This window comes from Rhinatrema bivittatum, chromosome 8, assembly GCF_901001135.1.
Source record: "Rhinatrema bivittatum chromosome 8, aRhiBiv1.1, whole genome shotgun sequence".
Classification (NCBI taxonomy): domain Eukaryota; kingdom Metazoa; phylum Chordata; class Amphibia; order Gymnophiona; family Rhinatrematidae; genus Rhinatrema; species Rhinatrema bivittatum.
In genome coordinates this window covers 247,737,757-247,849,265 of record NC_042622.1, presented here as the reverse complement: position 1 = coordinate 247,849,265, position 111,509 = coordinate 247,737,757, and the positions used below count along the sequence as shown (strand labels likewise).

Here is a 111,509-nt window from a genome sequence, read left to right as displayed (position 1 = left end):
TTGGTGAAGACCCGTGGGGCCGTAGCCAGGCCAAAAGGGAGAGCGCGAAACTGGAAGTGTTGACCCAAGATCTTGAAACGCAGGTAGCGCTGATGGTTGCAATGGATCGGGATGTGTAGGTATGCTTCTGTAAGATCCAGAGAAGCTAAGAATTCCCCCCGGGTGCACGGCCGCTAACACTGACCGGAGCGTTTCCATGCGAAACTGAGGAACTCTGAGAGACTTGTTGACCGTCTTGAGATCCAGGATAGGTCGAAAAGTGCCCTCCTTCTTGGGAACCACGGAGTAGACCGAATAATGACCTCGACCCAGCTCGGAGGCCGCGACAGGGACTATTGCGCCCAGCTGTAATAGGCGATCGAGGGTCTGCCGAACGGCTCCTTGCTTGAGACAAGAACCGCAAGGGGAAAACAGGAAGCGGTCTTGGGGCGCGTGTACAAAATCTAAGGCATAGCCATGTCTTAAGATGCCCAGCACCCATTGATCCGACGTAATTTGGACCCACTCTTCGTAGAAGAGATCAAGGCGAACCCCCCCCCCCCCAGGTGAGGAATCTCCTCGTGGGTCCATCTGGCATCATTGTGAAGCTTTAGAGGAGGAACCTGATCCGTGTGTATCTTTACCGTGGCAGTGCCCATGAAAGGACCGGTTCCAGGTGTGTGATCGTGCAGAAGGCGCCTGGGTGTCTGCTGTCTCGCGGGACGTGTCCTTCGTTGATTTTGGTACCAGTTCCTGGAGTAATAAAAGGATCTTGAAGAACGTGGCCGATCTTCTGGTAGCTTATGTACCGCATTTTCGTTAAGGGACTTGATGATCTGATCCAAATCCTCCCCGAATAGATACCTGCCCTTAAAGGGAAGGGAACTCAGGCGTGTCTTGGACGAACCATCGGCCGACCAGTTGCGCAGCCACAAAAGACGGCGAGCGGACACCGCCGCTACCATGGACCAAGCTAGGACCCTTAACAGATCATACAGAGCATCAGCCCCATAGGCGACCACCGCTTCCAGTCTATCCGCCTGAAGAGCCTCTGCATCTGGCAAGGCTTGAGATGTGAGAAGCTGTTGTACCCAACGAAGAGCTGCGCGCTGTGCCAGGGAACTACAGATAGCAGCCCTCATCCCTAACGCTGAGACCTCGAAGATACGCTTGAGGTACACCTCCAGCTTGCGATCCTGGACATCCTTCAACGCCGTCCCACCCGTAACAGGGATGGTGGTATGCTTCGTGACCGCGGATACTGCCGAATCAACAGCAGGAACTTTGAGGATTTCCAGGAAGTCAGTAGGAAGAGGGTACAACTTTTCCATGGCTCTTCCGACCCGAAGGTTGGCCTCAGGAGTATCCCACTCCCTTGAGATCAACTGCAAGATGTTATGGTGAGTGGGAAAAGCTTTAGCTAGTGGTCGTAGGCCAGCTAAAAGAGGGTCCCCCTTCTTGAGCTTCGGATCAGGTGCCACCGGATCCGGAGGGGGGTCGATGTCCATTTCCTGCAGGATGTGAGGGATGAGATCATCCAACTCCGCTGCCTGAAAAATGCGGAGAACCCTCGGGTAGTTGCCCTCCACCTGGGCCGCCAGGGAGGGATCGTCCGCATCCGGGTCCTGCAACGGATCCCCTGCCGGTTGAATCTGCAGTGGCGCCGGGGTCACAGGGGGAGCACGAGAGGGAACCGAACCCTCTGCGGGCAATGGAGACCTCCCCAGGGGAGGGTCTCCCCCCGGACGGTGGGTCAAGCAGGCCAATTTGGGGGGAGGGGGCCCCCAAGGCCCAAATCCCTGCTCTGTAAGAAGGCCCTATGCATTAGCACAACGAATTCTGGAGAAAAAGCTGGGACTCCCGAGGGGGGGCCCCTCGAGGTATCCTCCCCTTGTCTGCCGTGCTCAAAAGCCCCAAACCATGAGAAGAAATCGAGAGCGGCGCGTCCATGTCCTCCTCAGAAAGAGCTGCCTCCGAATCGGCCAACAAGATGGCCGCTGTTCCCGCGCTGAGGGGGAACGGGGCCTGACGCTTTCTGCCGGTGCGGTCCGATTCCCCTCCGACCTGCCCACAAGGTGAGCTGTACTCCCCCTCAGGGAAGCTAGAAGAAAGCCCCTCCACAGGCTGCTGGGCGGCGATCTCTGCATCGCAACAGGGGAGAGGGGGAGGGGCGGCTGCGGCGCGCACTGAAAACTTTGGCGCTGGAGCGCACAGGCTAAAACGGCCTCCGGACCCCTCACCGACCCGAAGAAACCGTCGGGGAAAGTACCTTCCCAACAGTGGGCAGCCCCGGGGAATGGGTCTTCGCAGGGCTGCAGGCCGGGACTCCGTTCACTTCCCGAGAGGGAGGGGGGGAAAAGAAACTCCGGGGCTAGGGGGGAGCGGTCGGCCCTACCGACTTTCACCCCTTACAAACTCCTGTCCCTACCGGCGGCTGAAAGAAAAAGAAAAATAAACAACACTTACCGCAACCCAGTAGCGAGAGTAAGAGAAAGAGAGAGGAAATGACAGGAAAAGCACAGCCTGTCAGCAAGCTCCTCATAAGAGCCAGTGTCCTTCGTTGAACGGACCTGTCCTGTCAGCAGTGCCCACAGGACTTGTCTCCACTCTAACTACACTCTCTAAAAGAGGAAAACAATATCCCTATTAATCTTTTTTTTTTTTTTTTTTTTTTTAATTGATCCCTCAGAAAAACAAAAGACTTAAAGAAGTGCTGGGGACCACCGTGTCCCCCGCTCACATCTGCTGGAGTCAGAACTATACTGAGGATTGAGGCAGGGGAGGCGTGGCTATATAGGTCCTCCCCTGAGAGTTTTTGGTTCTGACTCCATCTGCTGGACGGGGGACATAACCCACTGTCTGGAATGATCCTGGTACGTACAGGGAAATTTTAGATCTTTAATTGCCTAGTCTACTTCAAAGGGTGAGATTGGTTTGCCCACCTGTTCCTGGTCAGCTGCAGATAACTCCAGCAGGGAGATATTTGCCAAAAAGGTAGAGCGAGCCTCATCTCTGGTTCTGCCTCTGGCTTATATAGCTCCTCATAATACTCCTGAAATCTAGTCCTTATCTCTGGCTGCTGTAGAAGGATTGTGCCTGATTTATGTTTAATACGGTAGACCAGCTCCTTTATTCTTTTTTTCTGGAGCCGCCTAGCAAGTAATCTGCTATGCTTATCCCCACACTCGTACGGCCAACTTCTTTTCAAATTCTCTCTTAGCCTGTCTTATCAATGTCTTACATTTAACTTGCCAACGCTTATGCATTATCCTATTTTCTTCTCTCGGATCCTTCTTCCAATTTTCAAATGAAGATCTTTTGGCTAAAATAGCTTCTTTCACCTCACCTTTTAACCATGCCAGTAATCGTTTTGCCTTCCTTCCACCTTTCTGAAGCAGTGATGGTACCGAAGTGCGAAAACTCAAGAGCGCACAGCTTTTCAAGATCCTACTAAAAAAGGGAAAACAAAAGACTATCAACACTTGTAATTGGTGCTTTCTTTCTGGACAAAAAGGTGCCATTATTCACATGCAGGATGCATATTTGTTTTTGTTAATTTTTGGAGGGGGATCATGGGGCAAATCAAGCAGGTGGAGTAAAAGGTGCAGGTACTCTGATAAAAAGGTGCAGGTACTCTGATAAAAAGCTCTACTAATACCCTAGAGGTAGGGAAAAATGCTGATGTCAAATATTCATATTCTAGGCATTTGTTGGTTATTGTTCCAACAAATGCCTAGAATATGAATATTTGACATCAGCATTTTTCCCTACCTCTAGGGTATTAGTAGAGCCCACTTCCTGGTGTGACAGACCTGATGTACCTCCACCTTCACTCTCTGCTAGATGCACTATGGCAGGAAACTGTAATGGACATTTTTCTCCATCGTCAGCTGGTGCCCTGATGTGAAAAATTTGTCAGTTTCTAGAATTTTGACTAGAAGCACTGAGCATGCCCTATACCATATGTCCACACTGGGTCCCTTTCCAGGCTCTCTATTTCTATGGAGCTATAAGCCTCTCAGTGTGAGTGAGCTCATTTTGGCTGTGTTTTGGCCTTGTGGAAAACTTTGTTTTTCTCGTGGGTTGTTTTTTTTTTTTTTTCTCATTCCTTCTCTGGGTCCCTCTCGGTGCCTTCCTGTAGTGTCTCCTAGTCAGAGTTTTGCTGATTCAGGTAAGTTTCCTTTCGCTGTCAATTCCCCCGTGGCAGCAGTGCTCGCCGGCCATCACTGCCCCACCACCATCGTCTCCTGTTGGTACCCTTTATTTCATATGCCATGGCCATGTACAGTTTTCAGCGATGCCCCCACTGCCTGAGGACCATGTCCCATTTATGAATTCACATGAGACATGTTGTAATATACCTGTTGCTTAGTGGATGTATTATATATATATATGTGCTTTTTAGTTATATATACAAATTCTTATTTTTATGTATGTTTTATTGTGCATCGCTTCAGTCTTTTTTGTGTGAAGCGGTTTAATAAATTTTATTAAAATGAAATTAAATGTGTCCTCTGCCTAGGGGCATTGCAAGATGACCAGGATTGCCAGTTATGCACTCAGATGACCCCAAAGGGACGTCTCCTTTGACTCGACAAAATGGAGCAGCTCTTTGGGTCGAAGAAGTCTGAGCCATCGGTATCGAAGGACCAAGGAGTTGCACCAATGAACATTGAGCCATCAACATTGCTGGGACTGTCTTCCATCGATTTTTGCCAGCAGATGGGTGCCGGAGACTGACCATCATTGGATCTCCTCCAAACTGAGGACATCTTGTTCCTTGTTATCGGCCTTGGCACCAGGGAAGGACTGGGCCGCACATTGAGGGAAGCCGAAGAAGCATCAGCACCGGTCCCCATCGATGCACAATGCTGGACATGAGATGCACTGGCTTTTGCTGTGTTGCCCCCGAAGTGACCCCGTTGGCAAGGACATCCAATCCTGCATCAGTGCTGGGGGTCCGCAACTGTCTCCACTGGTCCTGATGCCAGTCACCGATCTACCTTGAGGATCTGAAGAAGATCTGGCTGCCCCTCTTCCCTCCCAGTTGGTCTTGGCATCGGCAATGTTTGAGGAGGAGCTGGAGCATGGTGTCCAACTAGCAGTGGACTGGGCGCTGCATGATTTTTGACCCTTTGGTACTGATGGCACCAGACCTGGCATTGCCTGTCCTCTTAACGCTTCTGGAGAAGCTCAACGTGCTCATCAGTGTGTTGCCGACCCAGCAAGCATTGGTTCCTGGGACGGCACCAGTGCCTGGTGGAGCACAGAGGCCTCCCCCTATGATGTGGTTGTTGCCAGTTCCTCTTCCAAGGAAGCTCCACAGAGGCAGGCGGAGATGCTGAGGCCTGCCACCCCTGTCCAAATTTACTGGTGCCTGCACCTCTGGACGTAGGCGGAGCATCTAGGGACCTATCCCCTGTTGCTATAGTGAGGATGAGGAATCCTATGACCCATGGGGGGATGACGTTTTGGAGTCCTCCCAGGACCTCGCTTCAGTCCCTTCTCCTCCAGAGGAGCAAAGGAAATCTCGACCTGAAGACTTCACCTTCCCAGGGTTTATGAGGGTGATGGCGGAAGCCATCTCTTTTCAGGTGATGGAGGAGGATGCCAGGCACAAAATGCTTGAGATCCTCTAGTTTGTGGAGCCTCCTAAGAAGATTGTGGTGATCCCAGTAGGTGAGATCCTTAAGGAGTTGCTGATGAGGATATGGGAACACCCCTCACAGTGCCTCCCATCAATAAGGTAGACAGAGTATACCTCATCCAGAAGGCTGCCATATTCAATAAGCATCAACTGTCCCGCCAGTCGGTGGTGGTTGAATCTGCCCTCAAGAGGGCCATGTGCTCTCAGACTCATTCCTTGGAGACCCCGCGAAAGGACCATAGAGCGATGGACACTCTTGGGAGGAAAGTATTTCAAGGTGTCTTGCTTATTGCCCACATTGCCACCTATAAGCTCTACATGAGCCAGTACTCGCGGGGCATCTGCAAGCAGGTGCAGGTCGTGACTGAACAGCTGCCTCAACAGCAGCAGGATACACTCATGTTGCTGGTGTATAAGGGCCTAGAGTGTGTAAAACATGAGGTCCGAGCAACCTATGGTGTTTTCAAGACAGCATTGAGAGTCTCTGCTGTGGGAATCTGTGTTCGCAGAATGGCATGGCTGTGGGCCTCGGATCTCCGACCAGAAGTCCAGGAATGACTTGCTGGTATGCAATATACTGGAGAGAATCTCTCGGCAATAGGCTGAGGGATATTGTGGTCAAATTTCAGGACCACCGTGAAACCCTCCAGCAACTCTCCGCCAGTACTCGGACCAGTCCTTCTCATCCAGGAGGCTGGCAAGACTGGGGCCAAGGAAGTCTGTCTTTAAGATAAGAACATAAGAACATAAGAAAATGCCATACTGGGTCAGACCAAGGGTCCATCAAGCCCAGCATCCTGTTTCCAACAGTGGCCAATCCAGGTCATAAGAACCTGGCAAGTACCCAAAAACTAAGTCTATTCCATGTAACCATTGCTAATGGCAGTGGCTATTCTCTAAGTGAACTTAATAGCAGGTAATGCACTTCTCCTCCAAGAACTTATCCAATCCTTTTTTAAACACAGCTATACTAACTGCACGAACCACATTCTCTGGCAACAAATTCCAGAGTTTAATTGTGCGTTGAGTAAAAAAGAACTTTCTCCGATTAGTTTTAAATGTGCCCCATGCTAACTTCATGGAGTGTCCCCTAGTCTTTCTACTATCCGAAAGAGTAAACAACCGATTCACATCTACCCGTTCTAGACCTCTCATGATTTTAAACACCTCTATCATATCCCCCCTCAGTCGTCTCTTCTCCAAGCTGAAAAGTCCTAACCTCTTTAGTCTTTCCTCATAGGGGAGTTGTTCCATTCCCCTTATCATTTTGGTAGCCCTTCTCTGTACCTTCTCCATCGCAATTATATCTTTTTTGAGATGCGGCGACCAGAATTGTACACAGTATTCAAGGTGCGGTCTCACCATGGAGCGATACAGAGGCATTATGACATTTTCCGTTTTATTCATCATTCCTTTTCTAATAATTCCCAACATTCTGTTTGCTTTTTTGACTGCCGCAGCACACTGAACCGACGATTTCAATGTGTTATCCACTATGACACCTAGATCTCTTTCTTGGGTTGTAGCACCTAATGTGGAACCCAACATTGTGTAATTATAGCATGGGTTATTTTTCCCTATATGCATCACCTTGCACTTATCCACATTAAATTTCATCTGCCATTTGGATGCCCAGTTTTCCAGTCTCACAAGGTCTTCCTGCAATTTATCACAATCTGCTTGTGATTTAACTACTCTGAACAATTTTGTGTCATCTGCAAATTTGATTATTTCACTCGTCGTATTTCTTTCCAGATCATTTATAAATATATTGAACAGTAAGGGTCCTAATACAGATCCCTGAGGCACTCCACTGTCCACTCCCTTCCATTGAGAAAATTGCCCATTCAATCCTACTCTCTGTTTCCTGTCTTTTAGCCAGTTTGCAATCCACGAAAGGACATCGCCACCTATCCCATGACTTTTTACTTTTCCTAGAAGCCTCTCATGAGGAACTTTGTCAAACGCCTTCTGAAAATCCAAGTATACTATATCTACCGGTTCACCTTTATCCACATGTTTATTAACTCCTTCAAAAAAGTGAAGCAGATTTGTGAGGCAAGACTTGCCCTGGGTAAAGCCATGCTGACTTTGTTCCATTAAACCATGTCTTTCTATATGTTCTGTGATTTTGATGTTTAGAACACTTTCCACTATTTTTCCTGGCACTGAAGTCAGGCTAACCGGTCTGTAGTTTCCCGGATCGCCCCTGGAGCCCTTTTTAAATATTGGGGTTACATTTGCTATCCTCCAGTCTTCAGGTACAATGGATGATTTTAATGATAAGTTACAAATTTTTACTAATAGGTCTGAAATTTCATTTTTTAGTTCCTTCAGAACTCTGGGGTGTATACCATCCGGTCCAGGTGATTTACTACTCTTCAGTTTGTCAATCAGGCCTACCACATCTTCTAGGTTCACCGTGATTTGATTCAGTCCATCTGAATCATTACCCATGAAAACCTTCTCCATTACGGGTACCTCCCCAACATCCTCTTCAGTAAACACCGAAGCAAAGAAATCATTTAATCTTTCCGCGATGGCCTGATCTTCTCTAAGTGCCCCTTTAACCCCTCGATCATCTAACGGTCCAACTGACTCCCTCACAGGCTTTCTGCTTCGGATATATTTTAAAAAGTTTTTACTGTGAGTTTTTGCCTCTACAGCCAACTTCTTTTCAAATTCTCTCTTAGCCTGTCTTATCAATGTCTTACATTTAACTTGCCAATGTTTATGCTTTATCCTATTTTCTTGTGTTGGATCCTTCTTCCAATTTTTGAATGAAGATCTTTTGGCTAAAATAGCTTCTTTCACCTCCCCTTTTAACCATGCCGGTAATTGTTTTGCCTTCTTTCCACCTTTCTTAATGTGTGGAATACATCTGGACTGTGCTTCTAGAATGGTATTTTTTTAACAATGACTTTTGTAGCTGCTCCTTTCAGTTTTTTTCTAACAATTTTTCTCATTTTATCAAAGTTTCCCTTTTGAAAGTTTAGCACGAGAGCCTTGGATTTGCACACTGTTCCTTTTCCAGTCATTAAATCAAATTTGATCATATTATGATCACTATTGCCAAGCGGCCCCACCACCGTTACCTCTCTCACCAAGTCCTGTGCTCCACTGAGAATTAGATCTAAAATTGCTCCCTCTCGCGTCGGTTCCTGAACCAATTGCTCCATAAAGCTATCATTTATTCCATCCAGGAACGTTATCTCTCTAGCGTGACCCGATGATACATTTACCCAGTCTATATTGGGGTAATTGAAGTATCCCATTATTACTGCGCTACCAATTTGGTTAGCTTCCCTAATTTCTCTTAGCATTTCACTGTCCATCTCACCATCTTGACCAGGTGGACGGTAGTATACCCCTATCACTGTAGTCTTCCCTGACACACAAGGGATTTCTACCCATAAAGATTCAATTTTGTATTTAGTCTCATGCAGGATGTTTATCCTGTTGGACTCTATGCCATCCCGGACATAAAGCGCCACACCTCCTCCCGACTGCTCCTCTCTGTCATTGCGATATAATTTGTACCCTGGTATAGCACTGTCCCATTGGTTATCCTCATTCCACCATGTCTCTGAGATGCCAATTAAGTCTATGTCATCATTTACTGTTATACATTCTAATTCTCCCATCTTACTTCTTAGACTTCTGGCATTAGCATACAAACATTTCAAAGTTTGTTTTTTGTTTGTATTTTTATTCTGCTTTTTAATTGATAGGGATAAGTTAGAATTTTTTAGCTCAGGTGAGTTTTTAGTTACAGGCACTTGGACTACTTTTCTAATTATTGGAACCTCACTGTCGGGATGCCCTAATTCTAATGCATCATTAGTATCCTTTAAAGATACATCTCTCCGAACCATGCGCTGCTGAGCGACTGTCGGCTTTCCCCTTTGTTCTAGTTTAAAAGCTGCTCTATCTCCTTTTTAAAGGTTAGCGCCAGCTGTCTGGTTCCACCCTGGTTAAGGTGGAGCCCATCCCTTCGGAAGAGACTCCCCCTTCCCCAAAAGGTTCCCCAGTTCCTAACAAAACTGAATCCCTCTTCCTTGCACCATCGTCTCATCCACGCATTGAGACTCCGGAGCTCTGCCTGCCTCTGGTGACCTGCGCGTGGAACAGGGAGCATTTCAGAGAATGCTACCCTGGAGGTTCTGGATTTAATCTTTCTACCTAAGAGCCTAAATTTGGCTTCCAGAACCTCCCTCCCACATTTTCCTATGTCGTTGGTGCCCACGTGTACCACGACAGCCGGCTCCTCCCCAGCACTGTCTAAAATCCTATCTAGGTGACGCGTGAGGTCCGCCACCTTCGCACCAGGTAGGCATGTTACCAGGCGATCCTCACGCCCACCAGCCACCCAGCTATCTACATTCCTAATAATCGAATCACCAACTACCCATATTGGGGGCCGGTAGCGCATCGGGAGGTACTGCTAGCGGAGCTGCTCTTCCTCTTAATGGCCAGATTGGTCAAACCTGTACCACCAGGGCAAAGAGGGCAGGGATTCTACTCCAGGTACTTCCTGATTCCAAAGAGAACAGGACGACTCCATCGAATCCTAGACCTAAGGGCCTTGAATAAATTTCTAAGAAAAGAAAAATTCAAGATTTTCCTGGGCACCTTGATCCCCCTTTTTTACAAAAAGGGGACTGGCTATGCTCCTTCGACCTAAAGGACACATGCACTCATATCGAGATCTTCCCCAGTCACAGGAAGTATCCGATTTTGTGGTGGGAAATCAGCACTTCCAATAGTGGGTGTTGCCATTCAGGCTCGCATCTGCCCCATAGGTTTCACAAAATGCCTGGCAGTGCACCTCCACAGGCTGGGAGTACATGTTTCCCCATATCTGGACGATTGGCTGATCAAGACCACATCTCAGGTGGGGGCCATCAGGTCCATATGCTTGACAATTCAGGTACTGGAGTCACTAGAGTTTGTTCTCAACCACCCAAAGTCCCATCTCGGCCCAGCACTTCAATTGGACTTCATAGGAGCCCTGCTAGACACGGCTCAGGCCAAAGCCTTTCTGCCTTGCCAGAGGGCCATCACCTTGGTGACCATTGTGGCAGAGATTCAACAGAGCCATCAGGTGTCAGCCTGGTACATGTTGGGGCTGGTGGGCCATATGGCATATGTACACATGCACAGAGCCCAATGGACAGTGAGGTCGCTGTGGCACCAGGCCACTCAGAGCCTCCAGGATTTTTTCAGTCATCCCGTCTTTCTGGGTCTCATTGTCCTGGGGGCGGGTACTTTCAAATCTGGAACAGGGGATCTCTTTTCGGAGTCTACCTGCTCAAATTGTACTAATGATGGATGCATCCACCCTGGGGTGGGCCACTTAAGTAGATGGGCTTGGTACCCAGGATCTCTAGTCTACTTAGGAAAGCTCTTGTCAAATCAGCTTCCTAGAGCTTTGGGTGATCTGATACACACTATGGCCTTTCATATATCGGCTGTCCAACAAAGTTGTCCTGATCCAGACTGACAACCATGTAGCCATGTGGTATATCAACAAGCAGGGAGGCACAGGATCCTACCTCCTGCGTCAGGAAGTGGTCCAGATATGGTCATAGGCCCTGTCCCACAGGATGGTGCTCTGGGCCATGTACCTGGACGGGACTGAGAATGTGGTAGCGGACAGGCTGAGTCGAGCCTTCAAACACCATTGGCCTTGGACTAGGGGCTAGCGAATCAGATATTATGCCTCTGGGGGAGCCCGGATGTAGATCTGTTCGCATCCCCTGCAACAAGAAATTGCCTCTGTTCTGCTCCCTGTAGAGGTCAGCAAGCCAGCCTCTGATACCCTCGCCTGTCATTGGGACAAGGGTCTTCTGAATGCATATCCTCTGATACCCTTAGTGGTGAAGACTCTCTTGAAGCTTCGCAAGGACAGAGGGACTATGATTCTCATAGCCCCTCACTGGCCGAGACAGATCTGGTTTCCACTCCCACAGGAGTTGTTCATCCAGAAACAGATCAGTCTGAAGACTTCCACAGATCTCATCATGCAAGACCAAGGCAGGCTGCGGCGTCCCAATCTCCATACCCTGTCGCGCTCAGCCTGAATGTTGAGAGGTTAATTCTGTAGCCACTTGATCTTTTATAGGATGTGTATTGGGTCCTAGAAAGCCTTCCATTAGAAAGTCCTACAGACTGAAGTGGAGGAGGTTTTCCAGGTGTTGTGAGAAGGCCCTAGATCCATTCTCGTGCCCCACAAAAAAACTGCTTGACTACTTTCTATGCCTAGCTTGAAAATCAACTCAGAGTTCCTTAGTGCAATTGGCACATACCACAAAGGTGTAGATGGTTCGCCTATCTCTGTACAGCCTATAGTTGTATGTTTCATGAGGACCTGCTTCAATTTAAGCCTCCTCTAGGGCTTCCCAGTATGTCTTGGGACCTCAACGTGGTGTTAGCTCAGCTGATGAAAGCTCCTTTTGAGCCGCTTTGCTCCTGCGACCTGAAGTACCGGACCTGGCTTGGTTGCGGTCACTTCAGCACACAAGGTCAGTGAGCTACAGGCCTTAGTGACTTATCCACCTTACCCTAAGTTATCACAACAGGGTGGTCTTGCATATGCACCCTAAGTTCCTGCCTAAGGTGGTGATGGATTTCCATCTTAATCAGTCAATCGCGATGCCAGTATTTTTCCCAGGCCCCATTCGCACCAAGGCGAAAGAGCACTGCACAATTTGGACTACAAGCAAGAGATAGTCCACCCAACTTTTTTTATTTTTGATAGGAATAAGTTGGTTGTTGCCAAACATACACTATCCAATTGGCTAGCAGACTGCATCTCCTCCTGTTAGTCTCAGGTGAGACTGCATCTTGAGTCGTGTCAAGGCTCATTGTGTCAGAGCCATGGCGGTGTCTGTACTTGTGAGCAGTTCCCATGAAGGAGATCTGCAAGGCTGTGATGTGGAGTTCTCACCACACATTCACATCTCATTACTGTCTGGATAGGGATGGACGACTCAACAGTAGGTTCGGTCGTCTGTCCTTCAGAACCTGTTTGAGGTGTAGAACTCAACTGTCCTGCCTAGGGCCCGTTGTTTGGGTTCAGACTGTCTCCCCCTCTGTTACTAATAGCACCGCTGTTTTTGTGGCTGTTAGCACCTGGTTAGGAGTTTTATGGTCCCCTTTTGTGTTGGGGCACAGCCTATAGTTAGAGATTCACCCATGTGTGAGGACTACTATCCTGCTTGTCCTCGGCAAAAGCAGTGTTTGCTTATCTGTAACAGGTGTTCAGATAACAGTAGGATGGCAGTCCTCACAAAACCTGCCCGCCACCCTGCAGAGTTGGGTTTTTCCTATTTTTTTATTTTAATCATAATTCTGTTACAAGACTGGAGAGAGACCCCACGTGGACAAGTAGTATAGAGCATGCTCAGTATGCCTAGTGAAAGTTCTAGAAACTTTGACACAGGTTTTCCGCATCAGGGCTCCATCTGATGATGTAGCCCATGTGTGAGGACGAACATCCTGCTGTCCTCAGAGAACACATGTTATAGGTAATCAACTCTGCTTTACATCATTCTCGGAGATAATGTACCATAAACTTCCTTCCTCTGAGCCATATGCCTGGTAAACTTATCCAGGTACTTGTGTTATTCCTATTCTTTGAAATTACTAACTGAAATATCTTTTGCCAAAATATACCGGCTCCCCTTAATTTACTTTATACTGACTTAAAATACATGTAAAATATTAGGTTGGATCCAGAGAGCGAGAAGCGGTGAAGGTTTTATTTTTTTTTTTATTTATATTCTGGCTTTTCTGACACTTCAAAGCAAATTACATTCAGCAATTGTGAGTATTTCCTACAGTAGCTGAATGTAATTTTGTCTGGGATAAAAGAATGAAGGATACATGCAATGATCCCAAAGTTTGTGGGAAGGGCAAACATGGTAACAATTCATGAAAATATAAATTAAGCCCAGGGTATCCTTAGGGTGGGGAAGGGAGGGCAAAATTGGAGGTCAAGAAGAGTCTTTGGCAGGGGTGGTGAACTCCAGTCCTCGAGGGCCACAAAACAGGCCAGGTTTTCAGGATAACCACAATGAATATGCATATGAGAGTTTTGCATACATTGGAGGCAGAGCATGCAGATATAACTCATGCATATTCATTGGGGATATCCTGAAAACCAGGCCTGTTTGTGGCCCTCGAGGACTGGAGTTTGCCACCTGTGGTCTATGGTATTAATGCTTTATTTTTATATCACTACTGCCTATGTGCACTGCTGCATGATGGTGATAAGTATGAGGGTACAATGAGTCCCTACCTCCAAAGAGCTTACAAACGAGAGGTAGTCATTTTCAAAGGCGTTATACATATGAATGTAACATACGATTGAAGCAATTTTGAAAAGCCCATTTATATGCTTTAAATGTACTCGCACGTGTAAAACTTGACAATTCAATGGCACATATTGTAGCAATTTCCAAAAGCTCACATGCGTAAAGTGCATTTACACATGTAAAATCCAGTTTTAAGTGTGTAAATGCTTTTGAAAATCTGGCCCTAAGTGGGTATGTGAGGCTGTGGGAGAGAAAATGACTTGCACAAAGAGCATCAATGGGAGAAGCAAGATTTGAGCATGTTTCCAGCCCATTGTTCCTTGCCGTGGAAAATGAACAGAAGGGCTAGGCCTTTTCTATCCAAATATATTTGTGCCCTTGTATCTTGTAATGAAGGTATGCACTTTTACAGCTGTTTGCATCTTATTTCATATGCACCATGTCACCAAAACAACATAGGAATATTTTCCTGATGTGGATCAGCAGGACACTTTTAGTACTGCTTTTGGATGCAGGAGCTTCCAAAATGTGTAGATACAACTTTATACCAAAGAAGATATGTATGTATAGCCTATTTCATCTGGGGAATGAAATAAAATCATTAAGAAAAGCGGGACATTGTAACTGTTTTGTATGGACTAAGTAGCAACAAACTGATTTTAGATAAAACCAATGTTTGTGAGCAGTACTTTGCTAAAGCTGGCAATCCTCTGTAATGGATACTCCCACCTCCCCTTGAGCAAAAATTCCCAGTACTGGTGCAGTAGCTGGTGTGTAGCTCAGTGGGAAATGCTTGTTCTGTGGTGAGTGGAGCCTGGTGCACGCCTTGCTCTACTGTGCATATTTGCCCAAGGAAAGAAACCCTATCAATTAGCCTATTTGCTTTTTCCCCTCCCCCATCCCACTTGTAAGAAGATCAGTTTCCTTCTGCCACTAGTTCCTGGTCTAATAAACCTTCAACAAAAAAAGTTTGTGGAAGGATGGAACAGGAGCGGGCGACGGTAAAAACAATAACAAATTCAAGAAAGCCTAGGATAAATACAGGGGATTGCCTAGTTGTGAAGAAGTGAGGGGAAGCTAGAGATCAACCTGGGTCCATGGTATTGCACCAGGAAAGAAATTGGGCAGATTAGAGGGACCTTACCGTCCTCCTTTGCCAGCCTTTTGCATGTTTCTAGGTATAGGAGCAGAGCTCACCTGGGCCAAGCCCCACCCCACTCTGACGGAGGTTTAAAGAACTGAAAGTTAAAAGGAAGAGAGGAGGAGATAGCATCGTGCCCTCCAAAACGTGATACTCCTCCGTCTAGCAACACTCCAGCAGTCAGAGGTACTTTGTATTTTTGCAGATGTCTCCAGAGTTACTGGAACTACTTTCTCCCTTTTAATTTTCTTGCTATACTCACAGGCCTGGCTTTCCTTTCTTCTTTGGATCTCTCTCTCTCTCTCTCAGGAATGGCCTTTCTATATTTACATGTTATCTGAGCTAACTTTACTTCCCTGAGCCCCATCCCCACCCCCAGGCATTTCTTATTGATTGTTGGAGATGATAATCTTTCAGTTTTAAATAAGAAATGAGAAAAGTTTAACTAATTTTTTTAATGGTGAAGAATAGGGGTAAGTTTTTATGTGAAGGGTTAGAGCATTTTCATCTGTTTCAGAAGATTTATAAATGTTAGACGGGCAGAATGAATCAAATCATTACTATGTATTGTCGAAGGATGTACAATTTCAAACTCTGGCCCTGATGTGCTAAACTGTTTTTCTCATTTTGCATCTCTGGGCAAATGCTTAGAGCACGGTCACTGGGGTTTTTTTTATCAACAGGTGAGTTTTGGCATTCACCTTTTTTATAAATATTCTCACCATTGGCTTTAACACAAAATGGTCAAAATATCTGGCCAAAATGTTCACAAATGTGCTAACCTCTCCACTTAAGTTCAAATGTGCTAAACATTTTCCCCACACCTACATGATGGAAAAAAAGCCCTTTACTAGATCTGGCCCTAAAGATAATGTTGAGGAGAAAGTGAGAATTTGAGCGAAAAGAAATAATCTGAAGTCAACTGTTCCTCTAATATGTTTCTAAGAGTTGGTAGGCATGTGCTGTTTTGAAAAAAATTGAATTCTGCCATTTTTTATTTCATTAAATCCAAAATGAATCTGTCTTTGAAAAATTTCATTTTGGAAAATAGCATGCATTATTTGTATGTACAGCTGGAAGTGGGTTATGGAAAGTAGGGGGTCATGGATAGAGGGGAGGTAGGGGAATGGATAGCAGGAGCAGAAGAATGCAGTAGGATTAGAGAACGGGGAAGCACAGCTATGGCACCTGTAAGTACATAGGTGGGAAGAGGGGGCAGAGGTTTGACATCTGTTTGCATGTGCCCAAATTTAATTTGGCTAAATGGACCAAAAATGAATCCACCAAACCAAATATTTTGGCCACACCCATCCCTATGAATTTGGTTCAAAATATATGAAAAAGGGGCGATTTTTCCTGCTTAAACTGCATGAGATGAATGCTTCCATGTTTTTGCACTTTTTAATTTTCAGTTTGAAAATATTTATAAATTATATTTCTAAATCACCTTTCTAATTTTAGCTCAAGGCAGTTTAAAACATTTTTCAAATATAAGTCATTACCTGAATAAGTTCATAATCTATAGGGATCTGAATCAAGCGAAGCCAAAATGTCTTATCCAAGGCTACAAATCCCAGAACTCCCAACTTTATCACTCCTGAAGACCCATGCTGACAACAGAATGGACAGGGTGCGCGTGTGTATGTGTATACACTTCTGTGAACATCAAACTAAGGAGCAGGGGAAGAAAGATGACTCCTGGAAGGAGAGAAGATCAAGAAGTGAAACCAAGTCTTTCCATTAGTCAGAGCATCCAAAATTTTACTTCCACTATTTTTTGCCTGTTCCCCCCTTGAAGAAAATGAAATGCTCTGGAAGTATTGAAGCCTTCATTTAATTCCTAAGTATTTATTAGAACACATGATCCTTGTTGATGTGACAACTATATAACTGATTTTTTTTTTTTTTTTGTTAAACTTTGATGTTTTTTGAGATCTGGAGCATTGAATACCGAATAAGTTGATTGCTGTAGATGTTTAGTGGGGTGCATAAGATCATGTTGATTTGTTCTGCCAAAGCTATGAAGTACATTTTCTCCCCCCCCCCCCCCCCCTATATTCTGATTTTGATTTTGTTTTATGCAATCCGAGATACCATGGAAAAATCCATTTTATGAGCCCACTTATGCTATTTCAGGAGAATGCACTGCTGCTTTACTTACTTTTTTCCTATCATAATTGTGTTCATTTCTTTGAAACAGCCATAACTGGACAATTTCATCCCAGAATAGGAAATGATACACTAAGGGGTAGATTTTAAAATGCCGACGCGCCTATTTTGCATAGGGCGCCACCGCGCGCAAAGCCCTGGGACGCGTGTAAGTCCTGGGGCTTCGTAAAAGGGGCGGGAGGGGGTGTGTCCGGGGGCACGTCCGGAGCAGGGGGTGGTCTGGGGCGGGTCCGGGGGCGTGGTGACAGTTCGGGGGCGGGCCAGAAGGGCAGTCCCGAGTCCCCCGGCACTGCGGCCTGTGCCGGGGGATGCTGGGGCGGCACGCGCAAGTTACGTCTGCTTCAAGCAGACATAACTTGCCCAACAAAGGTAAGGGGGAGGATTTAGGTAGGGCTGGGGAGTGGGGTAGATAGGGGAAGGTGGGGGGACGCGGAGGGAACGGAGGCAGGCTGCGCAGCTCGGCGCGCGCAGGCTGTCTATTTTGCGCAGCCTTGCGCGCGCCGACCCCAGATTTTATAAGATACACGCGGCTACGCGCATATCTTATAAAATCTGGTGTACTTTTGTTCGCTTGCGCGTATGTTTTTAAAATCTACCTCTAAGATTGTAAAAAGGTACACAGTGAATGAGACAATGTCCATGACTGATGGAAGTAACTAGTCAGCAATGTGGGTAATGAAAGAAAAGGTGGGAAATATTTGTAAAGTGTGTGGTTTTATTGTTTTTATGTTGTTAAAGGTAGAGGTAGTAGCCATCTTACATCTGCATAAAGTTGAGTTAAATCCCAGTGTGTTCAGCAACTCTTCTGAGAGGGATGGTTATGGGTGCCAGGATTGGGAAGGAGAGGGTTATGAAAGGTAGGGGAGCATTAATCGAGGGATTAATGGAAGGAAGAGGAGGGGATGATGGGAAATGTTAAATTAAGGGGAGATGGATGCTGAAATACTAAGAAAACAGGGAAGCTAATCAATTTGGCAGTGCAGTAATAAGGGGAGACTTCACTTACCCTAATATTGATTGGGTAAACGTAACAGGTTATGCTAGAGAGAGGTCCTGGATGAAATAAATGACTCCTTCATGCAACAATTGGTTCAGAAACCAATGAGGCAACTGAGGGGGGCTTGCGGGAACGACAGCTACTACCTGGAGATTAATATCCTTATTCAATTAACATACACATGGTTAATGCAACTTCAACATTGCTCTATGCTTCAATGGCAAGAGGAAATGTGGAAAAAAGGATTTGCATCCACATAAAAGCAGGGGAGTAGCTTGCTTGTTATGGTGGTTTCTACCCCAAACCAAAAATGCCTGATACTTCACTTTCAATGCATATCCAGCGTAGCTCTCTGCTTCAACAGCAGGGGGAATGAAGAAAAGATGATTTATATTCAGACAACTACCCACAAGGTCTGAATTACATAGTCTGGGTAAAACAAATAAGCATGTGTAGCTTGCTTATGGCAGTTACTACCCCGAATCAAGCCTGATACTTCATTTAGAATACATATCCAGCGCAGCTCACTGCTTCAACGGCAGGGGCTATGAAGAAAAGAGGATTTGTATTCAAACAACCACCAAGGACTGAGTTGCACAGGCTGGATAAACAAGCGTGGGAGTAGCTTGCTTATTACGGCAGTTACTACCCCAAACCAATTAGCTAGATATTTCACTCAGATGCAGCTCCAGCACTGCTATCTACGATGGCAGGGGTGGAAGGGAAATAGAACCAAAAAAGTTATTTAAAGGGACAAGAGTAACAGAAATGTATGGAAAAAAAAAGTATGAAAGCTTGCTGGGCAGACTGGATGGATCGTTTTGTCTTCTTCTGCCATCATTTCTATGTTTCTATATGTTTCCATGATAGAAGTCTACAAAATCATGAAAGGACTTGAACAAGTAATGTAAATCGATTATTTACTCTCTCAGATAATGGAACAACCAGGAGCACTCCATGAAGTTAGCAAATAGCTCATTTAAAACAACTTGAAGAAAATTATTTTCACTCAGTGCAGTTAAGCTCTGGTATTTATTGGCAGAGCATGTGGTTTCAGCAGTTAGTGTTATTGGGTTTAAAAAAGGTTTGGATAGGTTCCTAGAGGTTAAATCCATAAACTATGATGGTAATTAATAAGCAATAGTAGCTTGTGATCTCTCTTTTTGGGTATTTGCCAGGTCCATGTGACTTGAATTGGCCATTCTTGAAAACAGGATGCTGGGCTTGATGGACCTTTAGTCTAACCCAGTATGGCATTTCTTATGAGAGTGAGTTATTTTAGATCTAATTCTTAGTGTAATGCAGGATTCTGTGAGAGAGGTAATGGTGATGGGCTGCTTGGCAATAGTGATCATAACATGATCAAATTTGAATTAATGACTGAAATGGGGACAATAAGTTCATCTACATTTCCAGCACTAAACTTTGAAAAGGGAAATTTTGATAAAATGAGGAACATACAAAAAAAAATAAAATGTGCAGCTACAAAGGTAAAGAGTGTACAACAGATGTGGATATTGTTTAAAAATACCATCTTAGAAGTGCAGTCAAGATGTATGCCAAACATTAAGAAAGGTGGAAGGAAGGCCAGGCTACTGCTGGTATAGTTAAAAGGTGGGGTAAAAGGCTATTTTAGCCAAAATAACTTCTGTCAACAATTAGAAGGATCTAGCTGAAGAAAATAGGAAAAAGCAAAACTGTTGGCAAATTAAATATAAAACAATGATAAAAAAGCAGAGTAAGAGAGAATATGAAAATAAGTTGGCTTTGAGGCAAAAACTCATAATAAAAACTTTTTAAAATATAGCTGAAGCTGGTAGATGATTGAGGGGGTAAAGGGGAAGATCAGGCCATCGTGGAAAACTTAAATGAATTCTTTGCTTTGGTATTCACTAATGAGGTTTTTGAGGAGATACCTGTTCTAGAGATGATTTTCAAGGGTGATGATTCAGCTAAACTAAACCAAATCCCTGTGAACCTGGAAGATGGAGTAGGCCAGATTGACAAACTGAAAAGTAGCAAATCACCTGGGCCAGATGCTATACACACCAGGGTTCTAAAAGAACTAAAACAAATGGAATTTCAGACCTATTACTAGTAATTTGTAACCTATCATTAAAATGTGTCCATTATACTTGAGGACTGGAGGGTGGCCAATGTAACCCCGATATTTAAAAAGAGCTCCAGGGGTAATCCAGCAAACTATGAATCAGTGAGCCTGACTTTAGTGCTTGGGGGAAAACCATGGAAATTATTCTAAATATCAAAATTGCAAAACATATAGATAGACATGGATAATGGGACACAGCCAGCATGGATTTAAGCAGGGGAAGTCTTGCCTCACAAATTTGCTACTTTTTTTTTGAAGGGTTAATAAACACATGGATAAAGGTGAACTAGTAGATGTAAATCCGGAAGGATTTACGCGCGCAGGCCTTTTAAAATCCGCCCCTAAGTGAACTTAATAGCAGGTAATGGACTTCTCCTCCAAGAACTTATCCAATCCTTTTTTAAACACAGCTATACTAACTGCACTAACCACATCCTCTGGCAACAAATTCCAGAGTTTAATTGCGCGTTGAGTAAAAAAGAACTTTCTCCTATTAGTTTTAAATGTGCCCCATGCTAACTTCATGGAGTGCCCCCTAGTCTTTCTACTATCCGAAAGAGTAAATAACCGATTCACATCTACCTGTTCTAGATCTCTCATGATTTTAAACATCTTTATCATATGTCGTCTCTTCTCCAAGCTGAAAAGTCCTAACCTCTTTAGTCTTTCCTCAAAGGGGAGCTGTTCCATTCCCCTTATCATTTTGGTAGCCCTTCTCTGTACCTTCTCCATCGCAATTATATCTTTTTTGAGATGCGGCGACCAGAATTGTACACACCTGGGGGCACGTCAAGGTGCGGTCTCACCATGGAGCGATACAGAGGCATTATGACATTTTCCGTTTTATTCACCATTCCCATTCCCTTTCTAATAATTCCCAACATTCTGTTTGCTTTTTTGACTGCCGCATGTTGATGGCTCTATTAGTTATTCCTGCGCGATACAGAAAGTAGAATGTGCAGCCAAGCTGCACATTTTACTTTCAGAAATTAACGCCTGCCCAAAGGCAGGCGTTAATTTCTACCGGCACCGGGGAAGTGTCAGAAAAGCAGAAAAAACTGTTTTTCTGTACACCCTCCGACTTAATATCATAGCGATATTAAGTCGGAGGCCCCAAAAGTTAAAAAAAAAAAAAAAAAAGTAAAAATCAGCCCGCGGGTCGGAAGACGGACGCTCAATTGTGCCGGCTTCCGTTTTCCAAACCCGTGGCTGTCAGCGGGTTTGAGAACCGACGCCGGCAAAATTGAGCGTCAGCTGTCAAACCCGCTCCTGTCAAAAAGAAGGAGCTAGGGACGCACTAGTGTCCCTAGCGCCTCCTTTTACCGTGGGCCCTAATTTGCATAGGCCACCCTCCTGAATTGTGCGCCCAGGAGAGTGGCCTGTGCGTGTGCCAGGAGAGCGGGCCTGTTAGTAAGGCAACTTCTTATGTTCTTAAGAATGTAGTGGGTTGGAGGAGAACTGAGGAGGGCAGGGGGGGATGGGAAGCACAGCCATGGCACTTGTAATTGTATTGATGGAAGGAAGGGGCAGATGTTTGATCTCTTGGCATGTGCATGAGTGGTGTGGGAAATTATGCATGTGAATTTGTGCATGCATCTAGGCGATACTGGATATAAATGCATATGAGACACAGGATATGAGTTCACCTGAGATGTATTTTGACATCAGTAAAGCTAATTATATGGACAGTTGGAGAATTGTGTATTGCTTATGTATATATTGTGGTAGGAGACAATGGGGCTGTATTCAGAAACCTTTTCCCCATTTTGGTCTATGGGAAAACATATTTTTATTGAAGAATTATTGAGGATGATTGTTAAAGTTAAATTTAGCTTTTTTTTTTTTGGTCTATCACTATATAGTATACACTAAAATGCACAAAGACTACAATTCATTTTTTTCCCATTAAATTGCTTTTTTATTTTGAAATTACATCCATATTATGCTTAAAAGCTGGTGTGGTCTCTCATGTCATCTCACAATATGTAGCTGTGGTTACAGGAAGTAGGATTTGTTACTTGACTATATGAAGTGTGCATATTCATGATCATATCATTCCTAATCAGTTTAAAATAGACTGGGTCCCAGTCATCTAGACTCTAGAGGGTTAAATTTAAAGTGCTAATGCTGATTTTAAGGCTTTGCATGGCTTAACCCTGAGATGTTTTAACTGTGTTTAAAAGTATAGCAACTGTTATGGTCTTTGAGGTCTGTGTACCGGAATTTGTTGGATGTTCCTTTCTTTAAACAAATAACACTAAATGAAAGATGGGCAGAGCTGACCTTGGGGAGGGTAGGGAGGTGGTGAACAGGAGTGACCGCCCTGGGCCCTTCGCCACCATGGTAGCCTTATCCCCAACCCTATAATTTCCTGTTAGCCAGCATTCCAGGGCCCCACTGCAGTTACTTTGCCCTGGGCCCCACCCCCTCCTAAGGTCAGCCCTGATCATAGGTGAGGCTGTTTTGTGGTATTGGCCATTTTCTTTGGAATTCATTGCCTGACAGAATCAAGGCTGAGACTTCTATTATTATATTTCAGAAACTGGTAAAGGCATATTTGTTTGTGCAGGCATTTCAGGTGTTTGGATGAGGCCTGGAATGTATTTGCAGAGAAATTAGAATGCACTGTTTTTTCAGCCTTTTATGGAGTTGTTATGATTGATGTTACATGTGTTTGTGTAAATGTGGTCTTGTTTTTGTATTTATTTATTTTTTTATGAATATATTTTTTATGTAACCTCTCTAGATATTTTGATAGTGTGGGATATGTTTGTTTTTAAATAGAATAAATTTATAAATAAGTTGTGGATTCACTGCAGCAATCTTAGAATTGCTTGTTTTGTGTGCAAGGAAACTAAGAATTGATGGAAGAGACTTGCAAATTCGGGGTTTGCAAGCAGCATAGTGCATATAAATATTTATATAATGAGCTGTAGAGGCAGAAATTTTCTAAGTTGCTTGCTGTTCAGGGAGGCAGAAAAACTGGTGAAAAACAAAACCTCTGCCATAGCTCCTATGTTGATTCATTCTGTTCTTCAAGAAGTCCAACAACAAAACCAATGTACAATAGGATGCATTACATCTGCTTATAGAAATATTTTTATCATCTATTCAAAAATTAAAAACACAATTTTATATGAAGAAGCAAAGACCTCAGTACTGGCACAAAATGCCTCAGGATAACTTTCAAACCAGTTGGTACAGTCACTGGTCTGAAAAACCTCTCTCTTCCTTTCTTTTAATAAACATAATATATTTTATTTTTAATTATTTTTTCATATGCTTCGATTTTTTTTTAAAGCAGCAATATGCCCAGCACTGCCATTTACTTTTCGATATGTTGTTGAATCAACTGGTTTATTAGCATATTTCCTTCAGCACAATGTTTTCTATTTGCCTATTAACTTTCATCCGGAGACAGCATGGTGAACTAAAGAGGCATGAATGAGAGCTTTTGGCCTGACCCAGCTTTCCTGAAACATTGTCAACGTCGGCGTTGTTTGAAATGGGCCTTCATTGAAATTACTATAAGGCGGCTGGGACAGACTGTGTCTCAAATATAAGTGAAGTTAAACAATTTCTTTAACATCTTCAGCTGAGCCGCTGGAAATTCATAGAGAAATAGAAAGCATTGCTTTTTAGACCGGCGACAGCAACAAATGGTTTCGAATTCAGCCTGCGGCATTTTTCTCCAATACTGAGATCTTTTCTCTCGATATAAATCGTGTGCTTTTGAATAGATGATAGAAATATTTTTATAAGCAGAAGTAAGCCATCACATTGGACACTGGCTTTGTTGTTGGACTTCTTGCGGTAAACCAGTGTTTCCCTGATAGCTTGACAGCTCATTCTATTCTGTTCCTAGTATACCACTAACTTTTTTTTTTCCCCCCCAGACTTGCTCCCTAGTGTTGGCTTCTGCCACCGGCCTGGTTATCCTGTTATTCCTGCCATGTGTGTTCTGAAAAGCAGGGCAATCTGTTTTAGCAGCCATATGGAAAGGTTTCAAGGCTGATGTATCCTATATTCTTCTCCTTCTCCCTAAGAAACGCCATCTCTATAGGTACAGTGGAGGGCAAAAACCAGGCCTGGCTCAACCTAGTCGGTTGGCCTAAAGAGTGAAGTGGTAATCCTAAGTCCAAGTCGCACTGCAGTGCCAAGGAATGTCGTGTGATTGTGTGTGCGCTAATTTCAGCAGCATTTACACATCAGGTGTCCTGCCTGAGCAAGAACGTGAGGCTACTCGCCCACACCCCGCATCAGGTGCCGTCATCCTGTCATGCAAAAAGAGACAACGTTCACAGTGGTGCCGTTCTCGGGAATGAGTCAGATAACAAACAGCGGTGCCTAATTTCCCGCTCTCGTGCTAGAGCAGGTTCCAGCCCGCGGCCTGTGGGGTTAAAATTAAACCAGTCAAACATGTCCCAAGGCAGTCAGTGAGCCACCTGGACAGGCCGGTGCTCGCTCCCAAGCGCGCCTTCGATGCGAGGAGAGCCTCGTCTCGCGCCCTCACCTGTCGCTCGGTCCTGGCCCAGGTGGAGGCGCCGACGGCACAGGCGCAGGTGCTCTGCAGAGCCCGCCTGCCAGGAGACGGCCCTGCTTCTGCCACAGCACTAACTGGGGCTTTGCTCTCTGGTGGCAGGCGACGCGCCGGAAGGAGGAGAGACGATACAATGCAGCAGCAGCAGCAGCAGCAGCAGCCCCGGCTGGAGTCTCAGGCTAGCGTGAAGTGGTTCGTGGACACGCAAGCCGGGTGGTTTGAAGAGCGCGGCATTCCCGAGTGGTTTCACGGAGCCGTCACCCGAAAGTAAGCACCGTTTCTTTAGTCGCGCCTCCCGGGCTTGCTGGGTCTGCCTGTTGCTGAACGTGAACGCCGGCCCCTCTGCTCCAGATGGGGGTGCCTCGGCCAACTTGCTTGTTTGTGGGTTTAACATGTATGGGCAAGTATTGGGCTCAAATCCCACTGCCGCTCCTTGTGACCTGGGGCAAGTCACTTTATCTTTCGTTACTTCAGGTACACAATTATATTATAAACCCCGTGGGGATAGGGAAATAAAGACAGTATCTGAATGTAATCCACTTTGAAGGACCACAGAAAATTGCCCCCAATAAAGTATAAATATACAAAATGTGTGTGTGTATGTATGTATGTATGTATGTATGTGTGTATATATATATATATATATATATACATACATACATATATATATATATATATATATATATATATATATATATATACATATATACCTAGTGGTTCGAGGGGCGGGTTGTAATCCAGGGAAACCAGTACTCAAATCCTTTGATGTACACTTTAAAGGGCCGAAAAGGGGAATATAAAAATATGAATAAATATTGGACACCTGCTAACAGCCCCCAAAAGGGGGTCAAATTGTTTATGTAGAAATGTGTAAGACCGCCAGATGGTGCTATAGTACTAGGTATATCCAAGCAAGGTTCCTTTTGTGGGTTATACTGTGTTAATTAGGATAACTTTATTGTATTTCTTGTTTGTATTTTACTGTGTTGTAAACTGATTCACATCCGATTCTGGATAAAGTTGGGGTACAAATAGAAAATTAAACAGATGATGGCTTGAAGCTAAAAATTATTAAGCAGATAGTGTTAGAGAATGGTAAACTGTAAGGCCATATTTTTTTTCTTTACTCACAGGTGAATTTTCAAAAGGATTTACACATGTGAATGTAACTACTATTGTAGCAATTTTCAAAAGCCATTTACACATGTAAAGTGCACTTACACGAGCAAATCCTATGGACAATTTAATGGCATATATTATAGAAATTTTCAAAAGCCCACTTACTCTAGTAAAGTTCATTTGCTCGAGTAAAATTCAGTTTTACATGTGTAAATACTTTTTAAAATCAGGCCCTTAGAATATATATTTTTTTTAAATTTGCAATTGATATGTGAGGGTTTTTCTTTGGAGGCATCCTGGTCTATTTATGTGTGTGTGTGTGTATATTAATTTTATATATTTATTTATACTTTTATTGGGGCCAATTTTCTGTGGTCTACATGACTGTAAGTTGACTTTGTAGCTCAGTTCCAATTGAAAATTTGCTAGCAAGGTCCCTGGATACAAGAATAACCATAGACTCTGCCCCTTCTATTTCTGTGGGCAGCAGAACAAGGAGGCAAACCAATTTGCATGTTATTCTCCTCCCCTGACCTGAAAATCTTCCTTCACTGCTGTGATTGTATCTGGAAGAAAGTGCATGTAATGAGAGAGTGTGTGTGTGTGTGATTGCATGTGGGAGGGAGAGAGAGAGAACATGTGTGTATGTGAGAGAGAGAAGAAAGTTTGTGTTCACCCTTTCTAACCCAACTAATTTATGACAATCTCAGCGTGACTGCAAATCAAAAGTTCCCAGGTATAGAGAACAGGGGTTTTGGGTTTTTTGTTTTTTTTTTAATCCTTATAAATTTTAATTATTGGGTGTTATTTGATGTCTGTTCTTTGGAAAATTAAAAAAAATGTGTATGAGTTTTTAATTATTGGATATTATTCAATTTGCAACTATTTTGAAATATTTATTCTTTTTATTGGTATGTGTTACTATTATGATGTTTTATATTTCTTAATTTTGTTGGCTGATGTTTTATGAGGCATGGTAATGTTTCTGTTTTTCATTGCATCTTTAATCCAGTCATTGTAGCAACCATCCTTCCAGGGCCATGGAATCATGGGCTCTGAAACTAGTGATCATTGCATGAGGGCTAGGACTCCCTCTCCCCAGCCACTGGCTGTGAATGCTGTCTCTGCAGCATCCCCTGCCCTGGTTGGCCTGGGGAATAGAAAACCTGAGCCAGGAACAAACCAGCCGTTGGACTGGCCCCATTGGCTCCATTTTTCAGGACAGACTGCTCCAGTTCAGGTTTAACTATGCATTGGCAGGTCCGAATTTATGGAACATGCTTCTGGTAGAACTTAGAATGGAGGTGAATTTTAAACGGTTTAAAAAAAGATTAAAAATGTGGCTTTTTAAGGAGGCTTATTCTAATCAGCCTTGAAGTCTGTTTTATGCTCTATTTTACTGTTTAATGTTTTATGTATTAACGCTCCGATTTTATTGTTTTAGGTAGTTTAGAGTTCATACAGTAGCTTATTTTAGGAGAAAGGAGGTGGAGTGAACAGGAGTTTATGATGTATTTTAGGATTATTTTATCTAATGCTGCTATCAGTTGTAATTTAAGTTTTATATGTATTTGATTGATTTATTGTTGTGAACCATTGCGATGGAACCTGAGTGACGGTATATAAGATCCAATAAATAAATAAAAATAAAATACTTGTAGCTCCTGGTGTCCTTTTGGAGGACACCGGGAGCTACAAGTGCATACTAGGAAGTGGTTTACCCTCCCCTCTCACCCCAATCTTATACTGTCCAGTCCTGAAAAAAAAAATAGAGCAAGCTGGTCACATTAATCATAGGAGATTGTGCTTCATGACTGAGTGAAGAAGTAGCTTCTAAAGACTTCAGCACATGATGGGGAGGTTGGGGAAAGTCCATGGAACTGAGAACTACATGAGTTCCATAGCTTCTCTTGTAAGCCTGGCAAAATGAAATTTAAAGCCAAGCAGGTAAGCACCGGTTCTCAGCTTGTATGCCCACTTCTGCTGTACAGCAGTCTGCTGACTTTCCCACTAGTTGCTATGCCAACAAGCCAAGCATATCCTTATTTGTCTGCAAATTTGTCTTTTATAGGGATGCCGAGAATGTATTGCAGGACAAACCACCTGGATGCTTCCTTGTTCGAGTCAGTGAAAGTCGCATTGGGTACAGTTTATCATACAGGTAGGAAGTCAAAAAGGATCATGTTGCAGTAAAATCTTGTTACAATAGGACCACTGCGTGATGATTTCCTGCACTGCAGTTCTAAAGACATTAATTAGAATGCATAAGGAGTACTACATGTGACTGTCTGGGTTTCCTCTCCAGTCCTTGAAGACCAAAATCATATCTGGCTTTCAAACCAAAATACACAAATTGACCAAGTGTATGAAAGTATCTTTTGTTAAATATTCATTGTGGATATCCCAATGTCCATATCTGTTTCTGATCCTGGAGGACTAGAGTTGACAACCCCTGGTCTATGCCATCATTTAATGAGGGCTGCAGATTTTATCTTTGAAGTGACATGGGGAACAAGTGTACAGTTTTGTCAAAGGAAGTTTATAGTGATGATTGCCATCTGTTTCACTGCTTTTGCTCAAATGTATTAGTCAAGAAGACAGGAAGTAATAGACAAACTATACAGGAAGTTGAGGAGCAGCCATGGAGGAGGAAAATGGCTTCTTTCATAAGATGGTAAAGGACTGATTTTATTTGAGATGGATCCTCTCCTTAATGGGCCTTGGTTCAGCAGTAAGACTTATTGGCATTGCTATAAAAATAAAATCTTTATTTTTAAATTATAATTTGCAGTTGAAAGCTTGCTTTTGATTGGTCAGCAGAGTTCTGAAAGGATTCTGTTAATGAAATCTGCCTGATAACCAATTCACTCTCCAAAAAGTCCACATTGTCATGGCACACAGAAGAAAACCATATTGCCTTACATTCTTTTTTTAAAATAAAAAATATTTATGGCCAAGCTTGTTGTTAGTGAAAATAAAACCTATTAAAATTACTCCAGTGTCATTTCTGGCACTGTCACTTCTGTCTGATATCTACATTAGTAATGTTTCAGGGATGTTATGTGACACACTGACTCATGGACATGGGATTGGACCCTTCGTTTCTATGTGTTGTAATTATGTGTGTTTGTGGATCCTTGGGTGCTATGGAGGTGACCACGCCCACGGGGAAGAGCCCCGTGAGGAGCCACAGCACTGGGCTAGACTCATACTACACAAACACAAGAGTTCTTTTATTAAACAGCTTGAAGAGAACCACCAAAGGTGGCAGTAGTGAGGCAGTCTCAGGGACCTCGGCAGAGGGAGCCCTTCTCTCCTTGATGACGTCGGGAGGCTCCGCAGCAGGTCTCCCAGCGAGAGGAGATACTGTGGATGAGATAGACTGAGAGTTGGAGTACTCACTAGGTGGTTGCTGTTGAAATGCGATTCCACCAGGTCTGTTGTAGAAGGTACAGGCACCGAGGCAGGGAGAGCAGGCCCTCAAGGAGCGAGCACCTGTTCCCTGTAAGGCACCTGAAATAAAGCAGAGGGCCCCCCGAGGAGCGGGTACCCAGGCTAGCATATACCCCCGAAGGTGGCAGAGTAGCGTAGACAAGAACGGATTTGAGTCCTTGCTAACTCGGGGAGCTAGCAAATGAGTGAAGGTAATATATCCGGATGGCGTGACGTCAGCATGAGAGAACGCCCTCTAGGTTCACACCAAGGGTGGTACAAAGACTTGGGTTGCGCGCACGCACCCTAGTAGGTACCTGGGGAGGAGCAATGGCGGGAGGCTGCACCATAGCCGTTCCGGGAACGCCAGAGAGGTCGGCTTGTAGATGCGGCGGTAGCCATCTTGCCCAGATAAGCAGGAGGAGCCATGAATAAGGTGAGGCAAACGGGGCGAAGCCGTTGACCGGACGCAACACTATATGCTATACCAGTAGACTTTAAACTAAGTTATAATAGTAACCCCTAGGGGCACAAAATACTGTGACACAGTAAATGTAGGAAATGAGAGCAGAAAAAGACCAGCTTGGTCCATCCAGTCTGCCCAGTTGAAATGCTTCCCTTTTTTGGTAGGGGTGATCAGGGTAACTATAGACCAGTGAGCCTGCCTTCAGTGCTGGGAAAAATAGTGGAAACTATTCTCAAGATCAAAATCGTAGAGCATATAGAAAGATATGCAGTCAACATGGATTTACCCAAGGGAAGTCTTGCCTAACAAATCTGCTTCATTTTTTTGAAGGGGTTAATAAAATTATGGATAAAGGTGAATTTGGCTTTTCAGAAGGCGTTTGACAAAGTCCCTCATGAGAGGCTTCTACGAAAACTGAAAAGTCATGGGATAGGAGGCGATGTCTTTTCGTGGATTACAAACTGGTTAAAAGACAGGAAACAGAGAGTAGGATTAAATGGTCAATTTTCTCAGTGGAAAAGAGTAAACAGTGGAGTGCCTCAGGGATCTGTACTTGGACTGGTGCTTTTCAATATATATATAAATGATCTGGAAAGGAATACGATGAGTGAGGTTATCAAATTTGCGGATGATACAAAATTATTCAGAGTAGTTAAATCACAAGCAGACTGTGATACATTACAGGAGGACCTTGCAAGACTGGAAGATTGGGCATCCAAATGGCAGATGAAATTTAATGTGGACAAGTGCAAGGTGTTGCATATAGGGAAAAATAACCCTTGCTGTAGTTACAAGATATTAGCTTCCATATTAGGAGCTACCACCCAGGAAAAAGATCTAGGCATCATAGTAGATAATACTTTAAAATTGTCAGCTCAGTGTGCTGAGGCAGTCAAAAAAGCAAACAGAATGTTAGGAATTATTAGGAAGGGAATGGTTAATAGAACGTAAAATGTCATAATGCCTCTATGTCGCTCCAATGTGAGACCACACCTTGAATACTGTGTACAATTCTGGTCACCGCATCTCAAAGATATAGTTGCAATGGAGAAGGTACAGAGAAGGGCAACCAAAATAATAAAGGAGGGATGTAACAGCTCCCCTATGAGGAAAGGCTGAAGAGGTTAGGGCTATTCAGCTTGGAGAAGAGACGGCTGAGGGGGGATATGATAGAGGTCTTTAAGATCATGAGAGGTCTTGAACGAGTAGATGTGACTCGGTTATTTACACTTTCGAATAATAGAAGGACTAGGGGGCATTACATGAAGTTAGCAAGTAGCACATTTAAGACTAATTGGAGAAAATTCTTTTTCACTCAACGCACAATAAAGCTCTGCAATTTGTTGCCAGAGGATGTGATTAGTGCAGTTAGTGTAGCTGGGTTCAAAAAAGGTTTGGATAAGTTCTTGGAGGAGAAGTCCATTAATGGTTATTAATCAAGTTTACTTACAATCAATAGCAGTGGCTATTCCCTATCAGTAGCATGGGATCTTTTTAGTGTTTGGGTAATTGCCAGGTTCTTGTGGCCTGGTTTGGCCTCTGTTGGAAACAGGATGCTGGGCTTGATGGACCCTTGATCTGACCCAGCATGGCAATTTCTTATGTTCTTATGACTATATAAATTCTTATATTCAACCAAACCCCAGTTGCTTGGCCTGTCCCTACCATGTCTATTTTACCTGAACTATCAACCCTTTTCCAACCATTGTGCGAGGAAGAGAAGAGTAGATTGGCCACTGTTGGACACAGGATACTGGGCTTGATGGACCTTTGGTCTGACCCAGCATGGCATATCTTATATTCTTAGTTCTCTGGGGGAGGGGATTTTTCATTCTCTTCCTCCATTGTGCCATAGCTGCCTGGCCTGCTGGACACTAACCTGGCCCATCATTGGCTGAGCCCTGGCCCACCCCTCCACTGTTGTCAGCTTATCAAGAGGAGGCTAGCTGAGGGGGCGGGGAGCTCCCAAAGGGAGTGACCATGAGGAACCAGGATTAACGTCTTGAATTTTTAGGGGTAGCATAGGGGGTATATTTGTATTAATGTGAGGATTTGGGGAAAGGGGTGTGTTTATTTATATGCAATATGTATTAGTTTTTATGCAATCTTACCCAACATCTAGTGAAGGTGAAGGGAGAGCAGACTGTATTAGGAACTTTTTTTTAATGATTGTTAAGCAAAGGATTGTGGTTACTGTGTTAGTCCACTTGGATGTGTAGAATTAAGAGTCAATAATAAATGATAGGTGGAACCTTTTTTGGGGAGAGGGAGGGGCTAACTGTTTGTTGTATTTTATTATGTATGTTTTGTAATTTTATAAAATTGTAAATGGATCTGGGTCCCATTTTTGGGGGAAAAGGCAGAAGAGGATCCTAAAATGAAATATCAGTCATAAGCATGTTCTATGTACATTGCCTTTTATCCAATGACAGAGATTCACGGGGTTACATTTTGACATCTAATGCTGTATGCAAGAGGTGGTTCACCACTGACATTCAGAAATAGAACATTGAAAGGTAAAACAGAGGTTCTTATCACCTTTTAAGGAAGATGTTTTCTTTGTTCTCTCTTCTCCTAGAGCCGGCAATCAGTGTAGACACTTTATGATTAACATGTTGGATGATGGCCAGTTTCTTATTCTTGGAGATAAGAGAAAGCACAAGACGCTGGAAGACTTGTTAAACTTCCATGCACTGAACCCAATTCAGACCTACAATGAACTGTTAATTCAGCCCTGTCAACAGGTAAGACCAGGGAGAATAAGTATCGTTCCCATTGCTGATCTTAGCGATAAGGCTGGGGTAGGTAAATGGAGTTGGCTTTTTTTATTCATGCAGAATCCAGATGTAATATTGGACAGCAGCAACAATCTTGTGATCTTGTGCCTTGGAGACTTGTCTGACAATGGTGCTATTCATCAATCTTCGCCAACACCTATTGGAAGCATTTTTTTCCCGTCGATAGCAGGGATGAATTAGCCATGCTGTCCTGGGATCTGTCAATCGGGTCCGGGAGGCGGAGCTTGATAAAGCAGAGGTTAGTTTTATGTTCCCTCTGCGGCTGCGCGTGGGTTCCCGCGCAGGAAGTACAGATTCTCCTCAGTCTGTTCTTTCCGTGCGTGGGATCGCACGCGGAGCTGACTTCTCCTCAATGTCAAAATCGGGTTTCAAACGCTGCCGCTGTGGTAAGGTGATGTCGGTCACGGACGGCCATGACCGATGTTACCGCTGCCTAGGCGGTAGCCACGATGTCCCAAATTGTGAGTTCTGTGCCAAAATGTCGCCGAGGGCCAAACGCCAAAGGGCCTACCGGCTTCAGGAGCTTTTGAGCACCTCGGAATCCTCGGACGTTCACTCTTCACCGGGACCGGTGAAGAAATTGAAATATTCAGCTCCAAGGGCGGTGTCGTCGGTCCCCTCACGCCCCAAAGAACAACAGGTACAAGGGAAGCAGGGCTCTGTAATTCCCGACCGGAGTGGGGCGTCCAGTCGATCTAATTCTAGCCGAGAGTCACAGTGTGGCCTATCGCCACACCAACAACGTAAAGAACGAGCGCCGACAAAGAGACACAAAATGGTGCCAGAAATCTCAGGGCACGAATTGGCACAGATAACGGTGCCGGTGCCATCGGCGCGGACACATAGAGCGCGGGAACCACTGCGCCAGGGTACAGCGCCACGCCCATCGCGCCAAGCGGCGCCAAAGTCTTCACGCCATACGACACCAGAGAGCCATGCGGAGCCAGAGCCATCACGCCATGCGGCACAGGAATCAGCATGCCACGAGGTGCCGGATCTGAAGGTCTTGATAACGGCGCCGGAGCCTTCGGCGCCGGAAGGAACACCAGAGCCATCGGCGCGAGGACGGCGCCGGAGCCATCAGCACAGAGGACGGCGCCGGGGCCATCGGCGCCGAGGACGGTGCAGGAGCCATCGGGTTTAGAAAAAACACGGAAACCGCCGAAGGTGACACCCGCGCCAGAGCCATTGGAACGTTCCACGGTGCATCCAAACACGAAGTCATTGGAACCATCCTCCAGACATAAATTACAATCACTGACAAAACCACCACGCCCGGAAGGGGCTTTCATCAAGGAGCACACGGGAAGTAAGCCGGAGTTATACTCATTATCAGGCAAAACACACCACAGTGAACAGTCACGTAAACGTAGACGAAAGTCTTCGTCAGGAGGCTCTAAGGATCGACGGTCGGCTTCCTCTCATCAAGAGTTACGGGAGTCACATAAACTGTCTGACCCAAAGACAAGACACTCTGTACATACACGGAGATCTCATCACAGACGACGCGACGGGGCGGAACTTAGCCCATCCACCTCCAGATCATCTTGGGTATCCCATTCACGGGACACACAATCTCCTATTTACCTGATGTCCTCTCAGGCATCTTCACCAGCCAAGACCTCGGCCGTACCGAGAGATCCAGCTAGACCTGCTGAGAACCAACTGAAGCCAGCTTTGCCACAAGCTTCCAAGGATGCCTTTTGGCAATTATCACAATCTTTAGCTGGCTTTTATAGCACATTGGAAGCATCCTTTGCTTTGGGTAAAGCGCCCTCTGATTCCGGGATAGAGCCGACGTCTACACCTCCAAGAGCCGAGATGGGAGACACACCAGCCTCTCCTAAAGAGATAACCCCGCGGCCCTCCCCGACGCGCTCCTACTCGCCAGAACCCTATGACTCCCTTTCCGAGTCCCCCAACTCGTCGACAGGATTTCCCTCCGACGTACCAGAGGGCCAACAGGAACCGTATTCTCCACCGGAGGACCTGTCATATCCTCGCTTTTTAGAGAAGATGGGTAACATACTCCAATTGCAGATTCAAAAGGAGCCTGACCCCAGAGCGGAGACCCTGGGTTTGTTGAAAATATTCGATATGCCGGGGGAACCTACCACGCTTCCTCCGCATGATCTCCTACATCGACTTCTCCTTAAGTCTTGGGAGACTCCCCAATCGATACAAGCAGTTTCCAGAAAATCTGATATCAAGTTCCGCATCAGGAAGGAAACCCCTTATGCACTCCCACAACTACAACACGAATCCGTAATAGTGGAATCCGCAATGCAAAGATTTAGGAAGTCGAAACTTCATGCCACCTATCCTCCCAATCAGGATCATAAATACCTGGATGAGATGGGTAGGAAAATCTATCAAAACGCGATGCTTACCACACGTATCATGAACCACCAATTTTATATGGTACAGTACATGTACGAGTGCATACAAGCCACAAAGGGCTTACTTTCCACAACGGGGGAACAAATGCCTCAGACACTACACGATATGGAGGAATGCTCTCGGCATCTCCTCTGATCAGTATATGAAGGCATGGAAACTTCATCGAGGGCTTCGGCGACCGCAATAGCGGCGCGCAGGACGGCGTGGCTCCGCTCCAGCTCTATCAGGGAGGACGTCCATGAAAAGCTAGCCAATCTTCCATGCACAGGAGAACATCTATTCGGCACAAAGCTACAGGAAACGGTGGGTAAGCTGAAGGACGAAGCATTGGCAGTGCAGTCGTTACAGTCCCATCTGACTTACCAGCCCTCCAAGCGCTTCTACCAGTACCCTCTGAGGTCTTCATATGGACGTCGATCATACAGATCATACCAAGGTTATCGCCCTTAAACCTATCCAAACTGCCAAAGGCAACAAAGCCATCAACAGCCGTCACAACTCCCACGTAGAGGCAAACCACGTGCACAGCGCCAGCAGAACCAACAACAACCTGTGGCAGCCAAGCCGGCTCAGTCTTTTTGAATCTAAAGCCACCACCACAACCATTACCACCGCCAGGAAGGATCCAGTCTTGTCTGCACGTGTGGGAACACATAACATCAGATCAATGGGTTTTAGACATTGTAAGCCAGGGATATCGTTTACACTTCCAAACAAAGCCAGTCCTGCCCCAGTGCGCCTCTTCAGGGAATACGCGAACTCACCCACAGCTCCAACAGGAGATAGCCCATCTTTGTCAAGCAAGGGCCATTGCGCTTCTCTCCAAGATCCACCACAATCAAGGATTCTATTCCCCCTATTTCCTGATTCCCAAAAGGTCGGGGGGCCTGCGACCCATCTTGGATCTACGAGAACTCAACAAATTTCTGGTAAAGGAAAAATTCAAGATGGTATCCCTGAAGTCAATCCTACTGCTCTTACAGCCCAACGACTGGATGTGTTCCATCGATCTGAAGGATGCATATACTCACATTCCAATTCACCCCTCCTCTTGGCGTTACCTATGTTTTCTCTACAAACACAGACATTACCAGTACAGGGTACTCCCCTTTGGGTTGTCAACTGCACCCAGAGTGTTCACCAAGTGCATGGTGATGGTGGTGGCTCATCTCAGGCAACAAGGGATGACAATCTTCCCGTACTTGGACGATTGGTTAGTAGTGGCTCCGACCCGGGAGCTGCTCGAATCCCACCTACAGCGGATCCTACAATGTTTGCAACAATTAGGGTTAGTAGTCAACTTCCAAAAATCTCAACTTCAACCGACGCAGCAACTTCAATTTATAGGAGCGTATCTGGACACCACGCAAGCCAGGGCATATCTGCCGCAGGACAGACAACTTCAGTTACGACAACTCTTACAGAGTTTACAGACAAAGCAATCAACTTCGGCACGTCAAGTGCTAGTAGTCCTAGGCCATAGAAACATAGAAATGACGGCAGAAGAAGACCAAACGGCCCATCCAGTCTGCCCAGCAAGCTTCACATTTTTTTCTCATACTTATCTGTTTCTCTTAGCTCTTTGGTTCTATTTCCCTTCCACCCCCACCATTAATGTAGAGAGCAGTGATGGAGCTGCAACCAAGTGAAATATCAAGCTTGATTAGTTATGGGTAGTAGGGGAAGTAACCGCCGCAATAAGCAAGCTACACCCATGCTTATTTGTTTTACCCAGACTGTGTTATTCAGCCCTTATTGGTTATTTTTCTTCTCCCCTGCCGTTGAAGCAGGGAGCTATGCTGGATATGCGTGTAGTATCAGTTTTTCTTCTCCCCTGCCATTGAAGCAGAGAGCTATGCTGGATATGCGTGAAGTATCAGTTTTTCTTCTCCCCTGCTGTTGAAGCAGGGAGCTATGCTGGATATGCGTGAAGTATCAGTTTTTCTTCTCCCCTGCCGTTGAAGCAGAGAGCTATGCTGGATATGCGTGAAGTATCAGTTTTTCTTCTCCCCTGTTGTTGAAGCAGAGAGCTATGCTGGATATGCGTGAAGTATCAGTTTTTCTTCTCCCCTGCCGTTGAAGCAGAGAGCTATGCTGGATATGCATTGAAAGTGAAGTATCAGGCTTATTTGGTTTGGGGTAGTAACCGCCGTAACAAGCCAGCTACTCCCCACTTTGTGAGTGCGAATCCTTTTTTCCACATTTCCTCTTGCTGTTGTAGCTTAGAGCGATGTTGGAGTCACAGTAACCATGTGTATGTTTATTGAATAAGGGTATTATCTCCAGGCAGTAGCCGTCATTCTGGCGAGCCACCCACTCTTTATTGACGGCCTCTTGATTTTATGGATCCACAGTGTTTATCCCACGCCCCTTTGAAGTCCTTCACAGTTCTGGTCTTCACCACTTCCTTCGGAAGGGCATTCCAGGCATCCACCATCCTCTCCGTGAAGAAATACTTCCTGACATTGGTTCTGAATCTTCCTCCCTGGAGCTTCAAATCGTGACCCCTGGTTCTGCTGATTTTTTTCCTATGGAAAAGGTTTGTCGTTGTCTTTGGATCATTAAAACCTTTCAAGTATCTGAAAGTCTGTATCATATCACCTCTGCTCCTCCTTTCCTCCAGGGTGTACATATTTAGATTCTTCAATCTCTCCTCATAAGTCATTTGATGAAGACCTTCCACCTTTTTGGTCACCCTTCTCTGGACCGCCTCCATCTTGTCTCTGTCTCTTCGGAGATATGGTCTCCAGAACTGAACACAATACTCCAGGTGAGGTCTCACCAAGGACCTGTACAAGGGGATAATCAATTCCCTTTTCTTACTCGATATTCCTCTCTATATGCAGCCCAGCATTCTTCTGGCTTTAGCTATCGCCTTGTCACATTGTTTCGCCGACTTCAGATCATTAGACACCATCACCCCAAGGTCTCTCTCCTGCTCCGTGCACATCAGCCTTTCTCCCCCATCGAATACAGTTCATTCGGATTTCCACTCCCCATATGCATGACTTTGCACTTCTTGGCATTGAATGTCAGCTGCCATGTCTTCGACCACTCTTCCATCTTCCTTAAATCCCGTCTCATTCTCTCCACTCCTTCTGGCGTGTCCACTCTGTTGCAGATCTTAGTGTCATCCGCAAAAAGACATACCTTGCCTTCTATCCCTTCCGCAATGTCGCTCACAAAGATATTGAAAAGGACCGGTCCCAACACCGATCCCTGCGGTACACCGCTTAAAACCGCTCTCTCTTCAGAGAGAGTTCCATTTACCATCACACATTGTCTTCTGTCCGTCAACCAGTTTGCAATCCAGGCCACCACCTCGGCACTCACTCCTAAGCTTCTCATTTTATTCACCAGTCTCCTGTGCGGGACAGTGTCAAAAGCTTTGCTGAAATCCAAGTAGATGACATTGAGTGCTCTTCCTCGATCCAATTCCTTGGTTACCCAGTCAAAAAAGTCAATCAGATTTGTCTGACAGGATCTTCCAATGGTGAATCCATGCTGCCTCTGGTCCAGCAATTCTCCCGACTGTAGATAGTTCACTATTCTCTCTTTCAACAGTGACTCCATTACTTTTCCCACCACCGAAGTGAGGCTAACCGGTCTGTAGTTACCAGCCTCTTCTCTGTTCCCACTCTTGTGAAGCGGGACCACCACCGCTCTCCTCCAATCATTCGGCACCACTCCCGTTTCTAGGGATCTATTGAATAGGTCACACAGCGGACCTGCCAGCACATCTCTGAGCTCCCTCAGTATTCTGGGATGAACTTCATCAGGCCCCATGGCTTTGTCCACTTTCAGTTTCACCAGCTCTTCCCATACATTTTCTACTGTAAATGGAGTTACATCTACTCCATTCCCCTCCAGTTTCTTGTTAACTAGTGTCGGTCCTTCTCCAGGGTCCTCTTTAGTGAACACAGAACTGAAGTATTCATTTAATAATTCTGCCATTTCTTCGTCTCTCTCCACACATTGATCCTTTCCACCTTTCAATTTCACTATACCACTTTGAACTTTTCTCTTTTCACTGATATATCTGAAAAATGTTTTGTTACCACTCTTTACCTCTTTGGCAATCCTCTCTTCCGCTTGACTTTTTGCCATCTTGATTAATTTCTTCGTCTCCCTCAGTTCTACCAGATATTCTTCTTTGTGTTCCTCCTTTTGGGATCTTTTATATTTCTTGAACGCTGTTCTTTTAGCCTTTATTTTGTCAGCCACCTCCTTTGAGAACCAGATAGGTTTCATTTTTCTTTTGCTTTTCTTTACTTTTCTAACATATAGATTAGTTGCCTTGGTGATTGCTCCTTTTAGATTGGTTCACTGTTGATCCACATCTCTCTCGTTTTCCCAGCCTTTTAGTTCTTCCTCCAGGTACTTCCCCATTTCATCAAAGTCTGTGTTTTTGAACATCAAAACTTGGGTTTTTGTGCTTCTTTTCCGTGTCCTTTTTGTGATATTAAACCATACCGTTTGATGATCACTGGTGCTGAGGTGGGCACCCACCTGGACGTCTGAGACATTATCTCCATTAGTGAGCACTAAGTCGAGTATAGCTCCTTCTCTCGTGGGTTCCATTACCATTTGTTTGAACAAAGCTACTTGCAGGGCATCTACTATTTCTCTACTATTTTTCCTAGTCCCAAATACCAAATTACACATGAGAAGGTTACAGTGGGGACTCAAACGACAGTGGAAACAACACTCGCAACCTCTCTCGCAACCAATCACCCTTACCAGGGAAATGAAGAGAGACATCTCTTGGTGGCTCCTTCCGTCCATTCTAGTGAAAGGAGCACTATTCTGTCCGCCCATTCACAACGCAGTCCTAACGACAGACGCTTCCAGGAAGGGCTGGGGAGCGCATCTAGAGGTATACGAGACACAGGGTCTGTGGACGTTAGCAGAGCAAACGCTACAGATCAACCTGCTGGAACTTCGAGCCATTCGCCTTGCTTTGCAAGCATTCCAGACATTCTTGCGAGGCCGCAGAATCATGGTATATACGGACAATCAAGTGGCAATGTTCTACATCAACAAACAGGGGGGCTCATGCTCCTGGACCCTCTGCAAGGAAACATTAAAAATTTTCCACCTAGCACACCAGCAGAGCATACATCTTCAAGCAACTTATCTACCCGGCATAGCAAATACAAGAGCAGACAGGTTAAGTCGCATCTTTCATCCCCACGAGTGGACCCTCAACGCGGAAGTGGCGCTCCAAATATTCAACAAATGGGAAACTCCGACAATAGACCTCTTTGCTACAGAACACAACACACAACTTCCCAGGTTTTGTTCCATCCATCCAAGCACACTCAGAATAGCTCAAGATGCGTTTCTGATTCCGTGGTCAACAGGCCTACTCTATGCCTTCCCACCCATTCCCCTCATCACCAGAACTATGCAAAAGTGCATAGCGGACAGAGCGCAAATGATACTCATCGCCCCTGCTTGGCCTCGCCAACCATGGTACAGTTACCTCCTTCGCCTTTCCAGGGACGAACCGATCCGGCTTCCGAATTGTTCGGACCTTCTGCTTCAGGATCAGGGGACCCTGCTCCATCCGCTACACTCCTCCCTGCACTTGACAGCCTGGAGACTGACAGGTGGCTACTAACGCAACAAAAGGTGTCCCATAGAGCACAACTCATACTTTTAGAGTCCAGAAAACCCTCCACTAGACTGAATTACAGTTACAAATGGAAAAGATATACCACCTGGTGTACGTTAAACCACATATTTCCGGTGGATTGCACACCACAACAATTACTAGACTACCTGCATACCCTTTACGAAGAGGGCTTAGCCACAGCATCTATTTGTGTCCATTTGAGCGCTATTGCGGCCTACCATAGGCCATTTAATAATGTCACAATATCAGCACATCCCCTTCTCGCTCGATTCCTCAAGGGCATACTACACATTAGACCACCTTCCAAGAAACCAGCAGTTCCGTGGAACATCAATATAGTCTTAGAACAATTGATGTGTTCCCCCTTCGAACCCATGGAATCGGCACATATAAAATACCTAACCTGGAAAGTGGTATTTCTCGTCGCAGTCACTTCGACGAGAAGAGTCAGTGAGCTACAAGCATTAGTACACTATGAACCTTACCAACAATTCTTCCATCAAAAGGTAGTACTGAGAACGCATCCCTCCTTTCTGCCAAAGGTCATTTCGCAGTTTCATATTAATCAAACTATTGACCTACCAACCTTTTTTCCAAAGCCACATGCCAATGAACGCGAAGCATTATTACATACCCTGGATTGTAAAAGAGCGCTGGCGTATTACAGAAATAAAATGTCTGTCTCATCACGTCCATCACAACTATTTCTTTCCTTTGACCCTAAAGGGCCAGGTCTACCGGTCACGAAACGGACCATATCAAGCTGGATAGTACAATGCATCCAATTCTGCTATACCAAACAAAACGTACCACTGCTTCAAAAGCCTAAAGCACATAAAGTTCGTGCCCTGTCCACCTGGGCACACCTTAGACATATTCAGCCTATAGATATATGCAAAGCGGCAACATGGACTTCCCTGCACACTTTCACAGCACATTACTGCTTAGATCAGCAAGCTTCGGCGGATACAAAGCTAGGTCAAACAATCCTACAATCCGCGACAGCTCAGACCAAGTGATTGCCACAGCCTAGTTCACGTTCCAAGAACAGAATAGACAGAACGTTCTGGGGAGCTTGTGACTCCCAGGACAGCATGGCTAATTCATCCTGCTATCGACGGGAAAAAACAAGTTTGCTTACCGTAAACGTTGTTTCCGTAGATAGCAGGATGAATTAGCCATGCTGACCCACCCTCCTCCCTGGCAATCACCATGCTCATTCAACCATTACTGCTTAATCACAGACTGAGGAGAATCTGTACTTCCTGCGCGGGAACCCACGCGCAGCCGCAGAGGGAACAAAAAACTAACCTCTGCTTTATCAAGCTCCGCCTCCCGGACCTGATTGACAGATCCCAGGACAGCATGGCTAATTCATCCTGCTATCTACGGAAACAACGTTTACGGTAAGCAAACTTGTTTTTTTTTTAATTTGTATTTTATTGAAATGTTTCATTAAGCGTTTTACACCATCCTTATTAACACAAATGCATATGAATTATCGGAAGCATTTTTAAATCATGGTTAAGTCCTATGATTAGGCATGGAGGAAATACTTGCCATGGCTCATTTACGTTCCTATTGCTGGAATATATTTCTTGGGACAGCCTATTGTTGAGCTATCAATATTTTTCAGTCTGCCATACTGTGAATTGTTGCACCATCAAACTGTTTTGTTTGGTTTTTTTTCACTTTTTAGAAAAATACCTCACTTAGAAACTATGAAAACTTGTTTCCACGTGATAAAATACCTTTAAAAAGAATTAATGATTGGCCATCTGCACTTCAGAATGTGACCAGCTCCAGCAGTTTGCCTTTGCCTACTCCACCATTACCAGATATTTCAGAAAATAACACAGCAAGACCTCCTGTTCCTTGCCCAAGAATGAGGCCAGCACTTCATACTCCTCCAGTTCCTCTACCAAGAAAAGATTTAGATGACCTGTTCTCAGGCAAAATGCATAAAGCGCCTTCTCCGTTGCAAGTTGGAGAAAGAGGCAAGCTGTATCCTTTGATTACAGCAGAAATGAGGGCCATGAGTGTTTCAAATGATTCAGTGAGTATCTTTTAACCATTTAACAAAGCTGTTAAACTGATTACAAATTTGTACTCTCTCTCAATTTATCAGGGATAGGGGTTCTTTTATGTTGTTGCTTCCTCATTATCCTCCAACTGCTCTGGTTTATAGAATAACCAAAATGTATGCATATAGAATCCAGCTGTTCTTAACTTTGGTCTTCCAAACCCACCCAGCAGGTCTGGTTTTCAGTAATTAAGCTTAAAATATGTTTATATACATAGGAGACCCAATACATGGAAATAACTTATATGTATGAATTAAGGACATCTGCAAAACCAGACCTATTGGATGAGCTTTGAGGACTGTGCTGGAATCCACTCTTTAGAATAACAATTCTCAACCGGTATGTCGCAACACACCAGTGTGTCGCCAGGCACTGGCAGGTGTGTCACGGCTCCCAGTGTTCCACTGCCCCGGTTGTGCTTCCCTGTTCCCTGCCCCTTCGGGCCAATGGCAAGCCTCCTCCATTCTTCCTGCCCTCACACAGGCCAAACGGAAGCCTCCTCCCTTCTATTTGCCAGTGGGAGTAGGAAGAAGGGAGGAAGCTTCTGATTGACCAGTAAGGCACGAAGAATGAGGAGAGCATAGGCCAGGGGTGGGAGGGGATGGGAGGAGTGGCAGTGTCGAAGCAAAGCCACCACGGGAGCTCATCCCCATGGCGGCGAAGAAGAAACCCGACCCTGATGAAGCCAGGCTGCCACGGGATCCCATCCCTGTGGTGGTGAAGAGGAAGCCTGACCCTGGCCAAGCAAGGCCGCCATGGGAGCCCATTCCCGTGGCAGCGAAAAAGAAGTCCCGCTGGAGTAAAGCAGTGGCGGAACTGGAGCCCATCCCTGCAGCGAAGGAAGAAGAGGTTTGGCTGTGAGGCCCGGTGCATGCATGTGAGAATGGGAGCCTGGGTGTGGGTGTGTGTGTGTGTGTGTGTGTGTGATCCTGGGTGAGGGCTGGTGGGTGTGAGTGGGTGCCTGAGTGAGGGCTGGTGTGAATGGGTGCATGCTGGTGTGTGTGATTTTGAGCTTATATATGAGAGAGAGACTGGCCAGGGAGGTGATGTTTCTGGGTGACAGAGAGAGACTGGTCAGGAAGATGACTGGTGTGTGCGTGAGAGACCAAGACTGGTCATGAGGTCTAATTTGGGGTATGTGTATGTGAATGAGTGACTGGTTGTGGGCCCTAAGAAGAGAATCGTGAGGACAAAGCTTTAGCAGCCGCTGCTGCTTCTGTTGTGTGCTTTTGGCCTGCAAGAGAAAGGAGTAGGAGAGTTGCTGGAGATTGTAAGTAAAGGTATCTTTTTAAGTTTATTTTTCATTATTGACTACATATTACCCAATAATTAAAATGGCAATCTGCCTGTTTTGAAATATTTAATTGGTATTTGGACAATTGTTTTAATAATTTTTATGAGTTTGAAATTGTTTGACCTTATTCTGTTCATCAGCTGTTTTGAAACATTTATTAATATAGTTTTACAATTATTTTTGCGAGGGGTTCTATAGCAGCTTGGCTTGTTCTGTTTTCCTAATAGGAAGTATATTGGTGTTTAGGGCCTGCTTTAATATTTATAGTGTTACCTTTTCATAGATAGGGTTGTTACTGTTGGAGTGCATGCCATAATGCAGGTGTAACTTTGTGCAGATTAGTTTGTGTGCACTATTGCAGATCATGGGACTATGTTAGGTGCTATATTTGTTTCCATTTCTCCAGGTTCGCACTGCATGCAGAGTGGCTTTTTTGGTTTTCCACTCCAGTTTCTGTCTCCATATTTATAATTTATTTATTTAAAATTATTTATATACCATTTTTATACATACTCGTAGTCAAAACGATTTACAAAATTAAAACATACATAAGCCATAAAACAATCTAAGAATATTAAAGATGAGCAAATGAACAGTGGCCAGAGTTGATGATTGGTATTACTGTTCCAGCTGACCCCCCTTTTTGTATTTGTGGTTTTTGTGACCTTGGTGAAGGTCGGCTTTGTGTGTGACCGAGGTGAGGTATTTTACTAGCATATAGGCATTTGTATCAATCTTATTTGTTGTGTTTTCTCAATAGGATATGCATTAGTGGTAAATTACTGTCATTTTTCATAAGGAAGGCTATTGTACCTAGTAGTAAAGGGAGTTTGTTTTGCTTTTACTGTCACCAGAACCAGAACATCTTTTTTTTGTATGGTGAGTTGTATGGGTAATGACCTAGTTCTGTTCTGACCCATTGCTGGGAGTTGAGGGGATTCCTGTGGATGCAGAGTACATGTTTACATATAGCCTCGTGACGGTCACATGTTCAGTGTGTCACGCATGTGAGAACCACCTGTCAGGTGTGTCCCTGCTGAAAAAAGGTTGAGAACCACTGCTTTAGAAGACAAAATTGCGTGAGTGCATCTCAATCATATTCATTGTAAGCATCCTAAATATCCAGCCCCATTTGTGGGAGGTCACAAGAACCAGAATTGAGACACACTTCTTTGTTAACAATCTTTCATCTTATTGGGGCCCAGTATGCCTTGCAAAATTCAAGAAGCCTCAAACACATTTCAGTCAGTTTGGTGTAAACACTTATGTTTTTTAATCTTCCAGACATCTATTATGTCCAGCTTGTATCCATGGAAGAATAATATGAAGAAATCAAAAAGTGTGGATTGTCTGGACTTGCTGGACACAAAACTGGAAATAGTACCTGAAGATTCATCTGTGTCGAGAAAAGCCCAGATTATAGAAACCCCAAGCTCTACAAACCAAGTCAAAACCAAGAGCAATAATGTAAGTAATTCCAGTTCACCTACTGTGGGGAAGAAACTGAAGAAATATATCCCTTTGATGAACAAGGCTCTCCCCTTCATAACAGATGGAAAACTGACGCTGTCCAAGAGAGAGATGGGAGCTGGTGGGGAAAAGGCCACTGTCTGTATGGTCAACACTCATTCAGGGCACCTATCAAATGAAGATACCACTTGTCTATCAGGCAATGCAAATGCAGAAGGGAAGCCACATGAGTTGGGGACTTTGCCTGCTATTTTCAGGAACAATGTGCTGCTGGTTCCTAACAAGTTGAGGTCTGGAGCAGAGAAGGCAACCCCATGCAAAAGAAGACTAATCAAATCTCCGAATTCCCAGGAGGAGTATCAACGGCCGCCACCTTTTGCTCCAGGGTTTTAGTATGCAGGAGGGGGAGAGAACCTCAATAAGAATGCAGGATATTTTGAAAATGTTTCCATGACTGTGCTTGCTGTATCACTAAGACCAGCAGTTGTTACAAGGCAACTGATCCTCATTCCTGCTGCAAAAATAAAATTGGCAATGAATAGAAGAGTGAGTGGGCCCCAGTCAAGCACCTGCCAAGATTTCAGAGTCCTGCCCCATGGGAACTTTAGAGGAAGTGCTGAATTAGTGGCTTGGCCACTGAGAAAGTCAGGAGATGGTATGGTTACTTGCTCAATTATAGCTCTGTTTGCATGTTTATTAGTTCATTAAAAAAATAATAAATTAAGGAAAATGTTTTAGTTTTCCACTGCTACCATCACCACCACTCTCACAGGGAAATACAATATTTGTATTGCACTAAATTTTATGTGGGGAAAGAGAGCTTTAAGGGGGTAATGTCGCTGAAGTCTGTCTAAATGAAGCACAGGTACTATTAAAAATGAGTCTGAGTTGTTGGACATATATTTTGGACATTATGACTCATAATGTCCCTGCCTGGCACACCACCTAGAGTTAAAAAGCTTCACTCTATTGAAGGCCTGCAAGGAGCCATTTTCTGTATCTTCTCTTTTGAATTTTACATAAGAACATAAGAAATTGCCATGCTGGGTCAGACCAAGGGTCCATCAAGCCCAGCATCCTGTTTCCAACAGAGGCCAAACCAGGCCATAAGAACCTGACAATTACCCAAACACTAAGAAGATCCCATGCTACTGATGCAATCAATAGCTGTGGCTATTCGCTAAGTAAACTTGATTAATAGCCATTAATGGACTTCTCCTCCAAGAACTTATCCAGACCTTTTTTGAAACCAGCTACACTAACTGCACTAACCACATCCTCTGGCAACAAATTCCAGAGCTTTATTGTGCGTTGAGTGAAAAATAATTTTCTCCAATTAGTCTTAAATGTGCTACTTGCTAACTTCATGGAATGCTCCCTAGTCCTTCTATTATTCGAAAGTGTAAATAACCTGCACACGCATGTTGTAAAATTGGGCGTATATGTGTACATCTGTACCATCCTGCCACCTACTGCCACCATTCTGATGTATATATGTTTCCTCAAATGTTGCCATATATAAATTGGCCACCAATGGTGCTATTGAAGATTTCATGGGTATACCATAGATCTGATGGAAAAACTTGGATCCAAATGCAAAATAGTTGTTAAAAAGGACTAGTTCTGCTAATTCTCTCAATGACTGTTATACACTGAAAACCTGTTCTCAAACTTAATGCATTCCCTACAAATTGTAATGCTGCAACTTGAGGAATATTCCTATAAAGAGATTTGATGTCAATGGTCACCAACCACACTTTATTGCTTGTAAGATAACAACATGATTGCAATATAGTTAGGAAATGTACAGTATCCTTAACATAAGATTTCATCTTCTTTTGGAAAAGGTTTTACAACCTTTTGTCCAGGACCGCCAGAGGTTCCAAAACTGCTCCATGGAGTGATACAATAGGTCTAATAGGAGGACTTGCAAGATTCTTATGTATCTTTGGAACCGAATAGATTACAAGTTTTCTCGGATGTTCTACTCTTAGAAACATTTTCTCTTGTTCAGTGAAACCAATAGATGAATCAACAATTATCTTGTTTTATCCTGTATCCTAAAAGTAGGATCCTCTGTCGTTTCTTGATAAAACGTTTGATCGTTTAAATGTTGTAAGATTGTATCAACATACAATTGCTGATCCTGCACAACAATCGCTCCTCCTTTATCAGCTGGTTTTATTACTAAATAGGAGGATCTATGCAATGAAGTCAAAGCTTGTCTTTGTTCCTTAGATAAATTATGATGCCATTTTTTGTGCATTGCTTCGTATTGACACAAATCCTGTAACACTAGGCAATGAAATGTGTGGATATATGGATCACTCGGTCCAGGTGGATTCCAATTGTAGAGTATACAAATGAGCCAAATATACAGATAGATCATCACTGTTAAAATATAAATCTGAGAAGGCATCTACTCGGCTAGTTTGTGTGTTGAAACAAACCATGGAGGCATCGGCTATTGCCACCTCTATTAAGAAACACTGTCATGTTTTGAAACTACATGAGATTTTTCAGGAACCTGATTGATTGCAACTTCATAGGGTTCCAATATTAGAGATAAAGTTGTACACTTATGCCTATTTGACAATACTGTACAAAAAGATGGAGGTAGACATTTTAAATGTGGATCCGTGTGCCTTTTATGTTAACACAGTTGAAGGCGTTGAGCAATATGATCCAGTTACTGGGTATAGAATAAAAAGGAGAGCACGTACAAACTGTTGCCGGAGCATGTGGTCAATGCTTATGCCATAGCCAGGTTTAAAAGGGGTTTGAACAAGTTCCTGGAAGAAAAGTCCATAACCAATTATTAGCTAGGTGGACTTGAGGAACCCTACTACTTATCCCTGGGAATGAGCAACAACGAATTAGAATTATTCTTTGCGTTCTTCCACATACTACTACTGATTAAGATTGGTCACTGTTAGAAAAAGGATGCTGGGCTTGATGGACCTTTGGTCTGACCAAACATGGTATCTCACTTTTAATGAGAATTTAATAATATAAGACAAAAGATAATGGGCCAGATTTTTAAATCTGTGCATGTTATAAAATCCGGGGTCGGTGCATGCAAGGGGATGCACACTTGTGCACCTTGCACATGCCAAGCCCTAGGGGAGCCCCAATGGCTTTCCCTGTTCCCTCAGAGGCTGCTCTGAAATTGGAGCGGCCTCGGAGGGAACTTTCCTTCCGCCACCCCCCACCCCTCCCCCGACTTTTGAAGTTGCGCCTGCCTCTGAGCCAGCATAGGTTGCGCATGCCAGCACAACCACTGTGCCGGAAGCCTCTGTCCTGCCCCCGGCCCGCCCATTTTTTCAAGCCCCAGGAGATATGCGCGTCCCGGGGCTTGCGTGTGTCGCCGAGCCTATGCAAAATGGGCTCAGTGCGCGCAGGAGCAGGTTTTCGGGGTTACACGTGTAATATATGCGCGTAACCCTTTGAAAATCCGCCCCAATGTATGTAAATTTGTGTGTGTTTGTTTGTTTGAATCATTTTATTTTATGTGTACTTTGTCATTTATTGTTTATGCTTATGTTTAAATTCAATGCAGAGTCTATATACATCACCCAGTGTTTCTGAGTAGTTATTTGTTTACATTGCATTAATTTCAGTATTTTTTGCAAAAGATAACTACAAAGACAAGTGGTCATGAAATTTACTTTTCTCCAAGAACAAGCAGGATGATAGTCCTCACACATGGGTGACATCATCAGATGGAGCCCAGCACCCAAAACGTTTGCCAAAGTTTCTAGAAACTTTAACAGACACACTGAGCATGCCTAGCATCTCACTATCTACACATCCATGCAGGGTCCCTCTTCAGTCTCTCTTTTTCCACAAAGTTGAAGCCTCACAGCTGTGGAATGGTCCTTGCAGGAGCAGTGTCTCCAGATCAATTTCCTGGAGCTCTGGGTGAGACGATATACCCTATGTGCATTTTGGGATCACTTGACCAACAAGGTAGTTCTGGTCCAAAATAACAATTAAGTGGCAACCATCAGGGGGCAACGAACTCATTTCTCCTCTGCCAAGAAGTGGTACAGATCTGGTCCTGGGCTCTCTCACAGGGCATTCTCCCACAAGCAATGTAGCTGCCAGGGGCAGAAAACGTCATAACGGATTCATTGAGTCAGACCTTCCACCCCCACGAATGGTCCCTGAAATAGGAGGTGGCAAATCGCATCTTCTGCCTGTGGGGAACCCTGGGCATAGATCTGTTCACTTCCCCAAACAACCAGAAAGTGGATCAATTCTGCTTCCTGATCAGGGCAGCTGGGGGGGGGGGGGGGGGCGGTTTCGGATGCCTTCTCACATCACTGGGTGCCGGCCTCCTGTATGCATAATCCTTCGCTGCCACTAGTCTCAAAGACTCTCCTGAAACTTCCACAGGACAGAGGCACCATTAGACTGATCACGCCTTACTGGCCATGTCGGATCTGGTTCCCACTTCTGCAGGATCTATCTTCACAGCCTCCAATCCAGCTGGGACTGCTCCGGACCTGATCATGCAGGATCAGGGCAGGCTGCGCCACCTCAACCTCCGAGTTTTGTCTCTCATGGTATGGATGTTGACTGGGTGACCCTGCAGACCCTGGGCCTTTTGGACTGTGTGTCTCGAGTCCTGGTGATGTCCAGGAAGCCTTTCACTAGAACATCTTACAATCTCAATTGGAAGACGTTCTTGGTTTGGTGTGAGGGGAATGGGTTGGATCCTTTCTCCTGCTCCACTATGAGGGTTTTGGACTACCTGTTGCACTTGTCCGAGGCTGGCTTAAGGACCACCTCCATGAGAGTGCACCTTAGTGCCATTGGAGCATATCATCAGGGGATGGATAGCTCATTCATCTCAACCCATCTGCTCATAGGGCATTTTATGCGAGGTTTACTGCAGCTCAAGTCTCCAATACGACTCCTGGCGGTTGACCTCAACGTGGTCTTCACCCATCTCATGAGGGCACCATTTGAGCCCCTGAGATTTTGCAACCTGAAGTACCTATCCTGGCAGGTCATCTTCCTGGCGGCAGTCACCTCAGCATGCAGGGTCAGTGAACTTCAATCTTTAGTATCATATCCACCTTATACTAAATTTTTTCATAAGGTGGTTTTGCGTATGCATCCAAAGTTCCTTCTGAAGGTGGTCACGGAGTTCCATCTCAATCAATCCATTATCCTGCCCACCTTTTTTCCAAGGCCACACTCTCACCAGTGTGAGCGTGTCCTGCACACTCTAGATTGTAAAAGGGCCCTGGCCTTTTACCTGGACCAGACGGTGACTCACCGCCAGTCCATGCAACTTTTTGTCTCCTATGACAAAAACAGGTTGGGAGTCGCAGTGTCCAAGCAGACTTATCCAACTGGCTAGCAGACTATTTCTTTCTGCTATGCACAAGTGGGACTGCAACTTGAGGGCCATGTCAAGGCTCATTCTGTTTGAGCCATGACAGCTGCGGTAGCTCTTGTGTGTGGTACCTGTACATGAGATCTGCAGGGTGGTGACCTGGAGTTCCCGCAACATCTTCGCCTCTCATTATTGTTTGGACAAAGGTGGGTGACATGACAGTCATTTTGGTTAGTTGGTCCTCCGGATTCTTTTTCAGCCATAACAACCCAACTCTTCCTGCCTCGGGCCCCTTATTCAGGTGCAAGCTTTCTCTTAGTGTTATAGCAGCATTAGTTATTGTGCATGTTTGCATCTGTTAAGTGCTGCCTATGTTAGGTTTGGGAGCAGCCTGTAGCTACGTATTCACCCATGTGTGAGGACTAACATCCTGCTGTCCTTGGAGAACACCTGTTACAGGTAAGCAACTCTGCTTTTCTATGAGTTTGGGGAGGGGCAGCAGAAGGAGTGAATTCAGGATGAAAATGGTATTAAATTCTGACTCACTGGCAAGGGGTGAGTAACACATTTTTTGCAAGTTATACTTTATATTGTACCAAGAAGGACAATATTACTTATAGAATGATTTCAGATTCCTGTCCAGAAATCCACTGCCTGGCTTCAATAAATCCATTAGCACCCATGGCAGGGTACCGACGTGGCTAAATTCAGCATGGATTAAGTTCAGATTCGGATGTGAAAGGTGCTATATGGAGAAAAAGGAAAAGAGAACATTTATTTTTCAAACCATCTCTTATTTAAACATCACTATGTTAATATTATCAGTGGGCTTCAAACTTTTGAAAAGCACTCCTACTTTCGATGTCACATTCTGTCCACCTGTCTGTCATGGGAGCTGTCCAGACTCCAGTGCTGAACAGTAGTGAAGCACACTTTAATAATCCACTGGGCTTATTGATCATCGTAATAAACATTGCATTTTTACTATGCGTGCCAGCTGCAATCTGGAGAACAGACATAGGTGCTGGGCCCTGAATCCAAGCTTTGTTTAGCTGTGTATCAAACCTAAGTCGTTTAGTGAGTACAGAGTACTCAAGTTTTAAAAAGCATGACAATACCACAACAAAAAATGACTGGGAAAACCTGCTTTTTTGAATTTTTCTCCTGCTCTTTTGGATTTCCAACTCAAGTAGAACCGGTCTCCACTGGGCTCAGTTACAAGAAGCCTTTATTTGCAACTACTAGGCAGAAGGTTCTGCATTTCAGAATAAATAACTGATAAGATGGGGGATATGGCTATAGCCTTCTCTAGAACAATTTAAAGAGAAAATATCCAGGCAATGAAAGGGAAAGAGTTAACACAGTAATACTTTCTGGATTGCTTCCTTTGGTCCTTGCATTGTGTTTTGATTTTCTCCCTAAACCTCCTTTCTTTTTGTGTTGACACTTATTTAATTTTTAAATACATTTTTACATACTTTTTTTTTTTTTTACTGGAAAAGATGTACCCCCTTGAGTAGCTTATGGTATATCCTTGCTTTCTGTTGGCCAATGGGATGCCTACTCAGGGGCAATGAAGATTAACATGATAGCACCCATCTTCCCTACCCTCTTCTCCCCCAACCTGATTTACTTAAATCCATAGCCCTGAAAGTGGCTTTAAAAAGCATCTGTATGCTTCTTGGAAATGAAAAAACAAAACAAAACACCAGAACAAAACAATGTAGGAGGGAGGAAAGTGAGAGCTTGCAGTGATATTACTTGTTTTAATTGATGAATGAATTATTAATTTGGGAAATTTTGCAATCTTTAATGAGTATTAATTAAAACAGTCAAGTAATGATGCTGAAACTAGGGCTCCTGGGGGATGAAGTGGTGGTACAAGGATAACCTCCCAGGTTTGAATTAGAGAGCTACCGTGCATGGTTGGCCTCATGTTACCGAAGCCTTCCAACACCCCTGCCCTCCCCTCATATAAATCTCCAATAAAGAACCTGTGCACTCCAGGCCTTATACGAAAGGAATTCAAAACCCATTTGGAAGTTCCAGTGCCCATATTGGTCCTGCAGAAAACTGGATTCTTTGTAAGCTGTAAGATCTTTTATTGATAAAACACAAGAATAAGTGATGTACATGAGGTTCCAAGAAGACATGGGTTTCTTCTTCAGATGTGGATTGGTGTTGTCTCCAAAGCTCACACCCCTTCACCTTTGGATAATCTTTCTATTTGCCTAATAAGAGGTCTCATAGCCTGCAAGAATCCAGGAGCCTCACTGGAAGGGAGGGGAGGGAATACCCCCTAGCTAAGTCACATAGGCACTCACCTCAGGAAATCCGGGGCACGGATGATCATGTGCTGGAAGTCATCCAGCGAGAGTTTGCCATCATTGTCCAGGTCTGTCTCGTCGATCACCTTCTCGCAGACCAGGCACACTTCCTCTGGCGTGAGCTCATGGCGGGTCAACTTGTTCAAGGTCTTCTGCAGGTCCAATTTACAGATATAATCATCGTTGTTGAAATCTGTTATGGCAAGAGGGTATTATTTTTGTTGTTGCTTTCATTTCAATCCCCTCCCCCAAAAACCACAAAACATCTGGGTGCTCTTCCTTAGCTAATAAGTCAGGTAAAAGGACCCTCTAAGTTCAGAAAAAGAGAAACTCTTTCCTTGTTGCACCCCCACCTCCTCCTCAAAGGCTGCTTGCCAGTAAGGGATGAGCTACCATTTTAAGATGGCACAGAAATGACATTTAGTTTTTTATTTTGAGTCATTTCCCATCTGAAACAATACAAAAAAACAAACAAGCAATGATTTATATGTTGTTTTAGAGGGTGCTAAATGCTTCAGTGCACATTAAAGCCATTTAGTGCATGATAAAATAAAAAGGAAATAGAAACAAAAAGCAAACAAAACAAAAACTTGGTAGACCAGGTAAATTAAAAAAATATCAGGGGTCAGGCAATCGACCCTGCAGTTTTTAAAAGATGTTATCTGTAAAATGCAAGAGGAACCTGCCTGATGTCAACTGCTAAATACAAGTGAAATTTTATCCTTATTTTAATGTTAATCTTTTACTCACCATAAATTTTAAAAGCATAGTAAGCTTTGAGATCTTTTGGTGCCATTTCACTCAGCACTGAGAACATATCCAAAAAATCATCCAGTGTCATATTGCCTTCCCCATCCTCAGAGAAGACCTCTGCTATCCGCCGACGAAATGGATTGTCCTGTGGGAAAAATTAAAGAAATTCAGCATTTTATTTTATTTTTTTAAATCTCCTGAAACAAACAACAAGTAAAACAAGACAGTAATCCTGCTACAGCACATGCAGTGGCAATGCAAGCTTCACATACACACACAAAATATCATTCGGCACCATTCTGGATTATGGTGCAGGTGGGCAGGAGTAACTGGGGATCACCTCCTGCTTCACTGGGATCCAGGGCATAGGGGGCTGAACAAGGGGTCTGTATATTGTGAGGGGACAGAGTTATCAGCCTGTGAGAGGTACTTCCTCAGGGGACATGTTGATGCCCATTAGTGCATAGTAAAATGTTTTAACATGTTAAAATCAGAAACAAAACAAAACCTTAAGAAAAAAAAAAAAAAAGCGAATACAAATCTCCTCACGCACACAGCCCCACCACAGCGCAGGTACAGCAATGACAGCAAGAGAGCAATTTTCTCTCAAGATGTCCCACCAGTGTGACTCAGTGCCCACCTCTGTGCGGTGAGAGGGAAATTTAGTCTCCCGGCCTGTGCAATCTTTGGTCTCTTTACGAAGACTGCCAACATGGTTGGCAATTAGCATCACACTGTGACAATGGCTTTCATCCCTGGAAACTGGACCGGGACCAGGAACTTATTTCACATAGCCCACCTAACAATGACCTGAGCCAGATTGGCACCATTGCCCTAGAGATGAATGGCCATGGAGCCCTGCTCTTCCCCAATTCCCAATTCATATCATTTCAAGTATCTTTCAGAATCTTGCCAATTAGCACAGGATAAATTATTCAGAGGAGAAGGGCGAGAGTGACACCTGGCACCCTCCCCAGGCTGTGGACTCTGAGTACCTTTAATTCTGGCATGCTGCCAATCAGTTCATAGGGAAGCTTGACATCTGGTTTACTGGTGTAATCAAGGGGAACGAGCTGAGGAGCCAGGTCTCGATACCTGTAAAAGAGTCTAAAGTCAGAAAGAGAAGAAAACCAAAACAGGTTTTAGATCAAGGGTTTATTTATTTATACATACTTGACAATTTTTATTAATATAAAACCACATTAACAATACATTGTCAATGAATGGTACTATCACATGCATAGTTACAACCTTCAGAAAACAGTTAAGTAATATGCGCCACTAGTGAATCACTGACTGTAGGAACTAGTCATCCTAATTTGTCCCTTGCATGGTCCATAACCTCCACCCTCCCTGCCCCTGCCCTCTGGTGTGGTCCCACAGGTTACTCATATATTGCACATTATTCCTGAAGATAGTGGTTTATGTTGGACCGTATTCTGTAAAACTTGGGTAGAGAATCCCTTCTAATAGCCATCAATTTTTCCAGCGTATATAATTGCCGTAATTTTACTAATAACTGTGTGCAGGTCGACGTGGTGTTAGACTTCCAATGAGCGGCCACCACCATGGGTTTATATTTTTAACATTTTATTGCACGGGAGGAAAAAGAATGAAGGTGAGTTACAAAGTGAGCGCAAGGCTCCAGCTTGTGCTGATTCAGCCACATGTTCGGCATTGCTGATTTATTAAACGTTTTTGGCATAAACGCAGTCGGACTCCGATCTGATAACATCGACTAACTGACTGAAGCATGCCCCTGCCTTTGCATACAAAAAAAAAAAAGCCAACATTACACCCCACACACCCCTACCGGTCCATCCAGCAGAGAAATGCATCTCCACAGGGGCTTACAAACAGGTTTTGCTTTCACAACACAAATACAGGAAAGGAAACTAAACTCACATCCAAAATAGGATTTGACAGTTGTTCTCCCCATGGGCGAAGGATCCTTTTTTATGGTGTTGTGAGCATTGAAGTAAGCTAGACATTTATTTTATTATTAAAATTTAAAAAAGAGGCAAAACCTTAACTAACAAGAATAATCGGCCCCACTGAAAGATTGTGCACAACTTAGACGGAAGAGGATGGCAATTAAGGACTCCGGGAGCCACCCGGTCTGCTATATGGGTTCTTGGTGCTTCGGAATTCAGACACAGATACAAAGAGTCAGGATAATTCTCCATCTCTCAGTGCAGAACCGGGTCCCAGTGCCAAACAAACGAGTAACAAGTCTGATCCACGGCAAAGAGTGAATTGCCGCACCTAGAATTTAGGTCTCTCATGAGAATTTTTTTTTCCCTCCAACAAAATCCTGAATTAAGCCTGGAAAAAATGGAAATAGCCGTGATGTCCCCGACCTCCCCCCCAACAATCCCTGTAGATTGTATTTGATAATAAAACTGCCTCCAATTTTGGGATGCCAAGAATACATTTATAAATCATTTGAAAACTAAAGCATTGTGGAAAGATCAAGATCTTTGAGGGACTGCAGGAGTTCAATAATGTTAGGGAAAGCAACTGAAAGTAAGATAATAATAATAATAATCATTTATATCAGTGGATCCCAAACTGGGGTCCACGAGACCATCCCAGGGCTCCTCCAGAGGGATGCAAGAAAGTTTTGATAGGAAGAAAATGAGCGGGCTTGTGCTAGCTGTGAGAGTGAGGCCTATTATAGCCCTGAAAACTTCACCCCACATTGCTGCAGACCAGGAGGAGGAGGAGGGACAGAGAGGAGCTGTTCACAACCATGAGAAGCCTCAGACTGCCCTGCTGCATTTTTAGCGGAGGTGGGGAAGACAGGGACCGATTGTAAACCCCACCACTGCAATTCATGAGGATATGGGGCAGAGGGGATTATTATCACAGTGGTGAGAAACATTTCCCAATACTGCCATGTGCTCTGCCTCCAGGCCTGACAGAAGAGAGAGGCTCCAAAAAAGGTGAGGCAAGGCTGAAGGAAAAGCATAGGTACACCCTGGAGGAGAGGAGGTGCAGGGGAGATATGATACAGACCTTCAGATACCTGAAAGGTTTAATGATGCACTTATTTTGTATCTTTTCAGTTGGAAAGGAAATAGTAGAATTAGGGGTCACAAAATTAAACTCCAGGGAGGACGACTCAGAACTAATATCAGGAAGTATTTCTTCATGGAGAGGGTGGTGGATGCCTGGAATGCCCTTCCGGAGGAGGTGGTGAAGACAAAAACAGGCAAAGAATTCAAAGGGGCATGAGATAAACACTGTGGATCCCTAAAGGCTAGAGGATGGAATGACGAAAAGAGTGCATGGGGGGTAATCTGCTTGGTGGTGGTTACTACCCTTAACCAATAACAATGCAACTGCTCTCTGCTTTCACATTGCTCTCAGCTTTGATAGCATGGGGGGGAGGGGGGGGGGGGGGGAAGGGGAATTGAATTCAGAGGACAACCAACTCGGGCCCGATTTTTACTGTCTGGGGTACTGATATGCAGGACTGCTGCTACAGCCAAGATCAAAAGCAAAGTACATCAAGCAGCATTGTCTGAATTTTCAAGACGACTCTTCACCCAGTAAAAATGTTGCTTTGTTAATATATAAGGCTTGGGGGGTAACCTGCATGGAGCAGTAGTTACCATCCTTAACACAAACATGGGGGTAACCTGCTGGGCAGACTGGATGGACCATTTATTCTTTTTCTGCCGTCAATACTATGTGAGAAGAATGGCGAAGAAAGGAAGAAATAGAACTGGGGTTGATTGGTATGAGGGGAAAGACGGAGAGAAGAAGGAATGAGACAGGAATGAGGAACTGGAGGATAAAGAGGGGAGCAAGAAAACCATGACTGAACTGGTTAAAGGGAGTGAGAGTGGATGGCAGTCTCAGGGAGAGAAGGAGAGGACTCCTAGGAATCATGCTGGACAGAGGTGTAGAGAGGGTCACTATGATCCTGGAGGGAAGAAGTGAAAGTGACCATCAGGGATTAAGGAAGAAGGAGAATGAAACAACAACCAGGTGTGGATATGACATTAAAAACAGAAGTTATTTAGGGGAACACATAGACAGACATGGAGCCTTTGAAAAGCAGGCCGTCTTGCTTTTTCTAAAATCTAAATTACTTTGTGACTATCATTTTTTGTATGTGTTTGTAAGAATCATAAAAGAAAATAATAAAGTATAAAAGAAAAGCTGGCTTAAAAGGAGTCAATTTTCAGGGAGGGAAAGTTTCAAAACTTTTTATGTGGGTAAACATGTTTATCTACGTGAAAAGGTCTTTTGAAAGTTGCTATTCCCTGCCACTGAGGGTAAAAGTACTTGCAGCTGTTGTGGGCCTACCCGCGACAGGAGCGGGCAGTCCCCCTACCTTCCTTCCTTTTCAAATACAGCAGGCTGATGCAGACGCCATCCTCCGCGGCCCAGAGGCCGCGGCTGCCTCCTGCTCTGTGCGGCAGGACTGAGCCGTCCACTTCCTTCTCGCGGCTGGTGCTGCTGCCGGGGTCCTAGAACGGCAGGGAAGCCGTCCCTGCCAGGGCCTGCCTCTTCTTCCGCTTCGCGGCAGGGAACCACTTCAACTCGGGCCTCCCACATGGTGGGATGCCACCGATGCACCTCTGCTTCTTCCTGCCTCTCCTTAGGCGCGGGGCGCGCCTCAACCTGACTTTTAAAGGGCCAGCGGCGGGAAAAGCCCCGTGGCCCTCTGAGATGACATCATCAGCTTGTTCCACTTCACTGCTGCCATTCCTCAGGGCCTTTGGAGCTGGTTTGCACAGTGTCTGTGATCTTCCTTCCGTTCCAGATCTTCCGTGGTCTCCTGTGCCTTGATGGATCTTCGTTCCATGTTCTTCGTGTTCCTGAACCTCGTCTCCTTCATGTTCCTGGTCTCGTCCCTCGTCGGAGCTCCCTCGTCGCCTGTCTTCTGTTCCTGATGTTCCAGATGTTCCGTGTCCAGATGTCCTGATGTTTCAAGACCTGAGGTGCCATGTTCCATGTTTCTGATGTCCGATGTTCTTGTCTTGACTTCATCCGTCTCATCTTCAGCTCTTCGTCCAGTTCCCAGTGTCTCGTCTGTTCACCTTTCCTGGCGTGCCATGTCATGGTCTGTGACCAGCCCCGGAGAGGCTGTGTAGGGTGCCTCGTGGTACAAGGCCTTCTTCTCATCTGCAGCACAGAACCTCCGGGAGACTTCTGTTTTTAAAGCCTTGTTCCTGAGTATCTTGTTCCCGGTCTACGGAGTTCCCTTTTATCAGCATTCGTCCATGCCTAAGACTCTGCCAGAACCTGCTCTGCTCCAGCATGGTCTGCAACCAGCCACAGGCAGCTGTGTAGGGCACGCCCCGTTGCAGGCCTCTACTGAATCTTCGCCATGTTCCAGTCTCAAGTTCCATGTCTTCGCCTGGAATCTGCTTCGCGTTCAGCATGGTCCACGACCAGCCATGGGTGGCTGTGTAGGGCTCGCTGCAAAGCAGTTCTCACCCAATACTTTCGCCTGCCTCTTGAATCCTTGCCTGAAACTTCCGAGCAACTTGGATCCTTGTCCGAGTCTTCTGAATCTCTTGAATCCTTGTCTAAGTCTCCTGATTATCCAGGTCTGCATCTGAGTCTCCAGAGTATCCAAGTTTTCGTCTGAATCCTCCGAGTATCCTGAGTCTTCGTCCAAGTCTTCATGTTCCTGCCCTCAGCCTCCGTCTGGCCTCACGCACTTGTCGTTTCCTACTGACGGGTCTGGAAGGGCTATCAAGTGGCCGGAGGGCTACTCTCGAGATCAGCATTGCATTGCTGGATCTCATTGGTGCGTGTAGGTCCAGTGGAGGACTGAGCCTGCCTAGTTCCTGTTCCAGATAATCCTCGCCTTGTCTTCACTCCTGCTCCACCTGTGCTCGTACCAGCTCACCTCCCACGGTGTGTCTTGGGGCTCCTCCCTGAGCCGTGCTGTGGCCCAAGGGCTCACATCCTACCTTAGATGGGACCGCGCCTCCGCGCTCCTAACTGGGCCTGAGGGCATGCTCCGCAACCGCAGCTGTGTACAGCCTGCAGACATTTACTCACAAGAGAGGGGAAGGAGCAGGGCTAGGCTGAAGGATGGAAAGCACATGCAGGGATTTAATTGTGAAATCCTCATGCACACTTTCACACATGCACTTTACACCTGCTTCAAAGCAGGAACAAAAGTACTGGCTTTCTCCTGCCAGCCCAAGTTTTCAAAAAGAAACTCCATGGGTGGCTTCCCTTTGAAAATTTGATTGCAGGTCTGCAGGCACCGGCGCTGTTTCTCTGCCAGGCCATACCAAGTTGCCAACCTGGAACTATTTTGAACTTTCTTCCTTCCCCCATTGCAGCAAAACTGGAAGGTGGAATGGCCTCAACCTTCAATTATGAGGGCAATTTTTAAGTAGTTTTGGAAATTGTGCTCCCTCCATATTCAATATAGATCAAAGTTTTCTACATTGTGAATGATTCTGGCGTGCATAGCATTATTTCTTTAGTTTGAGCATGAAAATTTTAAAGAAAAGTGTATGTGGGTCCATGAAACATTTTGAATCTGAAGGGTGCGTGTTCACTGAAAGGTTGGGAATTCCTGATGTATATAATATTAGGGGGCTGTATCCCTGCTCGCTTCCCTCACCAACCCTGCCAGCAGGGGAGTGTGCAGAAAAGGTATAGGAGTGCTATGTATATGGTGTAGGAAGAGAGGGTGAGGGGGGATGTGTGTATGTATGACTGGGGGCACTTTTCCCCTTGTTACTGCAACTTTGTCCCTATCTCCTCACCCTGTGTGGTTGGTGGAGGGGGGGGGGGGGAGGGAGATGGCGATGTGTATGTGTGTGTGTGGGGGTGTGTGAGCTGACAGCAGAGGGTAGGTTGATAGGGGAGGTGGTGTGTGTGTGTGTAGGGGGGTTGGCAATCGTGGTGGTGGTAGGGTCTGCATGTGTATGTGGGTATTTATTAGCAATTCTTATAGTCCATAAATAACGACCTAGTGCACAATGTGAAGTACACAATAACATTTATAATAAAATACAAATAAGTGACATAACACATACAGCATAAAAATAATCAATAACACACATATAAAACTTCATTAAAATAATCAAAACTACCACAGGTCAATTACAAACCGCCTTAAAATACAAAGCCTTAATCATCTTCCGGAACACCTTTCCATCCTTCTCTGCATGCAGCTGAATTGACAAACTGTTCCACAGCACTTAGGCCATATAAGAAAAAGCCCTATCCCTTGTTGCTTGAAGCCTGTCCCCGTTTTGATTGTAGAGATAACAAGTTCAGCCGACCATAATGATTACCTTGGCACATACTTTGACGGGCTGTCCACTAGAGGGCATGGAGAATCACCATGCAACAGCTTAAAAACAATTATGATGCCCACAGGAAGCAAGTGAAGATTGCATACTACTGGTGTTATAGAGTCAGTACACTTTATGCCCTTTAAATGTCTTGCAGCCGCATTTTGCAATAATTGCAGCGGCCTAATATATCTTTCTGGAAGACCAACCTAGGGCCCATTGCAGTAATCTACCTGCCCAAATAATAATGACTGCTACACGGATCTGAACAACTCTGTTGTCAACAGATTTTCAGTGGCCTTAACAACTTGAGCTTAAAACCTACCCCCTTAACTATCTGTTGAATATGAGATGTAAAAGTTAAGTTTGAATCAACTAAAATCTCTAAATTCCTCACTTCCTACTTAACTTTTAAAGGAACACCTGCACGTTCCAATGGCCTTGACCCAACCTGAGGCTTTCCTTTTTCATCCATAACAAAGTAGTTTTACTATTTAACTCCAAATAATTAGATTTCACCCATTTACTAAGTTCATCCATGCAGTGTTCAAATAAAACATCTGGAAACACATTATTCACAAGTAAAACAATAGCCAATGAGCAAAGAACACTACATAATGGCTGCAGATAGTGTAAATGTTAAAAAGCACCAGTGACAAGTCTGAACCTTGCAGTACACCAGTGTCCATAGCACACCAGGTAGAGTATTTGTCACCTATTTGCACACATCGCTGTCTGTTCCAGGAGAGGACAGCATCTCCAAGCCCAATTTGAGCTCATCTGTACAACAGATGATACTGATTTACTGTGTCAAAAGCAGCCGTTACATCTAGCTGAACTATAGAACACCTGAACGGCTGCAATCTTATAACAAGGCCTCGGAAACATAGTTTTTCCGAAACCTATACTGCTGATTATCTAGTATCACAGGTTGCTCCATAAATCCCTCAAGCTGTAATAAAACACACTTTTCTACTATTTTTTCCAATGTGGGCAAATTGGATATTGGATGGAAATGGACACCACTTCTGAAGACAGGGTTAAATATTTAAATGGTCTCACTGTTGCTCTCTTGAATTGATTAGGTACATTACCCTCCTCTAATATCTTATTCACTATCTGCAACAATATTTTAAGTGTTACATCTTTTGATGCTTTAATAGCAACAAAAGGACAGGGATCTAAGACAGAGTAGGTGGATTTTAGCCCCCCAATTACCCTCATTAATTCAAACTCACACCAACTTTTTCAATTAGTCAAACTATATCCAATGACCAACTACTGATGGCCCCATAGAGTTTTTCCTATGAGCACTTAACTTTCTCCTGAAAATAATCAGCTAAACCTTCACAATTTGTAACACAACACACTAGGGTCTTGCTTTTTTTTTTCACAGTAATAAATGACTCTAAAAGGTGGTTTAAAGAGATCTCTGTCTTTCCTAACATCAAAGTTCTTTTTGCTTCTTGACAGCACTTTCTTAGCACATATTTCAATTTAGATGCCTCAGTGCATTGCCTCTCCAACTATCTTAAAAGGCGTTTTCGTTGCAATATATCACTATACTACCACTCACCAACCCTTTCACTGCCACGCCCCTTTTTTTCTTTTTCGCTGGTGAGGCTTGGGAAACCTCACTTACCCTGCCGCTGCTCATTTTTTCTCTTGCCTGTCTGGTTCAGCAGTATGGTTCTGCTGTGCCTGCCCCAACAGCTTTGAGTGAATGTCGCTTCTCGCACATATGCATAGATGTGCTCCGATGGCCACCCAAAGCACCTAATATTTTTATATTTTGAGATAAAAGGCTTATGACATATCAGTCGTCACCCTGTTGTGTCTGTTTGGCCACTAGGTGGCACCCGGAACAGTGGAAGGTGCAGGGCGTAAAAACAATTTGCTCCATCTGCAAAGCCCTGTTGCATACACAGGCGCAGACACACGCAGGCAGAGACATACACAAGCACAAGCAAACATAGGTACACATATACATGCACACAAGCTTTCCCAAACACACACAGTCTGCCCAGCAAGGGCAGGTTACCCCCAAACCTTATATATTAACAAAGCAACAGTTTTACTGTGTGAGGAGTCTTCTTGACAATTCAGATTTCATGCTGCTTCACATGTTGCTTCACAAGCTTTGCTTTTGAACTTGGCACATACCCCCACACCCATAAGCACACACACATACACAGGTGCACAAACACAGGAGGAGACACAAGCACAGGCTGTTGTAGACCAGACAACTTAAGCAACACCAGTTGCTGTGTGCTAATATACTGTCTGTGAAGCTCTCACTCACAGGGACAGGCAGGCATAAGCACACAGAAGCTCACACACATTGGCACCACAAGCTCGCTCAAGCGCACACAAGTTCCCACAAGTCTGCACAGGTTCGAACACACATACACAGGCTCCCACTTACACAACACACACACAGAAGCCGACTTCTTCAGGCACTGGTAGACCTCTTCTTCAGCTGCCGCGGGATGGGATCCTGCAGCAGCCAACCAGCAGCCCTCTTCTTCCAGTGTTGGACAGCCCTGATTGCGTGAGCCAGAACCCTAAGTGGGTGAGACATGGCCCACCTAGACCAACCTGTGGCTACACCACTGTTGTGGATTGTGAACTGGTTAAAAGACAGGAAACAAGAGTAGGACTGACTAGTCATGGAGGATAGGAAATAGTGCACTGTTCCTGGTGCTTTTTCATCTTCTTCAATAACAATTGCTATTTAGTGCTCTGAGCTGCTCTCTAGAGCTGAGCACAAGAGATGTCTAATATACTGTAATGTAATTTATAGAGAGGTTCCCTAATTTTCTCTATGCTTCCTATTAATTAACAAAATAAAACTATTTATAGTTTTCACTTTTGTTCAATTTTAAAATGTATAGCTATTATAGACCACAGAACCCGAGCATCGTCAGAGGTATCACACTTTTCTGCCTTTGTGAGAAATGCTTAAGGCTTTTCCCCACTGTGATTCTCACTGATATTTTCATTACTAACTATGCAGCAATTGTTGCACTAAAATACAACTGGAATACATATTTCATTCTTTTGCCCCTTTCCAGTCATGAGCACAGAGATTGCTAAAAACCAAGCAGAAATCGGGGTGAAAACATAGATAAATGACAGAGCTTGGGAAATCAGATGACGACTGGAAGAGTACTAGCAGTAATGTGTTAATCTGGCAGAAAACCGGCATCTTTGCAGGCTGTGTCACACCTTTTATCGGATCAAAGATGATCATGCACCTGTACTGCCGAGACTGCATAGGTCCCTCCTTCCTATATGATGTATTTAAACTAATGTCAGGACAGAAGGAAAACATGTGGATCTTGACAACTGCAACAACTCTGAATAATTCTAAGAGCATAACAAGTGCCTTACTGGGTCAAAGCAATAGCCTATTGAGCCCAGCATCTTGTTTCCGACAGTGGCCAATCCAGGTCATTAATGAGAGAGATCCCTTCCCTGTTGCTCCCTCCTAGCTCCCAGTAATAAGAGGTGGCGTTCCCCAGGCCTACCTACCTAATGGTTGTTAATTGACCTGTCCTCCAAAAGCTCGTTCAAACCTCTTTTAAACCTAACTGCACTACAGGCCTTCACCACATCCTCCGGCAACAAATTTCACTGCTTTATTGTGAATTGACTGAAAAAATGTATTATAAAACTGCTACCAGCTAGTTTCAGGGAGAGACCCTCTCGTCCTGATTTTATTTTGAAAGGGTAAATAATCGTCCCCTGTTTATTTGTTCCATACCAATTATGTTTGCATAAACGTCTATCATATCCCCTCTCAATAAAAGGCATCACAACTTGCAAAGAATCCCAAAGATGTCTTAAAAAAATGGTCCCCCCTGTAGTCTTTCTTCACTGGGCAGGGGAGATGGTCTTCATTGTCATTTTCCATCATATTCTACCTTCACAGTTTCCAGAATGTTTAGCTCCTGCCATCCTGGCTGAGAATGCTGGGTGAAATGGAAGAAATATGACGGCGGTGAAAGGTTGTGGTCTCCCTCCAGGAGTTCTGTATTTCATGGCTCATTGAGGAGGAGGACCAGCTCTTAATTTCAGCAGTCAGCCCAATAACATGACATGCTCCATAAAGAATGGTTTTATTTGTCTCCCCTGATGCAGTCGGGATGCTTATCCGTTTATCCCATACATCACACCTTGAGATAATCTATGACACTTTAAGAGGGGCACTATAACTGAAAATTAAATTTCAGCTATGCATAATTCATAAAACTGGGAAATGCAGCACTTATTTCAGAAAGGGTTTTCCTCGGCACACACAGTCCAACTTAACCATCCTCAAACTGTTCGTCAGCTTGTCTGGCTGACTTACCTCTTAATTGCCCCGTCTCTCCTCGCGTTTCATATCAGTTAGAAGTGAATGCAATCAGTCTACAAGTTTGGGGCAGAAAAATCCCCCAACACTCAATCATGTCTGTACACATCCGATTAATTCTTCTACTTCTTTCATATGATATGAAAAGCTTCACCCTTGATGTTAGTCTGTCAGTCCATCCAATGGCCTCATTTTATTAGGACTGTTTCAGTCCTTTTTTAAATGTTTTTTAGGGTTTTTTTCTGTTTGTTTTCACTTTATGCATGTAACTTCAATTTTATGAGCATAGACTTACTTACACGTGCATGCGGGCAAGTACATCTTGATGAGGCCAGTATTCCAAAACCTAGAAAATGGATAATCTTTCCGGCTCAAGTTAGCTAGATAAGAGATTTGGGATATTCATTGGGATGAACGTCCCATGGAATATCCCTGAATAAAGTTATCTGGCTAATCATAGTCAGATAATTTTAAACCTAATTGGCTATTTTTTGAATACTGCTAGTTAAGTATAAAGTTATCTAGCTATGGTTAGCCGGGTTTGAAAAAAAAAAAAAAGATTGTGGGACTATGAGCCTTAACACAGTCTCCCTCCTCTCTCCTACTCGAGCTCCAAATGCTCGGCCCTGCCAGGCCAAGGCCGAAACCTTATCATCAAAACTCCCTCCATCTCACTACTTTAAAAATATAAGGGCCGGAGCCAGTGCCGGTCACTCTCCCTCCCCCCACCACCTCCCCTGCCTGCAGGTCCCAACTAATTTGTTAGAAATCACACTCTCCAGGGCCCCTTTCCTCCCCCACCACCCTTCCCTTGACCTGCCACCCTCCCAGTACCTTAATTCACTTTAGCCTTCAGCCTGGCTCGCAGTAGCAGCCTACCCTGACCCGAGACGTCTGTCATCATTAGGCAACTACACGGGAAAAGTAGTTTTCCAGTGTAGCACTTCTAAAGAAGCAATGCTGGAAACCTGCACTCGCAACATAGCTGCATAGCGATGGCAGAAGCTCTGGGTCCAGGTCACAATAGGCTGCTCCCGTGATCCGGGCTGAAGACGAAACTGAATTAGGGTAGCGGGAGGGTAAGGCTCAGGGTGTGGGGGAGGAGGGGGTCCTAGAGAGTATGATTTTTAACAAAGTAGACTGGATCTGTGAGTGGGGAGGGGGGGGGGGGAGAGTGACCGGTGTCAGCCTCGGCCCCTATATTTTTTAAGTAGAGATGGAGGGGGTTTTGGTGAGAAGGCTGCAGGCTCAGCCCAGCAGGGTTGAGGATTTGGAGCTCAGGTGGGAGAAAGGAGGGGGCTGTGATAAGAGTCAGTAGGTCCACAATCTTTTCTTTTTTTTTTTTCCATTCCTGCACTTCGCTACTTAAAGACTAAAGTTTTCCGGGAATGCTGTCCCATATAATGTGAGACCTCCTCTCAGGCACGTCTCAAGTATAACGGTAGATTTGCACCATTACTAATATTCTCCTTTATCGCATCTGGCGGAAGTGTTTTGCAATTTTGTGATCCTCTTCATATGGTGGCCATTCCCCCTATTCTGGGGTAGAGTATGCTCAACTTGTTTCTGATTTGCGGTTCTCAGGCTCTGTTGTTGCTGGTTCAAAGTTAGAACTGGTTTCTGGTTTGTTTGTTTGTTGTTTTGCTTTTTTTTTATGATGTTCCTCGTGAGCCCCCCCAGCTTGCTACTAAGGGGATAACAGAAGAGAAAATCATATATTTCTGTACCCTACTGGTCACAAAAGAAGCTTTTGTGACAGGCTCCGCAGCCTGATTTCCCTGCTAAGCCTGTCACAAAAGCTTTGACTTGCAATCTGCCTAAAAGGCTCAATAGCAAAAGTTTTTCCCGAAGTGGATTTTCTTTTATAAACACTTCTCTTAAAGTATTGTTATGAATTGTTCTTACATCTCTGCCTTGGGGACTCAGCTCACTCAACCTGCTACTCTCTTAGTTTAGATGATTTTTCAACTACTTGTGGGTTCCCTCCTGATGCAGTCTCTTCAAAACACGGCCCATGTCGGGGGACCATGAATCTATTGATATAACCTTTTTGGCTTGATGCTGACAATTGAACTCTCTGCTTGCTTGTACACAATATAATAGAAATCTTGTATTTGAACTCTACGGACATTGCTGAACTTTTGTGTCCTTCCTCCTTGCATTGATCGAATATTCATAACTAGCCAGTTAGGTGGATATCTTGTGAGTTATCCATCTAAATGGCTTTGGATATGGACCTCTATATGCATAAAAGTGTTATGCACACACAGCAAATAAAATGAATAAAACAATTGCACATTCCTAGAGATTAGCACCTCCTGTCACACATCTTAATGGGCAGGTTGATAAAATGCAGGGCTGGCCAACTCTGGTCCTCGAGAGCCACAAACTGGCCAGGTTGTCAGGATATTCATAACGAATATGCATGTTTAATGGTTAGAATGGTGCTAACAATTGGATTTGAAGGCCAGTGAAAGTCACTCATACACTGTTTCCATAACTGCTCCTTATATACCTGCTGTCTTTTTCACAATTCAGTATTTTCACAGGAGCTAAACTTGAATAGGAAGTACAGTGGTGGGGCTAGGTATCAAATCCTATCCTTCTCCAAAAAGAACAAACTGTCACATTCTGATAACATCATAGTCTGATGTCATCAGTTATGCAACTTTTCAGGGAGAGTCCATATTAAGAGGGTTTAATGTTGTTTTATATATATCCTAGGGCAGAAATTGTGAGTGAAATCATCCCAGAATCATTAGGAAAAATAGATCTCAGCAATGTGATTCAGATATTTACATCAACTACATTTGCTTCTTGTTGGCAGATTGCTAAAGCTCCCATTGAATGTTATAATTGCTGAAAGTGAGAAGAAACAATGAGAGGGAAATTTCAAATGGGTCAGCTCTGAATAATACATGCCTTATACCTGCTACGCTTTATGGTCTTGGGCCCTGGCCAGCACATGAAAACTGACAAGGGTTTGGGTTTCATTTTAGAATAAGCCATGCATGTTTATCGGAGATTTCATTTCTTGCATGCATTCTTTTTTTTTTGTGTAGTATCTTAGAAAACAGAACCTTAGCAGGGCAGCATCCAGGCAGCCTTGTATGGAATTTAGCAGTGGAAAAACGGGCCCGCCAAAGGATCATAAAAAGAAGATAGGGAAGAGGCTCTATAATCTGGAAAGTCATAATATGGTTGACTGCAGCTTGCTCTTAGGATACCAGGCAGTACAAACTAATCTACAGCAGAGCTCTACATAGGCCCATTTTAGCCTGCTTGCCCTCTAGCAGTCCAGCATATGTTGAATCCATCAATACCCTTCTTCTATTAGCAGGGGACACCTGAACTGTACATGGCCTTAGTGCCTTTAGTTGGGGCCAGAAGATGCAACCCTCCATCTATTTGCACTTCCATGGAGAAGGGGACTGAACGCTTTCATTGTCTTATACAGGAGCTTTTTACAATTGGGCAAATCTCTTTCTCAACACACTAATCAGACACTGATACTGAAGTGCTTATGGGGACAGTTTTCAAACCTCAGTGCAAAATCCACAGGTGCTTTGTGTCTGCAAACCTTGCAGCAAATTTTCAAAGGCAAAGTACATCTGTACTTTCTCTTTGGAAACTATCATTGCAGCAGATTTTTGCACCTGCTTTTTGGTGTGGGTAAGATTTCTAAGGAAATTACAATGTACACACATTATTTTCCCCCAAAAACATGTCCCCAGGAACGTCTCACCAGTTAAAAGGTATCCTTGCTATGGAAATCTGCGTGTGCTTTAAGTCCGCTTACAGAGGGACATTTTCACTCAGGACACTTTTACCAGGATTAACGTCTGTGAAAACTGTCCTCTTAGAGATGTCCAGGATTATTGTGTCTGTCCTTGTGTCATCACACTGGCTCTTACACTTACAAATTCAATTAGATCGTTTGAACAGTGTAATACTTATTGGGGGCTGGGGGGGGGGGTAAGTTTTGCCAAGCGGCCTAGTGGCGAAGGCTGCAGGGGTTTTTGGGCTTGTGTACCTCTAGCCAGTCTGCAAAAGAGAAATTATAACTGGAAGTTTCTCTCTGCAAATTGTACTTTGACCCTACTACTTGAGCAGCTGGGGCCCCAGGACAACAATCTACATATGAATTAAACAAACAACCAAAAACTATGTGGGTTATTATTGAAAATGACCACATGCTGCGATATAGCCTGGTCCTGCCCTGAGCCGCAGTACACAGAAACACAGAAACAACAGCAGAAAAGTCTGCCCAGCAAATTTATGGTAGCAACCTCCGTGCCATACAAGTCACCCCCATTCTTATCAGTTTCCCAGACTGTCAATGTCAGGGCCCTTATTGGTTGCTGTATGAGTCATATTCCCCTTTTCCTCTTGCCATTGAAGCAGAGAACAATTTTGGAGTTAATTCACAGGCTTATTGGTTAACGATAGTAACCACCACACCACAAGTTACCTCCATGAACTCTTTTCTTCGTTTCTATCCTCTAGCTTTTAGGGAGCCACAGTGTTTATCCCATGCCCCTTTGAAATCTTTCACTGCTTTTGTCTTCACGATCTTCTCCAGAAGGGCATTCCAGGCATCCACCACCCTCTCCATGAAGAAATATTTCCTGAAATTGGTTCTGAGTCTTCCTCCCTGGAGTTTCATTTTGTAACCCTTAGTTCTACTGATTTCTTTCCAATTGAAAAGGTTTGTCATTGATTGTGCATCATTAAAACCTTTGAGGTATCTGAAGGTCTGTATCATGTTTCCCCTGCACCTCCTCTCCTCCAGGGTATGCATATTCAGGTCCTTCAACCTCTCCTCGTAAGTCATTTAATGGAGACCCCTCACCATTTTTGTTGCCCTTCTCTGGACCTCCTCCATCCTGTTTCTATCCCTTTTGAGATACGGTCTCCAGAACTGAACACAGTACTCCACATGAGGCCTCACCTAGGACCTGTACAAGGGGATTATCACCTCCTTTTTCTTACTGGTTATTCCTCTCTCTGTGTAGTCCAGCGTTCTTCTGGCTTTAGCTATTGTCTTGTCACATTGCTCTGCCGTCTTCAATTTACTAGACACTATACCCCAAGGTCCCTCTCTTGCTCCGTGCACAACAGCCCTTCACCCCCCATCACATACAGCTCTTTTGGATTAACGCACCCCAGATGCATGACTCTGCACTGGCCACAATGTAGCTTGGCCAGAGATTCTGCTCATCCCTCTTTTCTCTTCTGGGGACTCGGCTTTCTGTCTGCAAAAGAGTTTTGCTCTCACTGCAAGATAATAATCTGAAGAATCGAACAGAGGTCGCCGCTTCAAAACCAGAAAAGCTCAAATGTCATATATTTGCAATGTATTTCACCAGAGCAAATCTGTCAATGCACACACACTTGCAAGGACTGGATCTGTTTCTCCCTAACACAGATATGAGCTTTACCAAAGCTGAAATATGAGCAGGCTGACACGGCACCCCTTGTCCAGGTGATGCAGAGAAAATGCATCAAACTTACCTCAGAATTTCTTTTCTTGTAAAGAAAGTACAGTCCTGTAAAAGATGAAATGAAACTAAAGTTTGTGGGGGGGGTTTTAAGCAGCTGCTAGAGATATTTACAGATATAAATGCCAGGGCACAGTTCTGCTCTTTTTTTTAAATTTTTAGATTTAGCATTTTTATTGAAATTGTTAAAAGAAACAGAATAATAAATGCGTGAAGGATTGCATAGACATAAGTCATAAACATCCCATGTGAAATGAGAGGTTTTGAATGTTAGCAGTTACAGAATAGTGAGAAAGAGAAGGGGGGGGGGGGAGTGCAAATATTATTCTCAGACTAGGGAATGGATTTGCACTTTATAATCGGGTGCAGAGGAAATTGCTGTTTAAAAAATCTCTAAAATGCTACCGGGTTTTCTGATGGGGCCCTAAACCGATCATGGCCTTACAAGTTGGTCAGAAGAGGCACAGAAGTCAGATTTCTGGATTTAAAGAAATTTGGACCCAACTTGGCTTCAAAAATCTCTCAACAAGTGCATTTTGTGTTTACTGTAGCCCCTGGCCCTTTTGAATAATGGCTAATCTGTCTCTTTTTGTGCACTCCTTGCTGTAAATCATCACTCTGTATGTATTTTTTTCACTTGGATCTCTTCATAAAGGAAGTGTTTATTTAAAATATAAAAATGAATTTGGGCTGACTTCCCAGCATTCTGGGTTCTTGTTGATTTTCTGGCCCTTAAGAGCCATTCAGTCCTTATAGATTTCCATGCTTGCCAATTAGAAAACTTGCTCTCCCCTACATGATCCCAAATTCCTGCCCTCAAAATTGTTTCAAGGTGTGCTCAAAGTGCCTGCAAAAGTTTTTTTTCAAAGGAAAGGGAACATATATGCACATAACCAAAATAAATAGGGATTGTACAAAAATAAAATCTTAGAAAGGTACAAAAACAATCAATGAAATCCAGGGTGGGGGGACGTGTCTCCTCTTGCCTCCTCCTCTTCTCCACCCCACACACACACTCAGCGGGCACCCCTAAGCATGCTGCTCTCACCTGATAAACGTCGAGCTGCTCAGCGGTGAAAATGGTTTGCTTGTTGCCCATCTTGAGTCTAGTCCCATGGCTTCCCTTCTTCCCTTTTCTAACGCCTTCAGCGTAGCTCTGAATATTGAGATATCAAAAGCTGTGCCAAGAAGGGTCCAGGTACAGGGCAGGATTGGATAACCAGCTCCGTTGCTCCATGTGATACAGAATCATAATAGGCGCATTTCATCAAATCTTCGGGCTGAGTGCACCGAGGCCTCCATCCAAGCATCATTCAACTGTACAAAAAGCCACAGTGGTATACTGTGTTTGCACCCACCTACGGCATGTTCAGTGCAGGGTCATGTTACACTGTTTAACAAGGTAACCACAAAGGTAGCTTGTCCCCCTGAGGTCACAGAGCTGGAAAGGGCATGAAAAGGGCATGCCATGGGTTACTGGGTTGCTCTGAATTGTACTTCTGCTAAGAAAAGAAAAGATCTTTGAAGTTTCCTGCCTGTGACTTACAGCTCATATTTTCTCTGTTTATTGGTTGAGTTCATTTGTTTTAATGCATCACTTACTGCACAGAGGACACGGAAGCTCAAGATGTGCATTTTTTTTTCCTGTAGCTGATACCAGTCAAGCAGTTGGGGGCTTGTTAGTATAAATCAGGGTGCAAAAAATGAGCTGGCCATAGGCCCAAAACCCTTCACCTGGTAGACCACACTGTGCAAAAAAAAAAGGCCAATAATAATAGTAAGGCAAATTGTAGCAGCCCACCTAGGTTCAAGGTATGCAAGTGGCTGTGGACTCTGCATACCTTTTAGTTAATTTTCAGAGGAGCTACCTGTGCACAAACATATCCATGGATGCTGGACCTGCTATCTGAGGGTCGGTTTCTCTCCCCCAGGAGGTCTAGTAAAATTTGCTGGCTATGTTTCCCCACTCAGCAGGGGATAATTTCCAGTCCTGTGCAGATCTAATTACCTTCTGAAACTTGTCCTCAACACTAGTAAACTGCATATTACACCTACACTCCCCCAATCACATGATTATTATAAAGGCATTTGCAAGCACTGTTTCAAGCAATAATTTCAATTGACATGTTACTTTATGTCTGCTGATTTCCTGACTAGAATTGGTTATCACTGTTAGCAGAAGAGAAAGAAATCACATTTTACTTTCAATGTGAATTTCAAACAATAAATGTTGATGTCAGCGGATACAATGCATCCATCATCCATGTGCTGATATATGTCACACCATTTGGCATCTTGCCTGTCATTTCATTGCATAAATGTATTTTTCCCCCCTGAGCTGTAAATGGCCTTACACACATACACACACAATACTGACGGTGTACAAGCATGACCCAGGCACATGGTCGTGTCCCTGTCCTCAGCCGTGGACCGTCCTAACCCAAGGAGACACAGGATCCGTCCAGATCCCGTCTGCTTTCACCCCCTCGAGCCTTTTTAGGCACAAGGAATTTCCTGGGAAATGGCCACCTGATTCCTGCCTCCTTCTCAGCCAAAAAGTCCTTGTGAAGAAGCAGGACAAGATCTGCTAAAAACTGCTCTGAATCTGAAGAGGATTGATGCTACCCATCGTCCCCCTGGACACCCCCCCCCCCTTCCCTGCTACCAGCAGGGCTTAAATCGACGGTAAAAATTGGGGGAGGGGAGTCCCAAGACTCTGAAGCAGCCTCTTAGCTCCTGCTATGTGCTCTCAAAATGGCTGCCGGTGCCTCCAACCCCCCCCGGAGCCTGCAGCACCGGCCCTCACAGTCTGACCACCCCCTGATGGGTCTGCCGAGGTCCCGCTGTTGTACTGAGTCAAACTCCTGTCACACCACAGCTGTGGCTACTTTTCCCTCGCTAAACGGGCATCAGCCTGAATCGAGCTTGGGCCTAAAAGCAGCCCCTGCCGCTGAACAAACACCGCTGGCGGTGCATCACCGATGCTAAGCAAGCACCTGGCAGCTCAGCCAATCAGCACCTTAGCAGCTCCCTTCACAGCGTCTTCTTCTTCTTCCTTTTTTTTTAAAGGCACAGACACTGAATAAAGGAAATAACCAGCAAACAAGGAAAGCACTAAGAAAAGGGCTACTTCCCTGCTTCTGGATGCAGAGGCAGCAGAATCTGGAGGTGAGGATGAGGACTCAGAGGGGGTGAGGGAACCAGGACTCCTGGATTTTACTTCCCCTTAACCACGAAGGAACCTAACACCTTGGGGAGCCTTCCAGGAATCTTCTCATTTCCTTTTTTTTTTTTTTTTTTTTTTTTTTAAATTAAACTCCAGATTGCAGGTTTGCACCTCTACCATCTGCTGGAGACAGAGAAATACTGAGGGACAGCACTCTCGGTTATGTAGCAGTGCCTTCGAGTTTTTACTCTCTGCCTCCACCTGCTGGTAGGGATGCATAAACCCACTTGTCTGGACTGATCCAGAGTACGAACAGAAAATGTATTTTTTCCCCCTGAGCTGTAAATAGCCTTACACTGATGCACACAACATACTGACGGTGTACAAGCTTAACCCAGGCACACGGTGTGTTAAATAAAGAAGGTTCTTTTAAAAGGAGAATTCAAAGACATCAATACTGTTTGAGAAACAAGTGAGTGGGCCACTACAAAAAATGCATCACAGTCTTTATGTTTGACACTCTTGCCTGCCTGCCTGCCTGCCTTTTAGTGTTTTTTCAGATAATATGTGCTGTCAGCTTTAAAATGGATATTACAACTGTGAAGCACCCTGACCTACAAAGGTTTACAAAATGCTTTGCATTTACCCACTAGAATTTCCTTAACTCATCTTTCCAAACCTGTGCTCAAGGTGGGTTACAATCAGATACAGAGGGCTTCCAATTTAAGTCAGGGCTTCACAAACTGGTGTCACAAACTTTCAGCTGGGGTCATGAGTGCTTCATTTAAGTGGCAGTGCTTTTCAGGCACCAGCAGCAGCATTAGTAGTAGAAGTCATCCTGCGGCCTGTGAACCACCCTTGCATGTGTTTCGGTGGTAACATGAAGTCCTGCATGAAGAGGGACTGGTTCCACTGCAGGGCCTGTGAGCTTGCACTGGCTCAATGGCTCCATGGTGACTTTCCTTACTAATGCCGCTGTCACTTGCAGATCACTATTGGGCTCAGAACCAGCTATGAGGGGATGGCTGAGTGCGCACAGGTCAGTGAAGATTGCCACTGCTTCTCTCCCCTCACCTACCACCGAACCTACCCATGAGAAAAGTGTTGCCTGTCATCAGCCTGCTCTTTCTTCCCACTTGTTCTCATCCACTGTTGGCCAGGGGCCCAAAAAGGAATATTGCTATTGACCCTGGTCAAAGGGATGTCTGGAGGAGGGGCAGTTTGAAGGTAGATCAGATGCAGGAGGAATTTGTACACTGAATTAGCTGGCAGGTGGTTTCAGAAGGGGGATCAGGTGAAGGGGCATTTGAGTGTGGAGGGGAGGATTGGCTGTGGAGAGTGAAAAAGAGGAGGAATGACAGAAGATTGACTAGGGGGTGAAGGGGATAAGCTGAGGGATTTAAGAGAATGGTTGGAGGGAAGGTTGGGAGGTGAGAGAGATGGGGTGAAAGTGAAGATGGAATGGGGTGATATCACAGGATCAGTTTTGGAGTTACAAGAAGGGCTTCGGGGTGAGGGGGGATCAGCTGGAAAATACAAAAAGGACTGGAGGGGGTGAGAGGATAGGGTAAGGCAATGGAAAAGAAATGGGTATCAGTTGGTGGGGAGGAAATTGAGATGGGGTAGAGTTTGAGGGATAGGATCAGTTGGAGAAGGTGAAGGTAGAGAGAGGATCAGCTGGACTGAAAATTGAGAGACTGGAGAGGGACTACGCACCTGCTAATGTGTTTTGATCATCCTTGGGTCATTTTCAAGTGCTAAAATGGGGTCACATTGGCTAACAAAGTTTGGGAAGCCTTTGTTTACATGAAAGGCAATGCAGGGTGAAATGATTTGCTTAAGGTTTCAAGGAGCATCAGTGGAAGAACTGAGATTTGAACACTGGCTTCTGTGCTGCAAGTCTGCTATTCTAACAATTAGGCCACTCCTCAGTTACTGATAGTTGCTTCCAGAGGATGAGATGAGCCTACTGAAAGGGAATGGGTATAGAGTACTTAGGTTGTTGTGGTAGAACTTGGTATGAAGTAATAGGAAAGAAACACTGTATGTCATCTGCAGACACTTTAGTTTAAATATCTTTATTAAAGATCTGAGCAAAACATCATCATGTCAGTAACTGTCTACATGCAGAAGAAAACGAAGACATGACTTAATAAAACCGAAAAAGCAAAAGTTTGAAACAACCAATATTCATCATGACAATTAACAGACTGTGTTTTTGCTATTACAGTTCAAACATTTAATTTTCAATGTTTTCCTTAATGTCACCCATCCCCTCCGCATTGGCTCCTGTTGTTCATAATGCTGTATCTTCACAACTCAACCCGGATGGCTTAATCTGGCCCAACCAGGTAAGTTTGTCATTGGGAACTCCAATATGGGAACTCCTGTCCTCTCACTTTTCCCCAACATGTCAACCCATCCCTCAACCCCTCCAATAACGTTACAGAATTTACGGGTCAGAATCTCTATATCAAGGAACTGCATAATATAGCTTACATTGTCTAAAGACTATTCAAAATTAAGTTCCTAGCTCTGCTAGAGAGACTCTGAATATATTTATCGCAGACATGCAGGAACTTATTTTTCTAGGCAAAGGACACACTTGCAGACAATGATTCCATGAACATATCATCATGCAATGCATTTCTCCATTGCCAGAACAACGGTGGATCATTCTCCCTCCAATGCAGCAAAACAGAACGCTTCCCCTGTACCAGGGCCTCTCCTTCTTTCCTTACACTTTTGGAAAGGCCCATGCCAAATAACACCAATTCCATATCCAGAGGGATCCTATAGCCCACAATGCTCCCCAAATAAATTAAAATCTTTCTCCAGGGGCGTGATGATGCCATCAGCAAGTATGGCTGCTTAGAAAGCGAGTTCCCGGCGAAACCTGTGAAACCCGCTTATATCTACCTCATCCATCTGCCATCTGATATCCAGACAGGGAAAAATCGGTATCTTATATAATGCTATGGCGGCGAAGGGCAAAAACCCAGACCTCCAGCAATTTTCTTACTCAAAATCGGAGGGAAATCACGCTGAACCACGTCAAGAGCAGGCCCTAAGTGGGGCCCGAGAGGCCAAGCACAACCACGCTGCACAGCGGACCTCTCTGAACTCCCCTCTCGGTCAGAACTGAGGGAATGGTTCATAGAGTTGTGCGCCGACCTCAAACAACACAAACAGGACTTACTTCGATCGATAGCTGAAATAAAGGAGGAGATGGCTGCAATGGAAGCGATAGTCGATGAACTCGATAATACAGTGGAGAGGCAGGAGGATGTCTTGCAGAAAATGGGAGAGGAGCAGCACACGTGTTGGACAGAATAAATGGCTATCGCTGAAAAAAGTAGAGGACTTGGAAAACCGGTCCCGACATAACAACATTCGGGTTCGTGAGGTGCCGGAAACGCAAGAGTACGCTGACTACCGTGCAGTGGTGTCAAATATTTTTCGCTTTCTCATGGACTCAGTAACTACAGGAGGGACCACAGAAACGGACATACCTTCGAACTTTCGCATTGAGAGGGCACATCGCACTCAAGGCCTGAAAACGGCGGAGAAGCCAAGGGATATTTTGATCTGTTTACAGACGTACCAAGAAAAAGAGCAGCTCTATGCTGCAGCAAGGCAACAACGAGAATGGATGTGGGAAGGCCACAAAATCTGTATCTACAATGACCTGGCAGCTGTGACCCTGCGCAAAAGATTTGAACTGCATGCAGCAATGACAGCTCTCCAGGAGCATAATACCAGGTACCGCTGGACATTTCCTTTTGGCCTTATGTTTACCATAGATGGTACTACATACCATGTTAAAAATTTGGCAGAGGCAAAAGAGGCCTTCACTAAAGTGAATTTGCCATTCACCCTTCCTGCCAGCCAGCCAGAGGAAATACCATATAGAATGGCATCCACCCCTAGATGGCAGAGAGTGAGCAATACTAAAAGACTGGAGCGCCAAAAACTGACCCCTCTGTTCACCAAACAGTAGGCTGAAGGGACCGAAGCTACAGTGACTGGAGAGCTTACTTACACACCGGACCAGTCGGGAAAGATTGGATGACTTTATCTGAATAACACAGGATTACCCTTACAAATCTAGGCAATTTCAGTGAACTAACTGAAACTTAAACACAGAGCAAAGCCGGAACAAGCCAGCAGCCATGCCTGGGACCATTGACATGCAAATGCCGGGATACTGGAGTGCCACACCCCCATGCAAGGAGGTATCCAAGAGGTGGATACAGTTAAAATAGGGGGGATGGGAAGGGTGGGGGGGTAGTGCCCATGAGCTCATGGGGTATGTTTATCTTAGTAATTGCTTTATTGATCTTTGGGGTATGTATCCGGAAGGGGGATAATGAATGACACAAGATGGCTTTGAAATTATGGTCCCTTAATGTGAAGGACCTCAATTCTCACAAAAAGCAGCAATTACTGCAGCGAGAGTTAGCACAACAGCAGGTCTCCATTGCCATGATTCAGGAAACACATCTGCGCAAGTGCCACGAACAGGTGTTGCAAGTGGAGGGGTTCCCCAATTCCTACTTTGTGGTTAGCACAAGAGGCACCAAATACGCAGAAGTAGGTATCCTCATAGCCCAGCATGTTACTTATGAGTATGTGACCCACATAGCCGATCCCTCAGGGCACTATATCTTATTGAAAATACAAATGGATAAGAAGGTACTCACCTTAATTATTTATTGACATTCAATCTGAGATATCACATCAGTTTACATTCAGGTACTATAGGTATTTCCCTATCCCCAGAGGGCTTACAATCTAAGGGGTAGATTTTAAAAATTTGCGCGATCGCTTACTTTTGTTCGCGCGTACACCCTTCCGCACAATCCTAAAAAAGCCCTAGACTTTCTACACAGAAGTTTTACTTCTAAGCCACCTCTCTATCTACCTGATTTCTTGTTTCGGCACCTCCACCAAACACTTTCTTTTACTCCTCACTTCCCATCACATCCATCTCATTCTTTCAAAAATCATGAGACCCAATGCTATTCCAATCATATACAAAAGCAGGAGATACTCACTAAATAAACAAGTTACTCCAATTGATCTACAACCATGACAAAAAAGGCTCTTACCAATCATGCTCTCTCCACTAAACCAACTTCTTGGTCTCACCTTATTCTCAGTAACCCTATTAAACGCTCAATCCCTAACAAAAAAAACCCACCTACTCTATGACTATCTAGTTGAAGAGCATCCAGATCTATGTGCCATCACTGAATCTTGGCTAAAAGCAGAAGATACAGTCCTGCTCAACCAACTTCCTCTCCAAACATTTGATATCTTCTCAATCCCTAGACCAAAAAAACGAGGAGGCAGTCTGCTATTAGCATCTAAAAAAATTCTTGGATTATCCCTTCACACAACCAACACTTCCCCCTCTCTCGAGTTTGCTGTCTTCAAATCCCCTCACCTGCAAGTAGGCCTCATCTACGCTCCTCCAGGCCTTCTCGACTCAGACCCTACTCCTTTAATAGAAAGTATCGCCAGACACATCAACACGGACACACCGGCCATACTGCTTGGAGATTTCAATCTTCACGTGGATGCTAATCCCCGTTCCTCCAACTGTGATATTTTCATCAACACTCTCAACCTCATGGGCTTTCAACAGCTAATAAACGATTCCACCCACAAAGCAGGACACACATTAGACCTTATCTTTATCAATCAATGTATCACCCTTTCTTCTCCTGTAGTTTGCATGCCAATCCCATGGTCTGATCACAAGTTAATCAACACTTCTTTAGCCATCCACCATCCAAGCCCTACAACCTCACAGAAAAAATCGGTTCATTTCAGAAAATTATGCAACCAGGAAACCCTCATCACACATCTATCTGAGGAACTAAAACACGTTAACACAATGGACGCTGACTCAGCCCTCACATCCTGGTCCACTATAACAAAGAAAGTTGCAGATCTGACATGCCCTCTAGTCTCCAAAACCATCAACTCTATTAATGAAAAGAAAAAGCCATGGTTCACCCCAGAACTTAGACACTTATAACGGGAACTTAGAAACAAAGAACACATTTGGCGAAAAAACCCTACTACTGCAAACTTCTCATCCTTCAAAACCACCATGCACCATTACAGAATCTCCATTCTCCAAACTAAAAGAGATTTCTACTCTCAAAAAATCCACCACTTCATTTACGACCCAAAAGCCCTTTTCTCCCTGGTCTCATCCCTCACCAAACCACCCACATCCATCATTCCGGATGAAAAAGCTGCAAACAAAGCAGAGGAACTTGCTATCTTCTTCAAGGAAAAAATATCCAACCTCCTGAATCCTCTTCGGGATCTAAAAAATTCTTCTCTCCAACATCTTCTCTCAGCATCAACTCCATCACATGCCTCAAGCCTGGAAGCCTTCGAACTAGCATCCTCGCTAGAGATTGAAAACATCCTAAAGAAACTTAAACCTGCTTCCCACCCTCTTGATTCGATTCCTGCTAATCTTCTCATAGCAAGCGCCAAAGTTATTGCTAAGCCAATCGCTCAAATCATCAATGCTTCCCTAAGTCAGGGCTTAGTGCCAACCCCACTCAAACTCGCCATCCTGAAACCTCTTTTAAAAAAGCCTAATCTCTCTCCGGAAAACCTAGCTAACTTTTGGCCTATAGCAAATCTCCCTTTTATAGCTAAAATCCTCGAAAGAATAGTAAATCATCAACTTTACGAATTCTTGGACGACAACAACATTCTCGCCACGACACAATTTGGCTTCCGTAAATCTCGAAGCACTGAGTCCCTTCTAATTTCTCTAACCTACAACATTCTTTTAAACCTAGAGAAAAAACAACCGTGCCTTCTTATCCTCCTCGATCTATCTGCGGCATTTGACACTGTAAACCATGAGATCCTCCTAGACCGACTAGCAGAGATTGGAATTAGACACCGCTCTCAACTGGTTTAAATCCTTCCTACAAGACAGATTTTATAAAGTTAAGATCAACAACAATGAGTCCCAGCCTATCAGTTCAACTCTGGGCGTCCCTCAAGGATCCTCCTTATCTCCGACCTTATTCAACATTTACTTGCTCCCTCTCTGTAATCTTCTAGCTAAGCTGAATCTAACCCACTACCTAAATGCAGACGATGTACAAATCTTCATTCCAATTACCAAATCTCTGCAAGAAACCCTTCAGTTTTGGAATTCATGCTTCATTTCCATATCCAATCTCCTTGCAGATCTCTGCCTGATCCTCAATACCAACAAAACTGAATTCCTACTCATCACCCATGATGGCAACTATCAGCTCTCGAACACTCATCCAGTGGCACCACCCTCTCTATATCCACTGGTCAGAAACCTGGGAGTCATCATGGATAACCAACTGAATTTCAAAAGCTTTATCAGCAACACCGTGAAAGAATGTTTCTTTAAACTCCAAGTCTTAAAAAGACTCAGACCCTTACTTCACCCACATGATTTCAGATCAGTCTTGCAAGCAATTATATTCTCAAAAATTGATTACTGCAATTCTCTTTTACTTGGTCTCCCAGCGATCTCCTTAAAACCTCTCCAAATGCTACTAAATGCCACAGCTAGGATCCTAACTAAAGCAAAAAAAAAGGGACCACATTACTCCAATTTTAAAGAATCTCCATTGGCTCCCTATAAAATATAGAATCCTCTACAAAACTCTCTCAACCATCCACAAATCTATCTACAAAACCTCACACCTCGATCTCAGGATCCCATTGCAGCTACATTCATCCTCCCGTCCGTTGAGATCGGCACAAAAAGGCTCTCTAAAAACCCCTCCAATCAAAATATCTTCAAACAAAAGAGCCTTCTCCACAGCGGGCCCTAACCAATGGAACTCTCTCCCTTCAGACCTTAGGCTCGAACAATGCCCTATCACCTTCAAAAAAAGACTGAAGACCTGGCTTTTCACCCACGCCTACGCCTGAATTAGACTTTTCTAACACTGTCCCACCCTGGACAATTTCATTATGTCTCCCACTGCTTAACAAACCTAGAAACATTTTCAATTTCCTCCTGCTAACGATTGACCACTGGTTACATGATTATTCCTAATCTCTATTATGTTAGATTTCTGTTATTATGTATTTCATAATGTTTTATGTAATTTAACTATTCCCTAGCTCCTCATTCCCATGTTTCTCTTGTTCTCTGTAAGACTCATGTGTTAAGTCATTTCAATGTTATTTGTAAACCGAAGTGATTAATAACATTGTTACCAGAACCTCGGTATATAAAAATTGTTAAATAAATACATAAATAAATAAATAAATTACATCTGCATCCATAGCCCATTACTTACAATTCGTGTCGCTACCCTCAGAACAACAAACTTTTCTAGATGAGCCTATCAGCATAGTAGAAGTACAAGCTGTCATTAAGGATTTAAAATAGGAAAGTCCCCAGGGCTCGACGGCTTTAAGGGTAGTTATTATAAGAAATGTAGCACTCAAGTCGTGGGTCCTCTTACTGATTTCCTAAACAGTCTTAGGATGGGAGATCCATTGCCCGCACATTCGAATGTGGCAGGTATCACGATTCTAGCGAAGCCCGAGCGAGACCCCACGCAGTGTGGGTCTTATTGCCCAATCTCCTTAATATTGATTTAAAAATCCTAGCGAAGGTCTTAGTGGCCCACCTTAATGTGCTTCTCCCTCAATTAGTTGATAGGGATCAAGTCGGATTTATCCCACAGAGAATGGCAGCAGACAATGGCAGTCACCGGCATTTTATGCTGGGCTAAAAAAGAAAATATCCCTCTTGTATTGTTAGCTATAGATGCTGAAAAAGCATTTGACTTAGTACATTGGGAATTTCTATTTGCCACATTGGAAAAGATGAAATTCGGGCCTATGTTCCTTCAGTGGGTAAAATGTCTGTATCAAGATCCAGTAGCCAGAATAAAGGTAAACGGGGGATATGGCGACTTATTTCCTGTCCAAAGAGGAACACGTCAGGGATGTCCACTGTCTCCCCTCTTATTTGCCCTTTTTTTTGGAGCCCTTTAAGGGACTCAGATCGGATTGAGGGAATACAGATGGGGACTCTGCACTTAAAAATCTGCCTCTTTGCGGATGACATCTTATTGACCATCACAAATTCTGCTGATCACTTCAGGGCGTAACTGCTGAGATGCATGCCTTTAGCGCTGTGACCGGCTTTAAGATTAATTTAGACAAATCCGAACTTCTAAATATCTCCGCTAACCAGGCTATTGTAAAGGATTTGCAACAACAGTTCTCCTTTAAATTAGCCTCAAAATCAATCAAATATTTAGGAGTTCACATTGGACCTGATGTGAGTGACTTATTTCAACTTAATTATACTCCTTTACTTCGTGCTATTCAGCGAGACCTCAAAAAATGGGATAGAGAACAGTTCTCTTGGCTAGGGCGCACTGCTGTAGTAAAAATGAATGTGCTGCCTCGGTTTCTTTATTTGTTTATTACACTACCGGTCTTCCTTACCTCAGCTATACTATGTTCCTGGCAAAAATTTCTGTTTGACTTTATTTGGCGCAGGCGTCCTCCCAGACTATCCAGGCGCTTGCTTTATCAGCCCGGGGATAGAGGCGGTCTGGGAGTACAAAATTTAGAATGGTACTACGCAGCGGCACAACTTACAGCTATTCCTGATATGCATAGAAAAGTGTCGGTGAAGCAATGGGTATCCTTTGAAGAACAGATTGCAGGGAGTACGCCCTTAGTGGCAAGGGTTTGGCAACCTCGCAATACCTGGGTACTGATGGGAGGATTGTCCATGCCGCTGGAAACGACCATGAAACTTTGGTTTAAATGGAAAGACCGTTTAGTGGACAATAGGGTGTATTTCCACTCCACTCATCTCTTTCATCATTCCCAATTTTCAGCAGGTCATACTAACCAGTCTTTTAGGGAATGGCGTACAAAAGGTATCACGAAGATAGAGCATCTCCTAAGTGGGGGATCTGTAATGACATGGCAAGAATTGCGAAAAACTTACCAATTGTCCTCTAGAGACTTTCTCGCAGGGTACCAAATTTTACACTTCCTAAGAACATCTATTATTAGGACCTCCATTAGCCAAGGAAAAACTTTATTCGAGCATTACTGTGAGGACATTGACAGGAAAAGAGGTATGGTTTCTAAACTGTACACTATGTTGATTGGTTCTGAGACACACTCTTTCCCGCATACCATGGGTGGGAAATCGATCTGGGGCACCCTCTTACAATAGAGGAATGGGCACGAGTGTATTTGGCAGCCCGGAAATGTTCAATCTCTGCCACATTGCAAGAGAATTGTTAATACTTACCCGCTGGTATATTACCCCACATAAGTTGCATCGAATGTACCCGCATGTCAGTATTTATTTATTTAAAAACTTTTCCATACCGTCGTTAAGTAAGCTAACCATCACAACGGTTTACAACAAGGCACGATAAAGAAAATATGAGTGGTATAGTTTACAAATTTAATCATGTGCCATCAAAAGTACGGTAACAATGTAATGCAATAATTTATGTGTGAAAGTTAAGCTTGTATGTTTGGAACATATTAGGCGGTTTGAAATTAACATTAATATGCATTTGTAGGTTACTAGTGACAACTTTTAGTTTGGTGCGTCCTTATCCATTAGCTGTTATTCTATGTTGGCGGGATTGTGGACAAATAGGGACACTCTTTCATATGTGGTGGTCCTGCGAGCATGTGCACAGCCTGTGGGAAGCGATGGCGGCGTGGATTGAAGGACTTTTGGGCTTGCATAGTCTTTTGGATGCTGGCTTTATGTTACTGAACCACCCTCACCAAGCATTGGACAAATCAGACTCAATTTTGTCAACAAGTCTTTATTGCAACCAGGTTGGCAATAGCAAGTCATTGGAAAAAGACTGACATTCCGTCACTTCGCGAAATACAACAAAAGGTACACCTCTATTGTAGAATGGCAGCTATCACGGTGGAGTTATATGACTCTATGTCCACATTCAAGACAACATGGGAAACAGCGGCTGCTCTCTAGGAGTATTACCTGACCCTATGGACCTGATAGTTCAGCATATATACCCTTATTTCATTGACACTCCTTCTTCATATGAGTCGAAATAGCACTCTTTAAAGTCTAGTTTAGGTGAGCTCATGGGAGGGGAGGGGGGAATGGGGGTTATTTGTTCCTCTTATATGACATGTTTTCATTTCACTGTTTTGTTGATTTCAAATGCAATAAAACTATAAATTAAAAAAAAAACACTTTCTCCAATATTTTGTAATATCAGACAAACCCTAAGTACATGGGCGAAAGATCCCTTCTCTTTTAAACATTTTGGACAATATTCAGAAAGTTTAATTTGTGCCTTATAGGCTACCATCGGAGAAATATAGGCTCTATGAAGGAACTTTAAATTGTAGTTCTTTGCAAACAGTTTAAAGCTGATGTCAAGCTGGGAAAGGATGATAAATAGTGGTAGCCTATAAATGTTAAATAGAACCGGGGAAAGTGATGACCCCTGAGGGATGCCTGTGACTAAGGGCAACAAACTGGAGCTAGAATCCCCAATAACTACTCAGTAGGAACAATTTGATAGAAATGAAGAAAACCAACAACCGGAATAATAGCTTACAGCTGAACTAACCTGTCTAACATCTACATGACTGCATCTCCCCTGCTTGCCTGTTGATGAAATACTGTACCTGGGGACTGAAGAAGACATAAAAGAATAGAATGGATGAGCGTGTCAAATATTGCTGACAAATCCAGCAGCACTAAAAAATATTTGAGACCTGAATCAAATCCAGTTCAGATTAGATCAAAATTAGACAGTAGTGATTTGGTGCAAATTGTGCCTCGTGCAGAATGTTATTATAGTCTAGAAATTCCTGTAGCTGAGTAAAGACCACCTTCTCGATTACCTCTGACAACATAGGAAGTGAAGAAATGGGGCAATAATTATTGAAGTTGGATGGGTTAATGTCCGACTTCTTTGCAATAGGTTGAACAATGTCAAACTTTAGTGCTGGTGGTAACGAACCTTCAAACCAAGATGCATGTACTATAGAATTAATAAAATCCTCTAAATCTGATCTTAATATTTTAATTAAAGCAATAGAGCATAAATTAAATGGACAGAAATTATCTTTCAGGAGGACTGACCCGATAGCTCCGAGCCCTGATTGAGCTTTTCCCTCCTCTTCTGAAGCATTTTAAACGCTGCGAGTTGCTAAAAATACTTGCTAAACACCCGAGAATCCCGGCATAGCGGCAAGAAAAAAAAAACTGACCTCAAGCAATTTTTGTTTGATGCCGCGGCAGCGAAGTCAATGGGGGAAGTCAGTGCCGACAACTCAGCAGAAAATGGCGCTGAGATGGCAAGCTGTGCCCCAGGAGAGGAGAGAGCAGGAAACAGGCTCCAGAGCTCTGAAATCCCCCTATCCAGAGAAGATTTTCAGCAGTGGTTTGGGGAGCTCAGGGTTGTTACTGAGCTCAGGGTTGTTACTGAGCTAAGGCATATGACTGTACAGAGCTGGGAAATCACGTGGAGGCAGTGGAGCAAAGACGAGGATTTTGAAACAGCTTCTGAAGTGGTGCAACAAACTTTGCTAACTCTTAAAGAAGAAAATGGCAAGTTACAAGACTGTGTTGAGGACCTGGAAAACTGGTCTAGGAGAAACAATCTGAGGTTTACAGGCATTCCAGAAGAGCCGGCTTATACAGATTGCCAGAGGGTGATACAAGATATCTGTAGCTCTATTCTTAACCCTGGTTAGTCTGAAGCTGACCCAGTACGCATTAAGCTGGCAAGAGCACATAGGGCACTGGCTAAAGCTTACAACAACCAGCCACGAGATTAGAGTGGTGTGCTTCCATGAGTTTGCCATCAAAGAGAAGGTTATGGCAGCAGCGCAACGGATGAAAGAAATCTACTGGCACAATCATAAAATAGAGCTTTTTCAGGACTTGTCCCCCCATTACCATATAGAAACATAGAAATAATGGCAGAAGAAGACCAAACGGTCCATCCAGTCTGCCCAGCAAGCTTTCACTCCCCCCCCCCCCCCCATACTTATGTTACTCTTGTCACTTGTAAGTGATTTTTTGTTCTATTTCCCTTCCACCCCCGCCATCTATCTATTTCCCTTCCACCCCCGCCATCGATGTAGTTAGCAGTGCTGGAGCTGCATCTAAGTGAAGTATCTAGCTAATTGTTTAGGGATAGTAATCGCCGTCATAGCAAGCTACTCCCACACATGTTTATCCAACCTGTGCAACTCAGTCCTTGTTGGTTGTTGTCCGAATATAAATCATTTTTTCATCATTCCCCCTGCCGTTGAAGCAGAGAGCTATGCTGGATATAATTGAAAGTGAAGTATCAGGCTTATTTGGTTTGGGGTAGTAACCTCCGTATCAAGCAAGCTACTCCCCTGCTTTTTTGTGGATGCAAATCCTTTGTTTTCACATTTCCTCTTGCCATTGAAGCATAGAGCAATGTTGGAGACACGTTAACCGTGTGTATGTTTATTGAATTAGGATATTAATCTCCAGGTAGTAGCTGTCATTCCCGCAAGCCGCCCCCATGCTTCTTCGCTTCATTCACATCCTCTAGACCAGGGGTCAGGAACCTTTTTGGCTGAGAGAGCCATAAACGCCACATATTTTAAAATGTAATTCCATGAGAGCCATACAATATGTTTAAAACTAAATACAAGTAAATGTGTGCATTTTATGTAAGATCACACTTTTAAAGTACAATAAGTCTCTGAAAATATTACACCAGGCCTTAAGACACCAATACATCTCCTATTAGGAAAACGGACCAAGTCAGGCTGCTATAGAGTCCTACACAGAAACTACACGCCAGCAGAAAACCTCACCTGAATCACGTGCTGTCCCTCACCTAACATAGAATAAAGAGACCAAAACGCATAACAAGAAGCATGCAGAAAAAACTGAATTGGAAACTGCAACAAGCCAGAGTCTCTGTATGCAGTATAATAAAGGAAAAAAGAAACATCACCCATCCTTATAAAACAAATCAAGAAATATAAAATCATTAGCAGTAAAACTGTACTAACAAAAAGAACATATTTCGAAACAGCTGATGAGTGGAATATCCAATAATTAAAAACTCATATAAAACATTTCCAGATACCAACAAAATATTTCAAAATAGCAGACACAAAGATCCAGTAATGAAAAATAATAAGGATACAAAAATTTTTTTGCTCTGCAAACCTGGGAACGTTTGATATCCAGGTGTCCTGAGATTGTTCTGAATTAGCAGGAGGCGGGGTGGTTTGCTTGGAACTTTCTCCTCTCTCAGTCACATACCAGCGCTCTCTCTCACACTGGCTCTCAATGACACACCTATACACACATGCTCTCAGTACTCACATATACACATGTTTTTTCTCTCTTATATAGGCTCTTAATTACACATTTACACACATGCTGTCTATCTTTTCACGCTTACACACACACACACAGGCTTTCAATCACATAAATACATGCTTTTTCTCTCACACACAGACTCTCATTCACATGCTTACAAACATGTCCTCTCTTTCTCTCATTTACACACAGGCTCTCAATCACATACTCACATGCTCCCTCACCTAAATCAGCTCTCAATCACACACAGACACACATGATATCTATCTTACTTATACACACAGGCTCTTAATCATACATACACATGATTTCTCTCACACACAAAGGATCTCAATCATACACACATACTCTTTCACACAAACAGGTTTTCAATCACAAACTTACACATACAGGGGCGGATTTTCAGAGCCCTGCTCGCGTAAATCCGCCCAAAACCGGGCGGATTTACGCGAGCAGGGCCCTGCGCGCCGGTGAGCCTATTTTACATAGGCTCACCGGCGCGCGCAGAACCCCGGGACTCGCATAAGTCCCGGGGTTTTCGGAGTGGGCGTGTCGGGAGGCGTGTCGGGGGGCGGGGCCAGAGCGTGCGGCGTTGCGGGGGCGTGTCGGCAGCGTTTTGGGGGCGGGTACGGGGGCATGGCTATGGCCCGGGGGCGTGGCCGCGCCCTCCGTACCCGCCCCCAGGTCGCGGCCCGGCGCGCAGGAGGCCCGCTGGCGCGCGGGGATTTACGCCTCCCGGACAAAGGTAGGATGGGGGTTTAGACAGGGCCGGGCGGGTGGGTTAGGTAGGGGAAGGGAGGGGAAGGTGAGGGGAGGGCAAAGGAAAGTTCCCTTCTAGGCTGCTCCGATTTCGGAGCGGCCTAGGAGGGAACGGGGGTAGGCTGCGCGGCTCGGCGCGCGCAGGCTATACGAAATCGATAGCCTTGCGCGCGCCGATCCAGGATTTTAGTAGATACGCGCGACTACGCGCGTATCTACTAAAATCCAGCGTACTTTTGTTTGCGCCTGGAGCGCAAACAAAAGTAGGCTGTTCGCGCTCGTCTGAAAATCTACCCCACAGGTTCCCAATGGTAAACTTACATTCATGCTCTCTCTCTCATAGGCAGGCTCTCAATCACAGTCATACTCTCTTTCACATATACAGGCTCTCAATCATTCACTCTCAATCACTCACACACACACACACACACACACACACAGGATCTCAAACACACATGCTTGCTCGCTCATTCACTCTCTCTCTCCCCCATCCCGGGAACTCGCGGCAGCAGCAGCAGCAGCAGCAGCAGCCTCCTCCCAACACTAACCTCCTTCATTTTCAGCCCTCGCGGAGGCGAAGCCGGAGTCCCATCGGCCGCGGTTGAAACTCTTCATTTTCCTCCGAGCCGCGCTGCAGTCTTCTTCCCGTCGGACACTAGCGTGGCCTCTTCTTCCCGCGCAGGCACCCGATGCTCTCCACTTCCTCTTCCGGGCCGCGGGAAGAGGAAGTGGAGAGCATCGGGTGCCTGCGCGGGAAGACTCCTGCGCAGGCACCCGGCTGACACCCGATGACTCCCGCGTAGGTACCCGATGACTCCAGCGCAGGCACCCGGCTGACACCCGATGTCTCCCGTGCAGGCACCCGATGACTCCAGCACTGGCACCCGGCTGACACCCAATGACTCCCGCGCAGGCACCCGATGACTCCCGCGCAGGCACCCGGATGACTCCAGTCGTGCCGCTGACTCCAGTCAGCGGCACCGGCGTGCTCTCTTCTCCTCCCCCCCCTCGGCCCGGAAGAGGAAGTGGTGAGCATCGGGTGCCGGCGCGGAAGAAGAGACCACGCTAGTGTGGTCTCTTCTTCCCGCGCAGGCACCCGATGCTCTCCACTTCCTCTTCCGGGCCGCGGGGGGGGGGGGGGGGGAGAAGAGAGCACGCCGGTGCTGCTGACTCCAGCTGTCCTGCCGCGTACCGCCCGGGCTGACAGCATTTTAAGCCCGGGCGGCGGAGGACCGGGGAGCAGCTGGGTCAGCGGGGAACCGCGAAGTGTGGCGACACTTGTCCGCGAGCCAGATGCAGCCCTCAAAAGAGCCATATCTGGCTCGCGAGCCATGGGTTCCCGACCCCTGCTCTAGACTATATGGATCCACAGTGTTTATCCCACGCCTCTTTGAACTCCTTCACAGTTTTGGTCTTCACCACTTCCTCTGGAAGGGCATTCCAGGCATCGACCACCCTCTCCGTGAAGAAATACTTCCTGACATTGGTTCTGAGTCTTCCTCCATGGAGTTTTAAATCGTGACCCCTGGTTCTGCTGATTTTTTTGCAACGGAAAAGGTTTGTCGTTGTCTTTGGATCATTAAAACCTTTCAAGTATCTGAAAGTCTATATCATATCACCTCTGCTCCTCCTTTCTTCCAGGGTGTACATATTTAGATTCATAAATCTCCCCTCATAAGTCATTTGATGAAGACCCTCCACCTTTTTGGTCGCCCTTCTGTCCCGCCTCCATCCTGTCTCTGTCCCTTCAGAGATACGGTCTCCAGAACTGAACACAGTACTCCAGGTGAGGCCTCACCAAGGACCTGTACAAGGGGATAATCACATGCCTTTTCTTACTCGATATTCCTCTCTCTATGCAGCCCAGCATTCTTCTGGCTTTAGCTATCGCCTTGTCACATTGTTTTGCCGACTTCAGATCATTAGACACTATCACCCCCAGGTCTCTCTCCTGCTCCGTGCACATCAGCCCTTCTCCCCCCATCGAATACATTTCTTTCGTATTTCCACTCCCCATATGCATGACTCTGCACTTCTTGGTGTTGAATTTCAGCTGCCATATCTTCGACCACTCTTCCAGTTTCCTTAAATCCCATCTCATTCTTTCCACTCCTTCTGGCGTGTCCACTCTGTTGCAGATCTTAGTGTCATCCGCAAAAAGACAAGCCTTACCTTCTATCCCATCCGCAATATCGCTCACAAAGATATTGAACAGGACCAGTCCCAACACCGATCCCTGCGGCATGCCTCTTAACACAGCTCTCTCTTCAGAGTAAGTTCCATTCACCACCAAACATTGTCTTCTGTCCGTCAACCAGTTTGTACTCCAGGCTACACCACCTTGGCCCTCACTCCTAAGTTTCTCATCTTATTCACCTGTCTCCTGTGTGGGACGGTCAAAAGCTTTGCTGAAGTCCAAGTAGATGACATCGAGAGCTCTTCCTCGATCCAATTCCTTGGTTACCCAGTCAAAAAAGTCAATCAGATTTGTCTGACAGGATCTGGTGAATCCATACTGGTGAATCTATGCTGCCTCTGGTCCAGCAATTCTCCCGACTGTAGATAGTTCACTATTCTTTCTTTCAACAGCGACTCCATTACTTTTCCCACCACCGAGGTGAGGCTAACCGGTCTGTAGTTACCAGCCTCTTCTCTGTTCCCACTCTTGTGAAGCAGGACCACCACCACTCTTCTCCAATCACTCGGCACCACTCCCGTTTCTAGGGATTTATTGATAAAGAAAAGGAGAGACTTTAGAGAGGTGGTGCAATTACTGCGAGCTGGAGATCATCAGTATAAATGGCTGATTCCTTTCGGATTACAATTTACAATCAGCGGAGTCTCGTTGAGAGTCCGTTCCGTGGAGGAGGTGCTAAAAATTTTGTAAGCAGCTGGCATCCAGGTAGGCCCAAGCTCACGGATACGGCAACAAGCAGTTACACCGGGACGAGATCTGAGCACAAAATGGCAACGAGTGCAGAATGGTGGAAAGAGGCTCCGCAGACATTCAGGCAGTTCCATACGCTTGAGAGATTCAGACACTTGAAGCCTTCCTAACAGAAAAACCAAGGATCCTATTTCACTGGTCAAGGAGAGTCAGCATATCCTTACCAGACCCACCAAGGGTCAGAGGACGCTATCTCTTTTTCAAGTTTTCCAGTTATATCCATTGTTTCTAGTTTTCGGGGTTGCACAAGTTCTAAGTTCACTCTTATCTAGAGGGAGGTTGTGAAATATATTTGGTCAGAATGGGGCTCGGGGAGAACAGGAGCTGCTGGAACTCAATGGGATGTCGTTCCTCAGAGAGTGGAGTGACGGAAACTTAGCCGAAGGGGGGGGGGGGGGGGGCGGAGGATAGAGGGGTGGGAAGAGGGGGAAGGGGTGGGGGAGGCAAAGGGGCTGGGGGTGGGGGGAGACTGTTATTTACATGGGTATCCGAGGAACTAAATGGGAGCCAGGCAGACCAGAGAGCTGTCTCTTTTGGTTTAATGAGAAGTCAAAATGCTTCTATACTACAAATGCTTGAATTGATGGGTATGTTTTTGTTGTTGGGTATGGGTTGTATTTAATCTGAAACTATGGGGGATTTAAGACTAATGTCATGGAATGTCAAAATGCTTCTATACTACAAATGCTTCTATACTACAAATGCCAAAATGCTTCTATACTACTAATGTCAAAATGCTTCTATACTACAAATGCTTGAATTGATGGGTATGTTTTTGTTGTTGGGTATGGGTTGTATTTAATCTGAAACTATGGGGGATTTAAAACTAATGTCATGGAATGTGAAAGGGCTTAATACACGTTAAGAGGAAAAAATTATTGCAGGACGCGGCACATATGAAAGTTGCTATTCTATGTCAGGAGACACACTTAAGGAAGAGATACGAAGGAATGTTGTTCTCCAAACACTTTCCGACACAAATCTGCTTCAGCCACTGCTTCCTCCAAATATAGTGGAGTTGGCATACTTTTTTCCCAAAATGTAGTAATGGAGACTATCTCAGTTTTGAGGGGCACAGAAGGCAGATACTTGATTGTAAAATTTAAAATGGGGAAAGAACTATATACTATTGTCAACCTATATAGCCCAAATGTGGGCCAAGGGAAGTTTTTGGAGAAAATCTCTGCTGTTTTAAAACAATGGGCTGAGGGGTTTCTCATTATTGGGGGGGGGGGGGGGAACAACTTTAATATCACCAGATACCCATATCTGGACAACAGTGGGGGGAGTGGAGGTGTCTCCCATACCAATAGGCAGAGTTTGAAATTGTTGATGGCAGACTGGGATTTGATTGATGTGTGGAGGCTTTTCTACCCATCTGAACATGATTACACATTCTTCTCCAAAGCACATGGCACATGTCCTCGAATAGATTTCTTCCTCCTTGACAAAGCCCTAGCAAATAGAACAAAAGATTCAGGTATAAATCCCATCACTTGGTCTGACCACGCAGCGGTATGGCTCTCAATCAGAGGTCTAGGTGATCCCGCGGGGAAGAAAGTTTGGAGATTAAATGAGGGATTGTTAGAGAATGAAGATTTCTGTGACAAGATGAAGAAGTAAATGGGGGAATACTTGCTTGACAACAATAATGGGGAGGTATCAGCTAATACTATATGGGAGTGTTTTAAAGTGGTGACACGGGGGAAACTGATAGCTAGAGCGGCCTATATAAAAAAGAGTAAGGCCTCTAAGCAGCTTCATCTATTGGAAAGCATCGCCAAATTATAGGTTAAACATAAAAGGAATATGGATGCACAGCTAGGTCAGTCCCTCGACAGTCTGAGAGAAGAGCTGAGGACTCTCAATGCCAAGGAAATCGTTTTTCAATTAGACAGAGTTAAGCAAGAATTTTTTGAGGGAGGGAACAAAGCTGGCAAATTATTAGCTAGGAGACTCAAAGCCAAAACTTTGCAAAGCCAAATTCTTAAGATTAATGGTCGAAAGGGTGAGATGCTACTTGATTCAGAAGCGATTCGGTCCCAGTTCACCCAATTTTATTCTGAACTATATGCGACCAGGCAGGATATTCAGGCTATACAAATTTCAGAATATTTGGAAAAGTTAAACTTGAGTAGAGTGAATCTGCCCCAACAAGACAGGCTGAATAAAGAAATTTCGGAAAATGAAATTCTCTAGGTCATAAAAGACCTGAAACCTGGCAAGGCACTGGGACTGGACGGATTCTCGGCGAGCTTTTATAAAAAAACTGAGCTCTGTGATAGCCCACCCTCTAAAGAGTACCTTTAACTATTTACTAGTGGGAGGGCAGATTGCATTGGATACGAATACAGCGGGTATCACGGTCATTCCAAAACCTGGTAGGGATGTGACTCTATGTGGCTCCTACAGGCCTATTTTGCTTATAAATTTGGATTTAAAAATTCTGGCTAAGATTTTGGCAAAAAGCTTCGAAGCATAGTAGCAGACCTGATTCACCTGGACCAAACTGGATTTATGCCAGGTAAATTGGCTGCAGACAATATTAGACGTGTTATAAATTTAATATGTAGAGCCCAAGTAACCCAGGTTCTGATGATTCTCCTTACGATTGATGCTGAAAAGGCTTTTGACCTGGTCCACTGGGATTATCTATTTGTGCTTTTGGAAAAATTAGGATACGTGGATACGTAAATTATACACCAAGCCCTCGACTTGCATTAAGGTTAATGGTTCCTATTCCAACATGTTCCCCATCAGAGGGGGCACCAGAGAGGGATGCCCGCTTTCTCCCCTACTTTTTGCCTTATATCTTGAACCGTTGGCTACTAAAATTTGAAACAACCTGGAAATCCAGGGTTTAAAAGTGGGGGACCAAGAATACAAGTTGTTGCTGTTCGCGGATGATGTCCTGTTTACCGTGGCTCATCCGGAACGCTCCCTCAATAGTCTGATGAAGGAGATCGAGGATTTCAGTAAGATGTCGGGATATCAACTCAATGCGGAGAAATCTGAATTTCTGAATGTTTCTCTATCAGAGGAATCAGTTCAGAATATTAGGAACAAGTTTCTCTTTAAGATCCAAATGAAAGAAGTAAAGTACCTAGGGGTCAAGCTGGGAGCCAAGCTAGATAATTTATTTGATATTAATTATGTGGGACTATGGAAAAACATAGAAGCAGATTTGCTGAAATGGGATAGGTGTGAGTTATCATGGTTGGGGCGAATTGCGACTATAAAAATGAGTGCACTTCCCAGGCTTCTTTATTTATTCCAATCACTGCCAGTAGTAGTTTCTACTCCACAGTTATACACACGGCAATGGAAATTTATGCGCTTTATTTGAAAGAGAAGAGCCCCAAGGGTAAGTAGGCTAGTCTTATACTTACCTAAAGAAAGAGGTATGGGTGTTCCATGCCAGGAATGGTATTATGTAGCTGCCCAATTGAAAGCTATTCTGGATTGGGGGGGGGGGGGAGGGGAGACGCTGGGTAGCATTGGAAGAAACCCTAATATGGCACGCCTACGGATAGTGTGGTTAGCTAGCAGTGCTAGAATAAGACATCTACTGTTTCCTCCTCTGGTAGATTTAACGCTAAAAATTTGGGATAAGTGGAAAGCACAGCTGGTAAGAGATCGGACATACTTTTATAGGACTCCCATATTTATGAACAGGGAGTTCATGCCAGGAGGTTCAGCACAAAAGAGTAGATGGGAAGGCAAAGGGTGTAGTAGATTAGAACACCTTTGGAAGGGAACGCAAGTGAGACCATTTCCAGATCTACAAGAAACCTTTCATTTTGACAACTCAGATTATTATTTTTATTTACAGATAGGTCATTTTATTTCCCATTCTGCACGGAAAAAAGATCTCCTACAGGGAAAAACCCTCTTTGAGGGACTGCGTGAAAATGCTAAATCTATTAATAAAGGTATCTCCCAATTGTATCGTATGCTTAACAAAGATCTATCTCCAAATCCTACTTACATGCGAAATTGGGAGAGAGATCTGGGTAGACTCCTGGAGGATAAACAATGGGATCAATGTTTCAGTGCGATTAAAGGGTGCTCTATTTCAGCTTCTATAACAGAAAACAGTTATAAAATGCTTTATCGGTGGCATCTGACTCCTGAGAGACTCTGTAGGTACTATCCAATGCTGGATGATGGGTGCTAGAGGAAATGCGGTTAGCATGGTACCTTCTTACACATCTGGTGTTTGTGTCCTAAGATAGTACAGTTTTGGGATGAGGTCGTGGTCTTAGTAAAAGACAATGTGGGAGAAAACATAAGTAAAGATCCTAAGATGTTCCTATTAAATATGGTGGAGGATCACTGCAGCACGATGTGAAGTGGCATATCACTGGAAGTCTCCTGAAGCACCTTCCTTTCTGAAAGTCACTCAACGGTTGGCTTGTACCTATTACCTGAATAGGCTTACAGCCCTCAAACAGAAACAAATGGTTAAGTTTGACAGGGTGTGGCAACCTTATAAGTCTTGGTGTCAAAACGTAGTATGCAGATAAAGATACCTGTGGGAGAAAATGAATCTGGATCCCCCACACAGGGGAAGGGGTAGAGGATTGGAGGGGGGAAGATAGGGGGTGGGGATTAGTCCGGGGATACCAGGAGGGGGGTTCAAAGAAAAAGTAAAAGATAAAACAGTTAAGGGAATTACCCGCTGGACACATAATACATTCTATGACCTTGTATGAACCACAATACTCAGACTTGATGTTTGCATTTCTTTTACTATATTGAAGCCTGATTGTGACATTTTCATGTATTACACATTAAGTGAAGTTCAGGCCTACAGGAAGAGGAATGGTCCAAGAAAACAAAGAGGTAGGCGATCTATGATAGCCGTCAGGATACAAAAACACAATAGATGCCTCAGTCTTATTTCAGTATTTATTAGAACAGAGATGTGCTCAATAGTTGCCCGACTCAAGCCGAGTTTCGCAGCTCGTTGGCCGCTGCCTCAGGGGCTACAATCAAACCAAACAAGACATATATTGAATCACATCAAAATTTAAAAATAACCAACAATAAATAAATAAATAACATCATTAAGATCTTATAAATATTAAAAAGTTTTTTTAAATTATTCAAAAATCTTTTTAAACAATAATTAAGATCTCAGCTATCAAAAATTATTAACTTATTAAAAAATGACAACACCACCTATAATTAAAAAATATAAAGAATATTTTTTACCTTGAACACTTCAAATTCTCAGTCGAAATCCACACAGTGAATTTAATCAAACGTTCAGCCAATGTATGATCAACTAAAAAACAATTATTTACAATGTAAAACATTAAAACACGTTTCATCTTCTATAATGCACATGTGGTATATGAAAAATCCTTTAAAAAATTTTTCAATTACAAAACCATTAGAAAACATAAAATGACAGCAAATGTGAAAAATTGATGCAATCATTAATTATGCCTGTTTATGACCAATAGTGTTAAACTGAAGCGAATATTTTATCAATGACTTAATAAAAAAAGTAAATACAAAAAATCAATTGTGTGTATGAATATACTGATCAAAAAGACACCGATAAATATATTAATAAATGAAATTTGAATCTATCTTAATAAAATATGCATTTTTGTATGGGGCTTGACATAAGGTAAAGAAAAATATCGGGTGACAGGCACAAAAACAGCAGCAGCGCTTGGTAAAGTGCTTAGCAAAAATGATTTTGACATGCCCATTAGATTGATTGACATGTTCAGCCTCATAACAAATACGGTTTTGGTTTTTTATTTAAGGCGTTTTATTTATTTGGATGTTTTGCAAAATAAGATTTAGATGTTCTAGTTTTTTGATTTGTTTTGATTATATCAAAATATATCTTGACAGCGTTTTTTTTATTTTTGGCGCCAAAATCGCTATTTAAAATGGTGGATTCAGCGCGTGAATTCTTGATTCAATGTGAAACTGAGTGCGGTACATCACCCGAAGTAGTAAGTTTTCAGATTCTTTTGATCCACTGGCTTAAAATTTTAAAGTTAGTTTTAATTTAAGTTGGTAAGCCTTTCTTAAATTGATGAACATCTGATTGCTTTAGAACTAACTTTTTAACAAAGAGCACTATCTTTTGAGCGGCAGATTCAGTCTGTTTTTTTTGGCAGTGGATTCAGTGTGTCCCGATTCAATGTTATGATAGTTTCAGTGCAGTACTTAACAATGTTATTAGGTTTTACTTAAAGAGTTTTATTTTTCTGGCCGTTTTGTAAAAGAATATTTAGATCTCTTAAATTTTTGATTTGTTTTATTAGTTTGTCTGTTTTTGGCACCAAAACCGCTATTTAGAATGGTTGATTCAGCGCTCAGAATCGCGATTCAATGTAAAATATAGGCACAGCTGATTTTCCTCTGCTTGCTGCCCGACACAAAAATTTTTTTGCTAAGCACTTTACCAAGCGCTGCTGCTGTTTTTGTGCCTGTCACCCGATATTTTTCTTTACCTTATGTCAAGCCCCATACAAAAATGCATATTTTATTAAGATAGATTCAAATTTCATTTATTAATATATTTATCGGTGTCTTTTTGATCAGTATATTCATACACACAATTGATTTTTTGTATTTACTTTTTTTATTAAGTCATTGATAAAATATTCGCTTCAGTTTAACACTATTGGTCATAAACAGGCATAATTAATGATTGCATCAATTTTTCACATTTGCTGTCATTTTATGTTTTCTAATGGTTTTGTAATTGAAAAATTTTTTAAAGGATTTTTCATATACCACATGTGCATTATAGAAGATGAAACGTGTTTTAATGTTTTACATTGTAAATAATTGTTTTTTAGTTGATCATACATTGGCTGAACGTTTGATTAAATTCACTGTGTGGATTTCGACTGAGAATTTGAAGTGTTCAAGGTAAAAAATATTCTTTATATTTTTTAATTATAGGTGGTGTTGTTGTCATTTTTTAATAAGTTAATAATTTTTGATATCTGAGATCTTAATTATTGTTTAAAAAGATTTTTGAATAATTAAAAAAAACTTTTTAATATTTATAAGATCTTAATGATGTTATTTATTTATTTATTGTTGGTTATTTTTAAATTTTGATGTGATTCAATATATGTCTTGTTTGGTTTGATTGTAGCCCCTGAGGCAGCGGCCAACGAGCTGCGAAACTCGGCCTGAGTCGGGCAACTATTGAGCACATCTCTGTTCTAATAAATACTGAAATAAGACTGAGGCATCTATTGTGTTTTTGTATCCTACAGGAAGAGGATACAGCTGTTGTATTTCTTTATGTTTGTGGTTTGTATCATCAACGATTGATGTTTGAATAAAAAAACAAATTACAGAGAAACATAGAAATGATGGCAGAAGACGACCAAACTGCCCATCCAGTCTGCCCAGCAAGCTGCGCATTTTATCCTTTTTTTTTTTTTTTCCTTTTTCTCACTCCCACCTGTTACTATTGGCTTCCAGTACCCTCCAGCCCTAATTCCCCTCCACCCCACCACCAATGTAGAGAGCAGCGCTGGATTTGCATCCAAGTGAACATCCAGCTCAATTAGGGGTAGCAACCGCTGCAACAAGCAAGCCACACCCCTGCCCCATACTCTTACCCACCCCTGGTTGTTTTTTTTTTTGGAGATGGCAGCCCTCCATCCTTCCGCTCCGGGAAGGTGGAACACCAACCACTGGCATCCCGCTCCGTGAATGCCTCTGTGGCTACTGCCGCTCCGTGCAGTGTTTTGCTGCCTCCTCTTTATTCATGTCCTCTAGACTTGATGGATCCACAGTGTTTATCCCACGCCCCTTTGAAGTCCTTCACAGTTTTAGACTTCACCACTTCCTCCGGAAGGGCATTCCAGGCATCCACCACCCTTTCCGTGAAGAAATACTTCCTGACATTGGTTCTTAGTCTTCCTCTCTGGAGCCTCAGCTCGTGACCTCTGGTTCTGCTGATTTTTTTCTGACGGAAAAGGTTTGTCGTTGTCTTTGGATCATTAAAGTTTTTCAAGTATCTGAAAGTCTGAATCATATCACCCCTGCTCCTCCTTTCCTCCAGGGAGTACATATTTAGATTCTTCAATCTCTCCTCGTATGTCATCCGATGAAGATCCTCCACCTTCCTGGTCGCCCTTCTCTGTACCGCTTCCATCTTGTCTTTGTCTCTTTGTAGATACGGTCTCCAGAACTGAACACAGTACTCCAGGTGAGGCCTCACCAAGGACCTGTACAAGGGGATAATCACTTCCCTTTTCTTACTCGATATTCCTCTCTCTATGCAGCCCAGCATTCTTCTGGCTTTTGCTATCGCCTTGTCGCATTGTTTCGCAGACTTCATATCATTAGACATTATCACCCCAAGGTCTCTCTCCTGCTCCGTGCTCATCAGCCTTTCCCCCCCCCATCAAATACAGTTCATTCGGATTTCCACTCCCCATATGCATGACTTTGCACTTCTTGGCATTGAATCTCAGCTGCCATATCTTCGACCACTCTTCCAGTTTCCTTAAATCCCGTCTCATTCTCTCCACTCCTTCCGGTGTGTCCACTCTGTTGCAGATCTTAGTGTCATCCGCAAAAAGACAAACCTTACCTTCTATTCCATCCGCAATGTCGCTCACAAAGATATTGAACAGGACCGGTCCCAACACAAATCCTTGAGGTACACCACTTAAAACCGCTCTCTCTTCAGAGAAAGTTCCATTTACCATCACACATTGTCTTCTGTCCGTCAACCAGTTTGCAATCCAGGTCACCACCTTGGCACTCACTCCTAAGCTTCTCGTTTTATTCACCAGTCTCCTGTGCGGAACCATATCAAAAGCTTTGCTGAAATCCAAGTAGATGACATCGAGCGCTCTTCCTTGATCCAATTCCTTGGTTACCCAGTCAAAAAAGTCAATCAGATTTGTCTGACAGGATCTTCCCCTGGTGAATCCATGCTGCCTCTGGTCCATCAATTCTCCGGACTGTAGATAGTTCACTATTCTCTCTTTCAACAGTGACTCCATTACTTTTCCCACCACCGAAGTGAGGCTAACCGGTCTGTAGTTACCAGCCTCCTCTCTGTTCCCACTCTTGTGAAGCGGGACCACCACCGCTCTTCTCCAATCACTCGGCACCACTCCCGTTTCTAGGGATCTATTGAACAGGTCACACAGCGGACCCGCCAGCACATCTCTGAGCTCCCTCAGTATCCTTGGATGAATCCCATCAGGCCCCATGGCTTTGTCCACTTTCAGATTCTTTAGCTCTTCCCATACATTTTCTACTGTAAAAGGATTTTCATCTATTCCACTTCCCTCCAGTTTCTTGTTGTGTAGAGATGGTCCTTCTCCAGGGTCTTCTTTAGTGAACACAGAGCTGAAGTATTCATTTAATATTTCTGCCATTTCTTCGTCTCTCTCCACACATTGATCATTTCCACCTTTCAATTTCACTATACCACTTTGGACTTTTCTCTTTTCGCTGATGTATCTGAAAAATGTTTTGTCACCATTTTTTATCTCCTTGGCAATCCTCTCTTCCGCTTGACTTTTTGCCGACTTGATTAATTTCTTTGTCTCCCTCAGTTGAATCAAATATTCTTCTTTGTGCTCCTCCCTTTGGGATCTTTTATATTTCTTGAATGCTTTTCTTTTAGCTTTAATTTTGTCAGCTACCTACTTTGAGAACCAGATAGGTTTCAATTTTCTTTTGCTTTTCTTTACATTTCTAACATATAGAGTAGCTGCCTTGGTGATTGCTCCTTTTAGATTGGTCCACTGCTGATCCACATCTCTCTCGTTCTCCCATCCTTTTAGTTCTTCCTCTAGGTACTTCCCCATTTCCTCAAAGTCCGTGTTTTTGAACTGTAAAACTCGGGTCTTTGTGCTTCTTTTCCATATTCTTTTAGTGCTATTAAACCATACCGTTTGATGATCACTGGTGCTGAGGTGGGTGCCCTCCTGGACATCAGAGACATTATCTCCATTAGACATTATCTCAATTTAAAAAAAAAAAAAAAATTATCTTTCAATTAGGCCAGAATAGAACAGAATTCTACCGAAAAGAGAAGAGAGAATTCACTTCAGCAGGGAACTAACAAACATGGCAAAACAGAGTCATTAGAGTTAACTGAAAGATTTTCAATCAACCATGATATTTTTTGGTGAAAAAAAAAGTGCTAGACCCTCAGAGAAGCTCGAAGATGAATCTAAGAGTCCACCCTGAAGTGGTCAAACTTAATGCAAGAACCAGGCTGAAAGACTTACTCATTCACCCTAGGTCAGCCAAACAGGCTGATCCAGTCCTGTTTTTGTCCTCATTACACACATGAATTTTGAGTTCTGCTTGTCCTAATTAGGACTTCTAAGAAAACCAGAACTACAAATCTCTGCATGCAATAGGGCAAAACCAGGCCTGGATCAGTTTGTTTGATTGACCTTATTTAAATGCTCCCAACCTTGTGATAGAAAACTAATAACCAGTTTCCATACTGAAGATAAGTGGATAGGCTTTTTTTTAAATCAAAACATGGGGACATACCTTACCACAGGTGATAATCGGCAGCTCTACCTCAGACAGTTGAGAAATGAGTAGAAAATGCTGGTCCATTAAATCTAGCACATGCAAAGGTTCAATTAGGTCTTACCTGCTAATTGGCTTTCCTCGAGTCCTGACAGACTAGTAACCTGTGAGATTCTCCCTCCCACCAGCAGAGGGGGCAGAATGCGAAAGCTTCCTTTCTGACGTCACTACCATAAAGACTGGCCCAGCAGAGAGGAAGTCAGTAGTCTTTTGCCAAAGTGTGGCTTGTTGCTTGTATTCTTATACCCCCTCATTTTTTTATTTAAAGAGACTTATCAGCTCATTAACTGGCCTGCTCCTTTGTCTGTCTTGCCCTCCCCAGGGTGGATTTTCCCTGGTATTACAGGATGCTGGTTCCCTATTTTCTGCAGTAAAGGATATAGGACACATCACAAAATGAATGAAAATGGTAAGTGGAGAACAGCCTGCCTTCACATTCAGCTGTGTTCCCTTATGTTGCACTACGGTGGCCTTGGAAAGCCTTCGCAATCTGTTGTGCTCCGGTGGCTGGGAGCGCTGGGGGTGAGATGTGTGCCCCTTGCGGTAAGACGGACCTCGTCTAGGGTTGGAAGTGACCAGGCTCCTGTCGACCTGCAGGCCTGGATGAGGCCAACCACGCAAGGTTGGTCTCTGAGTGGTCCTCCGACTACTCCCAGCCCTTTCGGACCTGCTGCAGGGAGCAGTACAGGCGGCAGGCTGGACAAGAGACGAGGGCGGACAAGGGCTGAAGCTTGAAGGTTGAGACGAAGGCTTCAGGACTCAGGAGAAGAACACAAGGCATCGACATCCAGAAAGGCGAGCAGATGGAAGCTCCGGTCATAGAAGACATCTAAGACTAGAGTAGGTGGAGTCTCAAGGCAACAGAAATGTCCGAGGCAAGGATGACTCTTACGGACCTTGGTAAATCCAAACGAGATGAAAAGGACTTGGAAGACTTAGACGAAGACAAGTGGGCACTGTTCCTCAGGGCGCCCTACACAGCCCACTACACAGGGCGGACCCAATGGGCTTGTCACGGACCACCCTATCCTCTATGCGTCCTACATAGCCTACGAAGGCTGGTCACGGACCACGAGGGAGCGGGGCAGGCTCAAGAAAGGAATCCAGCTGGCAGGGGCTCCAGTGACTGGAAACAGGAACCGACGGAACGGATTTACCCTCGGGGTGGCCACCTGGAGCACTCGGGGAGCTGGAACATTGCAGGAACAGCCATCAGGAAGATCAGGTACGTAAGGACCTCTAGCCATCGAGGACGTCAGGCCTTCTGGAACATCAGGAGGGCAGAGACGGAGGACGTCAGGAACATCAGGAGGGCAGAGACGGAGGATGTCAGGCTCAGGAAAGGAATCCAACTGGCAGAGACTCCAGTGACCGGAAACAGGAACCGACGGAACGGATTTACCCTCAGGGTGGCCACCTGGAGGACTCGGAGAGCTGTAACATTGCAGAAACAAACATCAGGAAGATCAGGTATACAAGGACCTCTAGCCATTGAGGACGTCAGGCCTTCTGGAACATCAGGAGGGCAGAGACGGAAGACGAAAGGAACATCAGAGACCGGGATCAGGAACAGCAGAGATGAAACGAAGAGGGATCCCTTGGAATACTGGAACACCAAGCAAGAGCAGGAACATGGAGTCCGAGGGGAAGGAGAAGCTCCTCAGATGACTGGCTCACTGCCAAGGCAAAGCTGAGTGGAAGTTGAAGTCCTTTTATAGGGCTGAAGAAAGGCAACTCCCTGGCAGGAGTTTGGATGGGCCACACCTAGCTGGCCCTATAACTGAGGAGAAGTGCTGCGGGCCGGCCCCTAGGGAGAAGGGCTTGGCCCAAACCAGGAAGTCCATGCAGACCCAAGCAAGCCTCAGGTAGGCCCCAAGGACATCGAAGGCCTCCCAGGCCCTGGAGCAAATCCTGGATAGTTTGTAGGCGAGATCCCAGCTTCGGAGCGGCCTCCAGGAAAGAGGTGAGAAGCCTCCCGTAGCACAGCTACAAGAGGATTCATAACACCTTATTCCTTAAGTTTTAAATTACTTATCACATTCTGGTCTTTTATTCACATGCCTGTTTATTCTTTTCTTACGGATGGGATCTAGACTGGTCTGTCAGGACTTGAGGAAAGCCAATTAGCAGGTAAGAGCTAATTGAACCTTCCTCTTCATCCTGCTAGACCAGTAACCTGTGAGATGTACCTAAGCTGTACTTGCTCCAGGTGGGATCCGTAGAGCTGCTTCCAAGACTCCAATACCAAAACTCATCTCCTCCCTTTCTTGAAGGTATAATCTATAGAGTTTTATAAAAGTGTGGACCGAGGACTATGTGGCCACCCTGCAAATGTCCTTAGGCGTAACTACTTGTACTCTCATGGAATGCGCTCTTAGCCCTTCCGGTACTGGTTTGTTCTTCATTATATAGGCTGTTGCTATTGTCTCCTTAATCCATCTCGCGATTGAGGCTTTTGGTGCTGCCTGTCCTTTTCTGGGTCCTGTAAACAAGATAAATAGTCCGTCTGACTTCCTAAAGTCACTGGTCACTTCCAAGTACTTTAAGAGGCACCTGTGAACATCTAGGAACCTCAAATCCCTGCATTTCCTTACACATTCCACCTTCCTAAATCCAGGAAGAGATGGGCTGATTGAGATGAAATTCCGATACCACCTTGGGTAGAAGTGCTGCGGGCCGGCCCCTAGGCCGGCCCGCAGCACTTCTACCCAAGGTGGTATCGGTATCTGATTGTCACTTTCTCTTTTGAAAAGGATAACTACAGTTCCCTGCAGGACAGCGCTTGCAACTCCAAGATCCTTCCGGCCGAACACAGGGCCACTAACATCAGCGTCTTTAGTGTTAGGTCTTTCAAGGAAACCACCCCGATGGGTTCAAAAGGCGCTCTGACTAGCATCTTCAGTACCATGGTGGTACTACGACCTTCTGAGGTCTCACCTGCTTTGCTCCCCTCAGAAAGCGCACCACATCTTTGTTAGCAGCCACTGATATTCCTCTGCATGGCCCTCTGAAACACTCAATCTCTGCCACTTGTATCCTCAGTGTGTTAACTGCTAGCCTTTTGTTTAGTCCTCCCTGCATAAACTACAGGATTGAAGCAAACCCTGCTTTCATTGGGGCCAACCCTCTACTTTTACCCCAGGCTTTGAAAACTGTCCAAATGTGACTATATGTGAAGGAGGTGGACTTCTTTCTGGCCTTTAGTAGGGTCGTGATTACTCGGGCTGAGTACCCTCTTCTGTTAAACCTTCTCCTTTCAATAGCCAGGCCGTAAGAGAGAATTTTTCTGAATTTGCAATTAATATTTGCCCCTGCTTGAGTGCTGCTATCCCTTTGAATGAGATCGGCTTTGCCTTCCTCACTCTTATCAGATCTGTGTATCCGGGCCATCTTGGCCAGTCTGGTGCTATGAGGACCACACAGCCTGGGTGTTAAGAAATCTTCCTGACCAGCTTGCCTATCATTTGCCGGCCAGGTTTGGGACAGTACATCCACTCCCTTGCATCCCTATTCTTTCCTTCGGCTGAAGAACTGACTGGCCTTGGTATTCTTTTTTATTGTCATTAAATCCCACTGTCGGGTGCCTCATACACCTGTTATGAGCGTGAACACCTCCTCTGACAGTTCTCCCGGGTCTAGCTTCCATCGACTGAGGAAATCCGCCTGCAAATTGTCCACTCCTGCTATGTGCACTGCAGAGAGACCCAAGAAATGTCTCTCACTGGGGATGCGCTCTTTGTGCCACCCCACTTGTTCACACAGGCCACTGCTGTGGCATCGTCTGAGCGGACCTGGACTGCTTTGTTCTCTGTGATTGAAAAAGGCCTAGGGCCAACCTGATTGTTCTTAACTCTAATAAGTTGAAATAATCTAAGTTGAAATAATCGGGTCATTTATTTAATCTCTATATAATCATATATATTATATTCAATCATGTTTAGAACCTTATAACCACGCTATTTATTTATTAACTCGTATGTTATTTATTAACTGTTAGCAATATATACTAATTCGTTAATTTAATTAATATGTTCAATGTTCAATGTAAACCGCTAAATGAAGCGATAGTTCTTGTTTCTTGTAAACCGGGGTGATATGTATTTTATACAGGAACCTCCGGTATATAAATCCTATAAATAAATAAATAAATAAATAAATAAATAAATAAATAATACGTTTGTGGAACTTAGAACTGTTTGGTGTGGTCAGGATCCCTGAGCAGTTTGGCTCCGAGTGTGTGCTCCCCACCTCCGATGACTCGCGACTGTGATTATTATTGTCCACTGTGGGGATTTTAGAGGTGCTCCTCCAGAAATGTTGTTTGAGTCTAGCCACCACGGTAGACTCTGCCTGCTTCAGTAAATCAGTGGCAGACTTTTGTTGTACTGCTGACTTTGTGGCGATCAGTTGTACAAGAGGTGCGCCCAAAGAGGGCTTAGAATCTTGTCAAAAAAGATTCAAACAGAACCTCAAGACCTGGCTCTTTAAGCAGGCCTTCACCTAATCCCCTCTCATCTCACCCTACTCCCTCACCCTACTCAGTTCACCCCCCCCATCTCACTTTACCTCCTCTCCACTACCTTAAGCCAGATTACCTCCTTCTTTTGTTACGAGTATGCCTTGTAACCCCCATTTAACCTAACCACCTCAACCCAACCCCTGCATAATTCCTCCTTGCCATCTATTCCATATAATCTTGCTTACATTGAATTATCTTTCCCATTATAATCTGTTAACTATATAGCATATCGTGTTAACTGTTCAAATGTCGTTCATGGTTTACATTATTTACTTCCACTGTTTAAATTGTTCTCTGTAAAGCCTGTTGCAGTTTTAGTTATTTGTGAACCGAGATGATGTTCCCAACGTATCCCGGTATATAAAAACACCTAAATAAATAAATAAATAAATATGCACTCTTGCCCATAGCACTACCCCAATTACTACTGCCATGGAGCCTAGGACCTATAGATATCTCCACCCATATGGGAATGGGGCTTGTGACAGGGACTGCACGTGCTCCTACAGCTTCCCTATCCTTCTGTCTGTCAGATACACTCTCCCTAACTTGGTGTTGAAAAGTACCTCTAAGTACACAAGCGTCTGAGATGGCTGAAACTAGCTCTTTGCCCTGTTCACCACCCACCCCAATTTATCCAGGACATGAACTGTTCTCTCTGTGGCCTGTCGGCCTTCCTGCAGGGCGTCTGCTCTTATTAGCCAGTCGTCCAGGTAAGGGTGCACATTGACCCCTTCCTTTCTTAAGAAGGCCACCTCTACTACCATCACCTTTGTAAAGGTCCTTGGTGCCATGGTCAGTCCAAAAGGGGAGTGCCCTGAACTGGTAATGCTGACCAGCTACCTTGAAGCATAAGTAACCCTGGAAATATGAAAATATACTTCTGACATATCTAAAGCTGCCAGGAATTCCCATCCTTATAGCTGCTTTTTCTATAGCCAGTGAATCCATGCGGAAATGGGGAATTACCAAGGCTTTAGGTCCAGCACTGGCTGAAAGCTTCATTCCTTCTTTGGTACTAGGAAATAAATGGAATATAACCCTGTGCCTTCCTGACTGGACGAAACTGGAATAATGGCTTGCAGCTGAACTAACCTAACGTCTACATGACCGCATCTCCCCTGCTTGCCTTGTAAGGGGAGGAAACGAAGAAATCTTGTAAGGAGGATCTTAATTCTGGGTGACATCCACTGTAAACTGTCCCCTACTTGGGGAATCATAGAGAGGGCCTGCTCCCCGTCATTGTGCAGTTTTTGTCGTTAAGGGGGACTCAGGGGTTCCCTTCCTTTAGAAATCTTCTATTCTCCGGAAAGTGCTGAGATCTGCCCGGGAACCTGACTGGGTGAGAGATCTGGTCTCTCCTACCCCTCTGTCTGTACTCCTTGGATCACTGTCTCCGCTTGCCTCCCCTTGTGAAGCCTCTGGGTTTTCCTTCCAGTAACCTTTGGGGCCTCAATACTCTCTAGTCTTTGACCATCCTCTCTAGGTCTTCTCCAAACAGAAGCCTTCCTTAAAGCGTAGTTTTCCTAACTTGGTCTTGGATGCTGAATCTGCTGCCCAATTCTTTAGTCATAAAAGCTACCTAGCCATGACCTCTTTTGCTGCTAACTTTGCTGAAACTCTAATAAGGTCATACATAGTATCTGCTACAAAGGCTGCCGCTGAATCCACTAGGGCTGGCCCTGTCCTATTCTGAGGGTCCTGCATCTTTGTGACCTTGGATCTCTTATTGAAACCAGATTAGAAGGCTCCTGGCTACATAACCTCTGCAAATCTCTGCCTGGAGGGCCAGGGATGAAAGCTCAAAACCTTTCTTTAATGTTTCCACTTTCTTGTCCTGAGGGTGTTAAAGGGCTGCTCCACCTTCTGCTGGTATTAGTCGTTTTCTTTGCTATTGCTGAGATTGCCACATCTACTCTAGGCAGATCTAGAAGCCTATCCTTATCCTGCTGTTCTATTAGATACAGCCTCAGCATAGTTCTACGGCTTCTAAGCCTGGACTCCGGGATCTCCCACTCCGCTGACAGCATATCCTGGATTGCGGAATAGATGGGAAAGGCTTTGCAAGGGTTCCTAATCTCTGTCAGAATGGGATTTCCTTTCATTGTAGCTTTGAGCGTTTCCTCTTTCAGACTTAGGCCCGGCTAGACTTTTGTAATTAGGGCTCCCAGCTCTTCTGCCCTAAACAAACGCACAGCTGAATCCCTAGCCTCTGGTTCTTCCTCACCTAAAGTCTCTTCCTGAGAAGAGCCCTCCTTCTCTTCAAACCCCCCCCATCCCCCCGGGGTTCCACCTCAGAACTCCAATCTTCCCAGGCTGAAAGTGGCTTGGGCTTTTCCCTGAAGGAGCCTTATTCTGCTTATCTTTCATCTGGAGATAGGCTGGGGCATCACCAAGATGAAGTCCGAGGAAGACTCCTCCCCGGGGGGCTCTAGTCACTGACACTGCTTGCCTGGGGCTGCCTCAACCTCCGAAGCTATGGAGGAATGCCTTGACCGCCCTGAAACTTGTTTGAGGTGGAGGAAATGACGTGCTTCCTGGTGTGTGCTGTTCAATTGGCCCAGCCCCACCCCCTTCTTTCACCTGGGCTTGCTTTTTGCTGTCACAATTGATGCAGAAAGAGCCAGCAACACTAGGGGACCTGCGCTGGGTCCCGCACATGGCGCACTTTCTCTCCTTGTCCATATCTGGGGCAGGTAGCAATGGTTTGGGCTGGGCTGCTTCTCCGTTTTTTTTTTTTTTGTTTGTTTGTTTTTACTCACAGTTAGGTGACCGTCAAGAAGCCAGGAGACCAAAAACAACTGGTTGCCCTGGGAAGATCAGACCTATGGATGGCTGTCATCCCGCGGGGTCCCCACTCCAGGCCAGGCTCCTAGGGAAGCGTTCGTAGGAAGGCCTTTGCCTAGGGACCTATTTACACTGCTGGACCAGCTATGTCTGTGCTCTGTCCCATCTACTGGAAGCAGAGACTATTGACTTCCCCTCTGCTGAGTCAGCCTTTATGGTAGTGACGTCAGTGAGAAAGCTTTTGCACTCTGTCCCCATTTGCTGGTGGGAGCGTGAATACCACAGGTTACTGGTCTGGCAGGATAAAGAGGAAGAACCATTTATCTCCATTCAGTGGTACAGTTCTAGAAGTCCTATTAATTCTGGAAAGAATGGGACTCTTTGCAGACTGTGATAATTTTCAAAGGACCCACCAAATTATGATGCAGTGTAGTTACATTTCTCTGGCAGAACCTTTAAATGGAATAACAATTTGCTAAACCATTTCATCACTAAAAGAATACAGTCAAGACTGAAATGCATTCTGGGCAGAGTAAACAGTTGCTATGTTGGTGCTTGCTTCAAGACAAGTTCCAATATCAACAATCCAGGTGTTGGCTGAGAATTACAAATATCAACAACAAGACAAGTTCAGCATACCAGGGAACTTTTGATGTATGCTCTTGATTGGTGGGGCTGGGAGAGCAAGGGGAAGTAAAAGGAAGTAATAATGCATATGGCAGAAACAAAGAAACATGCCAGCCTGTCTCATCTGCCCATCCACACCAACTGCTCAGCTTTACACTCCCTACTGCTCCGCAGAGATCCTCTGTGCTTATCTCATGCTTTCTTGTGCTCAGATTCTGTTCTTGTCTTCAACAAATGGGAAGGTTGTTACATGCACCTACAACCTTCTCTGTAAAAAAAATATTTCCTTAGATTACTCCTGACTCGATCTCCTTTCATCTCCCTGCCTAATTTACATTCTCTCTCTCTCTGCCACAACCACTTTTTCCTCTCCAGGTTGACCCAAGCATACTTCCATTCCTCCTTCTCGGATCTCAGCACTTTCTTCGATTCCGCCCCCGCCTACCCAGTTCTAGGAAGGTGATCGAGTCCAGTCCTGGATTTCTGACAACCCCACTCTTATGCATTCGGATACTTACAGCACTGATTTCAATGGATACAAATCAGAGATGACAACAGGCACTGGGATGC

At 44.3% G+C, this 111,509-nt stretch overlaps 2 protein-coding genes across 5 annotated transcripts; one reads left to right on the top strand and one right to left on the bottom strand.

Moving 5' to 3' along the window:
- The first annotated feature begins 14,925 nt into the window (after positions 1-14,925).
- On the top strand, positions 14,926-46,736 carry HSH2D (hematopoietic SH2 domain containing). Of its 2 annotated transcripts, XM_029614497.1 has the most exons (6): positions 14,926-15,271; positions 25,004-25,168; positions 28,092-28,181; positions 32,497-32,662; positions 42,454-42,810; positions 45,417-46,736. In XM_029614497.1, the coding sequence occupies exons 2-6, from the start codon at positions 25,035-25,037 to the stop codon at positions 45,993-45,995; spliced, it is 1,326 nt and encodes a 441-aa protein (XP_029470357.1). In that variant the 5' UTR covers positions 14,926-15,271; positions 25,004-25,034; the 3' UTR covers positions 45,996-46,736. The 2 variants fall into 2 exon arrangements, with proteins under 2 accessions (XP_029470357.1, XP_029470358.1); XM_029614498.1 differs by lacking the exon at positions 14,926-15,271 and having other exon boundaries at positions 24,389-25,168.
- A 1,491-nt stretch (positions 46,737-48,227) lies between these two features.
- CIB3 (calcium and integrin binding family member 3) lies at positions 48,228-86,832 on the bottom strand. 3 transcript variants are annotated; one of them, XM_029614495.1, is made up of 7 exons: positions 86,625-86,832; positions 85,979-86,043; positions 71,184-71,218; positions 55,025-55,136; positions 54,027-54,174; positions 53,274-53,469; positions 48,228-51,694 (listed from the first exon to the last, which is right to left on the bottom strand). In XM_029614495.1, exons 4-7 carry the CDS (start codon positions 55,037-55,039, stop codon positions 51,673-51,675), a joined length of 381 nt encoding a protein of 126 aa, XP_029470355.1. In that variant the 5' UTR covers positions 55,040-55,136; positions 71,184-71,218; positions 85,979-86,043; positions 86,625-86,832; the 3' UTR covers positions 48,228-51,672. The 3 variants fall into 3 exon arrangements, with proteins under 3 accessions (XP_029470355.1, XP_029470354.1, XP_029470356.1); XM_029614494.1 differs by lacking the exon at positions 71,184-71,218; XM_029614496.1 differs by lacking the exon at positions 85,979-86,043.
- Between the last annotated feature and the right edge of the window lie 24,677 nt (positions 86,833-111,509).

Bases quoted from the DNA above. Each gene is read 5' to 3' on its own strand.
- CIB3 (XM_029614494.1), bottom strand. The intron at 54,175-55,024 runs GTACTCAGAGTC...TTTTTCCCACAG, and splicing joins GCAGCATGCCAGAATTAAAG to GACAATCCATTTCGTCGGCG. The intron at 53,470-54,026 runs GTGAGTAAAAGA...TTGCCATAACAG, and splicing joins CTATGCTTTTAAAATTTATG to ATTTCAACAACGATGATTAT.
- HSH2D (XM_029614497.1), top strand. From the start codon at position 25,035: ATGCAGCAGCAGCAGCAGCAGCAGCAGCCCCGGCTGGAGTCTCAGGCT. The intron at 25,169-28,091 runs GTAAGCACCGTT...TGTCTTTTATAG, and splicing joins CACGGAGCCGTCACCCGAAA to GGATGCCGAGAATGTATTGC. The intron at 42,811-45,416 runs GTGAGTATCTTT...TTAATCTTCCAG, and splicing joins TGAGTGTTTCAAATGATTCA to ACATCTATTATGTCCAGCTT.